Below are 135,514 nucleotides of genomic sequence, written 5' to 3' on the forward strand. Positions count from 1 at the left end.
ACAATGTGATTATTTCTTGTACCACATCCATTCTAAATATTTTTCATTTTAATGATTTGTTTTTTATTCATCTAATTAAAAAGAAAATAGGATGAAATCTCTCAAATATCTAATTTTACACTGTTGAAAGGAAGAAAAAAAATACTATTCTCAGAATAGTGTGGTATTACCTACCTAATGGGTGATAAAAAAAGAAAATGCTAAAATTAGAAACATTAAAAAACAACTGGTTTAAGACTTTCTTGAGTTCTGTTTTTGTTAGATAGAATGATCAACTAAATCAATTTCTTCTGATAAAACAATAAAGATGATGGCAGCTTTATTTGATTGACTGAAACATGTATTTCATTAGTAAGATTCATTAATGCTGTAGTTGCAGAAGGCATAGGTTGTACTGCCTCATAGGCAGAACAATACATAAGTCACATTAACAAAACTCTTCACACAGTCAGCAAAATGGAAGTGTGTGAACTAAACTGTGAATAATTTCTCATTGCCTTCACACAAAATGCATTCAACAAATACGTTCTCCCAAATCCATGAACTCTTTTCTCATTTCTACTCCACCATCTACAAAACAATATATTCACTGTACATGATTTCTCAAATACTGTTCTCAAAACTGTTAAAAACACATTCAAAACAGAATGATGGCAACTGGTGTGCATTTCTGCAGTAATCAGATTGAAATATAAAGAAAATGTTTGATATTTGTAAGAAAATGTTATTAATGTTAGAATATTTAGTCAATCCGAACACAGTTGATTGCAATTTAAACTGAAAACCAACCTAAATGTTGTTCACTGTACCTTTTGAGAAAAATGGCGAATGTGTGAAAGAACTCTGGTATCAATATATCCAGGTAAGATGTCGGTTCAGTAACCAAACAGGGTATATACATATTTACACATAATGTAAGGTACTGTAAAACTATGGATTTACAGTTTTTCTTTAGAGATTAATGGAGATGGAAGCCAGTCAAACTGCACATAAATTCATCTTTGTGGATGAAGCTGGATTCAACCTGGCAAAAACATGCCACAGGGGGAGAAATGTGATTGGATAGAGAGCCACTGTGGATGTCCCAGGCCAGAGAGGAGCTAACATCACAATGTGTGCAGGACTGTCCAATGATGGTTTGCTGTTACAAAAACCACTCATTGGCCCCTACAATACAGAGAGGCTAGTGATTATACTATACTTGTTGATGTTTGTTTGTTATTGTTGCAGCCCTGGAATTTGGGTGACTTATTATTTTTCAAAAGTATAATTAACTATATGCAAAGATATATATATATGTAAAGGATATTCCTTCAAATTGCTGCATTTCTGATTCATTCTTTTTCCGTATAAATTACAGTTTTTCCCAATTGCTTACAAGCATCGAAAAACATAGAAACAATTGTGATTCATTCTTGTTCCATATACTTTAGTACAGTCATTAAAGTGAGGTGATTTTCTTATTCTATGATCAAATACTGATTTATGTGAAAAAACCTATAAGATAAAACATTTATGTAATGATCCCTGTTCTTAGTGATTTTTAGGTCAGTGTGTTATGAGTGACAGTGTGTGTTTCTGAGTGAGAATTGTTGCCAGTGTTTTGGTGGAACAAGCTTGTTTTGAGACATGTATGAAGTGAAGGTTTGGTTAGGTTTTGTGATTGAAGTTTGCCTAGATTTTCAAATTAGCAAAATGTTGCCACAAATATGAGTATAAGCCAAACCAACAAAGACATTTGGATATAAATTCAGAGATTAAAATTAGGTTTTTCACTGGGCAGTTATTTCAATGTTGACTAGTAAAAGACGCCTTTACTATTTGGTTCATAGCAGCAGGAACAGCTGTGTAAATGTCTGTGTGTAGGTGCAGGCTTGCATTTGTAACTGTACGCTTGTGCTTGTGCGTTTGTAAGAGGGTGAGCTGTATATATCACCCAGCCCTGGGGTAAATAGATCACGTTTCTCCATTGCGAAGGGGCAGCAATAGAGATAAGATCAGATGGAGCTGACCGTTTATCAACCCCGAGGCCAGACCCGGGTCAACCTACACAGCAGCAGGGCTTGGAAATCAATGTTTACAAACACTGGGCTGCATTTGATTGGTTTGATTAGATGCCAATAGAGAGATCGCTATGGCAATGCATGGCACACTCTTATCAAGGCAGTTGGAGGGCCTGGCTTTGAGTGCCGAGGAGTGTCAGCAGGCAGCACAGGGCTTATGAGCTGAATAGCCTGAACCGTGTGTGTGTGTGTGTGTGTGTGCGCCTGTGTGTGTGTCCGTGTGTGGACCCATGCTGAGGCTAAACACTCATTCTGAGTCACTATTCCACCCCCAGATGTCCTTTGAGTTTGAGTAAATCAACTGTTCATACTCCTGAATGTGTGTGGTGTGTGTGGTGTGGGTGTATGGTGTGTGTGTGTGTGTGTGGGTATGGTGTGTGTGTGTGTGTGTGTGTGTGTGTGTGGTGTGTGTGGTGTGTGTGTGTGTGTGTGTGTGTGTGTGTGGTGTGTGTGGTGTGTGTGTGTGTGTGTGTGGTGTGTTTGTGTGGTGTGTGGGTATGGTGTGTGTGTGTGTGTGTGGTGTGTGGGTATGGTGTGTGTGTGTGTGTGTGTGGTGTGTGTGTGTGTGGTGTGGGTGTATGGTGTGTGTGTGTGTGTGTGTGGGGTGTGTGTGTGTGTGTGTGTGGGGTGTGTGTGTGTGTGTGTGGTGTGTGTGGTGTGTGAGTGTGTGTGTGTGTGGTGTGTGTGGTGTGTGTGTATGGTGTGTGTGTGTGTGTGTGTGGTGTGTGTGGTGTGTGTGTATGGTGTGTGTGTTGTAAACTGTGCAACAGTAACAAGAATATTGTGACGGTCACCTAGTGGTATGACTCTGAAGACTGGTTCAATGGCATTGTCCACGTGCGTCTATCGTCTCCATACAAAACATCTTCGCTGCTCCGACAGGCCGAGTGTCATCGGAGCTTGGGACATTAAAGGTGAGATTTTGACAGGTGTATAGGTGTCCTGAAGCCAGGTCTTCTGATCGGGTGAAATAGCGGTCTCCATGGAAACAGAGGAGGTGTCAGGTACCCTGCAATGCTCATTGGATAATGTGCCATCCAGCACTGGCATGACTCAGGAGAAAAGGTGTTTGTTTAGTTTAATAGCAATCATTATAGTTACAGTAACAATTGTTAGTACTTCCAATCCTAATGGCGACCATAAACAGGGTGCGTTGTGGGAAACCATCACTTTGAGGAGAAAGATTTGTTCACATATTTCGCCTGACGTTCACGTACATTTTCACAGTGCATCCAGAAAGCAAATAAATGATTCATTCGTTTCCTTTTGGGCGTCTCTCTCGAGCTTCACAGGGGTTTGTCAGTGTTGCAGAACAGGATGTGTGAGAGCATTATGTCTTCACACACACACACGCACACACACACACACACACACACACACACACATACGCATCCTTTCCCTCTCCAAAGATGGGAAGACGTTTTCACCCTTTTAAGTTTTTAACACCAATGTAACATTTAAACATTCATCATGGTCCATCATATCAGCATGAATGCTGTCCAATACCTTGTCCCGTTTCAGGTGCCTGGTGTGTCCAGAAACAGTACACATGGTACCACAAATGAAATTACAATGGCACTACTGGCACCAAACACTTTTCCCTGGGTCGTCACCATTCATCCACCGGTTCCACACGAATACAGAAAACAACACAGGAAGACAACTGATTCAGAGGAACAGAGAGAGAGAGAGAGAGAGAGAGGGAGAGGGAGAGGGAGAGAGAGAGGGAGAGAGAGTGATGGGAAGATAGAGGAAAAACAGATTAAGACAGAATCAAAAAAGAGCTTAATATTTCGTTGTTCAACAGAACTTGTGTTGTACTGTAAATGGGAGTTCCTGTATTAATTAACTGCAAGCCCCAGGGAGACAGTGAGGGGAAAGTCTGTAGTATTCATTAGACCCTTGCATTCACTCTACAAGCTGAACAATTGTCTATTACGATTATATTTAGGATTTCACTTTTATCTCTACGGACAATAACATGAATTGCATGGCAGAGATTACCCAATCAATTCCTATAGCCCTATTGCTACCACTGATGTAGACAGATAGGCAAAGTTATGGCACATTTTGGATCGTATAACTGCATACATTTCATTTCCATAAACTACAGAAAAACAAACGTAAAACAAGACTTATACTAGGCTTGATTCTCTAATGTACGACACTGAGTGATAGATTATTACATGGAGACTCAGATCAGGAGATCAATCCTTCCTGTCAACCTCCATTGAGTGACACCGACAGATCTGGGCACAAATTATTACTTACAGTTGCAAATTATAATGAATGAATATACTCCTAAATAGTTTACCAACAAAAACAATGAGAATGTTTTACTGAATAAAAAAACTGGTATTTTGTATTTGCTCTAATGAGCTCTACCCCTACACAAGACAACTTTTCGGTCAAAAGGTGTTTTGTAAAATGTACAATACCGCTCGCTTTTTACAAAATACTTTTTTTCTCTCCTCTAGAGCGATTACATCCTGATACAGATGATAACCAGTGATTTAATTTCCTGTTTCTCTCTCCTCTACAGCTCTGGTTGATTACATCCTGCTACAGAAGATAACCTGTGATTTAATTTCCCATTTCTCACTCCTCTACAGTTCTGGTTGATTACATCCTGCTACAGAAGATAACCCATGATTTAATTTCCTTTTTCTCTCTCCTCTACATTTCTGGGTGATTACATCCTGCTACAGATGATAACCTGTGATTTAATTTCCCATTTCTCTCTCCTCTACAGCTCTGGTTGATTACATCCTGCTACAGAAGATAACCTGTGATTTAATTTCCTGTTTCTCCCTCCTCTCCAATGATGGGTGATTACATCCTGCTAGAGATGATAACCTGTAAGCTGCAGCTGGTCAAGTTAAGGATTTAACTGATTTGTTCTCATTTTTTCCTACCTTTCAAGGTAGCATAAGCTAGTTTTTGAAGGAGCACCATTTCAAGTATTGCAGTATGAAGAGCTATATATTGTATATCATAGGCTATTGACAACAAATAAGGCAATGTGACCACATTTCTGAAGTGAAAACTGGGGTGAGGAGCGTTGTGTTAATTGCGCAGGTCACAGGTGTGAGTACACACCACACACACAAAAAACACACACAAACAGCATCTAGAGGCAAGCAACTTTCTTAACACTGAATAACCCTGTGGGCACATGTGGCCGGTACACACACACATGAAGAAACACACACACTCTTGACACTCACACAGCTTGATTTAACATCGCATTAGCCCTCCGGGAGCACAAATCGCAAATTTTTTCTGATGATCAATTATTCATTATAGAGCCTCTTAATGCAACGTATTAATATGAAATGACTGTCTGAGCATCACTTCTTTTAGAACTGCTATCACTCCTTCCCCCTTTCCCTCTCACTCCCTCATCCCTCCCTCATCCCTCTCTTTCTCCCCTTTATCTCTCAATCCCTCAGTATCTCCGTTTCTATATTTATCCCTTTTTCTTCACATGCAATACACAGTCACACGCGCACACACACACACACACACACACGTCATTCAATTTTAATTACCATTTGTACGCCAAGATTAAGAAACATAATTACAGGATACAACAGGATTGTGCATGTGAACTTGTTAACTCTGCGTGTGTGTGTATTGGGGGGGGGGGGGGTGTATGCACTTGTGTGTGCATGTGAGTGTGTCTGTGCCTGCTTTCTACTGCCTGCCGTGGAATACAGTCCCTATAAAACTTGTCACCTAGGCCTGACTAGTCCTGCCTACCACATTTAAATGGTCTAGCAGATGTTCACACCCGCAACTCCCTGTCAACACACACAGGGCAGTGAGAGGAATAGCAGGTACCACACAGCTACACACACACACACACACACACACACATTGACAGATTGTACACACTCCTACACACTAAATATCCTTTCAGCAAGTGGCTGTTCTTCCTCCTCCTCGTCATCATCATCACAGTAGCCTGAACGGAGACAGGAGTACGCTGTCTGTCTGGTATTATTAGATATCCTGCAGAATGAGTCTTCCCATGATGCATCATCAAACAAATTATAGTTCATTCTGGATTTTTGCTTCTTTATCTCTCTCTCTCGCTCTGTCACTCTCCTTCTGCCTCTCTCACCCTGTCATTTTCTTTAATTCTCCTTTTTCTTTTTGTCTCTTTATAACTCATGACTTGATTATGTGGGTGTCACCCTCTGTACAGGCACAGCTGTTACTTATGCATTATTCATCCGCAGTTTCACGGTCACCATGACACAAACACACACACACACACACAGACAGACACCACACATACCCAAACACACACACACACACACCTTAACATGCAGGAACAAACACATACAAACGGTGAATGTTCCCAGGACATAAAGATTACATCTTATCACAATATAGAGGTATTCTCGATGCTCCCATGACAACAGTTATCAGTATGTTTGGTACTATGCAGGCAAACACAGAGAAAAACAGAAAAGGTACATATGGTCATTGACTCAAAGCACACAGGTCCAGGCCTGCACGGAGTGTTGCTACACTGTCAGTTGAGCAATAACAACACTGTCCAATGAGCAAATCATTTAAATGACGTTTTCCCAACGTCCTTTGCTCAGTGGGAGATATTGGACGACTCCGCCCATTAGTAGATGAGTGATAGCGCATTCATTGTCTCCCTTTCCACTCCCTATACTCCGTGACCTGTACCAAAGACCAGGACGGTAATGTTAGCTAACATGTTGGCATTCAGGCTGTGTGCATGAGAAAAGGAAGAGGACTTGGAGTTGCAGAGACATCGGGTTTGAGGAAACGCAGGAAATAGGGAACAACGTTGCAGTGTCCTGGGCGACACACGTAGACACCAGGAAATATAGATAATAAAGGGGGAAGAGGAAGTAAATGTAAAAATAGACTTATATGGATCTCCAATCACCAGTTCAACTACAGCTTTGACACGCTGGCAGTGTGTGTGTGTGTGTGTGTGTGTGTGTGTGTGTGCTTGTGTGTGTGTGTGTGTGTGTGTGTTAAAAGACTTCATTTAAATTGGGGGAGACTCGGATATCAGAATCAGCGGTTAACCAATATCTTGCATGATCACTCAAAATGAACAGTTTTTGCTACACATTCCAGTGTAAGAGTCCAGTGGTTTGCTACATATTCCAGTGTAAGAGTCCAGTTGATTGCTACATATTCCACTGTAAGAGTCCTTTGAAGCAGTCAAGGTTTCCACTTGTTTTTCACATATGAAAAAGGTCAGCCAAATCCCACAAACTAGATTTATTTTAAATTTTTAGGTTCAATTTATTTATTTTTAGTTTTCAGCTCATAAATCACATTCATGAACAAAAATGCTATGACCATGAAAATTACAACAGAAAGCAGGGAATCAAAGCTGTAACATTGTTGTGTTTCTCCAGAGTTGATTAGCCAGTTTTCCACTTATTTAGCAAGTGAATTTGCATGTCCAGTTCCACCTACTAAACCCTGATTCCATCTGAATGCCTGGAATGCTGTGACCAGACCCTTAGGTTTCAATGCTTTAAGTGTTTCTCATTTAAAAACCTGGCCTGTTTTCCGCATTATCTAGAGTTTCAGTTAACCCACTGCCCCCGAGTCTCAGGGAGAAGGTAAGTGGGCAATGATCTGAGATTACAATTTCATGATACTCTTGTTACAAAGGGGTAGGGGACTGATTTGCAATAGAGCAGAATATTTTCAATTTGGGCGTAAACATTAAGGACCCAATGGTGAATGGAATATAATCCCCCAGTGGGGATTAGACCCCCCGATTGTCAAAAAGATAAATCTTTAATTAAACAATTCAAGATGAAAGTTTGAGTTTGAGGCAGCGATACAATGACTGGAGAATCTAGCCAACTGCTGGTCTGGCACACACTCTAGCACATACCAACAACAGTAGTCGGAGAGATACATGGTTTTGATACCAAGTCTCTTGTCCCGACATGGGAGTCCTTCTTCATGTGGTTTACTGGTGAGAAGATAAAATCAGATGACGTAGATCCAAAATGGACTAGGATTTTGACGTTCCAAATTGGTTGGTTCACAATGTACGTACTACACGACAAATCTGATGCAACAGCAGATGCACTGTAATGGTTTACGTGGCTACTGTAAGTGTGGCTCTGAAAAGAGACACTTTCCCAAAGCTGAGCCGGCAGCAAGGAGAATCTGTTTCTCAGTGTGTGTCTGCGTTATGGGAGCTTGCAGCAACAAATGCTCTCAGAGACTTTGAAGAAGACATTTCCAGAGATCAGCTTGTGGAAAAAGAAATTACTTCCAGACAGGATTGCTTGCTGTTCAAAGTACCCCCTCACATTGGATGACGCTGTTAAGATAGCCAACCTCATCTAGTTGGTTGCAAAAAAGACCAGGATTAGGGAATGGGAGTGGTGAAGGGAAAGAAAAATTCTGAAATTGTTATGTTACAATACGTGAGCACTCTCAGGTGAGCCCTGCTCGCACATAGTGTGAACATTAGAAACTGAACTAGAGCAGCCAAGTTTGCATACGCTCGAGGTAACGTTGCTTAGGGGCTCTGCTGTTTAATTTCTCCTGGAGTCACTGCAAATGGAATTCCAAAATGCCTTGCACCTCTGCAAAGTCGATGCCGGTCAGTTAGGGGGGCAATCTGACTCCCACAAGTGGACGTCTAAAAGCTACAGGTATCATTTGCTAGCCAATATGTTGCATGGGACTTGAATATTGCACAGTGTGAAACTACGATTCTGGACAGAGATTTAATACACTTGAAATGTCATTTGTGATCAGCTAGAACGTATCAAATTATAGTATAGAGTGATATCATACAGCTACTGGGTCACTAAAGAGAGCACCAAGTCCTTCCTGAAAACAACGCAAATTGAATTGTGTGCCATGTTTTGTCAGAGTTCCAGTAATAAAGGAAATGAAGTTAACTCCAACAGCAGGATGTCTTTGAGCTGGCTGAGTCCTCAGAGAGTCTCGGGCCATTGTTGTGACTGCAAAGAAAGGCGGAGACACTGAAAATGTTTTGAAATTATTAGGATCCAATAGATTTTTCTTTCGCCTGGAAATTATATTACACACAGACTTTACATGACAAAATGTGTGGCCCTCTTGTTGAATTTGAAAATTCTGAGGTTCAAGCCAATGCATGATGGACACAGCCTTAGAAGGTTTAACAGGAGTAAAAGCTGTAAAAGCTTTCCAGGCTTCAGGACCTGGAGGAAGAGCCCCAGGTGGTGGTACTCGTCTCAGGCCTATCGACTGAGTTTTAGGTTGCCTCTCAAGTGTGTTGGATTCTTAACTGTCCCCTCACATCAAAATGTGAGAGAAACTGTTTGAAGGGTTAAGGGCTGCTTCACGTGGGCACCACTGTCTTCTGGTGCCACGGTCATTCTTGCACCACCGTCTTCTGGTACCGCAGTTCGTACAGTCTCGATTGATCCATAGCAAGAAACATGTGGCTGGCCTTCACAAAGTACAACTGTCCAAACCATAGAAAGTACAAAAAACAGCGAAGATCGCTTTAGAATATGTGGTAAGTGATTTACTGTGGCTTTGAGGGAAAATAGTGGGACCCTTCACATGGATACGATAGAAGGCAGAGGATTCAAGGCTGTGTTGTCCGTTAATGACGTGAGATGACGGACTGAAAGTGAACACCAAACAGAATTTCAATGTGATTGTAAACTGTATTCAACATGTTTCATTACATTCTGTTGGCGAAGAGCGAAGGAGGAAGAGGACGGTCTTCTGCCTGGTCACAGCTTGCCTTGCTGTGCACTGTGGTGATTGTAAACTGTATTCAACCTGTTTCATTACATTCTGTTGGTGAAGAGCGATAGAGGGAGAGGATGGTCTTCTGCCTGGTCACTGTAGTGATTGGGGAAGCTATGCTGTCCCCTTATTTGGTCTTGGAGACGTATAAATCTAAACCATCAGTTTGTCATTTGCACGCCCACACCGGGAGGAAGCCTGGTGGCCAGGTAATGGAACAGCTGAGGCCATTGATCAGGTCAGTGATTGACTAAATGCAACACACCTGGTCTTTCGGGTTATTTGAAGCAAAATCCGGCTCCAGGAACAGGCTCCCCTAACCCTGATTGAGACATTTTACTCCCCCCAAGACAAATGTTGAACACTGATGTGATTCTGATATTAGGTTGGTAATTCCTGCATTGTAGGTGCTTTGCACACACTTAGGTACAGACCGATGGGGAATTCCTTATTTTGGGAATATTGGGGGAAAGACATGAGGATTTGGTCCAATAGTAGGAGTAGAATATCCTACTTTCATCATTAGATTCTAATCTGTGTCTGGATTACGGTAGCGATGGCTATGCAGCCATCCACTAAAGCCTTTTGTTTTCTGTTGCAGATACACAGAGATTACTACTCAAAGCTGTCTCTTTTTGACATTTATGACACAATGTAACTTTGCACAATGAAGCAGAGGCACAACAAAGTAAAGCGTTTTGAATACAGATGTTCAGATTTTTTAAAATCATGGTTTATAAGGCAACAGCACTACCAAATAGTGCTCAGGTATACCACCGAATAGCTAAATATTTGGGAAGCCTTCTCGATTTCAGGTTTTCCCCGGATGAAGTGCTGTAACCATACTGTAACTCTGTTATAAGCAGCTTATAGGACTCATAAAGCTTTGTGTTTAGTCTCCGCTCATGAGATTAATCTATGACCTTGTATATGTCGCTTAGTTGTATGGGATGTGAGATGGAGGGAGTAAGCAAAAATAAATACTGTTAATATCAATACCTATTATTTTTACAATTATTGATGTAACCGAAGGAAAACAATTCGATTTTGCCACACCTTTTGACCAAATATGGTAGGTCTTCAAATCCACGCGTGAATCCTTATTGGGTGATTAATAGAAAGTAGCCCCCTGAACGGGGCGTGGTTTCTAGTGGGGTGGGATTATGTAGCACGCTGGTTCGTTTTTTGAAATGGCAAAGGAATCAAAGGCTATACTTCCAACCAGGAAATGAAATGCAAGGAATATTTCTTGGGAATATAAAACAATTTATTGACCGAACACGCATTAAAAGACCCGACTCGATGCCGTTGATTGGTATGCAACGAACTGAGCCTTTTTAACTATTCATTGTAAATCAAAAACAAATCTGAAGTTTGAGGCTATCCCGTCGATTTAAATAGAACAATACGTCTGGGCCCAAACTGTGCTTTGTATAGCCTAGACGATGCACAAAAATGAACTGATCACAGGAAATTTTCATTTCTGTGAACTCAATCGATCTATTGACGCATTCATAGTGAGGTCCATCCTATGGTAATTCTCAATGTGCTCTGCCGCCCGAGCGCCCGCCCATCCGCATCGACTCGAGTGTTTTTTCTTCTTCTAAACGAGCAGGAGAGAAGATTGATTATACGGGACCAGCGGTGGAGAGAGCACGACTTGCCTGCCTTTGATAGAGCTTTTGCCGCCGGAGAAAGAGGACGCTCACTAAATTAGAAGTAGCCTATTTCATTTACTTGCTCTCCGGGATGATTTTCCATACATAATTGTGTATCCAAACTAAGTAAGATATCCACGCACGACCGTTGACTTTCCGGTGTTTTTTTGTCTTTCATTGGCGAAGCTCGTCCGCAGTCTCTGTGATATTGGAGAAAAGGCTGGGTCGCCTAGACGTCTTTTACGGGCGCATGTCGTCATTGACAATAGGACAGCAAAGCTGAAGGTGAGACCAGAGAAGCGATTCCGGAGTGTAGTCTACCGAGTCCCGCATCTCAGCAGGCTCCGTGATATCGGTGCATCCCACTGACAGCAGGCGACTTTTCTCTATAGCGAAGGGGATATTTAGCCAGCTGCTTCGTTCCCCGGGGGGCACTAGACCTGCCCTACGCCCGGAGTGGTGGCTGGCCACAGACCTCTTATTTTAGCCTAAAAATTGAGAAGCTTTGCCCCCAAACGGATTATACGGACGGCATATGTGGGGAGAGAGACGGAAAACAATGGGGATCCGCACGCTTCTTGTTGCGTGTGTGCTACTTGGTAAGTCACGCCTGTTATCGGCATCCTAGTGATTTTTCTCAGAATCTCGTTTAATTAAGAACCGAACAGAGCTCGTATTCAGACTAGCCCACCTGTCATTGCACACCTGCATGCCGACCCGCATGACATCTGACACTGAGGGTGAGGGTGAGGGTGTGGGTGTGGGTGTGAGGTGTGCGTGTCTGTGTACCAGTGGCAGCTCCATAAGAGTCATTGATTGCTTATGAGGCATTGTATTATTCACTAATAGCAGATGCCTTTGAACAGCTGTGTGTTATTTTTTTGTCGTTCACAGCCCTAAATTAGTTTCTCTCTGTCTCTGTGTGTGAGAGAGAGAGTAAACAAGGCAAGGACGGACATTAAGATGGCTGTGGCAACCACATTACATAAGGGGTTAGCAGAAAATGTATCCAACTAGCCTTTCTGACTTGTGAAATGTTTTCTTTCCAAGTACAGCATTGCACAGAATTTCATCCTAGGCTAGTAAAATGTCTGTCAGCTAGTCTGGTTGGCCAGTACACAGAGCCCTTTAATTCCATCCGGAGAACCAGAACAATGTGATATTTGGACATAAAAGTCACAGATCAACCTCCCGCAGACTCAAGATCATCTTTCCTGGTCTGAGCTGCTGCCTGTAATCAATACACGTCTGACATATTTTATATAACACCCGTCTAACCTCTCTCACTGTCATGCTCATTACATGCACTTTCACTGAAATATTGCATAGGCCACTCACACAAATTGACAGAACACCATAATACACACACATGTGCTAACACATACAAACGGGGACACACATTCACACGGTGGCCTGTCCCAAACAAACACCAGATGGCTGCTCTCTTCCTGGTTGGAAGACATGTTAGTCCTGGGGGGGGGGGGCTGAAAACTGACCTCTTGCCACTGGGTTAGAGGATTATCAGTTTTATCGTTAGTTCGCTTACCCTTCCAGCCAGTGGGAATCATTTCCTAAGGTAAAAATCAGGTGTCCGATTGAAGATGCAGAAAGTACATCACGAAGACATTGTATACCTGTGGAGACAGCAGAGGTTGCTCACTGTAATGTGTGTCTGATGTAGAGTGACAGGAAACAACTTTTCATCAGTTTTGGAAATAAAGTGCTGAAAAGAAATTCCTCATTCTGGCTCTGTAAGGCCTATTCAAAAAGAAGATGGAAAAACCTGCTTGAAAGATTTTTGGTGCAGGTTTAGCAAATGAGCTGAAAAAAAATATATATATAGTCAAAATTATGTGTTGTAAAAAGTAATAACCTTATATCTAACCATATTCAGTTTTTACCTCCGTGCCTGGACTGAGCCGAGCTGCTATACTGTATTACGTGACATGGATTTCCATCTGTAGGGAAGACAGAGGCAGTAATGAGGAGCCCTGAATCGCCGAGCCGTTCAGGCTTATATAACTTTGTGACGATGTGGTATTCATCAGGTGCTTAAACAGTAAGAGAGGCTTCGGGGGTTGGTACAGTGGTAAAGTTAGTACAGTATTTCAATACTAGCTTAAGTAATGAAGCAGTCTAGCTTGTGGGTTACTGTCTGAACCAGGAGCTGTTCGTAGGCCTGAGCTGAAGTCAAGGCAAAGCCTGGAAACAGACCCCTAGCAGAGAGTTCGTTCCAAAATAATCCCCCAGCTGGAGTTTGATTTTGCTTTTACAAAATGGTTGGCAATGTAGTTTTAAAATATATATATATTTTTACAATTATTTTGATTATTAGTTTTATTACCCCCAACACACACACACACACACACACACACACAGAATGACAGCTGTGTATCACAAACCTTTAGAGCTAGACGATTTTCACCTCTTGGTCAAGGCGGAGTTAGCAGTGTTTAACATTTCTGTGAGTTTGAGTGGATCCGTCATGTCTTTGTGAGTGTTACTGGCATGCTAAGAGTTAATAATTGGTGTTACATAGCATTGTTCTGGCCCTTAACACATTCCAGCTGTTTAAACCAACAAATGACCCGGTTCTGTTTATCTGGACAGTATACATATAGACTAATCAAGTCTAGACACTCGTTCAGTCACTTAGCCCTGTGCAGGCCCAACATCTGTGTGTATTTTACAGGCCTCGCTGGGTTGTGGGTGTGTGTGTGTTGTGTGTGTATTGTACAGTGTGTGTGCGCTTGTGTGTTGTTTCCCCTAAGTGTGTGTGTGTGTTCTGCATATTTTGGTTTGTAAAGACATTTGGGTTTGCTTTTATGTTTAGTTTAGAAAACCCGCCTGGGGGCTTTTCCTCAACGTGCGTGTGCACACTGGCAGAGTAGTGAATATATGTGTTCGTGGGTTGGCTACTGTTCTTGTGTGTGGAGTGTTCCCGGAACATGACATCACAACTCTTCATCACATTGTTTCCTCCATCTGGAGGCTGGTTTACCTGATAACCGGGGGGAAAACGAACCAAGAAGCCAGACCAGTTAGTAGCCGTACTCCACCTGTGTTGTTGCCCAGTTTCTCCTTCAGCTCGACCGTAGTGTTCACAGATACAAGCCATCGATAGGTGCCTCTGAGGCTTGGGGCTGAGGGCATGCCTTTGTAACTGGTCAAGTATCAGTAGAGCAGACAGATGAAAGGGGACCAGACACCCAGACCAGAACGTGTCCTTTGATGATTAGGTTTTTTAGAGACCCGACAGGAGTCGCTGTGTCTCATCGTCCCTGAGGGGGACCGAAGTCTCATTGTTCCTGGGGGGGGGGGGGGGGGGGGGGGATGGCGAAGGACAATGCTGAATTAACAGTAAGGTAGAAAAATTCACACCCACCACCATTTACCTCTACCCAAACACACACTTCCTCTCAGGCTGGACGTTTTAACAGGCAATTTTACAAGAGCACTGTGATCTGCTGTTGCTGTTGGTGGGGTTCAGTTCTCTCCGCGCAGCGTTCTCCGTACAGTAAAGACAAGTGGAAAAATAGCGCGCTGTGTTATTTTTATCTTGTTTCTGCTCAAGTGAATCTGGTGCGTGTCTGCAGCATCTGGTTAGTGTCTGGTCACAGTCCCTCTTCACTCAGTGTGTCGTTTCGTTCCGTAGATGTGAACTCCATAAAGCGGGGCCTTATATTAGGGGTCAGGACCTCTTTGACGGAGTTGATCAACAGAGATCCCACACGGCATTTACAAAGTAAATCTACGCATCTGAATTTGGCTTGGCCTAATCATGCAGCTGTGGGAAAGTAGGTAACCTTTCAGGAGAGAGTGAGCAACTACAAAGTGTTTCCATGCAGAGGTTCTACACAATTATATACAAATGGGGAATGTAAGATCATCTAAAATAATGAGAACTGAGTGTACGATATGGTTTGGTTTAGTTTTAGGGATCTTGATGTGGTGCGTGTAGTCTGGTTAGCCTCCCTGGGACAGATGGGAGGTTGCTAAGGGCGACAGCATGGGGAGAGAAAGCTGTTCAGGTGGCAGGAGGTTTAGGTCATGTTTGACCTGATGGCTGGGTTCATCTGCTTTTTGCAGTTGTGCTCTGGGGCTTAAATAATTTACAGTCAAAACAGACGTTTTGATGTGTGTGTGTATGTGTGTGTGTGTGCTATATATATAATATATACTTTTTTTCCAGTGGTCTGACAGGTTTGCCTGGTTCAGATGAATAACTCACTGGCCTCAATCCCCTCTTTAAAGACCACCATAAACTACTGACTACATTGAACTCCTCCTTTCACCCATCCCTTGGTTAGGTAGTGGAGGAGGATAAAGTTGTCTCCTATATACTGATCTTCAGTCTTTTCACATATCCTTTTTTTAATGGCTAATGTTAGGATTTATAGTGGGTCAGCTGAGGGGGGCACCTTCAGAGCTCCGTTAGATAACAGGGTAGCCCAGATTCCACTCCTCCAGTTCCACCCACAATGCTCTGGGTTTGCACACCCAGACTGCTCTGTTCCTCGCTGGATTCTCCGCCCAAACACAACCTCAGTGGGATGAGATGGCAGCGTAACTATGGAGACAGCTCCCCTGCTGCACATCCTCAGAATGTGACACACACACACACACACACACGTTTTCACACATAGCACAGCATCCTACACACACCTGGTTTAAGTGATACCCCCCCCCCCCTACCCCCACACCCCCTGGTAGGCATGGCTGTGTTTTTAGATTGACAACAAAAGGAGAATGGGATTTAGTCAGCACAGGATTGAGCTACGATTGCCCACAGGGAGGATCTGATCTGATTCTGCCTGGAACTCAAGAGGAAAAGACGTGTTTATGATGTGTATATGTTGTGTTTATATTGTGTGTGTGTGTGAGTGATAGAGAGAAAGTGAGAGAGAATGAATGAATGAATGTGTTTGGCTTTGCTTCACTCGGTACCCCCGAATGCTGAATTGACTGACAATGGCAGAGAAGTCTGTTTGATGAGCTTAATTAATAGTTAATGACTTTCCTTTCCAATCTGTGGCTTAATGAACAAACATAGGAAGAAGCAGAGAGCAAGCTGTCAGTCTCTCTATCGACGCACACAGGACCAGATCTATAGTCACCATGTTGTCATAGAGCTTTAAACGAGAGGGTTTAGATAATTATCAATGATTGAAGTCGGGATTTATTTCACTTGAGCAGATGTCTACGGTTCATAGGTATAATGGGTGTGGGTGGGTGTGGGTGGGTGTGTTGCTGGACTGCAAACGTTCAATGCTCTCCATTGACCTTGATTGAACAATGTGATATTTGTTTTTGTTCTAGACTAGGCTTAGGCCTAATGTATTCACGAAACTGTCCCTAACTGTTGGTGATGCTCTGTGTGTGTGTGTGTGTGTGTGTGTGTGTGTGTGTGTGTGAGGACTAGTCCTAAGACCACCATGTCTTTGTCATATGGCTGCGTGGTCGTCTGAGTGCTCCGGTTGGAGCCCTGGGGGCGGGGAGGAAGGGTTAGGGGCTGGGGAGCAGGTGGCTCTATGGAGTTAATGGACTAGGGGGAGGGGTAAAGAGTGACACATCAGATGGGAGGAGACAGGGCAGTGTGTGAAGTGTGTGCGTGAGTGTGAGAGACACTGTCCATGTGCCATAGTAAGTGTTATGGTGTGGGTGATTGAGTAGGTCACAAACACTAAATTTTTAACCAGGTGCACATGGATAGTGGGGTCTTCAGTCTCCCCACCGTCTCTATCAATTATTCAGTAATTATAGAATGGGCAGAGGCATGGACATCCAAATTATGCTTACACTTTCCAGCTCACACACACACACACTGAATTGTAGCAACTTCTTTTGCATTCTGGTCCTGGTATCAGCAGTTGTGAAGAGTGTGTAAGAAAAGGGTGTGTCCAGAGAAGTGGGAGGATCCCAAAGCAGCGGTGGGCAGTCAGTCTGTTTGTGTTGCCACTTCTGCTTTATTGTAAACATGTTAGCTAAACCGGCTAGGCAGGTTAGGACAATGGAAAGGTTAGGAAGTGGCCTGGAAACCAGGTTGTGTAATTGGTGTGGTGGTGAAGTCAGGATCGTGTACAACACTAATGACACGAAAGGGCTCCCCAAAGTGTGAAAATGACCCAACTTTTCTCACCCTCTCTCTCTCTCTCTCTCTCTCTCTCCCTCACTCAGCCAGTGTCCCACATTAACCCCCCCATTTCCATTTTTATTTTAATATGTTCTCCCTCTCTCCCCCCACTTCTCCCTGTGCTTGCATGTGAGCGATTGGGAGTAGTGCAAAACAATCTCTCGCTGCCTCCAGCTGTCAGGGAGGATGCACTACTTCCTTTTCAGAACAAAAGTAAAGCTGCTGTTGCACATTATCAACGTGAATCAATTAAAACACAGGACACTGAGTGAAAGCAAAAGCCCATAGCTTACCAGGGTCTGCATGGTCACGCGTACAAAAACCCAGACAATGGAAAACACACAGAGCGTTCTATATAAACAGTGCCTCATCGTTCCACACGTCATTACAACCCCAACTGTTAGAACAGAGACATCAAAGTACAGACCAGAACCTCTCTGATACAAGGCAGGCACCCTGTTCTTTATCTTTAGTTCTCTTTCTCCCAAACAACCAATACCTGGTGGCCAGTAGTAAGCCCATTCCACTGAAGGTCATTCGTACATACAGTGTTTCAACTATAAAAGTCAATACATACGTCTCTGATTATGCATTTGCTTTTACATTTCATGTGTATTGTGCATTCAGTCCATTCACGGGTGACGCCAGAGGAAGTTCCTGACTTGAGACGTTTAAAATGGTGTTCCTACACTGGTTGTAGGCTAATAGGCCGGCTTCCATTTCCATATTTGCCAGGAGAATGTCCTGTGTGTTTTCTGTTGCGTTAATGGAAGCTGCTGTTGCCGCCTGTTAGCTGCGTAGTCCGAGGTGTATCTGTCTCCACAGATCGTCTACCCCCAGTAGCGCCGTCACGACAGCTACATTTATGAGTACGTGTACATTTATTTGGCGATAACAGGTGATTCTGAAAGTGACTGATAACAAGACCAGTGTGCCAAATGGCTTATTTGCATACAGACGTACTTTAGCACTGATTGGATATGTTGCACCAGTCTAGACAAGGCCGACCCATTTCTCTTCCATTTTATCTACAGCCGTGTTTATTGTTTGGCCGAGCCTACGGCCGCTTTCCCACTTCGCACTGCAATAGGAATTTGACTCATGCCTTTACTCCAGTATATCCTAAACATTCCAAGAAAGTATAAAAATGCGAAAAGGTAAAAAAAAAAAAGAAAAAAGAAGAAATGCATCGTATTTATCCCGGGGGTGTATATGAATTGATTTTAATAAGATGTCATGTTGCTGAAATGCTGTCAGTTCCACTTTAACTTGAGCGGCAGTCTGGAGCCGTCTGATTGGTGCTTGATGTTCTGCGGACGCTCAGCCTGCAATCTCTGTTCTCGCTCAGAGGGTGGACATCGGCCACACCACAGCAACTTAAAAAAAAACAGCCTCCCTCCCACCCTCCCACCCTCCCCAACCCCCTCTTCCCTCTCTGTGCCCCATGTAGAGATAAGATAATCACAGACATGGTCTCTCTCCCCCTCAGCCTTGCCTTGTTTGTGGCTGTAGGGCTCGTTTTGAGCTGATACAAAGGCGGGGCGGGTGGGGTGGAGGGGGGGGGTGGCTCTGCTCAAAAGACTGAAATTACTGTGTCAATTTTCTTTAGTCTCTTTCCCTCTGTTTTCCATCTCTCTCTCTTTCTGCCTTTGAATCTGGGCTTCTCTTTCATTTTCGCCATCCATCTCTCCTCTCTCCATTAGCTCTGGAACGCGCTGTAATGGTCAGTTGTGGGGACCAGTGGTCACCCGTCACAGGCCTCTGCAGGCCTACTTTTCACTGCCCTTTGAAGGGAGGTAAATTACACCAGGCTTGTGCTGTTGGACTGCTCCGCTGTGGGGCCTTGAGTGCTTTGAGGTAGAAACCCCCCCCCCCCCCCCCCAGCCCCACATGGTCTGTCTACTGACCAGGCTGTGATGGCTGACCCGGCTGTGGGCTGAGATGGAGCCTCAGTTGAATTCTGATCCCTCGACTTCCTCATAAACCCGCAGAACGCTCATTTATAGAATTTGCCTGGTAATTCTCTTCCCGATCTCTGAAACCCAATGTCATTTAGGACAACGTTTCAAAGGGGAAGTGATACAGGATTATTTTTATTAACGGTGTTGTTTTTAATATAGGTGCAGTTATTATTTTTCTCAAAGCTGTTAGCTGTCCCTGTCAGTCAGTCTGTCTTTGACTACTTTTTAATTTTCTGAAAAGAACCTGTACAGCTACATGTAATGTAAGAGCATCCTTAATATAGAAGCAGGGCCATATTAATTTAATGTGGGGAAAAATACCAAGCCTCACTTCTGCTGTCCTCTCTGAGAAATTGACAGTTAACATGGTCCACCTCTTTCAAATGAACATTACCCTTTTCTCTCTCTTTTTCTTCTGCCCTACTTTTCTCTCACCACACTATTTCTATATTTTTAACTCATTCCCTCTGTCTTTCTCTTTTATTCTCTCTCTAGTTCTCTGTGGTAATGGGTGTTAAAGGGGCATGATGTTGAGAGGATCCACAGGGAAAGGAAGGCAGATTGATTTTGGAGAAGATTCAACCCATACATAGACAGAAACACACACACACACACAGTGAAATCTCCTCCTTGTCTTTCAGTGTGTTTCCATCTTGTAGCACCCTGGAGATGGAGTTTCTGTCTCTCTTTCCTCTCTCTCCCTGTATTCCTCTTCACCCTCTTCTTGCCCCCCCCCCCCTTCTGTCTTGAAATCTTCACAGGGTCCCAGATCTTTTAGATGAGACTGAGGCTCCCTGTGGGAGATTGGGGACAGTGACTGAGGCTTAGCCCCGCTTATTTCTTTCTATATCTATGTTCCATATTAATAATGTGTTCCCGCTGTCACTCAAGTTTCCTTTACCCCACAGTACCTCTAGTTCTCATCCCTTAAAAGCTTGGAGTTTGTTGGTGGAGTTTGTCTGTCTGGGACCGTGTCCTGCTCGGTGCTGTGTGGCTTGGCCCATATGGATGAGCCAGCCGTGTGACAGAAATAGATCCACCTGGGCCCAGGACAAGCCAGCCAGCGTTGGCATGTATAGCGCTTATGCCTTAGCATCCTGAGTATAATGATGTGGGGGGTGGGGGGGGATTGGGGGTAGAGAACGAAGGAGCGTGTGAGAGATGGAGGGAGGCAAGAAAAGGGAGGTAGCGGGGCCGTTGCATGTCTCCGCTGATGCCAGCACGATGACAAAGATGGATGGCTGTGTGTGTGTGTGTTGGGGAATGTGTCACCTTAGTAGGTGTGTGTGTGTGTGTGTTGGGGAATGTGTCACCTTAGTAGGTGTGTGTGTGTTGGGGAATGTGTCACCTTAGTAGGTGTGTGTGTGTGTGTGTTGGGGAATATGTCACCTTAGTATGTGTGTGTGTTGTTTGTGTGTGTGTGTGTGTAATTATCCTGTGAGGGTTGAAATAAGCTGGTGCTGTGTGAGTGAGTGCTAACAGTACTGAGAGATGATGCGGTTTTCACTGTGGATAAGACACCAGCCACAAATGATTGGATTAGTGTTGAACCCCCCCTCCACTTAGCATAATCCTCTTTACAGCTTCCTCTTTTGGTGTGTGTGTGTGTGTGTGTGTGTGTTTGCATGCGCGTGCGTGCTAGTTGTTGTTTTTGCCAAAGCTTCCAAGTCCACTCCTCTATGACCACCACTAAAGGTCAGAATGAAGCTTTTCACCACAGTTTTGCAGATGTTGCCTACTGGCTTGTGAGGAGCCGAGGTGCTGAGTCGGACAGGGACTGACAGACAAACGGACACACGCACAGATCGCTGTCAGGACTGCTCAGTCAGCGGGGCGTGGTGCCTGAAACCGCGGGGCGCGAGGTCGACTCCCGCCGGGGACGAGTACGGGAGAAGTATGAGCATGTATGCGCCCACTAATAAGTCACTGCGGATGAGAGCGTCTGCTAAGTGACTAAAATGTTGAGTAAATGTAGAGACAAGCGCAGTTCCAAGGCCAGCCGGTGATAAAGACAGTACAGACAGGGGCGAAGAGGCAGTGATAGTGGTTATAGAGGGATTAGAATGGATGGATGGATGGAGTGATCACTTGGAGGTCTGGAGGGTTTGGTATGTCATTGTCAAGCCTCTGAAAACAGCCTGCAGCCTGCTGCTTTGAAGTCTCGCAGAGCCGCTTAAATCCTGCCTGAAAAGACGCAGGGAACCGCGAGGCATGGAGGAGAGACAGGAGTTTACTCAGAGGGAGATGGGGAGCTGGGAGACTGGAGAGGGGGGAGTGAGAATGAAGGGTGCAAGAGGGGGAGAGTGAGGGAGAGTCTGATAAAATGAACTGGACTGAGGTGGGGCGTGTTCATAGAATAAGAGAAGTGTCAGCTAATCATGATGTGGCTAGTTGTGTATTGTTGGTACTGGGCGGTGGGGTTAGTAATGTATTGTTAGCATTAGTATTGGGCAATGTGTTTAGTAATGTACTGATAGCATTAAAACTGGACGAGGGGATGTTTAATGTACTTTTAGCATTTATACTGTGTGGGGTGAAGCATAATGTACTGTTAGCATTAATACTGGGTGAGGTGAAGGGTAATGTACTGTTAGCATTAATACTGGGTGAGGTGAAGGGTAATGTACTGTTAGCATTAATACTGGGTGAGGTGAAGGGTAATGTACTGTTAGCATTAATACTGGGTGAGGTGAAGGGTAATGTACTGTTAGCATTAATACTGGGTGAGGTGAAGGGTAATGTACTGTAAGCATTAATACTGGGTGAGGTGAAGGGTAATGTACTGTTAGCATTAATGCCAGGCCTCGGCAGCAGTACTGTGAGTGTCAACAACACCGCACTATGGCCATGATCTTCATGTGGTCGGATTAGAAGGCAATTCTGCTCACTGATGCTCTGATGTTCTGTTCTGTAACTGACACGCCCAAAACCACAGAGTTAGGGAGAGGGTTGAGGAAAGAAGAGAGAACACAGAGGACAAAAGGGGGGGGGGGGAGGACAGACAAAGAGAGAATGAGAGGACAGAAAGAGGATGAAAGGACAGAGATGATGAGAGGAAAGAAAGAGGAGAGACAGAGAGATAAAAAGAAAGGGACAAATGTTGGACAAGGACGACCAATACTTGCTGAAATGAAACCAGTGAAGTGTTCCATGATCACACTTATACTGGGAATTACAGCATCAGTATTTTGGCAAGATGGACTAGTTCCTGGAGGCGTCTTCCTCGCTCTATCTTGGCGTTCGTCGCTACTGCTCTTTTTCTCTCTTGCTCTTTTTACTTCCATCCTCTTGATGCATTTTAATGTGTCAAACTCCCCTTCCATGGCCATATCTATCTTATTGAGGTCCATTAGAGAAGTGAAGCCTTCTAGTGATTCATTGTTATTAATTTTTTACTCTGAAATGTTGCTCTTATTGAATTGAAATCCCTCTCAACTGAGGTGGCCAAAAACAAATCAGAGATTTGTAATGCTTTTACAGGCTCATGGGGCAAAATCTGCCTCAGAATGGAAACGAAAAGACAAAGGACTACAACACCAAGCACAAGAAGGATGGAAATAAAATGAAGAAAACCAGAAGCTTACTTTCTCACACACACACACAAATATATGTGGTCCATTTTCTTTCGTTTTGCCAGCTCACTGAGCACACTCTGCATGGGTTTGTTCATTTTTCAACTAGATACCCTTCTATACACAAACACATACAGCCATTGTAAATGGAAAAAGAGGAGGAATGAAAGTGTAAAAGAAAGTTACTGAGATGCAGAGAGAGAGGGTGAACGAGGGAGAGAGGATGTTGAAAGTTAAAAAAGCTGTTCTGTTAAATTATTAACGCTGCCCATTGTGCCTAAAGACACATAGTCTCCAAGAGACTGGCATCCCCTCTGCAACACACACACACATACACACACACCCACTGTGTTTCCCAGTTGCTCATCAGACAGGAAGCTGTGTCCTGTCCCTCTCTGTCTGAGATTGACGTGTGTGTGTGTGTGTGTGTATGAATGTGTGCATTTGTTTCTGTGTATTTTCCGATCTCATATCGAGAAGGGTTTGGGTTCTCTTGTCCTGAATGTGTGTACAGTAATGTCGCTCAGCTTAAGTGGACCACAGACATTTTAAATGACATCCATTTCCTCCACAAGGAACACGTTTTGTTAAACAGTATGGCCACTTCCCCTTCCCCTTACCAGGCTCGGCAGGGCGGTGTCTTCAGGACACCTGAGGGGACCTGTCATAATGTCTCTTCCTCTCGGGAGAATGCTGGAGCTAAAACTACAAGGCTGCTAAATGTTAAATGTTTTAACAACAGTTTCAGTTTCTAACTCACTTATTTCTCTCCCTCCCTCCCGTTTGTCTCTCTCCCCTCCTCCCTTGACAGGCGTGAGCGCGGCTCAGAGGGTGGTGACCGTCCAGAGTGGCCCGCTGGTTCGAACGGAGGGCAGTCACGTGACCATCTGGTGCAACGTGACTGGCTACAAGGAGGGCGTGGAGCAGGATTTCGAGTGGTCCATGTACCTGTCCTCGGCGCCGGACCGCGAGATCCGCATTGTGAGCACGGCTCAGTCCAACTATGCGTACGCTGTGTACGCCCAGAGGGTCAACAGCAAGGAGATCTGGGTGGAGAGGCTGTCCAGGGACTCAGCCATGCTCCACATTGCCAAGGTCCAGGCCAGAGACCAGGGGCTGTTTGAGTGCTACACCCCCAACACAGACGGACAGTACCTGGGCTCCTACAGTGCCCGCACCAACCTGACTGGTACGTCCATGTTTTAATATAGCAACCCCATACCAACCTGACTGGTACGTCCATGTTTTAATATAGCAACCCCATACCAACCTGACTGGTATGTCCACGTTTTAATATAGCAACCCCATACCAACCTGACTGGTACGTCCATGTTTTAATATAGCAACCCCATACCAACCTGACTGGTACGTCCATGTTTTAATATAGCAACCCCATAGCAACCTGACTGGTACGTCCATGTTTTAATATAGCAACCCCATACCAACCTGACTGGTACGTCCATGTTTTAATATAGCAACCCCATACCAACCTGACTGGTATGTCCACGTTTTAATATAGCAACCCCATACCAACCTGACTGGTATGTCCATGTTCTAATATAGCAACCCTATACCAACCTGACTGGCACATCCATGTTCTAATACAGTAACCCTATACCAACCTGACTGGCACATCCATGTTCTAATACAGTAACCCTATACCAACCTGACTGGCACATCCATGTTCTAATACAGTAACCCTATACCAACCTGACTGGTACATCCATGTTCTAATACAGTAACCATATACCAACCTGACTGGTACATCCATGTTCTAATACAGTAACCCTATACCAACCTGACTGGCACATCCATGTTCTAATATAGCAACCCCATACCAACCTGACTGGTACGTCCATGTTCTAATATAGTAACCCTATACCAACCTGACTGGCACATCCATGTTCTAATATAGCAACCCCATACCAACCTGACTGGTACGTCCATGTTCTAATATAGTAACCCTATACCAACCTGACTTGTATGTACATTTTAATGTGCTAATTGTAGTTCAGTAATATTAGAGAATTAGTCGGCAGTGTGAATAGTTTTGCAAGGCACTATATATACAGTGAATATAAAACGTCTTCACAACCCTGTTTAAATGCCAGGTTTGTGTGATGTAAAAGAATGAGACAAAGATACATCATATCAGAACTTTTTCCACTCTTAATGTGACCTATAATGTGAACGTTTCAATTGAAAAACAAGCTGAAATCTTTGAGGGGGAAAAATGAAAAATAAAAACCTTATAATAACCTGGTTGCATAAGTGTGCACACCCTCTTATAACTGGGGTTAGTGGCTGTGTTCAGAATTAACCAATCACATTAAAACTCAAATAGGTCATTACACACCTGCCATCATTAAAAGTGACTCTGATTAATCACATATAAAGTTCAGCTGTTCTTGTAGGATTTTCCTGACATTTTCTTAGTTGCATCTCAGAGCAAATGCTAGGGTCCGCAGAGAGCTTCCAAAGCATCAGAGGGATCTCATTGTTGAAAGATATCAGTCTGGAGAAGGGTACAAAAGAATTTCCAAAGCATTAGATATACCATAGAACACAGTGAAGACAGTCATCATCAAGTGGAGAAAATATGGCACAACAGAGACATTACCAAGAACTGGACGTCCCTCCAAAATTGATGAAAAGACAAGAAGAAAACTGGTCAGGGAGGCTTCCAAGAGGCCTACAGCAACATTAAAGGAACTGCAGGAATTTCTGGCAAGTACTTGCTGTGTGCTACATGTGACAGCAATATCCCGTATTCTTCATATGAATGGGGTAGGGTGGCAAGACGGAAGCCTTTTCTTACAAAGAATAACATCCAAGCCAGCTGAGGTTTGCAAAAACAAACAACAAGTCCTCCAAAAGCAGGTGGGAAAATGTGTTATGGTCTGATGAAACCAAGGTTGAACTTTTTGGCCATAATTCAAAAAGGTATGTTTGGTGCAAAAACAACACTGCACATCACCCAAAGAACACCATACCCACAGTGAAGCATGATGGTGGCAGCATCATGCTTTGGGGCTGTTTTTCTTCAGCTGGAACCAGGGCCTTAGTCAGGGTGGAGGCAATTGTGGCACAAAACCTTCAAGCGTCCGTTAGAAAGCTGAAGATGAAGAGGAAGTTCACCTTTCAGCACGACAATGACCCAAAGCACACATCCAAATCCACAAAAGCATGGCTTCATCAGAAGAAGATTAATGTTTTGGAATGGCCCAGCCAGAGACCAGACCTGAATCCAATTGAACATCTGTGGGGTGATCTGAAGAGGGCTGTGCACAGGAGATGTCCTCACAATCTGACAGATTTGGAGTGCTTTTGCAAAGAAGAGTGGGCAAATATTCCCACGTCAAGTTGCGCCATGCTAATAGACTCCTAAAGATAGACTCCCCAAAAAGACTGAGTGCTGTAATAAAATCAAATGGTGCTTCAACAAACTATTACTTTAAGGGTGTGCAGACTTACCAGGTTATTGTGAGTTAAAAAAAATTATTTTACCCCCTTAAAGATTTCAGTTTTTCAATTGAATTGTTCTGATTATAGGTCACCATTAAAGGTCCAAAAAGTTCTGACATGATTAATCTTTGTCTCATTCTTTTACATCACAAGAACCTGGCATTTTCACAGGGGTGTGTAGACTGCTAATACCCACTGTAAGTCTGCAACGTGTTGAAAAGCTACATGGGGTGGTCATTTTTGTTTTAGCCGAGAATAATCCATGACTCAACACTGTAGGGTGTGCCTAGTCACTGATAACATGGGGCAGGATCCCAGAGTCAAAAGGAAGTGCTCAGTGTCACAGAGAGCCACCTTGGTTCAAGCTGCTCTCTGACCCCGCCGCGGTACACAGGAATTCTTCCGAAAGCCCCCTCTGTATGTCACCAAGCATCTGTTGCTCTCTGCCACACACACACAATACCCCATCGAACATTCCCTGGCATTCTCTAGGCACTGCCGGTATGGTTGGGAATTCCCGTCGTGTCTTGATCCCTGGGGCTTGTGACCTTGCTCTGAGAGTTCAGAAGTCATGCCAAGCCCTCATGAGAGTAACCTCAGTTGTGTTAAGAGCGGGTTGTGTTAACAGTATGTCGGTGTGACAGTCCTGACCTCACGACGTCCATTCTCACTGTGCCAGTATTGTGGTAGTTTGGCACTTTTTGTGCTTTTCTAACAAACTTGTTCTTATTCAGTATTTGAGTATTTAATCAGTAGCCACATTTCGGTCATTTCAACAATCCTCCTCTTAGTGTGTGTTGGGTGCGGCCGGGGCTGCAGTGTTGTATATGGTGTCTTGGCCACTGTGCAGCTCTATGCATGCCATGCTTTCAATGTGAGGCTCAGACTTAAAGCCCTAAGATGGGCCTGCTGATTGTGTACCGTATTTATAGACTCGTGTGTGTGTGTGTGTGTGTGTGTGTGTGTGTGTAACCTCTTAACCCTGTGCAACATTACAGGCGAGCTCTGAATTACTGTGTGGCCAGGGGAAGCACAGCAGCCTAAAAGGAACAGAACTGTGTCTGTTTGGTGGAGGGGGTGGGTGGGATGGTTGGGTGACCATTCCTATTAGTTTAAAATGCAATGGTAAATATAAAAATAGCTTTCAAATTAAATGAGCGCCCCCACCTTTTGTCGTGGTTTAAGCCATTTATTTCCACGTAGCTGGCTGTAGTTGTCCGGTGTTTGACTGCCATGAGGCACAGCTGATAAGCCAAATATCCTTCACCAGCTGCAGCCCTGGCCCTGGCTTCGTCCCGGAACTCGACCACTTCTATCAACATTCACATACTTTTTTTGATAAGGAGAAATTCAAATTGTCTAAATGGCGAGACAAATTTACATAGCCGTAGCGTAGAACAATTCGTTATTAAGTGTTGAGCATATACTGAATGTGTATGTCTTGGCTCTACAAAGCCGTGTCTTAAAAAAAAAAAAAAAAAAGATTTGTTCAACTAGAGCGATTTGCTCACAAACCAAGTCACTGTTTTCTGGTTTGGTTTCTAGGAACAAGCATGTTGTGTTCTCCCTGCGTGAGTGAGAGCAGAGTGCAGGGTTTCTCTCTAGATACTGAAATGATTTTGGAGTAGGCATGTTCCGGTAGCCTAGTTGTAGTGATTTGATTGAAAATCTGATGGATAAGGTTATTTAATGTCTTTACTATTAGCACCATACAAAAATGGAGTGCAGAAGCACAGTATTTACCGGTGTAAATAGAACTCCTCTATCCCCCTCCCTCACTCCCCTCAACCCCCCGCCAGCAGCTGCACATGCCCGGACACACAATACCCCCCCCCCCATCACTCACACACTCATTCTCTGTCATTTTCTCTCACCCTCTCAGTCTAAGTCATTTTCTTCATGTGGAACTGTATACCTTTTGTCCTCTGGCGAAGTTGATCAGCGGCATTCCTGGAGCTGGTCCGGCTGCCCAATGCTGTACCATCATAGTCGTTGTGTGTATGTCTGTGTTGTGAACACCTGGCCCATGGCTGATTCATCAGAAAGATGATACCACTGTGTCTGCCACAGCTTTATGAAGAGACAACAGTCCAGGTGTCTGAATGGGACGGGCTAACTCAACAGAGTATCGGACAGTTTTTCTCATCAACGGCTCAAAGCACCAACATGCTATAGAAGAGGAAACTCATATTTTTATGAATGTACCCTCTTAAACAGACCTTTTAAGAATAGACTCTACAACAGAGTACTACCTTGTGATAACGTTAAGGGATTTTTAAACCACAGTTGTTGCTTTTGCTTTCTGAACCAGGGTAGAGGTTATCAGGGTTTGCTTTAGAATGCCATTTCTACTGGTAGTTCTGTAGAACTCGTTGGGTAAGAATTCTGTCCACCTGAAGATTCTAGCCGTGAATCTAAGCTTTCCAGTTATATGTGATTAAGTAGAAATGGAACTCTGAAAACTGATTGCACCCTATTAAAAACGCAAGCTTTCATGACAGAATTCAAAGGGGGATTTCGGGCTACGGTGACGGTGTGTCTTGGGTGTGTGTTTTCCATTAAATCCCTTCAAACAATTGAGTAATGAGAGTGAGATAGCTAAGTACACTTTGTTATGGGTGTTTTGAAGACGAGGACATCTCCCCTCCTGACTACAATTAATGTGGTTTTGATTGCAAGACCATTAATACAGTTCTGATAGTATTGATATTTAGATTGTGTTGGTAAAGTATTCACCCTATAATAGTTAGCGGACAGCCGCTGCTAGCAATGCCTCTTCGCAGTAGCTCCTGTTGGCTATTCTATAGAGCTAATTACTTTTCCTTAAAATTACGTTCATACCAAAGTAGCGAGCGAGAATCAGTTTCAGGAATTATGTTTGATGAGACACTTGTGAAGATAAGTTTCAAACTTTCAAAATGTGTTTCAATGATTTATGTAATGAAATGTCATTACAGTGGAAACAACACCAACTGAGAGTTGTTCCGACAGTCAAGGCGTGTCTCCATTCTGCACAGGGCTGGATTTAAAAGGCATACGTTTGTGCCCCTGGACTTGGCAGACGTTGATAATGTACCCATGACTTTAACAGTCAAATTGATTTCAAAACCCCTCTAGAGGCATACCCTTTTATAGATATAATGTATTTCTATGGTCACAATTTAACAAGCAAGCTGTTCTATATTTGGCTCACGAGTCACGTTCTGCCTAAATTACAACCTTCCTTTAGGTTATGTATAAATATCTCAAATGAAAATATAAACATTTTCTCTGTCTCTCCTGCTCCTTTCTTGCATTTCAAAATGCATGAAAAATAAAATGTGCTCATAATTCTCATGTATACTTAAATGCCTTACAAAAGGTTCCATAGCTAGAGGCAGAACATCAGAACCTGGAACTGCATAATGGGCTGGTGACGGGTTTCCATAGCTGCTGTTAGAACAGGACAAACCCGATCAGCAAGAGGGGAGGCCTGACACTGGTGGAATATCCTTAACTCTCAGGCCATAGGTTAGCCAGGATACAAATATTAAAAGAAAAAATTATGTTGTACTTGAATTACATTAAATGTGAGTTATTTTGCAGACACACTTTTCCAGACTGACTGCAAGAGCGATTGGGGTTATTTGGCTTGATCAAAGGCACACTGACAGATTTTCTAAAATTAATCAATAGCTGCACAATATATTTTAAAGTAGTGAAATGCAAATTATTATTAATGCCTTTTGCTACAGCTCCAAAAACTGGTCCACCAAAAGAAATTCTACATACAATATGCAGTGTATTTCAGTTCCCAGAGTACCTAAAAACCTCCCACTTTCATGGGCTCTGGGAGAAGGGTAGGTTTTAAAATTGATTACGGCTGTAACACATGCCCTTCAAGGTTAAAGTTGAAAGGTTTACATCGCCATGTCGAACCATTTGGACGGAAGAAGTTCCAGGTCTGGGGTCAAGCTGATCAGTTTACTCCCACGTGATGCCACACTGACCCAGGCGTATCCCTGGAGACAGGCTTGGCATCGCGTGCGTGTGTCCTGTCCGTCCGTGTAAATGTGCATGTGGGTTTGTTCCGTGCCCCAGCATGTCTCCTACGATTCAGCTCCTGAGATGTAAAGACAACAGCTTGAAACAGTGACACAGTGTGTGTTCCCGTACATGTCCCACGCACCATCCTGAGTAGAACCGGTCCCACGCACCATTCTGAGTAGAACCGGTCCCACGCACCATCCTGAGTAGAACCGGTCCAAGGCACCAGCCTGTGTAGAACCGGTCCAAGGCACCAGCCTGTGTAGAACCGGTCCAAGGCACCAGCCTGTGTAGAACCGGTCCAAAGCACCAGCCTGTGTAGAACCGGTCCAAAGCACCAGCCTGTGTAGAACCGGTCCAAGGCACCATCCTGTGTGAGAATAGCAACTAACAGCAGATTGCTCCTCTCCTACTCGGACATGTGGCTCTGAAACAATCAGTCACATTCAAGACCGCACTAGTCTGAGTCACTCTGTGGCACAAATACATACTGTACTTGTCTAGAGAGGACCATTACCTTAAGTCCCAGTCAGCTGCGCTCGCAGACACGGAACAGAGTATGCCAGAGCACACTCCATAGCAACAGTAACTTCAATCGCTGGACGCGAATGTAGCCCGTTCTCTTACTGAATAATCCATATTTTCTATGGACCCATTGGCTTACCACTAGTTCCACCGTAGGTTTGTTTTTGTTAGCGAAGTGGATTTGCCGTTATGAACGCAACGGCCTCCTCTGACTTTCCTTAATAGGTGTGTTTTACAATGCTCAGTTGACTTAGAGTAATTACCGGGTATTTTCACACCTGTTCTTAACTTCAGGAGCCAGTATAGTGTTTGACTTCTAGAATGATTGTGAGAGAGTGAGGGACAAGAGGGGGTGAAACAGAGTGTGTGACGGAGAAACAATGAACCGTTCTTTCTGACTTCAGTCTGATTGGTTACATCTCCCCGGGCACTTCCCATAATGCACCGGGTGCTATAGGGGCGCATTTTAAATAGTTTGCCTGATATGACTGTTATACTATTACTATTATTGCCAAGGCTCGCTCATATGAATTTTCCTCTATCACATAGTTAGCTTGGAAAGAGGTATGTGTCGGGTGCGTTTCAGTGTTGCTTAGCTGTGTGTTCAGCTTTCAATGAGCTGACAAGTAATGCAAAGTAGCCATTGCAATTACTTGAACATACTGCAGTGTTGTCCTGGCCAAGGAAATTAAATATTAAACACTTTTTTTCAAATTGGCAGAAATGATGCATACCCCAACACAAAAAGGATGGAAATAGAGAGGAAATTGAGTTTTGTGTCGAAAAATGCACATCCATTTAAAAAATTGAATTGCAAGTCTATTTGCATTCTGAGTTGAATTGTGTCACTGATCAACGTCCATAAGTAGATCAGCATTGACGAATGCAAATGGTTTTAAGCCTCAGTGCTTCTTCATGACCTTGGCTGCTTGCGTTTTGAAATGCCCGTGTGTGGTCTAAGTCATGCCTTGTAAAGCCTGGTGAATATGCAGTGCTGTCAACTTTTGGTCACGTGACCAACTTCATGAAATCTCCTTCCAGCTGGAAAGCTTCCTCAGCTCAACCACGGTCAGTTTACGTTTAGAGAACATTCCAGTCACTTCTGACGGCGTGATCATGTGACCAAACTGCACTTTGGTGAAGCCTAATTCACAATCACACTTTTTTTTGTTTTATTCTAATCAAAATTGTACATAAAAATATATCTTTTCCCTATTAACTGGGATATTTGACAAGCGGCTTCCCCTTTTCCACCGCTTGGCCTTGTGTGTACGCGTGGCCATGGCTGGGACCATACACGTTCTAAGACTCGATCAATCTCGCACTGCAGAAACAGGGTTGACAAGCATATGCGACAGTGTCAGAGGGAACTGTCTGACCATATCTCCCCGATCCTTCCTCGCCTCCTCCTCTGTGGCTGTTTAAGTAGCGGTTCTATGGCTTTGTCAATACAACTCTTGCCTCTCCAACCCTGCCTGGTCGAAAGAGGACTGAGAGGGGGGCAGAGGGGAGTGGTTCCAGAATGAAGGGAGAGATAGAGGAAAAGGAATTATTGAGGGCCCTACTAGGTGCAATGAATGATGAAAACGGAGGGAAAAGGCAGATTTAGGGAGGATGTCGTAATGGAAAGAGATGAAGATACAGATAACAACATGTTGGCTTGAGAGAGAAGGATTGGCTGGAGAGGGCTTGGTGGAGACGGAGATGGCAAGAGAGAGTTACTGGAGGTAGAGAATGGAAAGGGAAGGCTGTATCAGTCTCCTGTCTGGTATTGATTGGGTGCGTCGGGCTGTTTGACTGGAACACTATCTTACACACACTCCCTCTTCGACATTAGCTCTCTATCTCTCTCTCAGACCACCATCTAATTTTCTTCATTCACGTTACAGTCGTTCCTCTCTCTTTCCCGTGTGACTGGGAGTGTATGACTCCGCGCACTCTGAGCTGGCAAATGGCAGAGGTCCAAGGGGAAAAAGTGAGTGATTGGGGTTTTATCACTCCATCTACTCTGCCATTTTCTCGGCCAATCTGATCTGCTTTTAGTGGCAGGGCTTCCTGCTCAATGACATTAGCACCACTCTGACCCTCCGCACATTCTGCCCCCATGCTACCCCAGAAGTCCGGACAGATGTTCTGGCGGTAAGAGCTCCCAGTGGTGTCGGGAGCAGTGTCGCAGAACATTATGGAACGCATCCTATGGAACCCACCCCCTGGGTACACACAGACACACATCAAAACAAGACACCGTCTGGGAACTGAAAAGCAAAGAGGCGGTGAACAGGACCCAGTGTGGTTGAAGAATGGCTTAGGGGCCGGTCTCAATTCTCTGAAACGTCTGCAGGGGGAGAGCGGGGGGGGGGGGGCGTCTCAATACACTGACGGGGCTTCCCCGTCTCTGTGATATCATGTGTTTGTTGGGAGTTTTTAGCTCAAGGCCGGAACTCTTTGTCATTTAATATACACACCAATTTTGGTTATTACCCAGTGCAATAACAAAATAAATGTCAGCGCACGAGAGAGCGCTGCCGTTAGCTTGGCGCCCACACTAACGAGCTACGCTAATGAGAGATGGTTTAACGTGTTAACATTAAGGCAGTGTTAACAGGGTACGTGTGTGTGTGTGTGTGTGCGTGCGGCTGTGCGCAAGAAAATGGGAAATGGGCCAGAGAAACGCCACCCCACCTCTGTTATGATTTGATTATGGTAGATAAGCACTAACCCTCAGGTGCTCTGCCTTCCCTCTGTGGGAGATGATGCAACACCAGGGCTACATAAATATGGATATGAATAGGAGAATGTTAATGCTACGTACATGTGTTAGTAAGCTAGTTTCATTAAACAGGAAAGATACAAAGGAGAGGATGAGGCTGTGATTTAGTGAAGCCCAGTAGAAGCTAGGAGTGTGTGTGTGTGTGTGTGTGTGTGTGTGTGTGTGTGTGTGCGTGTCTAAGTGTGTACCTTTTGAATTCTTATCTCATCAGGAAAGGGACAACTCAAGGTGCTTGTAGTTCTACTTTTTGCAGGAACTGCTGATAACCCTGCTGTCTGACACACACACACACCGCTAGTCACCAACACCCACACTCACAATGAGTTATTGTATGCGTAACAGGCACTCTATGCTAATGTAAGTGGTAGACAACATCGTTAATTGAATCCTTCTCTGTCTCTCTCTCTCGGTCTCTCTCTTCTGTCTCTCTTTCTCTGACTCTCGCACTTCACTCTGTCACTTTTTTACATTATTTTTTTTTCTCTGTCTCCTTCTCTGTTTCTGTGTGTGGAGGTAATGCTGGTATCAGTTTAAACAGATTAACATTGTTCCCGCCTCGTTAGCATGCTAATCAGCCCCTTATTATTTGAAATGGGAAATAGTGATTTAGTTAAAATGTCTACTGTAATGGATTTCACTGTGGCCTCTAGAGCCCCAGGCTGTATGCCTGAGCCTCTCCATGGAAGTAGCGGAAAATAACGAAATACTGAACACAATTACACTACAGTGTTACGGAACACAATTACACTACAGTGTTACGGAACACAATTACACTACAGTGATACGGAACACAATTACACTACAGTGATACAGAACACAATTACACTACAGTGTTACGGAACACAATTACACTACAGTGTTACGGAACACAATTACACTACAGTGATGCAGAACACAATTACACTACAGTGATGCAGAACATTGGTCTCGAACACAGGTACTGTGACACACTTCCACTCTGAAGGTCCCTACCTCCTCAGTCCCCACAGTGTGAGCTGGTGTGCATTTACCCAAGCACAGACGGACGCACGCACGCACACACGCACGCACGCACACACACTCAGCAAACACGCTCTTTCAAATCTTTCTCTCACTCTTGTTGTTCGGAAGCAGCAGGTGTAGACAGCAGTTGGGCTTCACAAGAGGGGACAGCACGACCCCACCCAAACCCCCCAAGGTCCCCGGCTGCTGTCTCAGACGGACAGTTTGTCCTGTCATCTGCTGCCCTGCTGGAATGGTGCCTTGTGGTACTGCTTCGCCCACTCTCACCCTGAGCTGCATGTCTCTAACACTCTCTCTCACAAACACACACACACACACGCACGCACGCGCGCGCGCGCGCGCGCGCATACACAGAGCCATCAGCCTCCCGACCTCGTTCCCAAATTCCCCCATCACCACCCATTTACTTCCTCTCCAGACACTGGTCATCAGCCTCCACGCCTTGCCTCTATCTCTGTCTCCATCTTGGAATGCACATTGACCTCTACAATTATTGGGACAGTAGAACGTTTTTTTTCCTCTATTGGCTCTATTCTCAAAAAATGTGCGTAAGGTTCATTGATACCTTCCGACCTTTGTTTTGAGGGTATTTGTGTACATGTTGGATTCACCATTTTCAAATGGCCATGTCTCTCTCACACAGGCCTACTTCCCCTGTCTTATGGGGAACACTTTGGCCTCAAAGGTGTTTTCCTTTTATTCATGTGTGTACCTGAATGACCTTGTCCTTCTGGATGAAAGTGTCGGCTGACGCTGTGTGTCGGACTGCACCGGAACCTGGCTGCTGTGGTCCAGCCTAACTTGCCTGTGACTGGGACCTGCTAGGCGTGTCTGGATCGCGTCCCTGTAGATTATATTCCTGAAATCTTTTTTCTTTTTGCTGCTTTCCATCCCCACCTCCTTCCAGAATACCAAAATCGGACTTTGCTTGTTATCTCTTCGTCCTGCTAACTCTTCCGGCGTTACCAACTGTCTAGCTAGCTTAACTAAACAGTGAGAGGAAGTCACAGACACCAAGTCAACCCTCAACCAAACTGGCCCCGTCACGATGGAACCTCTGCCTCACCGTCCCCCCATGCGCGTCACATTGGAAAAAGTGTCCGCATTTCTGCATGGTGAAACCAATATGTACACAGTATACCTGAACCGTATGGTATATCACAGTAAAAAGTTTGATTTGAAATCCAAACTTGAAAGTAAAGGAAGCTACGACTGCCTAGTGTGCCAATACTTCCAGAAGGCACTATATATATATTTGTATGGATATAGTGTAGAGATATGTGTGGGAATGAATGGTTCTGTGTGGGTGAATTTAGATGTATGTATGTGGGGGTTCTTTGTATTAAAGGAAGCACTGGCCCTGTGGTACAGACCATACCAGAGTCAACTACTCCCCTGCTTCCTGTTCCACTCTGCTCCTGGAGATTGGCTTGTTTTCCTTCTCCCGGTTTTCCATCCACTAAAACATACACACTGGTTATTTGAACACCCTCCAAAAGCAAGCAGCAACACCACCTGGGAATGGCAATGAGACAAAGCTTCATGCAGTGATCTCTCTCCCTCTCTCTCTCTCTCTCACTCACTCACACACACACACACACACACACACACACACATACACACACCAGCACACAGTAATGGTGGTCAGATGGCTATAAGTGACTCTGTCCCTGGGGTTGTCTTTAATTGGTCACAGTACTTGACCATCTGGGGTTGGAGAAAGGGAGAGGTGAGAGAAATGGAAAAGGGGGGAGGGAGGGATGGGTGGGTGGAAAGAAGATAGAAGGAGGGGGATGGAATGAGAGGGTGGGTGCTTCTGTTGTAGGAGGCAGAGACAGCGCTAGGTAACGCCCGCCAGCCAAAACACAGTAACTAGGTTACGTAGACACTCGCTGCCTTTACTCTTGTTCCATTGTCCTTCCACTGTTCTTTGTACGTGGTTTATCTATTTCTCCTTACCCAAAGTGCCTAAAATCTTTGTTTTCAGAGCATGATGAAAGTTGTGATCGCTCCTGACCATGCATTTCTTTTGGGGGGGTTGCTATCACTCTTGGGTATGTGAGTGACTGTATATATTGAATGTATGTATTGTAAATTTGTAATGACTTGTGCGTGTTTGTGTGTGTCTGTTTGTGTATGCGGAACTTGTGTGTGAATTAGTGCTGATTTAAGCATTTCGGAGGCAGGCTGAGCAAAGCCAGCTCACTAATGAAAGCTCCAGGACAGCTGAGATGGTAGGGGAAACATGAGGAAGAGGAAAAACATTTCCTCTCTTTGTGTCTCTGTCTCTGTCTCTCTCTCTCTCTCTCAGTGTGTATGGGAGAGTCTTAGCTCTCTGGGATTTTATTCAGTGATAGCTTTGCACTATCAAATGCTCTTGTTAGGAAGATTTGTCTTTCATACACCCACTTCCCTCTTCAACTACCCCTCCTTTAACACCTCTCTCTTTTGAATCACTTGCTTTTCTCTTGTCTCCCTAATTCCCTCTGTCTCTCTCTGTTTCAGTTTGTTTCTCTCTGTGTCTCGGGCTGTCTCTGTCTTTCTCTCTTTCTCAATCTGCTTTCCTGGCCGGGTTGACGAGGAGAGGAATTGTGTCATAGAAAGACAGTGTTTGTCTGCATGTGTGTGTGTGTGTGTGTGTGTGTATGTGTGTCTGCATATTTGTAAGGGATTGTGCTTCTGTGTTGGCATGGCGTGAGAGGTGTGTGTGCGTGTGTGTGTTAAATCCGTCCTCCAGTCTTTGTGTAAACAGCGTCTCATACTAAAGCCTCTTCATGAATCCCTCTTTTATCTCCAGAGTCAGCCTAGACTACTAACGCCACGTCACCATTCAGCCGGCACAAAAACAAACCCCAATAATACATTTCCCTTCTTTCTTCCTCTCTTTCTGTCTTCCTTCCTCCCTCCCTCCTATGTGTTGGTGATCAGTTGCTTCTCTCTCTCTGCTCTGGGGGTCGGGACCCGGGAACGAGACATGCCACCCTACATTCCAGTCAGGATCTAATTCATCGTACTCCAGTCAGTCCCGCAACCCATTTCCCACTTGGGTTGTGGGTCCACTTAACAACCAAGAATTCACAAAGTAGGACAAACGCCCTACGAGTATCCTCAGAGGACGACGCAAAACTGCAAATTATGGATGCAGAGCAAAATTAGGACTAAATCCACTAATTACCAAAATCCAGAAAAGAGCTGTTCATTTCCCATTTAACTAAAGGAAAGTGATTCTCAAACCTTCCATAACAATGCCCCTCATCTTCAGAGAGATTAACCTAGAGAAGAAGCCAGCTGGTCTTGAGGCTCTGTTCCCAAACACAAACAGACCCCAAAGAGCCCCAAGAGAGCAACACAGAGCCAACAAAATCAGTGAAATGTATCAACCAAAAACATAGAGCAGACCTTGCCCTAAATTCAAAGGCAGAATAGCTGACCAATTTGACTGACTTAAAAACCCACCTATATGCAGACTGTCAGAATGGCGCTGCTATTGAGACATCGCCAAAACCACACTTGGCTCTTAACAGAGACTGATGTGTACACTGCCCTCAGATTTACTTCGAAACTGAGTTGCACTGCCTAACCTCCTGCACATTTCTGACCACGTTATTTAGAGGGGAAAAAACAAAAAAACTCACACTGATGATCTTCTTTTAGGCAAAACACTGCAATGTACAATATAATGTACAATCACAGCAGCAAAATGTGTGACCTGCCACAATTAGAAGCAGGCAATCAGTGGAGGACAAACAACATTGTAAATATAACCAACTGTATATCCCTTTAGCATTCATACTTCAACTATTCACACATTATTACAATACTGTAAAATGCTCAATATTACATTTGAAAGCCCATTGTGTTTGGCCAATGAAAGCCATTTTAAAATTAAGAGGGAGGTTTGGTAAGGAGCTGGATGATTCAGAGGCCTCATTCTACTGTAGCCTCCTCTTCATGTGGGCTGCAGTCAAAGTATCACTACTTGCTGGTGGTGGCTCCATTAGCAGGAAGTTCGCTCTCGTATCTGAGCACACTGTTTCCATTTTATTTATTTTTCTATGTGTCTTCCACTTTTAGGTGATTGGACATAATGGGGACATACTTAAGAGAACTAAAAACAGCCTGAAGGTACTGTTTCTTCATCTGGAAATCCACGTTCAAATAACTAGATCACATCAGATTACCTAACCAGGCATCAAGCTCCCAATTTTGAACACCCTACTCCTCCAAAACCGACAGCAATCCCATTCACATGTTTAAATGTAGAATTATATTTAGAAATGTTACCAGTGTTGAGAAGGTAAATGTAGACGGCTTAAAAATGACATTTAAAGCCTTTTTAGACCTCACAAGAGAGTATGTGACGAGAAATGTGACATTGTACATACGCTACATAAATTAGAAATTTACGCTGCCATGTCCCAAAAGATGAGACAGGGTTGGGGGCATGAAACGATGGATTTGCGTGCGTAGATAATTGACCTGCCCTTATCATGCCCAGACCTGTTTTCACACTGAATCTTTGTGCTATGTAGTTAGCCTGCAAGTAGGATTAGGCCCTTTTTTTCTCGGCACCAAACTGACCACAACCATACTTGGTTTGTGCCTTGACCTTGGTTGGTTAGCCAAATCGGTGGTGCTAATTGGCCAGCGTTACCAGGTGCGTAGGAACGCCTCAGAACAAAAGAATGGATTTCCTGGTCCCTTGTCGCCCTAGCTTGGGTACCTGGGCAACTAACCGCAGTGGTCAGGTGTGTGAGAATGCCCTCGCGCAAGGCTTTCTTTTTAAGAAAGACAAATTATTGTAGTTTTTCATACAACGATTAGCTATGCAAAGTCGAATAATGACAGCGTTTGTCGTGTTTATTCAAGTCACTGCGTCACTGCCAGTGCGTTCGAGTCTGGAGATTAAGCGGTTTCGGAATCTCATCTACTTTTTTAATAACCACAGGAATGATCAGTTACAGGTTGCTGCTGTAGGAGTAATGTCGTGCAGGGTTCGGTTCATGGGTATCGTTGTCAGGGGTTAGCCCAATACATCACGGATTATCATGACCATAGAACCTGGGTGGAACCAGGCGAGTTTGGTACAGGGATGGATATGAAAGCCTGTGTAAATCATTATTTAAAAAGCCACCCTTTCTCTCTCGTTTGCTCTCTGCGTCATGGTGTAAAAAGGCCAAAGGCTAATCCAGATTTTGTTCCAGGACGTAATCGCTACCACCTGGTGAGAGCAGTGTAGCCTGTACATGTTCCAGGTTATCCAGTGGAACCAGCTACGATGTGGGGTTTATTACATAAAAGAGTAAAACAGTCCATTTTGATTTGAACTATGAACTGTGGCATTAAATCCAACCCTAGTCGCCCACTTCTCTCCTCATTAACGCCTCCTGTTGTTGTATCCAGTAGCCCTCCTCTCTCCTCCTTAACTCCTAGTGTTGTATCCAGTGGCCCTCCTCTCTCCTCCTCAACTCCTTTTGTTGTATCCAGTAGCCCTCCTCTCTCCTCCATAATTCCTATTGTTGTATCCAGTAACCCTCCTGTCCCCCCCTTAACTCCTGTTGTTGTATCCAGTAGCCCTCCTCTCTCCTCCTTAACTCCTGTTGTTGTATCCAGTAGCCCTCCTCTCTCCTCCATAATTCCTATTGTTGTATCCAGTAACCCTCCTGTCCCCCCCCTTAACTCCTGTTGTTGTATCCAGTAGCCCTCCTCTCTCCTCCTTAACTCCTGTTGTTGTATCCAGTGGCCCTCCTCTGGGTGTTTAACCTTGTGTTGTTCTTCACATCTCTACTTATGGATGATTGTTCTTGCTGTTGTTCCAAGTGTTTTGTGTTACAATTGATTTGGTTTCCAGGCTCCTGTGACAAGGAAGTATTTATATTACACACTGTGTGCAAGAGAATGAGTGTGTGTCTATGTCTTCCCCCCTCTGAAGCTGTTTTAGCACCCCCAGCTGTGCGGCTCAAAATCTTCATTTCAGGGCATCCTGCTGTGCGTGCGCGCGTGTGTGTGTGTATGTCAGAGCATCGTGCCTAGCATAACACTCATCATCCTGTTTCTCAATCATCCTCTTCATCCTCTCTGATCTTCGTCATCTTCATCCTCCTCCTCCTCCTCCCTCTTACTAATCCTCAGAATGGATTCATCCTTCTAACTCTGAGTCACCACTAGCTGTTAGCCAGAGAGAGAGGAGAGGCAGAAAAGTACCCACATGGCCATTCCACTACCCATCCCTATATTTTCACATTGCTTTTGTACGTCTCTCGTGTGTGTGCGCATGCGTGCGTGAGTGTGCGTGTGTGTCTGTCTTGCACTGATTTTTACTCTTGGTTCCTCCATCTGCTTTCAGGCAAAATGAGCAGTAATATCCACAGGGGGTCAGCTTAATTACTTGCATACACACACACACACATACATACATACACACACACACACACACACACACACACACACACACATACATACATACATACATACTGTATGTATGTATGTATCTCACAAAAGTGAGTTCACCCCTCACATTTTTGCAAATATTTGATTGTATCTTTTCATGTGACAACACTGAAGTAATGGCACTTCGCTACAATGTATAGTAGTGAGTGTACAGCTTGTATTACAGTGTACATTTCCTGTCCCCTCAAAATAACTCAACGCACAGCCATTAATATCTAAACCACTGGAAACAAAAGTGAGTACACCCCTAAGTGAAAATGTCCAAATTGGTCCCAATTAGCCATTTTCCCTTCCCGGTGTCATGTGACTCATTAGTGTTAGAAGGTCTCAGGTGTGAATGGGGAGCAGGTGTGTTAAATTTGGTGTTATCGATCTCACACTCCATCATACTGGTCACTGGAAGTACTGTACATACATACAGTGGGGAGAACAAGTATTTGATACACTGCTGATTTTGAAGGTTTTCCCACTTAAGGTTTTATCATAGTTACACTTCAACTGTGAGAAACTGAATAAAAAAATTATCCAGAAAATCACATTGTATGATTTTTAAATAATTAATTAGCATTTTATTGCATGACATAAGTATTTGATCACCTACCAACCAGTAAGAATTCCAGCTCTCACAGACCTGTTAGTTTTTTTTTAAGAAGCCCTCCTGTTCTCCACTCATTACCTGTATTAACTGCACCTGTTTGAACTCCTTACCTGACTCTCCACAATGGCCAAGACCAGAGAGCTGTGTAAGGACATCAAGGATAAACCTGAAGAGAGCTGGGACCACAGTCTCAAAGAAAACCATCAGTAACACACTACGCCGTCATGGATTAAAATCCTGCAGCGCACGCTAGGTCCCCCTGCTCAAGCCAGCGCATGTCCAGGCCCATCTGAAGTTTGCCAATGATTATCTCGATGATCCAGAGGAGGAATGGGAGAAGGTCATGTGGTCCGATGAGACAAAAATAGAGCTTTTTGGTCTAAACTCCACTCGCCATGTTTGGAGGAAGAAGAAGGATGAGTACAACCCCAAGAACACCATCCCAACCGTGAAGCATGGAGGTGGAAACATAATTCTTTGGGGATGCTTTTCTGCAAAGGGGACAGGACAACTGCACCGTATTGAGGGGAGTATGGATGGGGCCATGTATCGTGAGATCTTGGCTAACAACCTCCTTCCCTCAGTAAGAGCATTGAAGATGGGTCGTTGCTGGGTCTTCCAGCATGAAAATGACCCGAAACACACAGCCAGTGCAACTAAGGAGTGGCTCCGTAAGAAGCATCTCAAGGTCTTGGAGTTGCCTGGCCAGTCTCCAGACCTGAACCTAATAGAAAATCTTTGGATCGGGCTGAAAGTCCATATTGCCCAGCGACAGCCCCAAAACCTGAAGGATCTGGAGAAGGTCTGCCAAAATCTCTGCTACAGTGTGTGCAAACTTGGTCAAGAACTACAGGAAACGTATGATCTCTGTAATTGCAAACAAAGGTTTCTGTACCAAATATTAGGTTCTGCTTTTCTGATGTATCAAATAATTATGTCATGCAATAAAATGCAAATTCATTACTTAACAATCATACAATGTGATTTTCTGGATTTTTGTCTTAGATTCCGTCACTCACAGTTGAAGAGTACCTATGATAGAAATTACAGACCTCTACATGCTTTGTAAGTGGGACAACCTGCAAAATCGGCAGTGCATCAAATACTTGTTCTTCCCACTGTACATACATTCTCAAAACACACACACTCAGTAGAGTGCCCACCTTCTTCATTTTCCTTGTAGAAGCACTCTCCATGTTTCACAACACAATTACTGCTCATTATCCTTCTGAGTTCTTGGCTGTTATCTGTTTTCTCTTTCTCATATCACCCTATTATTTTCTACCTTCCCTTTCTTTTGAGGGAAAGTCTACTTGTTTTATTGCTCGCACTCGTGCGTCTACTTCGGTGTGTGACCCAGGGCAGCCATTCTGACTTGAATTTGCAATTCCCGTGATGCGGAATCTGATAATGAGGATTGACCTTTCCCAGTTCTTAGGAAAACACACATCTGCACACGCTCAATCTGCTGCTTCTGATCTTGTACAAAAAGGGAATTTGTTCAGTGGAACGTCAGTGGTTAAATAACGCTCAGATGTTGAAATCGGGGTTTGAAGCCAACATTTCAGATCAAGCTGCTCAAGTTATCATCGTTGCACTTTACATTTAAGTCATTTAGTGGGCTATTTTACCCAGAGTTACAGTAGCGAGCCCATACATTTTCATAAGTTCACCCCAGTGTATCTGCCCCTTCATTATTCTTTTTCACCTGTTCCACTCATGTTGTGGGACTGAACATGAAAGGTTAAACAGTGAAACCGGTGTCATCACTTCAGAAGGAGGGAGAGTGGGCTGGAGAGATGGGAAGAGAGAGAGATTCTCCTTTTCACACCAACTCTAATTTCGCTCACCTTGTGACGTCTTCAGACAGGTGACTCATGGGGGTAATTATGACCAGGCTGGGTGTCATTGGGTGACTCATGGGGGTAATTACGACCAGGCTGGGTGTCATTGGGTGTCGCTGCGGCTTGGAGGCAAAACCTGCCAGGCAGCGATGTAGACGGGCATTCAGGTACTGTCATGCCAGTAATCAAGCAATCCACCGGACGTGACTATGTGTTGTCGACGGCAACCAGGACCAGGGGGGAGGGGCTTGGCCAGGTGCCAGGCTTGGAATTCTCTCCTAAATTCAGGACGAAACCACACTCCTGCTTTGTGTGTGTGTGTGTGTGTGTTATGTGCGTGTTGTGGTGTGTCTGTATGTTGTGTGTATGTATTTTTGCTCGGCCTCCTCTGTAATCCTGCTCAGATTGAGGTCGGAGGGTGATTGGGAGAATCTGTACAGGGACTCATTGGGGTTCTGACCCCACAACCCCTGTGGATCGTGTCTGATTGGTCGTCCGGTTTGTTCGGACTGTTCCACACACAATTTAAATGGCCTTGGATAGAGTAGGTGGAGGTACTGTATTTGTGTTTTTGTGTCAGCCAAGCCAACCCAGCTGTTTACGAACCAGACGCAACCGAGAAGGCTGTTTTAATTTGGCATTTATCCTGAGTCTTTGTGTGGGGATCAGGGGAACGATATGTAGGAGGTGTGGAGGGGTTGTTATGGCAACGCCAGGCTGTTTTAGGGGGGACCTCGGTAGTGTAGAGTAGGTGGGTTGTTATGGCAACAGGAGGCTGTAACGTAGGAGGGTTGTTTTGGAACGAGTGAGCGCTCTCTCTCGCTCTCCCTCACTCCCTCTCTCGTTCCTTCGCTCTCACCCTCCCCGTTGATTGGGGTGCAAGCCTCTTACACAGCCTGTGAGGCCCTTGTTATAGCTCCATCATGCCTTTGAACCTTCTCTCCCTACCTGGCACTCTGGAGTCCTCCATAAAGAACCTCCTTCAGCTGTCTCCTCTCAAGGTACCTCTCCGGTTCCGTTTGTGTTACTCTAGTGCCAACACAGGATTTTATAAAACACTAACATTCATTCTTTTACATTCGTTTTCCTTCCATATTTGTGAGGAAGACATCCAAAACATAGAAGGCAAAACACTGGCGAACGTGTAGTCTCTTTCCTTGCGTGGGACTAAAAACCCTGGTGGGTACCGAATTATCTTTGTGGGGACCCCATTACATGTATAACCAAGACCGTACGCACACTCTATCACACACACAGAGAGTTAGCCAAGAGAGATTGGGATCAAGCTGTTTCTAGTATCTGTACTTAAACCAGGATAACTTCAGGATAAATGGATACAATGCTGGGAACCAGCACATGTTTAACTCCACAATTACAATTCTTCAGTGTCTCCGTAGCCATGCATCCACAAAGCACTCCAACACCATGTGTCTGCTGCACAATGCACTCCAATATCATACATCTTGACAAAGACCTTGAATAGCCAAGCATTTTGGCCCAGGCCTGACAATACCCCACAGTCCTGCTGGAAGGCCTGCGCCCAGACCCACTATTATTCCACCCACAGTCATCTGTCCAGGCCAGCTAAAAGAATGATTGCTGCTGCCCATGGTAGCACACACTGATGTCTTTACAAACACACACACACACACACACACACACACCACAGAGAGAGAGAGGGGAAGAGAAAACCAGAGAGATATTGAGAGAAAGAGAAATAGAGATCAGAGAGAGAGACACAGAGACAGAGAGAAAGGACACTCTGGTCTCAGTCATTTAAACCTAAACCACATCACAGCCCTCACAGCCTCTGACCGGTTTGAGGAGCCATTTCCTACTGAGATAATTGGACCATAACAGGATATGAATACAACCGACTGACATACACACACACAAGCAGACAGACAGATCAAGTATTAACACTGCACAGTCATTCCCTCTCAGAAGACACACACGGTCTGACTGCTGCTGGGACATTTCACCATCTTACATCCCAGAATAATCCTGCCACCTGCCGAGCCCCGTCGCTAGAGCAACAAGGGGTTTATTTCTGGTTTAAGTCCTCTCTCCAAAACCTGACATGTCTCCTCTCTTTCCCTCTCTTTTTCCTTCTCGCTCTCCCTCGGCCTCTCTGCCAATCTGTTCTTAACCAACCAGGTTTGACTCTGTTGTCAGCTACAGCAGTTAATGCTGAATACATTCTCTAATGCCTGAATGTGTTTTCTAATGCTGAACGTGTTCGCTGAGGTTGAATGTGTTCTTTTAATGTGTGTTTTCCAAGGATGAGTGTGTCCTGTTTTCAAATAGATGGTGTGTATATTTAATGTGTGTGAGATAATGCAAAGAATAGGTCCTGACTAATCCAAATACGTTCACATGCTTATGGGTTAGGTTTAGGGTTATGTTAGGGTTAGGGTTAAGTAGTTTTGAATCAGACACTTGGTTTCTGTACAATGTGTCAACTGATGTAATAGCAAGTCATAGAAATGTGACAAGACCAACTAAAATGCCTTCATCTTTATCGTCATAAAGCTGACATGTAAGTGTTGCCTTGAATACGAGGGAAGGTAAACCCAGAACTTTGATTCACTGCTCCAACCAAACAGGCAGCTGTATCCCAGAGTCACCGGGACGCTAATGTGGCACTCATCCTTCTCCCCTCTCCTCCCACAGTCATCCCCGACTCCCTGGCCGTCACCGCGCCGGCACAGACCCTCGCCCAGGTGGAAGGCGACACGCTGCAGCTCAACTGCGAGGTTTCCCGGGAGACGGAGCAGCACACGCACTTGTCCGTCGGCTGGTACATGCGCTCCCCAGAGGACGCCGCCGCGCCGCCCCAGGAGATCCTCACCCTGTCCCGGGACTTCGTCCTGCGGGCCGGCGGGCCCTACAAGCAGAGGATGGGCGCCGGGGACCTGAGGCTGGATAAGACCAGCGCCACGTCCTACAGGCTGACCATCCACAGGCTGCAGCCCGTCGACCAGGGCCTGCTCTACTGCCAGGCGGCCGAGTGGATCCAGGACACGGACGGCAGCTGGTTCGCCATGACCCGCAAGCAGGCCAACAAGACCCAGCTACGGATACAGCCCACGGGTGAGTAGGGCGAAATGGAGGCGCGCGCGTACGTGCGTGGCCTTTGAGTGTCCATGCCCATTAAGACAGTGGTCATGTTGGAATCCTGTTTGAATACAAAATCCAATTTGGGATTGGAATACAATATTTAGTGTGTGTGTGTTTGTGACTCTGGCCCCATACACACGGCACAAATCACTATCTCACTAGAGCACCAGGAAGGAGTTCCCAAACCCATAGGAACGGGTTTTCTTCAGTACGTCCGGACACGGCAGGAAACACTTATCCCGACTGTTGTAAGGGTCAGAGGTCACAAACACACATTGACAGAGGCACACACAAAGACACGCAGGCAGTTGTTAATGCTTAGTGCTTCAGGCTTATAGCAGTGCGTCATCTCATTAGGCATTGTGACCTTAAAGTCAGAGGTCAAAGGTGATTTCTACTCATCAGTGTTGCCTTTGTGTCCTACAGTGAAACACAGGCATTATGTCTAGACTAGTCCACTGTACACAAAAGACACCGCTATGACTTGGGAACCCCCGTCCCCCAAGACAGTTGTAGGGGAGGGGGGTTGGGATAAAGGCCAGTAGGAACAGGCAACACAGAGGGAGGGAGAGGAATAAGAGTCTGCTTGTTATGGTAATGACCTGATAATAAGCTGCTGACCTCCATAACCTGCCGGACAAGGAACCAGAACAGAGACGGTGCTCATTAAATACAAGGCCTCTTTCCACACCACCAATGCTGTTACAGTACATAACTGTACATCTATTACTGTAAATCCATTGCTGTGGATCTATTACTGTACATCTGTGGGGATGGATGCCTGATTATTTGCATGACGGCGGTGGAGTCATTGATTGGTTAGCGGCAACATTTTATTTCCCTCCCGTGCAGGGATCCCTCAACATCCATTGGTTGATGACACCCATGACTGTGATCACAGGATGTTCGATATGAACACGGTCTGTTAGAAAAGCGTTAAGTCAGCTAGGAGAGGAACTAAGGGTTCTCTCTCTCTCTCTCCCACTCCCCCTCTCTCTCTCTCTCTCTCTCTCTCCCTCTCTCTCTATTTCTCTCTCTCTCTTTCTCTCACTCTCCCACTCCCTCTCTCTCTCTCTCTCTCCCTCTCTCTCTCTCTCTCTCTCTCTCTCTCTCTCCCTCTCTCTCTCTCTCCCTCTCTCTCTCTCTCCCACTCCCTCCCTCTCTCTCTCCCACTCTCGCTTTCCCTCCCTCCCTCTCCTTCTCTCTCTCTCTCTCTCCCTCTCCCTCTCTCTCTCTCTCTCTCCCTCGCCTCTAATCTATAATGGATGAGAGTGTAGCGTGTCAAAGGGAGTAGGGCAGGGTGGGGCGCGTGAATCTCCTCAGTGTGCATGTGTAGCTCCTTCATTAAGCTGTGTGTATTAAGCAGAGGAAGAGGAGATCCTGAGGCGGACCCATCACTGCCTAATCACCCACCGTCACAGAGGAGAGCATCTGAACATGGACCGAATGTTAATGGTCCTCTCTTCCTTCCCCTCCTTCATCCTCATCACATTCTCCCTCTACATATCTTCCACTCTCGCTAAACCTTTTTTATTATTTCCTCTTCCTCATTGTGCTCTACCCTCTTGCCTTTCACTGTTTTTATACCCTCTTCCTCCCTTTTAACTTTTCACTTCACATCTCTCTGCTCTCTCTCTCTCTCTTTCCCCAACTTTCGCTCTCCCTAACTCCTGTCTTTTTTCTTTTTTTGTTTTCTGCAGTTTCTTTCAGTGTCTCACTCTCACTGCATCTGATTGTCTATGTTCTCTCACTTTTCACATTTATCTTGTTACAGACGTTGACAGGTGCTGTCTCCCCATTTAGCTCCTCTCACCTCTCAGTATTGCCGTGACACAATTCCGTGCGGTAGTCATTAGGACAAATCTTAGCAAAATGTTTCAAATTTTGTGCAGACAAGTTGTGATAGTGCCTACACATTTCCAGCCATCGCAGTTTCCCATGGCCATGTTGGTTGTTGATGTCCAAGTTAAGTGACCTCGTAACGCAGCGTCTTTGTGAAGCAGGTGTATGCGTAAGACAGTGTCCTTGTAAAGCACGGTTCATTGTAAGACAGTGTCCTTGTAAAGCACGGTTCATTGTAAGACAGTGTCCTTGTAAAGCACGGTTCATTGTAAGACAGTGTCCTTGTAAAGCACGGTTCATTGTAAGACAGTGTCCTTGTAAAGCACGGTTCATTGTAAGACAGTGTCCTTGTAAAGCACAGTTCATTGTAAGAATGTGTCCTTGTAAAGAACGTTGATTTGTAAGACAGTGTCCTTGTAAAGCACAGTTCATTGTAAGACAGTGTCCTTGTAAAGCACAGTTCATTGTAAGACAGTGTCCTTGTAAAGCACAGTTCATTGTAAGACAGTGTCCTTGTAAAGCACAGTTCATTGTAAGACAGTGTCCTTGTAAAGCACGGTTCATTGTAAGAATGTGTCCTTGTAAAGCACGGTTCATTGTAAGACAGTGTCCTTGTAAAGCACGGTTCATTGTAAGACAGTGTCCTTGTAAAGCACGGTTCATTGTAAGAATGTGTCCTGGTAAAGTAGCAGCCATGGGAAGACTGTCTGCTTTAAAGCAGTGGCCATTGTAACACTGTCCATGTAAAGTAGGTTTCCTTAAAAGATAGTGTCCTTGAAAATCAGTCGTCTTTTAGAAGATGTATTTGTAAGACAGTGTCCTTGTAAAACAGAGGTCATTGTAAGACCGTGATATTTTAGAGACAAAGACAAGGGACCAGCATAAAGGAACACTATTTGTGTGTTTCTGTGTGTTAACAGCCCCCCCCCCCCCCCCCACTCCCTCTGCCCCATACTCTGACAGCATAACAAGCGTTACCAAGGCAAACTGCAGTCTTTGAACTTCTCTACATGACTGTCTTTCCTCACAAAGTCTCTTTAAAGTCTTCTAATTACAGCCAGGGGCTAGCACCTCTTACAGTGAGCCAGGCGGAGAGGAGAGCACGGCACGCTGTCGCTCGTCATGTTGGAAATTAATACTGTAAATAAAAGGGCAGCGCCGCCACATGCGTGCATCTGTAATTGGGAGCCCAGTCAAATAGGTGTGGGCAGGGAAGGCAGCGCTTCCAGTGTCTGCTCCGTCTCCTCTCTCTTTAGTCTAAAGCAGCAGAAGAGCGAGAGAGACGAGTGGAGCGGCTCTGCTTTTTTGGTCTGCTGGGGAGAATGTTAATTAGCTGTGTTTTGGTGTTGGAGGTGAAACCAAGGGGAGAAGAGGAAGAGACGGAGGAGCCGGGCTTTACTGTGGACACTGGCTGACTCCGTCCTCGATATCCGATCCTTCTCTTCCTCTCTCTGCTGTCAGTGTGACAGGGCAGTAGACATTAAGAACAGGAAGTGGTGGGGGGCAGTAGATATTAAGAACAGGAAGTGGTGGGGGGCAGTAGACATTAAGAACAGGAAGTGGTGGGGGGCAGTAGACATTAAGAACAGGAAGTGGTGGGGGGCAGTAGACATTAAGAACAGGAAGTGGTGGGGGGCAGTAGACATTAAGAACAGGAAGTGGTGGGGGGCAGTAGACATTAAGAACAGGAAGTGGTGGGGGCAGTAGACATTAAGAACAGGAAGTGGTGGGGGCAGTAGACATTAAGAACAGGAAGTGGTGGGGGGCAGTAGACATTAAGAACAGGAAGTGGTGGGGGGCAGTAGACATTAAGAACAGGAAGTGGTGGGGGGCAGTAGACATTAAGAACAGGAAGTGGTGGGGGGCAGTAGACATTAAGAACAGGAAGTGATGGTGGGCAGTAGACATTAAGAACAGGAAGTGGTAGTGTGATGCTCGTGTTTTAGAAAGAAAAGGGAACATAAGATAATGCAACTAAATCAAAGCTAAAAGTAGACCTCTCTCTGTCATCCTCTGTCTGTCCTTTGGCGATCCTTACAAAGCTTAAAACATAATTATGCTAAACATTGCAGTGAGGAATTCCCATTGTCCTGTCTCCCTCCCCCTCGCCTCTAGGTGAAAATAAAAGTACTTCTCCTTTGATTTGGGATAAGAGTGTGAATGTGTTGACCCTGAACTCTGCCTACATGTTGCCTTGTAACTGATTTTGTAACTGATTTATTTCTCTCCTTTCCAGATCGGGACTTCTCTATCCAGGTGAGCACGGAGCGGCGGTCCTTCACGGCGGGCGAGCCGCTGGAACTGCGCTGCACCATCGATGCCCAGAGCGTTCCCGAACGCTTCTTCTCGGTGTCGTGGGTGTTCAGCAGCTCGCCGGTGGCCGTGATTGGGCCCAGCGCTGTGCCCGTCCTGGGACCCGACTACGTGGCGCGCGAGGCCGCTGGTCACATGACTGTGCGCAAGGAGAGCCCCGCGGTCCACCTGCTTAAGCTACAACACCTCCGTCCCGAGGATTCTGGGAAATACATCTGTAGGGTCACAGAGAGGGAGAAGACGCCCACTGGGGACTTCATAGACCGAAGCAAGAGGTCACGCAACGTTCAAATCACAGTGCAGCCCGTCAGTGAGTATCCACACCCCGTTGGCCCCTGGGTTAGTAACGAGGTCACCCATTGGTCCTTCGGTCAGTTGGTAAACATCTCATTGGCTCGTTTAATAATAGTATTTCCTTTAAATGGTATACATTAATGCGTACACCCAGAGCCTCCACTCTGTGTCTCTGAGGTCAGGTGGTTCTCTCCCAGAGAACAACAGAGCCTCTATTGGGTTGTGACTCACACAGAGAATAAAGCCACTTTTCATTCCCCCACTATTATCTGTGTGAGTGGATTGCTAAAGATTGGTAATGCAGTATTATGGTTCTTCACATTTCCTCAGCTCAGCTTGCGGCTGTGAGTGAGTGTACGCCGCCAGCTTGGATAATGGAGAGAACTGTAGAGACCAAGAGGAGAGGAGCTAACAGCCGTGAAATGAGTGTGTGAGAGAGAACGTGAGAGAGAAGAGAGAGAGAGAGAGAGATAGAAGGGGGACAGCCTCTCGAGGGCCCACTAATGGATCCCCAAGCTAAATTACTGTATTCTGCCGGGGCTGAAGGACTCAGCTGGGCTTTCAGTGGGTTGGCCGCTAGAGGCGTGCTGGAGGTGATGTATAAGAAGTCTAATACAACACCTCAAAAACCTCCAGTGGCCGATTTTCTATTCCTCTCTGGAATTCTCATTCTGTCCTGATGTGTTCTATTCCTCTCTGGTTCTCGTTCTGTCCTGATGTGTTCTATTCCTCTCTGGTTCTCGTTCTGTCCTGATGTGTTCTATTCCTCTCTGGTTCTCATTCTGTCCTGATGTGTTCTATTCCTCTCTGGTTCTCGTTCTGTCGTGATGTGTTCTATTCCTCTCTGGTTCTCTTTCTGTCCTGATGTGTTCTATTCCTCTCTGGTTCTCTTTCTGTCCTGATGTGTTCTATTCCTCTCTGGTTATCATTCTGTCCTGATGTGTTCTATTCCTCTCTGGTTCTCGTTCTGTCCTGATGTTTTCTCTGTGCACTAGCAACTCCTCTCCTGTCTGCTCCCTCCTCACTATCTCTTTCTCTTCCTTGCTCACTCGTTTTCTTTCACTTTTTTACTCTGTCTTGGTTTCTTTCTCTTTCTTGCTCTCTCACTGTCTTTCTCTTGCTCTCTCTGTTTCTCTGAGGGCTGATCTTTGAATGCTAAAGCCCACTGCTGTCAGCATGAAAACACAATAACGACCCACCGCAACTCAGTAAATATGCCAGCATCCTCCCCCTTCATCCACCCTGACATTAGACAAGCACCCCCACCTCAACCCTCTCCTGCTCAAACTGACCCAAAAACAAAGCCCAGTAATCCCAAGGGATGCTCCCTAATGCCACCTTTTGTTTCCAGGACAAAGGAGGTTCAATTTGCATTTGGTGGAGTTTTTACAGTGTAATAACAATGGATACAGCAGGGTGTTTGGGGACTGCGGTGTTGGTGGGTGATGGAGGAGTTAGAGGATTGTGATTCCCTTAAATGGACAATGCCCCAGACCCACCCAGCCCTAAATCCCAGCCTGTATTTGGACCAATTAAAGAGCACACTCAGCATAGCCCTGATGAAGGCGATGGGTAACAGGAGAGGGGGTGAGAGGTGTGGGGCCAGCTGGGCGGGAGGAGGGGAGACAAATATGTAAACAGGGCTGACAAATCAATCCTGAAGCCTGAGTTTACCAGGGGAGTCCAAACACACACAGATAGAAAAGACAGAGAGAAAGAGAGATATGCAGTGGAAAGAAAGGCAAAGGGGAGAGAAACACACACACACACACAGGAAAAAATGGCGACATAAGAGAGAATAAAATGAACATAAAGGAGGATGAGCGGAGGAAAAGGAACACACAGAGAGACCATGGAGAGAAGAGAATGAAGAAGGAGGAGACTGAGAGGAGAAACAGCCAGGTTGGGAGAGTAAAAAGACACTCTCTGCCTGCTTAAACATGTGTGACGTTCGCAAACATCCACACTGACACTTGAGAGCTGAGAGACAGAGAATGTATAATGTATTTAACTACAGAAAACGCTGGGGTGAAATTGAAATACAGAGGGAGTGAGACAAGAGCGAGGGATGGAATCCTTCCCTTTGTTCATTTAAGTGTGAAAGCCACATGTGAAGGCTGCTTCCCTCTCTATTCTCCCAGGGCTAGGGCTTGTTAGGAGGGCTGGTTAGCTCTCAGGAGGGAGGGTGAAGGGTGGGTGGGAAGGGGAGATGAGAATCACCCCTGGGGTTAATGGGTGCCTGGGGGGGGTGGGGGGGGGGTTGCAGTGCTCCACCAGGCTCTTCGTATAAAGGCACTGATGTGATGCGAGGAGCGCGGGCTTGTTTTAAAGTGCAGGATGGACGGCTGAACACTCTTATCCTACTATCCTGCACTTTCTTCTGAGGGAGAATTCTTTAGACGCTGAGCCGAGCGATCCGCGGGCCAGCCCCTAAGCCCTGGGTGAGACCGGGGCAGCTGCTGCCTTTCGTTCAGTGGCAGCGCTGGGATTTGTTAACCCTCCGACACTCCCGCGCTGCATCCCACGGCCCGGAGCAGTGATCATCTCCGCCAAAACACAAAGGCCGCTGCCGTACACTGTAAATGCACGGACCCGTTTGGTCAGTACTGTCAGTATAACCGGGAGGCGCCGCACTGCCGGGGCTCTGTTAGTTCTCCATTCATTTCTCAACATGAATCCCTGTTGTTTCATTTCAATTTTTGAAATGAATTTTTGTCAGAATAAAATATCTGAGAGGTTTTGATCAACTCTGACAAATTTTTCTTTGTTTTGTCTTCTACCCTCTCTGCACACTTCACCCTCCCTTTCTGTCTCCCATTGAATCCCCCCCCCCCCCCCGCCTCTCCCACTCTCTCTCCCCACTCCTCCGTCCCTCCACCAGAGAGTAACATCACAGTGTCCCTGTCCAGTAACTCGTCAGAGGTCCAGGAGGGGGACATTGTCCAGTTGGCCTGCTCCGTCCGCTCCACCACCGGCCCCCTCTCTGTGGCCTGGCAGTGGAGCGAGAAGCAGGGCTCCGCCCCACCACAGGAACTCGCTTCGGTGGGCCGCGACGGCACCGTCCGCCCGGGGCCCGGCTACAGGGAGCGCTCCAGCTACGGGGAAATCCGGGTGGAGAGGGTGCGGGAGGACACCTACACCCTGTCCGTCTACAACGCCGTCCCGGGAGACGAGGGGATGTACCGCTGCACGGCAACCGAGTGGCTGGCGGTTGGGGCGGAACCAGAGCAGACCTGGGAGAAGATAGGGGAGAAGTCGGCCACTAAGGCCATCACTGTGAAGACTGTGGGTGAGTGTGCGTGGCGAAGGAGCGCACGCGGCCGCTGATGTCATCCCTGTCACAAGCCTGGGTGAACGCGCGCGCACGTACCGACGGAATCACGGCGGAGACAGCCTTTCTCGTGGAATGAGCAAACATAGCATTCAAACACACACAGACACGCACGCGTCAGAGCTATGGCCAGTTGTTAAGCGTGTGCAGGGGGATGTCAGAGACAAGGCGGTGATTTCCATCCTTGCTGGAAGACAAGTGATGCGCAGCTCAATGAGAGGCTGGTGTGGGCGGGAAAATATCTGCTAAATGACAAACATGTAGAATGTAAATAAAGAATGCTTTATTCATGTAGAGCCAAGGGGTATGTGCCACATCCACCCACCCCCCCCCCCCACACACACACACACACACACAAACAAAACCACACACACTCACATGCACACACAGCATTCTGACATCACGAGTACTGTAGATTTCAATGGACACATCACACACAGTCTTGACTTGAGACACACACTACTAGCGTAGCGGCAGATTAGCATGAATAATTAGAATGTAAATGCAGTTGGGAATGTATTTAGCGGTGGGCAGGCGTTCCTCTGTCATAGTGGAGTTAAGCTGAACATCCATGCTGCTACGGGCTCACTGAGAGAACTACTGGAGCGCAGCATTGACTGAGGTACTGGGAGCCAAGAGCAGAACACACACGCAAACACACACACACACACGTAGATTAGCCCCTAAAGCAGAACTATGTGGTGCTGAAGACTAAAGGTAGAAATGTCATATTTTTTAAGTGACTATTTGTTGTTTTAGTGACTGGCATATTATGTTGATGTTAGGGTTTGTTATTGTTCCTACATGTTTATTTTTATGTGTGGGTAACGTGTGTGAATACCTGTCAAGACGCATTGCCTCATTCTCTGATGGGGTCTCCTCTGTAGGAAAGTGACAGACGGCCAGTGTAGAAATGTGTATTAATCTGTTCCTCCTTTTCTTGATTCCTACGCACGGTGGGGAATTGTCATTGATACTGTAACTGTCTGTCCTGTGGGCAATAGTCATAGTGATTACTGTCTGTCCTGTGGACAATAGTCATAGTGATTACTGTCTGTCCTGTGGGCAATAGTCATAGTGATTACTGTCTGTCCTGTGGGCAATAGTCATAGTGATAACTGTGCTGTGGACAATAGTCATAGTGATTACTGTCTGTCCTGTGGGAAATAGTCATAGTGATAACTGTCTGTCCTGTGTGCAATAGTCATAGTGATTACTGTCTGTCCTGTGTGCAATAGTCATAGTGATTACTGTCTGTCCTGTGTGCAATAGTCATAGTGATTACTGTCTGTCCTATGTGCAATAGTCATAGTGATAACTGTCTGTCCTTTGTGCAATAGTCATAGTGATAACTGTCTGTCCTGTGTGCAATAGTCATAGTGATAACTGTCTGTCCTGTGGGCAATAGTCATAGTGATTACTGTCTGTCCTGTGGGCAATAGTCATAGTGATAACTGTCTGTCCTGTGGGCAATAGTCATAGTGATAACTGTCTGTCCTGTGGGCAATAGTCATAGTGATAACTGTCTGTCCTGTGGGCAATAGTCATAGTGATAACTGTCTGTCCTGTGGGCAATAGTCATAGTGATAACTGTCTGTCCTGTGGGCAATAGTCATAGTGATAACTGTCTGTCCTGTGGGCAAGACACACACACACACATTTCAGTAGATTAACTGTGATGTATATTCATATGAATGACAGGAAAATAATGATCAGTGTTCTCCTCTCTCTGATCAAAGAGCCAGACATTCACATAGTCAGGTAGATGGATAGAAGGGCTGAACATGGGATGGAGGGAGAGAAGATAGAGTAACCGTCTAATGTTATGGGTGGGGTTTGTTGTCCAGGCAGGATCCCGATGTCTGCACATAAAACCACTGATTACCAACCCTGAAGAACACCAGGAATGACTGTCAGAGAGGAGCAGAAAGCTAGAGAGAGAGGAAGCCGTAGAGAGATTGAAAAAGAGATGAAGGAGTAGCGTTAGGAGCAGGTGGAGGGGGAGAGTTAGGAGGAGGTGGAGGGGGAGAGTTAGGAGGAGGTGGAGGGGGAGAGTTAGGAGCAGGTGGAGGGGGAGAGTTAGGAGGAGGTGGAGGGAGAGAGTTAGAGGCAGATGGTAGAGTAAGGAGATGGAGGGTTTAGGGGAGTTACAGATGAAGTGGTAGAGGGAAAGTTAGAGGTAGAGGGAAATAGAGAGGACAGAATAAGGAAGAAATTGGCAAAGACATGAATAATACAACATGTTAAAAGCAGAGTTTATCACAAAAGAGGTATCTGTCTCTCTCACTTTCTCTTTAATACTTTCTCTATTCTCTTTCTGAAATATGTAAAGGCAGTAAAATACTGACATGACTTGATATCAGAAAGAATTGCAGGCTAAAATGGGTTAGATTTGTTAGAACGGAGGATATGACAAGGATATCTGTATCAGTGGTATGGGATGGTGGGTGTGGTTTAGGCGTGGGGTGGTGTAGGCATGGTATAGCTGTGGGGTAGTGGTGTGGGGTAGTGGTGTGGGGTAGTGTGGGGAAGTGTGGTCTAGGTGTGGGGTAGTGGTGTGGGGTAGTGTGGTCTAGGTGTGGGGTAGTGTGGTCTAGGTGTGAGGTAGTGGTGTGGGGTAGTGTGGTCTAGGTGTGGGGTAGTGGTGTGGGGTAGTGTGGTCTAGGTGTGGGGTAGTGGTGTGGGGTAGTGTGGTCTAGGTGTGGGGTAGTGTGGTCTAGGTGTGGGGTAGTGGTGTGGGGTAGTGTGGTCTAGGTGTGGGGTGGTGTGGGGTAGTGGTGTGGGGTAGTGTGGTCTAGGTGTGGGGTAGGCATGGTATAGCTGTGGGGTAGGTGTGCGGGGTAGTGTGGTCCAGGTGTGGGGTAGTGTGGTCTAGGTGTGGGGTAGTGGTGTGGGGTAGTGTGGTCTAGGTGTGGGGTAGTGGTGTGTGGTAGTGTGGTCTAGGTGTGGTGTTATCTATTTTCTGGCCCACGTTGTTAACTTGATGAGGTAGGATTGGAAGAAAAAGAAGGCTAAAGAAAGAAGCAGATCGAACATCAGCTCTTAGAGCAAATCTCTCCCTGGAGCCTTCTCTGGGGGTGGATCACCATTACACATGAGCTCTGCACACACACACACACAGACGCGCACACACTCCCAAAGTGCACTCAGTCTCAGGGACAGGCACACATTCACTCTCTTTCCCATATATACACACACTCAACCAGTGCTTTGCAGGTGGCTCTCTATGGCCATCCCAGGGAGTCAGGAGAAATCGATTTGTGCTCCATCAGCACAGCGCTTCAGAACTAAGCCCCAGTGCACCCTGGGTAAATGGTGTGGGTGCTAGTCTCCGCAGGAGAGTGCTCCCCCAGCCAACTACCTGTGAGCATTAATCCCATAAGGCATGACATAATCTACAGCATTAATCCAATTGGCCACGACACATAATCTACAGCCACACATTTATTCAACCTCCCCATGCTGTTGTGTTTCAGAGGAGAGTCAGTGGATTCTAACGGCTAACTTGTTGATCCAAGGCAAGTCATTCTGTTGTCAGTGAATGCCGTCCCTCCTTGACATCTGTGCTGTAGCACTCCCATGTGTTTGTGTCCCTCCCCACCTTGTGCCGTGTCATGCTGCCTGTCTCACAGTTTCCCTCACATTGTCTTCAAGTGCCCAAGGAATAGGATTTGGGGAATAAGAGACCGGGGATGTACTGTATGTTAGAGAACATGGGCCAGAGGTTGCTTTGGAATGTAGCCTTGCTCTCCGACGTTAACGCCCAATCTCCTCTTACTCTTCCCAGAATCCTCCTTCGTGGTGTCGGCATCGTCGCGCACGCCAAGCGTGACCTATGGCGACTCTTTCGACCTCCAGTGTCTGGTGAAGCCTCGCCACAACCCTCGCGTGCCAGCCTCTGTCACCTGGCGCTTCATGCCCACAAGCTCCGCGGGGGACAGCGGGGAGGGGGGCACACCGGCTGAGTTCCGGGACTTGGTGACGTTTACCCGCGAGGGCACCTTGCAGTGGGGTGAGCAGCTGCTGGGTCTGGGCACACGGACCACCGTCGACCGCTCCCACGCCAACACCAACTTCCGGCTCTCGGTGACGCGGGCCGGGCGCCGGGAGGCAGGGACGTATCAGTGCACCGCCCTCCTATGGAGGAGAAACTACGACAACACCTGGAGCCGGGTGGCCAATCGGACGTCCAACCTGCTGGGGATCAGTGTGCTACAGCCAGGTAAAACACACACACACACACACACTACAGCCAGATGAAACACACACTACAGCCAGATGAAACACACACACACTACAGCCAGGTGAAACACACACACTACAGCCAGGTGAAACACACACACTACAGCCAGGTGAAACACACACTACAGCCAGGTGAACCACACACACACACAAACTACAAGAGGTTGTCCTCTATCAGCAGTGTTTGTTCTGTTGGGTTCAGTCTGAAGAGGTTGTTCTCTACCAGCAGTATTCTGTTGGGTTCAGCTGAAGAGGTTGTCCTCTATCAGCAGTGTTTGTTCTGTTGGGTTCAGTCTGAAGAGGTTGTCCTCTACCAGCAGTATTCTGTTGGGTTCAGCTGAAGAGGTTGTCCTCTATCAGCAGTGTTTGTTCTGTTGGGTTCAGTCTGAAGAGGTTGTCCTCTATCAGCAGTGTTTGTTCTGTTGGGTTCAGTCTGAAGAGGTTGTCCTCTATCAGCAGTGTTCTGTTGGGTTCAGTCTGAAGAGGTTGTCCTCTATCAGCAGTGTGTGTTCTGCTCATTAGGTCTGTGGTACCATAGATCTATCAGCATTAAAGACTCTCTGTTCTGCTCTCCTCTGTCTCTCTTTCTTTCTCTGCTCTAATAGCTTTCACTCTCAGGTTTACAGACTAATTGGGTGTGTGTGTGTGTGTGTGGCACTGGACAGGGCGGAACCTACTAATGGAACAGTGTGGAGCAACATTGGATCGTTAATATCCCCCACTAGAGAGAGTGATTAGATAAAGGAAATGGGTAGAAGGGGGGGGGGGCTGAAGATTTATTGGGAATACATATAAGGGATACAACTTGAACTCATCCTCGTCAACAACTCTGGAACTGCTCCTCTAATCGTCTTGTTTACTGTTACGATAATAGGTCCATATGCCCTCTCACAATCATGCATACTCATATCACGTTTCTCTTGTACTTTCCGAGACACAAATGTAATTCACATTCAAATGTCTGCGTGCTCAAGTGTCACGTGTGAGTATTTACGTGAGTGTGTGTGCGAGCTCTGGGTTGTTTTCTGTCCTTTGTTTTCCTTTGTCATGAACTGGAATACGTACACACACAGAAAGCTCCTGCTTCATTGAAATGGCTTCAGGAAAGCGCTGGAGGTAAGCCCCTCTACAATTCAATAGTTCCTGGCCGCTTCAAAGACACACATTTTAAATTTACATTTTAGTAATTTAGCTTAAGCACATTTTTCCCCTTCATTTTTAATCATTTAAGAAATGCTGCTATCCAGAGCGACTAACCGGAGCAATTAGGGTTAACTGTCTTGCTTAAGGGCAGAACAACAGATTTTCACCTTGTCTGTTCAGGGACTTGATCTAACAATGTCTTCGTTACTGGTGATATGCTCTAACTGCTGCCCCCAGAACAATTCACACACATTAGTGATTTCATACATTCATTACCTAATGGTACCATTGTAGTTATGGGGGAGTAGAGGGGAATAGTCAGTTTATGGACTGGTGACAACAGTGCACATTTCTCCTAGACAACAGGGGTAGTGCCATTGGATCTTCAGTGACCACAGAAAGTCAGGACATTTGTTTTATGTTCCCTGTCCCCTCTGCTGCCCTAGGGCATTGACATTTGATATTTAAACCAGAGGAAAGACCCTGTTTAGCTTCAGGGGTATTTGAGGACCAACATTTAATGAAAAAACCAACCTGAAAAGATCCTTTATTGTTAGTGAAAAAACGAGCCACGTCCCCAGATCTCTGGATTGTCAATGGTTGACTCACAATCACACACACACACGGGCAGTCTGACCTTAGCCACTCAAGCTGAACACAGTCTCACAGACCCTTCAGGAGTTATTTGGCAATCGACTTATCATCCTGAGCGCTTGATTAGTTTTCCTGATGTGCACTTTACTCTGTTCACCCCTAGTAAGGGGACCAATGACATGCGCGCACACACAAAATCCATGGAATTCTATTTAACTTTTTTCTGGCTCCTCGCTGTCTCTGTGACAACCTGATCGGTTACCTTGGCGAAGCTATCAGTAACTGTGACATTTGATCAGTTACCTTGGCAATGGCATGCGTTACCATGACAAAATGATGCGTTAAGGACTGTGGTTATACCGACCGCATGACAAAGGTGCCTTGAAATGTGCCTGGGAGGCACTGTTGCTTCACAGGCTGAGGTTTAACAACTCCGCCCATTTTTCTGCATCATCAATTTAAATATCAAACGTGTAAGAACCCTAACTTTGACCCAAACCCTAACCCTAAAATAGCAGCTAATATACAGCAAGCTATGCAAGTTGGCTAATTTGCTTTAAAAGATAACATTTTACATTTAGCGGATTGTTTCATCCGTGGTGACTTTTTAGAGGGCTGCTATTTTCAAGGACTAAGTGAAAATGTTTCCCCTTGCCAGCCTGGGATTCAATATGTGTAGGCTAGGGTTCACAGGAGTGTTTGATTGGCTGTAAAGTGGCCCAATCCATTGGCTTCTTCGTCCTACATACTTTCTTTTGTTTTACTCAAATAGTCCTGACACACACAAAAACACACATACATACATACACACATGCAAATACATACGCACACATTCTCACAAACAGACTCATCACAGGGCTCCATTTAGTCATGATTCATCAGAATGTAAGACGTCCCTTTGTTTCCTAAATGTTAACCACTTCTGGCTAAATGAGAGTCTGGCATTTGCTGTTTTCACATTTCTCTCTCAAAGCAGAAGAAACTGTGGGGATGGGGGAGCGAGACTCATCCTGGGGTAATGAGGTGTGAGCGCCCAGCATCACACAGCATCTGACTAAATCCATTATTGAGAGACTTTAAATCATGCTTCCAGAGGTGCCTCTACATTGACCCACTGGCCTGCTCAATATGTATGAGCTTCCTCAACACCACCTGTGTGTGTGTGTGTGTGTGTGTGTGTGTGTTTATTTGTGCGACAGCATAAGTCTCCATGTGTATGTGTATTGCTAGTCATATACTGTAAATATTGTGCACAGTCATTGAATACGGTTGACACAGCCGTTACTCTGACTGGACTGTGTACCAGGCTTAGCGTAACCCCACCAGCCTTAGTCTAGCGTATCCCAATAACTTGTTTTTACCCTAGCATAACCCAAGTACCAGCCTTAGCCTAGTGTAACCCAAGAAGACGTTTTAGCCTAGCATATCCCAAGTACCAGCCTTAGCCTAGCGTAACCCAACAAGACGTTTTAGCCTAGCATAACCCAAGTACCAGCCTTAGCCTAGCGTAACCCCAGCCCTATCCCAGTCCCAATAGAGCACAGCCTCAGTAGCGTCTCCCTACAGATCCCCATCCCCAGCCCCTGTAGCTGGTTTGTTCTGGTGTGTTCTGATCTTCTACTCCAGGAACAAAAAGAGCCTTGCCGCTTCAGGATGAGGCAGAGAATGTTCTCTCATGTTCTTTCTCTGGGACCTCTGGCGCCCTGAGCACATTGACTCGAATTAGCCCCCAGAGGCTACATAGAGGAGACTTCCATCACAGACACAAATGCGTGTGCACACAAACACTCTCCTGGAGTCTGTCCCTGTGCAGGAGTGTAATTATCGTACATATTAGTTCTCTCTCAGACACACACAGACACACTCACGGCTCACTGTGCACAATGACGGAAGGAATATTAGATTGTCCTGATTGCGTTTTCTCTTTGTTTCACTGTAAAATGTAATAAGAGCAAACAATTGTTCAGTCCTGCACATCACCGGGGTGAGCTTCAATCTCAGCACTGCACCATCTAATATCAGCTACTCATAACACACACACACACACACACACACACACACACCATCTCATTATGCTGAATCCCTGTAACGGAGCCAGAGCTCAGATTAATGATGGTTTGGGGAATTTAATATATTTTCTCATCAATGTGTGCGTGTGGGTGCGTGTCCTTGTGGTTTGAGAAATGTGATATTAACGTTCTCCGGTTCTGGGCCGTGCTGGAATTGGAAGATGATGGAGGGAGAGGGAGGTGCCCTACTTATCGGGGGGGGGGGGGGGGGGGGGGGGATCTGGGGTGTCCACACCGACACCAGCCTGATTATTACTGGAAGCAGCCCACATGGGGCTCAGTCCAAACTGGCAACCTGTACTCTGCAGAAGTAGTGTACTATAGTCTGATTTTAGGGCGCGATATAGGGAGGGAATGTTGTTTGAGCTACTCCAGATGGGGTATTTGGTGTGTCATAGCTACTGTATGTAACAAGATTCCATGTACGTCCAGACTCTCAGTAAAGGAGGGCTCAATGCTCGCTCTTCATTCTCTCTGTCTTTTACACCTTTCTGTCGTCTTTTCTATCCTTCCGTTACACATTTCCTTTCTCTTTTTTCGGTCTCAGGCTCTCTACCTCTGCCCCTTGGTGGTGTCACAGTACAGCATCGTGCCAGTGAAGTGTCTTCAGTGTTAATGGGGCTTTGGCGGTAACAGATCTCTCTGTACCCACACTGTCTCTATGCCACACGGAACCGCCTCCCCCATGACCCTCTTATCGATAGCGCTGGGTGTCGCAACACTGACAGCTCTTGTTCATCTGTGGATAGATTGAGGCTGTCTGTCTTCATTAGGAAAGAGTGGTCCACCTAGCCGGTCAGACTTGCATAACGTACCAGGCCAGAGGGTTCATCTCAACCTGCCCACACAGCCTTCCTCCTCTTATTGGCTTATCTTTTCTCTTTCTCTCTGCTACTGCCTGCAGTGAGTCCTCTCCTCCGCCGCCCCCCCTCCTCTCCCTGTCTATGTCTTTCGTTCACTCTCTCGCTTCTCTATCACTCTTCCCGCCCTCCCTTTTGGGCCGTCTCTTTCTCTCTCTCTCTCTGTCTCTCTCCAGCGCCGACAATGTCATCCTGTTTGTCCTCCATTCATTTCCCCTGCCTGTCCTTCCTCTCTTCCGGAGGTGGCTGTGCTGTTGTCAACGTGCTGATGCTGTGACATGGCTGGCGGCCTTGGTATTGTTGCGATGTGACGCCCTGTTATGTTTGGACTGTGCTGCTGGGTTTGATCTAACCCTCAAGGTTTCCCCAGGCAGTGCATTCTACTGTCTGCAGTCCTCATTCCCTGACACAAACACACACACAAATATGCAAACCACACACACACACACACATGCATACACTTTGTCTTGCTCTTGCACACAGTCACACACACACACACACACACACATACAGTAGGTGATGGATGAGAAGCACTGAAACAGAAAATAATATCATAAAAGGCTTTTGATTAATCATGTCTGATACAGACATTCAAGGTCAGCTCATCTCCCTCAGCCTACACCACCAGCGCGCACACACATACACACACACACACACACACACACACACACACACACACACACACACACACACACACACATAGACACAAACACACACATGCTGCTACTGACACACTTTCACTTGTTCAGCTATGTAAGGACCAACATTATCTTGATTTACCATGGGTTATAGTGGCTGTCTGGTCCTCATAACTATAGACACGAACGCACATGCTCACACTGCTCCTGACACACAAACACACACACACACACACACACATACGGGCCCTCGCATACACAAGGCTCGTGACTCACACAATCCTGAAAAACACAAACCCGACCTCCCTGCGCGCACACACACACACACACACACACACACACAATGCACTCGTCTTCAGATCTGCGGACGTAATGACATTGTTTTTAGCTTCTTGTCGTTTCCTCTGCGTTCAGTCCTCACCTTTGGGCCAGGTACTCTGTCTTCCTTGCTCTCTCTCAAGCTTTGGTCCGTTTTTCCATTGTGTGTGTGTGTGTGTGTGTGTTGCGGCTGTAATTGAAGTCGTAACTCATGGGCAACGCTGTGTTCCCCATGTAAATCAGAGTCTAATATAAGGAGCAACAGTCCTGTCCCCACCAGCACCTCTTCCCCAAAGTAGTTCACCACTTCTGACAGGGCTTTTAGGCTCCGTTCACAGGTTACACTCTTTGGAGAACAGGGTGCCATTTGGGCTTCAGCCACATATGGCCTGCAGAGAGCAATGGCCTTGCCCACCATGATGGCATCATCTCTGTACAGTCCTTCACAGCACTGCCAAAACACCACAATACACTATACTATACACTGCTATACACTACTATATACTACCAAACACTGCTATACATTACTAAACACTACAAAACACTGCTATGCACTACTACATAGCTTACTACTAAGCACTGCTATACACTACTAAACGCCACAATACGCTACTATATACTACTAAACACTCCAATACACTACTATATTCCACTGAACACTAAACGATGCTACTAAACACTACAATACACTATTATACAATATAATCCAATACACCAGACTACTGACCATTACTATAATATACTGCACTACATTTCAGTCTCTTGGGAATTCTCTCTTCGCCTTCTCTCTATTTTCAATTACATAGAACAGATATGGGAATATTTCAATTTCCTTTGAGTTTGAATTCTGTCATTTGAGGGAAATATGTATCTCTTCTATGGTCATACATTTGGCAGGAGGTTAGAGATTGCTGCTTGGTTTCAACCTTATTTTGTTGGCCGTAGAAACATGCTGTCTTCTTTAGAGTGCCCGTCTGCTTAGGGCGACTTACTCAGCGGCAAGGTCATGCTCACAGTCTGTATATAGTCTTTACTATCCCTTCCTTTCATAGATTCATCTCTCTCTTTCTCACACACACATTCATCTCCCCCCTCCCCTCCCTCCATCACGTTCATCTCCAGGCCAGGCAGCAGTCAACACTAATTTCCCTCAATAATATCCATGACCACATTCCATGTTTACTGGAAGATCCACTTTCACCTCACACATGCATGGACCCACACTGGAATCGGACGCACACAAACACACAATAATGCAGGGCCGTCTGGTCGGGCTTTATTCTCTCAGAGTTCCCTGCTTGTTTCTCCGGGGGTCGTTCATCTCGATCCAGGTGTACACTCCCTCTCGCACCTCCCTCTCGCACCTCCTTCACTTCAGTCCCTCCTTCCCTTGCCTCCCTTCCCTATAGGCCTGGCGAAGTCCAGTCGCTAGTTGCTGAGACACGGAGCAAGAGAAAAATCTGGCGTGTGCGTGTGTGTTCCCATACTTGTGTGTGTGTGTGCAGATCCCCGTAATTACCCCAATCTTAATGATATTGTGGAGGGGGGCATGAGATGGGGCAAGGGAGTGAGGAGTAATCTCCCTTCAACACAATAGGATCACAGATACATCGGCATCATTACCATAGAAATTAGGCTCCCCATTACAACAGGGGAACAGCCGCTCCTCAGGAAACTCGCTTCAACCTTTCCCCCCCGAGACAGGGCTCTGAGCCAGGGGCAGCAGCAGGGGACCCAGTTGTCCTGTGAGCCGTCCTGGGGGAGGAGAGTGTGTCTGAGCCCCTGGCCCTGTACTTGCCCCCAGGGCTCAGCCTGTGGCTATAGCTGGGCTGATGCAAAAGGAGGAGCAGGCCGGGTTTAAGATGTTAAGCCTCTCTGAGTGGAGGCCCAAGAGACCACTGGCTGGGCCCAAATCCTCCTAGGAGAATACTGTCTTTCTGTTTTTCCCCCCCTTGCCTTTTCTGTGCTCTCTCTGTCTCTCTCTACCACTCCCTGTCTCTCTCTAACTCTCCCTGTCTCTCCCTGTCTCTCTGTCTCTCTGTCTCTCTGCTCTCCCTGTCTCTCTCTGCTCTCCCTGTCTCTCTCTGCTCTCCCTGTCTCTCTCTGCTCTCCCTGTCTCTCTTTACCTCTCCCTGTCTCTCTCTGCTCTCCCTGTCTCCCTGTCTCTCCGTCTCTCTGCTCTCCCACTTCATGTCTGCCTTATCGATTCATCCTCTGTCTCTTTAGATTGAGTTGGATCCAATAACCCCTCCTGGTCGTCTGTAGCTCAGTATGTACCTACACAGGTAACTAAATAATATGCAGACATGACTGTGGCTTTGGATAAAATTGTCTGCTCAATTTCATATATCATAAATTGCAGGCCTTGAAATCAGTGGGGCGTCATCATTATGTCTGGTCTAAATGACACCCTATATACTGCAGTGGGTTTGACCAGGGCCCAGAGGGTTAGGGAATAAAGTGCGGTTTGGGACATGTCTAATGTCTCCAGCTGTCAAGCCTATTCAGGTGACTGATCATACAGTAGAGAAAACTCTTTAAGACCGAGCACCGGAATATGAACCAGAAATTCACAACATCTTATCTGAGCTCTTTATCAAAGCCTCATGAATATGCATGGACCCATAGGTGAGCCTGCTGAATATGCATGTCCTGGCACGTGAGGAGACAGGCTTTGATTGGCAGGGGCAGAAGAGGTGATGGAGAGACTGTGATGGAGAGACTGTGATGGAGAGACTGTGATGGAGAGACTGTGATGGAGAGACTGTGATGGAGAGACTGTGATGGAGAGACTGTGATGGAGAGACTGTGATGGAGAGACTGTGAGAGAGAGATGATGAGAAAAGAGGGTCAGAGAGATAGGAGGGTGAGCATGACAGGAGGTTGATTGATTAGGAAAAAGTGGTAAGTGGGGGGGGGGGGGGGTGAGAGAATTATTGGAAGTGGAGAACATGAGAGAAAGGAAGTGGTTAGAGAGAGATGTAGTAAGACAGGCCGACAGAGACTGAGAGCAAAAGAGTAGGGTTGGCCTTCAAACCGCTACTGTGTCCCAGCCAAGCATGCAGAATGACCAGCTGTGTGCTCACGTTAAAATGGAACACAATGCAAGACAAATCGTAACGTTATACAGCCATCTAAAAAACGTACACCTGATCCAGGAGGGGATTCATTTTCTCTGCTGTAACCAAAAAGCTTGGCACAGGAAACTAGTCAGCAATATTTTAGTTAGCAAATCAGTAAACCAAATGCATAGCTGAAGCCATAAGGTGGAGAAAATGTATTTAGCAAAACAAAAACAAAAAATGATTGTGTCAATCATTATGTATTTGTTACTGGCGACCAGATATCCAAGTGTCTTTTAAATCTGTGCCCTGTGCAACATTGAGACTTGTATAAAAACTGTGCTTCTGTAGTGAGATGCCCCTAAACCAGTGTCTGTGACAAATACTCACTTGTATGGAAAGCCAGTTATGATTTCAATGGTCTTCTAAAACAAATGAAGTGAGAATAAGAAGAAAGTTTGAAGAACGTTCTTTGTTTTTGGCCATTTCAAGCCTGTAATCGCCTATGTAGATTTTCCATAAAAAATCTGCTGTTTCCAGCTATTTACAGAAATGACTATGCTTTTCTTTTGAAAACAAGGACATTTCTACGTGACCTCAAACTTTTGAACGGTATTGTACATTCCAGGAAGAACGGAGCATCTTGTAAAGAAACCAAGAATAAAACGAATGCAATACCCTGGCACAAATGTGTCCTTAGATGGCAGGGTGATACAATAAACACATCCATCGTCTCTAGCTGTCTTTCTATCACTTCCATCCCTTGACAGGCATATCCTCATTCTTCAAAGAGTCCATAAAAACATGGTTTTATTTCCAGTATCTCTGCCCTCCCAGGAGAAAATAACACAGCCAAATTCACAAATTCGTAAAGGCTGAACTCTAATAAATAAGAAACCAATACTGGTGAAAGTGTTTTTTTTTTTCTTTTTCTGAGAAGTGGATCTTATTTCTAAAGGAATGGGACATTTCTTTCAACTGAGACACAGCGCCATGAACGAAAACAAAATATATACAATCATGATTACAATCAGTTATCGGCTGGATTTTCACCAGAGTGGAGGAGAATGTTAGGGGTGTGTTTGCAAACCTCATAATAAATATAAGATAGAGTTTACAAGCGTAGATATCAATAGAGACATTTATTTTTTCATTTGGTGAAAAAAATTATTGGTTGCCATCGAACACACATTGACGTTCCCATGCATTGGGAGACGGGTTTTTGGTCTGATTCATAAAACAACATTAAATTGCACAGACCCAAGTGTTTCAGTTAAAGGGCCATTTGCCAGGCAGCACTTCTCATAGATGTCCTGGGCGTGTGAAAGCTCGGCCCCAGCGATAGACCTGGGGCCCCCTTAACCAGCCGCTGTAGGGCGTCAGTGGAAAACACTCCGAATTATGGATTGCGTGATCAGAACAGACACTAGTAGAAGATGTCTTTGTCACAAATAGGAGTGAGCACTACACACCCGTATGGTTGGGCTGTTCTGAACTGGTCTGGGAGATGTCGCTGGCGCCCTCTCGTTGAGTAAAAGCAGACCGGCTGACAGGCTGATTAGACTGCTGGTGAGCGATGGTGAGAGGTTGGCGAGATACTACGGAGCACAGCTTTAACAGTGTATTTCCATCCTCCCTGGACTGTAAAATACCTCCCTGAGATGTTTTCATCTGTTCCCGCACTTAGCTCTGCAAATAAAGCAGTGGTTCGGTGCTTGTGGCGTACAGTATATTGTAGCTATGAGGAGGGAAGAGGGAATGCCGGCATGTGGGCGCGAGGCTTGTTTTCGTGCCTTTCTTCTTGACGTGAATGGGGCTGTGTTTGTGGCCATTGTGTGCTTTACGCCACTGATAAATAAGGGAGAATAAAAGCAGGCTTTATCTGGGCTATGCAGCACCACGCCACAATTAACGCCTTCTGATGACAAATTGGACACACTCAGGGAGGCGGTTAGGGAGGAAGGGGGTGGGTTCAATGAGCTTCTTCGAAAGCGTCAAAGTGTGCACTCTAATGATGCCACGTGCTCGGCACACTGCTGACACACACACACACACACCACCCTATGGCTGTCTCTTAGTGCTCAGTTCACTTCCTCTCCCACCAGCCTCTCTCTATTTCTCTTTTAGCGTTTACATAATTTTTTTTGGCTCGCCCTTTAACTTTCCAACAAAGGGAAAACACTGGCTCTGCTTTTGGAGAGTGAGGGGCTAAATTATGTTTAACCGCTGTTGTTGGCAGTACTGGGCTCTGTTTGATTGGGTCTGCTCCCTGACTGGAGGACCCAGCGTGACTCCCTCAGGTATTCTGGCCACACCCTCCGTCTCTCCGGGAGACCATGTTGCCCTGGAAACTGGGAAACTTCTAACAAGGGAATGGGCTATCATTTCAAGGGACAAGTCTCGATCTCAAATTTCTGTTTAAGGTTGCAGAGATTGTTTTCCAAACTGGTTTATTTGTGAAAAGGATTCGGGGCCAGAAAAAGGGCAGCACATGCTTTTTATCTAGGTTTAGACATTCTAGAACAGTGAAGTTCTTGAATGTTATTTGCCAAAATATGTTTGCCTGTCAATATGTTTTCACCTTAAACTTATATTATGGTAATGCCTTTAATCCAGCATAGGATTGGCTCCCAGTTCCCAGAAAATGTATGGAGTATGGATGCTTTTGAGGGAAAAACGGTTTTGGTCAAACAACATTAGATTGCACAATCCCAAGTGTTTAAGTTGAACGACTATTTGCCAGGCAGCGCTTCACATAGATGTCCTGGATGGGTGACTTGACTGCCCACTGCAGGTCCTCAGGATCTCACCAGTACTCAGTATATTTTGCTACATGTGGCGTAAGTGTTGGCACCCTTGCACTTCAATGCAAGTGATGCACAATTTCCTCTAGAAAATTGTCGACATTCAAAAATCTTTTGGTATCCAAGTGTATTTCTTTGTTTTTCAGTTGGGGGATTTTTGTTTTGTTTTTGTTTACTTAGCTTATTCGTAGTTAAATAAATTGATTGTAAGCAGGTGATTCTCCTATACTTTGGAATTGAAGTTAGCTGTGGTGAGTCGCAGGTGCCTGAAGTGTGAAAGTCAATCATTCAAACAGTTTGAATTGCGAAGCATGCACAATATTATGGCGACATGTCCATCTCTATAGACCTTGATAGCTCTGTAGTTCCTGTTTCCACCACACATAATGTTGTAAAGACGTTTAAGGCCCAAGGCACTGTAGCAAGCCCTGAAATGCATTGCAGATATTTGGACCAAAGGCTAGGCGAGCCCATTTTTAGTCTAGGGTGTCGATACTTTTGTCATTGGCATTTCTGTTTTGTGATTTGTATCAAAACAAAAGTTCTGTAATATTAAGAGTGAAATATAGAATTGTCGATGACAAATACTACAATTTCAACTTATTTCAAGAAAAAACTGTGAAGTGTGCCAGTGATTCTGTCCGTGACTGTACACATACACACTCTCATCGTACACTCACATACACACTCGCACACTCTCATCGTACACTCACATACACACTCGCACACTCTCATCGTACACTCACATACACACTGGCACACTCTCATCGTACACTCACATACACACTCGCACACTCTCATCGTACACTCACATACACACTGGCACACTCTCATCTGCAAAGAGAGCATGAGTTTGAGTGACACAACAGCTAATGCAGAACAGAGATGACAAGTGTTTGCAGCTATGGATATGTCTTACTGTGGGTTGGCACCCATGAGACTCATTAACGAAACACACCTGCACAAACAACAATGCAATACGCTTAACCAAGACATTGACAGATTCACTGCAGAACAAACACACACACACACACTACGCACAGAGGTGCTGGTGTCACTGTACTTGTAGGGAACAACAATAGATTAAATTACTCCTAAATGTTGCGAGCGAATACATTTCCATACTTTCTTGTGTGTACACACACACACACACACAAAAAGTGAGAAATGTATTGATCCAGCATTAAAAACTACTGGCAAAGCCCTTGCATGATTTCTGTTGCATTTGTTTGATTGAAAAGGCCTTTACATGTATACATGTTCTATTCCCAAAGCATCAACACACACACACAGCCTGATATTCACATACAGTATGCATTGCATGCTCTTACACACAGTGCTGTACTTTGCTTCTGTTCATGTTGAAGATGATAAAAATTCCACTGGATACCTAGTGTGTGTGTGTGTGTGTGTGTGTGTGTGTGTGTGTGTGTGTGTGTGAGTGAGACAGGTCCTGTTCCTCTCTGTAGTGTGAAAAGGTTTTCAGCAGCACTGCTCTTCTAATGAGCATCGCTGTGAACTTCCTCCTGTGGACCTGAGGCCACTGGGCCTGTTTCAACACTCATAATGACTTATAATGCCTTTATAATGGGTTATAATGTGCCATAATGGGCATCAATGGCAGGTAATTGGTCAGGCTTTGAACATGCCTCTCTGTTAACTCTGGTCCAAAGCTTTCAACAGGCTTTTACCCCACCACACTCTAACTTCAAATGGGGAAAAACAGCGAGGCGCCTTGTCTTGTGCCAATCCAATCCTGCACGGTTCCACTCCAGGAGATTCTGAGTTAATTCTCTCTCGGAGAATGATTGCCAGGATTCCGGAGGGTTTGTCGGTAATTCCGGCTGAAGTGATTGTCAGGGTTCTGAGCGTCCAGAGTAAATCTCCCCAGTGTGTAGCCAGCCGATGATGACTAATTTCGGAACTCATTCGAGGGGCCATTGTAGAGACGAGAGGGCCTGGAGATGCCTTTTAGCTGTGAAAATGCTTCTCAGAGTGCGGCCAAATGCTAGCTTTCTCACACACACACACAAATACACACACTGTACTCTGACCATCCAAGCACATTCTACAATCTGTGAGTAAGGGTGAAATTCTCTAGGCAGATGGTTGTGACTTCAGGCAGTCAGTCCTATCAAGGCTTAGCACAGGCAATAGAGAGAACGTGTGTGTGTGTGTGTGTCATACTCACAAGTCTGTTTCTATGTTAAAGTAGTTCTGTGATTTGTCCTATTTCATGCCCAAGTTTGGAGGTGAGAATGGTGGAAAATATTTCTTAAAAATTCAGATAACATACCTTTTTTTTATGGGACTTACTATTTTAGTTATATTGATCGGTCAAGGGGTGTGTGTGTGTGTGTGTGTGTGTGTGTGTGTGTGTGTGTGTGTGTGTGTGTGTGTGTGTGTGCGCGCGTGCGTGCGTGCGTGCGTGCGTGCATATGCACATGCTGTGTTTCAGACGGCGGGGGTGTGAGACGCCGGTCGGTCACACCTGATGTACCTGTGACTAATCCAATGACAGACCTGACGTTCCTGTAACCAATCGTGTCACTTTGAGCCCCATCCTAACATAACCATCCCACCTCCATGACGTCTCTAACACTCCCCCACATCTTCCTCCCTCCTCTCCTCTAACAACCCACGGGCTGCTCCTACCTCTTCTACGCATCTCTATCTCCTCATCTCTTGCTCCAAACAGCTCCTTATTCCTTCATCCTCCCCTCCCGTTAAGGACGATTCCGGCTTCGTCCTCCTCCTCTCATCCGAGGCAGTGTTTTCCAAACCGCGGGTTTTAACTCCATGTTGGGTCGGCTTGTTTTGAAATTGGCTTTTGGGAGCGTTTTCTCTAGAATAAAATGTGTGCTTGGTTCACAAGAATCCGCGTGGGCGTGGAGGGGAGTCCAGTGTTTGTGCAGGAGGTAATTTCGAAGGTTAGTGGGGGGAAAGTAGTGGTTAACGGTGTGTCTAGACTGCAAGAGAGAGGTTAGAATTTCAGATGGATGTGGGCTTCACCGTGAATGCTGGATGTGGCTCACTCTACCTGTGTCTTTTCTTCTTCAAGGTCTCTGTGCTCTCCTCTCTATATATCCCTAACCAATCACATCTCTCCTTCTCCACTCCCTCTCTCCTACTCTCTCTTTTTTTCTTCCTCCCTCAAGCCCTCCCCTTCCATCTCCCCTCTTTCTCTCCCCTCCAGCCGCACCTAATATCCTCTAATATCCCCTTCAGGAAATGAAGATGGCCTCAAAGACATCCGTGGCAATCATGCCCTTGCATTGTGTACCTGACAACCGGCATATGCTCACCCTGAGGTAACTGTTTGTCCCCTCTGCCCCTCCATAGTGTCCAAGCTGAGGGTGCAGAAGACCAACCAGTCCTTGGTCCACCTGGAAGACAGCCGCGTGCGCATCAACTGCTCTGTGGCCTCCCAGACCAGCCAAGACTCCCAGCATGCTGTGCTCTGGTACGTGCGGCGCGCGGCGGGCGCAGAGGCTGATGAGCTGCTCCTGAGGATCGAGCGCTCCGGGGCGTTTGAGTATGGCGCGTACGCGGACGAGGAGAGGCTGAGGCGACGGGTGCAGGCGGAGAGGTTGTCTCCACGGCTGTACGCTCTGACCCTGAACAGGGCGGAGAGCAGCGACTCTGGGACGTACTACTGCCTGGTGGAGGAGTGGCTGACGGACCCGGACGGAGCCTGGTACAGACTGGCACGGGACTCCTCTGGATTCACGCAGGTCTTAGTCAGACAGCCAGGTGAGGAGGGAAAGCGGGAAGGAGCGAGGCTTTGTATTGACGTCACACAGATGTCCTGTCAAGGACAAATTGGCCAGTCTATCGGCTTACGTCGCTCTGAGGTGGCTCAAAGCAGCTGTTGCCCTCCATGTGGTTCAGTCAACTTCTGGCGTTGACTGTATATGCCCAGCAACTCCCTTCTCTCACTCCCTATCTCCCCTCTTGTCATCATCCGTGCCCCCCCCACCTCTGACTGTCACCTGTCCCTCGAGGCCACCTCAATCTGATGACCTCATCATAATCCACCTGTCCCCGGGCAGAGGTCAGATGGCAGAGCAGACATGCTGGGTGTGGCTCTGGTGCCAGGTGGCACAGATTGGCAGAGCTGAGGGGTATAACCCTCACCATGTAGACAGTGATCCCAGCCCTACCACTCCATGTAGACAGTAATCCCAACCCCACCACTCCATGTAGACAGTAATCCCAACCCCACCACTCCATGTAGACAGTAATCCCAACCCCACCACTCCATGTAGACACTAATCCCAACCTTACCTCACGATGTAGACAGTAATCTCAACCCTACCACACCATGTAGACACTAATACCAACCCTACCACACCATGTAGACACTAATACCAACCCTACCACACCATGTAGACACTAATACCAACCCTACCACACCATGTAGACACTAATACCAACCCTACCACACCATGTAGACACTAATACCAGCTCTACCACACCATGTAGACACTAATACCAACCCTACCACTCCATGTAGACACTAATACCAACTCTACCACACCATGTAGACACTAATACCAGCTCTACCACACCATGTAGACACTAATACCAACCCTACCACTCCATGTAGACACTAATACCAACCCTACCACTCCATGTAGACACTAATACCAACCCTACCACACCATGTAGACACTAATACCAGCTCTACCACACCATGTAGACACTAATCTCAACCCTACCACACCATGTAGACACTAATCCCAACCTCATGACATCATCTAGATACTAAACCCAACCCTACCACACCATGTAGGCACTAACCCCAAATTTACCACACCATCTAGACAATAATCCCAACCATATGACACCATCTAGATACTAATCCCATCTCTACCCTCATCTCTCACACTTTCCCCTCCACCAAGCTACACCTCCAACTCCCCACAAACCAACCACCCTCTCCATTAATCTCTTCAGCACCCCGACTCCTCCTTTCTCTAAAACAAAAAGGTGTGTTTGTGTGTGTACAACTTATATACTGTATAAGTGAATCACATTCATGTTTCTTTTCCTTGAGTGTCTCACCTCTGCACTTCGCAGAGGGAAGATGTGCCTTCAGGGTTCCAAGGCTCACCAGGGGATTGGGTTATTATCAAACACAATATCAGGAAGGAGCTCTCATTCCATGTATATTTATACATCTACTACTATATAAATATATAAAGATGGGTGGCAAACTTCCATGTCTGATTTCCCAGGGGACCATTGGGAGTGTCTCATTAAGGTGATAAAGAATGCAGTCACCCAGGAAGTCAGCCAGAAATGGTTCTGTCTGTCAGCAGGATGGAGAGATAAGATGAGACGGAGATGAGACACCAGCTTTCCACTTCTGTCTGTCTGCGTCCCCATCTCTTTCTCGGCTCTTTCCGTTCTTAACAAGAGGAAACATTACAGAGTGAACAGCCGGGTGTATCAGAGTCTTTCTAAGTTCAGTTCTGTTTCACTCAGTGTAACTGGGTCATTGTGGAGCCCTAAAGGAGCGTGGCCCATCCCACATAGACACACTTCCCCTGGGCTAGTAGCCTCTTAGAGGGACGGACGCCGGGAGCAGAACAGCGAACTGGAAAGACCATGGACAGCTGCTGGGGCTTGTTACCCCATTAGCCTAATTTTAGAGTATTTTTGTTTTGACATGTTGGAGGTAGTTATTAGTTTTACGATCGTGTTTTTCATTACGTGTATTTGGGTCCTAAAGTGCATCTTGATTTAAAGCACACTGAAGTTAATCTGAATTTATATGTTTAAGGAAACACTAAATTATCCTGCTGTTTCTCCCTCTCACTCTTTGGCTCTTTCCTGGCTTTCCCTCTATACCCCTCTCTTCCTCTCATTCCATCTCCTTTTCTCTGCAGCGGTGAGGTTGCAGGTGGAGGAGTCTGACTCAAACATCACTGTCTCCCAATCTGGTTCTATCCGTCTGGGCTGCAGCATTCCCTCCCAATCCTCCAGAGACTCACGCTTCTCCGTTTCCTGGTACGTTGAGCGTTCCTCCGCACACCCCGAAGTGGAGGAAGAGGAAGAACAGAGGGATGGCGAAGAGGGAGACCGGGAGTGTGTCTTCTCCATTGGACATGATGCCGTGTTCGGTAACGGGAACTGCAGTCCCACTGAGGAGGCCGGGCCTAATTCGCGGCTGCAGTTTGAGAGGACGACCTCTGACCTCTACAGTCTGACCATCCAGGGGGCGCGGCTCAGCGACGCCGGGAGGTACTACTGTCACGTGGAAGAGTGGCTTCTCAACCCACGCAACGCCTGGTATCGCCTGGCTACCAACAACTCTGGTGTCACCATTGTCAATGTGATCCAGCAGGGTAAATTATTCTAAAGTTTTTATTTTCTGTATTGTATTTTAATGAAAGTGGCCTGAAGCTACAGATACATCTGTGTGTACCCCAGGCCTTGTCTGGCTGGACGGAGTTTTTTCAAGACATCTATAGTGTTGCTTTTTTTCCAACGGTACACTTGTTACATAGTGTTTGACGGCAAACGTGGCCAACCAAATCCTCCATTTTGTGTCAGTGTGATGCCATAGGCTGAATATGAGATCACTGGCTTGTGCTGATCTTTCAGACGATTCTGGTCTTTTGAGTTAGTACTGACGGAGTCACAGCTCTACCGCTTTCTCTTCTCTCGCCTCATCTCCCTCCTCCCTTTCTTTTTCTCTCCCCCTCCTCCCTTCCAACAGTCTCCACCCTGCAGTCAGTGGTGTGCTCCAACGACTCCCTCTTCTACTTTGTCTTCTTCTACCCGTTCCCCGTCTTCGGCATTCTGCTCATCGCGGTGCTCCTGGTACGCTACAAGACCCGCAGCCACAGCAAATCCCAGGAGGGCAAGAACGGCGCCCCCTTGCTGTGGATCAAAGAACCGCACCTCAGCTACTCCCCCACCTGCCTGGATCCCCCAATTCTTAGCCTTCACCCTGGCTCAGTGGAGTAAGGGAGGGACGCCAAGCCCTCCAACAGACCGCCCTCACTGCGGACCCAACCAATAACATGCCGGGAGGGGCTACTCCAGATCTCCACCTGGCCAATCACTGCTGTGTCCAAGCTGTCAACAAATCCGTCCATTTATGTGTAACCCGGCCCCCTGATTGCTCTGGTTGTGCCTGCGGTCAGTCTTTTAGACGCTCAGCAGCAGCAGCTCAGTTTAGTGTGTGTGTGTGTGTGTGTCTGTGTTCCTGTCTGTCTTTGTGTCTGTGTGTGTTTGGGCCAAAAACACAGACGTGTCTAGTTTTGGAAGTGTGAATGTATGCTAGCTGTTGCTGTAATTCTTTCTTTCTCATCCTCTTCTCTCTATGTCCCATGAAAACTATGTTTCATAGGTAGTTTGTTCAGTTTTATTTCTCCAAAGCAAGTCCTCCGATTTTTCTTTTCAAATGATTGGCAGATCACTCTGCCTGAGTGGAACCATCTGGAAACAAGAACAATACAATACAAGGACCCTGAATGTCCGTTGTGTTCTGTACTGCACTGTGGTGTGGACCTGGTCAGGATGACAAGGAATATCTCTCTGTGCTTGGTGGACTTAGCACTGATCTCAGAGCGGTCACTGCCTGGTCCCTTAAATACATTGGTCAGTGAGGGGCTTCCTCCCACTGACCATAGAGCTGTATACTGGACTGCCACAGAAACACACAAAGACAATCCCTGGTGGCTTGGAGGGGGTCTGCGTGAGACCATGTGTGAGCATATGCGTGTGTTTTCCCCCACCTGTCTCTTTTGCCTTGACAGAAACAAACCTGGCAAGCCCACAGAACACTGCCAGACATCACTGCTCACTCCTCTCCTCTTCCTCTCCAGACCGAAGAAGAGGAGGCAGGGCGGAAAGGGAGAGAGAGAAGGGAGAAGATAAATGAACCTCTGGATCCGGCTGAGGGCATACTCTTAACGTGAGGGATACTTCAGTGCCAAGACTTTCTTATTCCACGCTGTCCTCTGCTACAAATGTTTGAAGTTTAAAGCAGGCAAGCAAAGCCGTTCGGCTCAGAGGCACTCTGTAAATATGGCTGCCGACCCCCAGCTAGGGGATTATGGGCCTTGTAGGAGAAAAAGAGCAATTTTTACGCTTATGTTAAACCTGTTGAGTAGTTCCTGCATAAATGTATTGACACAATGGGAATTATTGACTGAATTGAAATTCTCTGCCATTTCAAACATCTGCTGTCGTCTGCTGTTCCTCCCTTTAATAGACATTCATTCAAGCTGTGCATCTTTTTGAAACCCCTAAAGAGGGACCGTGAGCCACAGGCCAAACCACCCCCAGAGGTGTGTTTAGAGGTTACACACATGCAGCTCAACACATGAACATACACTGCCAACTCTTTGGACAATACAAAAATACCCTCCTAATAAACAGCAGATGAACAACGTCAAAAACACTGGGAACACATTTAAAGTGGCCGATTTGAAATTGAATTGGGAAAAAATTACCATCATTTATCCCTAGCTGTTTTATTCATTTTATACAGTTTTCACAGAGTTCATGTACATTCGTTTTCTTTTCAAATTCTCAGAGTACTGCTCTTCTGCTAATGTTGCCAAGCAACCGAACAATGCAGATACGGTGTCATGATAACACTGTGCTGTGTCCACAGTAACAGGCGCTGAAAAGTCGTAGATATAGAAGTGCTAGATTTTCTCTGCGCGGTCCGTGACATCTCATTCAAGATTGTCATGTTTGGACCATTGTGGAACCACTGAATTTATGTCCTGGGAACGTAGCAGCTTAACTATCGTATGTACAGTAGATTAACAGCAAGAGTCACAAAATGGATCCACTTGAAGCTTTTGCTTGTCTTGATTATTTATTGAAATGTATTGTGGCATCTAATTAGGATGTGTGAGCTCAATAGACATGCAATAGATGGCCAATAGATGACTGGACTTGACCGAAGGTACGTGGAGTGTGTTCTGTATTGCCCTGATCTACAGTACACACAGCAGAAGGACTGGGAATCTGTGTAACATTCCCAAAGTATGGAACAACAAGGAGAGAAAGACATTCCTGTTTCATAAGAACCCTCTCACTGCCAGACAGACTCAAAGCTCCCCTCATTCCCTTCTCAATTGTGTCACAATGTATATTGCATGACAATATCGCAGGAGGCATTTTGGTGTTTTGTAACCTTTGAACTCTTGAGCGTTGTGTTTGTGTGACAAGGCAATGCCAAGCCCTTCACTTCCTGTCCCAAGTGTTACCCGGAGCCATAGAACAGGAAGTTACTTTGAACAGTAATGAAAGGGCAGGAGGACCTTGTGAGTGTGAGGCCTTAACTATATGTGGTTGACAACTAAAGAACACTGCAGTCTTTCTGTGGGGGATTAGCTGTAGCAGCAGTCTGTTTGCTAACTAGGTTAGCAGCATTTTATTTTCTTATTGTTGGCTCTGGGAACTTTCCCTTAATTTAAAGGGGTCTGTTTAAGCCAATTTAAAGAACAGTTCAAGCCTTCTGTACATAACCCTAGACTGAAACCAATACCATAAGATCTGGTCAACCGTCTGACCAATCCCGCAACAGCTTTTGTTGGTTTTGCCACAATTCAGTCATAGAGGTATCAGCCAATCCCAGAATAAATGACTCAAAACCAGGAAGTGGAGGGTGTTGCATTGTTGTGTGATGTCACAGTGCCGCCGTGATTGGAGCTGTACAGTTGTACTCTGAACTCTAAATGGTGTTTTTGTAGTAACCAACATCCCTAGATGCCTCCGAAACATTCTTAAAACGTTCCGACAGTGTTGTAGCTGCGTTATGAGGGCTGCATGCAGTGGCTGTGTGCTGGCTCCAGATTTAGCTGTAAAAAACTTTGTGGTGACGTATTTAGTTCAGGCAGTGCTGCTTTTTTCCAGTGATGTATTTTTATTTTACTTTTTTATCTGAAATATTAGTGCACTGAAATGAAAAGGAAGGCCATAGCTTTTTTTTAAACGCTTATTGTGTTTTTATTTTGTACGACATGGTTTTGTTGATTTTTTTATTTTGATATATATTCTATTGAATAGTGACCATAGCTATCATTCAAAAGGCACTTTGTTATTCTGTCAGTTTAATGCAATAAAAACATGTTCAGTGCAACCTTCAGTATTGACATTCCTCCGGATCCTTCTATACATTTATATCTGTGAACCTCCAGAGAGAGATTTCTTTAGAATAAAAATGTTAACCACTTTTCAATCCAACAATTTTATGCGGTTGAAGCTTAAAAATAAATAAAGAGGGAGCTGATGGAAACTAACAATTTTATGTAGACAGACAATTTGTTCAAAATTGTCATGGTGTCTGCAAAATAAATGATGCGAGAAATGGTGGTGAAAAAGTGATGCAAAAATATTGATATAAAAAACAATATATCAAAGTAAACTTCAAATCTAAATGTGGGATGGCAGGATGGCTTAGGGGTCAGAGCATCTGACTAGTGACTGAAAAATCTGGCAAGATTAAAAAACATAAATGAGCAAGGCAGTCAAACCCAATTGTTCCCAGGTTGTGGCTGAAAAATTAGCATGTGTTGTCAGTCATACTTAAAATAAGGGTATCAGGAAAGTGACAGGCAACTCGAAAAAGCATGCAGTTTGTTAATAAGTTACTGAGAAAATAAATGTATGATAAAATTCACAGGGTGGTGAAATTGCACAGCTTTAATGCTGCTTTCCAGTAAACATTGATGGTCTGTCCTGGTGGCATGCTGATTGATTTGTGGCCACTGTGTGACAAAAAAAAGAATTGGCACTCTTATCCATAAGAGCTTTTGCCTAGAAAACAGGGGCCAGGAACAGAGCATTGATGAAGGTCTCCTAGCTTGGGGACCTTGTAGCAGTGCTGGACCAACACAGCATGTGCCACATCAATTCCGGCACAATCATAAAAGCAGCGGGTCTCCCCCTTCACCACCCGCTGTCTATGTGAGATCATAGTTAGTCTGTCGTGGTTTGATTGCTGCTACTGTTTCTTAAAAAGCATTACAGCCGTAGGGAAACCGGAACATTTTCTTAGTATTTGTACTACGCACTTCAGCTTGTGTACTCATAGGTGAGTTTCATTGGCATTTAAAGGAAATGTTACCATAAAAAGCTCCAGGCCTTTGTAGAGCAATGCAGCAATACTGCTTTTGGTTTATGGCAGGGGGCTCCAACAGGTCGATCACAGGCTGGGAGTTCATTTCCACCTGTTAAAACTATTTATCAAACTTGTGGCAGTCTAAATCTGGGGGACTATTAACAACAAGTGATTTAACTTTTAATTGGGATGAAAATACTCTAAAAATAAAACTGACAGTCTGCACCTCAACTTAAAAGTCACTACTGTATAATTTAATAACCAATGTGGTAGAATAAAAAGCACCCCAAAAAGTGTTTACTTTTACTTGTACATGTTGCAGGGAAGAGGTGGGAGAGAATGTGCCTATTGCTTGTAATAAAATAAAAAAAACATCAGACCATCTCATTCATTTAATACAATTTTGTGTATGTATATTTAAGCAAACATTTTTTGTTTATTTAATCATTTTATTTAATAGATAAAAGCTTGAAGAGGTTAACCCTATGTATTAATAGAGTATAAAACGCTATTGGGAACCAAACAAACCTTAGATTTATATTTGGTACAAGAAAAACAAGTAGGACAAGAACCTTTTATGCGTTCTACAGTCTACATCAACACACACTGCTTTTCATCAACAGAAGGTTAGTTTGGTGGAAATGTTTGCTGATTTTGGAATACATGCAAAACCTACATGGAATTACTGGCATTCCTTTGCAGCCAGGCTACTTCAGCTTTATCCAGTGAGGTTCTTCAGCACCGCAGTGATAATTCAGGGGCACTGAGTGAGTGGAAGGACTTTGCCCTTGTGGCATAATGTGAGTCTATTTCTGCCTGTTACGGCCAGGAGGGTCAGAGCGTGTGTGTCCGTGGGTTGCTCGTAGGTCTCCCCTAGCTAACTGGCCTCTTCATGACACCCTCAGCAAATCATATCACACCCTTAATAACTCATCCTCTCTTTTTCTCTTTCCCTTTACACTCACTCTCACACACAAACAGCATGTCCACTTTTCTCATATCAGACCATTAATAAACCCTGTAACGTCCCTGTGCTTTTACACATATAGTAAAGCCATACCTTCCCTTCTCCATATATTGTACTTCCGTAGACCCACAAACCAAGAGCAGTGGCGGCCAGACCAAAGCCTATCACGGTCTCCATAATTCACTGTGACAGAGAGGGGAAATAGCATTTACTGCAGCAGAAATTATATTCCTATGTGTCAGTGTGATGCATGCGGGGTTAGTGGATCATATCAAGGGCTCAGTGGTACCCATGTTTCCCTGCAGGGCTGGCTCTACGGGAAACTAGCTCCTATCTGTCACACAGAACTACACAGACATTGTGTCACTGATACCAGTGTCGCTGATGACAGTGTTGATGCTGTTGTCAATGTGTTCCGTCACAAGTCTGGAGGAGACAAAGTTCTCAGTAGGTGACATTTCTTTCTGTTTTTTATCTTGCTCACACACACTCACTCTCTCTCTCTCTCTCTCTCTCTCTCTCTCTCTCTGTCTCCCCCTGAACGTCACAGAGGCACACAGACATTACACATGGGCAGGGCTATTTTTGATAACAGTAAATAATTAGATACACAAACATTCTCACAGAGGACAAAGACACCAAAGGGCAAACATGGGCAGACAGCACTTAAAGATCCAGAGCAGGGAAGCGGCAGGCAAGCTAGTAGATTATGATTTATCACCTGGAGCAGAGGAGGAGAATACATAACGAGAGACATCTCCCTAAGTTACTCTTCAGCTAGGAGGGGAGCAGCATTCTGAACAGGGCCTGAAGCGCTCAGAAATGATAAAATATGTACAAGGACATTAACGGGAATCTACAGCGATAAATGCCCCAAAGGACACAACATCAGATATTAGCGGTGTCATCATGGCGTGACCACTGATTATGCCTGGAGCTTTTGTGTTCGACAGCCACTGTGCCTGGGGTTCTAGTTATTCCAGATGAAATGTGGCTAATCTTCTAAAGTACCGGACTGACTAATCTAATACACTGTTAAAGGTGTGTGCGTTTCTGTTTTACTATCCGAGGACTAGGAAAATCATGCAAAGTGAGTACATTTTGTCCAGTCCTCACTATGAGAAGAAGCTTTTTCTGACTTGAGGTTAAATTTAGGCTTAGAATTAGGGTTAAACTGGAGTTTAAGTTAAGGCATTAAAGGGTACTTTTCCCATACTACTTTAATAAGCTCTGTGCACAAGCGTATGGACGAACTTCCGCTTTAGCCAGATGTCGGCATATCATTTTCCGGTTTACTTAAGGCGATCACCCGCGTCGCCCAAAATTTCAGTTTTTAGTAGATGTCTCCAAGACCTGCCTAAAATAAGCATTAGTGATATCCATCGAATTGTTGATGCCTGGTCCCCTACTCCAACAAGCAAGCGGAACAAGGGATTCAAACTCTACTTATCGAGTTATCTGCACAACTACGAGGGTAAGTAGTTTACTGTGGTGTGCCTGCTGGTTATCGGCTAAGCTAGTTAGCGACGTGTTCCTTTTTAGTGTAGTATTAGGCAGGACAATAGAACACAAAAATTCACCCTAGCCTTAAAAACGGCAAAAGAACGCTGGCTGAGCTGGAACGCTAGCGCGTCCCCATAGCAAGTGAATTGAAACGAACCTTCGTTCAGGCTCTTCTAACCTGAATGAAGCTTAAAATTCCATAGCCTCAAAAAAGCACCAAAACGGGTCTCCTCGTTTATTTTACTACTGTAACCTCATTTCACAATGTAACTGAAAAATAACAACTGGCATAGGAAGTAAACATCTGGTCCTATATGGTATTAATTGCGCTTAAACCTGCGTTACGTTGAAGTATATAAGAAATCGCCTTTTCTGACTATTTCTAGTCTAGCGTTTGAAGTCATTTAATGGCGCAAGCCATATTTTATTAAAAAGAGGACATTCTCCTGATTAAAACGATGCCCCACTTGTACCTTGAAACTTAAATGAGTCACATAGATTATATTTCTTTTTTTTCCGTACAACAGCATCACTCATCTTGTTGTGAGTTTAGGTGTTTATTAATGCGGATGAGTGTTAGTAAGTAAACCGGAAACTGCAATACCGACTTCTAGACAAAAACGGAAGTTCCTCACTATTAACTATTAATATTAGCAATTAGCATTTGTGTCAAAAACTCAAGATCTCAACAGAATTTTGAGCGAGCAGATTTGTGTTGGTCTGTTCATAAAATACCACAAGTTACATAATTCATAAATAACGTAGATGTCTCGCTAACAAAATGGCTATCAAAGAATACATTCATTTTAAGTAGTTTAGAACAAGTAGTTTAAAACAAGTTATTTTTGAGACACTGATGTTAGTCCCATATGCCCACATGGTGTTCTTTGTCTGGCTGTAGTAATTACAAACTAACGGAGAAAAGATCTCTTTCACGATTCGTTTGCTTGGTGCCACTAACACTAATGCAACCAATAAGTAACTAAAATAGATCTCACTGGTAAACACCATGTTTGCATTTACCATGCCTATACTGTATAACATATCACCAAGCAATAACAAACACATTACCAGTAGAAATGACTCTTTCCATTAATATAATTACTTTTGAAAAGCTGATAACTTTACAGTTAACTGGCAAAAACACAAACATTATCATACATTTACCAGTAGAAATAAGTATTCATGCTTTCTCAACTTTCGACCACATACAGTCGTTCTACACAGGACAACACTGTTGCCAGAACCGCAGATGTTTAAAAGGAGTAGGATCTTAATGAATTACCGTAGCCACGGTTTTTGAGACTTTTTGCCATTTTAAGCTAGCAATATCTAAAAAGACTAGGCTATAACTTTGCTTTATATCCTGCTACAGTTAGCAAAAACATGAACATTAACATACACTCATCTAAAGGATTATTAGGAACACCTGTTCAATTTCTCATTAATGCAATTATCTAATCAACCAATCACATGACAGTTGCTTCAATGCATTTAGGGGTGTGTTCCTGGTCAAGACAATCTCCTGAACTCCAAACTGAATGTCAGAATGGAAAAGAAAGGTGATTTTAGCAATTTTGAGCGTGGCATGGTTGTTGGTGCCAGACGGGCCGGTCTGAGTATTTCACAATCTGCTCAGTTACTGGGATTTTCACGCACAACCATTTCTAGGGTTTACAAAGAATGGTGTGAAAAGGGAAAAACATCCAGTATGCGGCAGTCCTGTGGGCGAAAATGCCTTGTTGATGCTAGAGGTCAGAGGAGAATGGGCCGACTGATTCAAGCTGATTGAAGAGCAACTTTGACTGAAATAACCACTCGTTACAACTGAGGTATGCAGCAAAGCATTTGTGAAGCCACAACACGCACAACCTTGAGGCGGATGGGCTACAACAGCAGAAGACCCCACCGGGTACCACTCATCTCCACTACAAATAGGAAAAAGAGGCTACAATTTGCACAAGCTCACCAAAATTGGACAGTTGAAGATTGGAAGTATGTTGCCTGGTCTGATGAGTCTCGATTTCTGTTGAGACATTCAGATGGTAGAGTCAGAATTTGGCGTAAACAGAATGAGAACATGGATCCATCATGCCTTGTTACCACTGTGCAGGCTGGTGGTGGTGGTGTAATGGTGTGGGGGATGTTTTCTTGGCACACTTTAGGCCCCTTAGTGCCAATTGGGCATCGTTTAAATGCCACGGCCTACCTGAGCATTGTTTCTGACCATGTCCACCCCATTATGACCACCATGTACCCATCCTCTGATGGCTACTTCCAGCAGGATAATGCACCATGTCGCAAAGCTTGAATAATTTCAATTTGGTTTCTTTAACATGACAATGAGTTCACTGTACTGAAATGGCCCCCACAGTCACCAGATCTCAACCCAATAGAGCATCTTTGGGATGTGGTGGAACGGGAGCTTCGTGCCCTGGATGTGCATCCCACAAATCTCCATCAACTGCAAGATGCTATCCTATCAATATGGGCCGACATTTCTAAAGAATGCTTTCAGCAACTTGTTGAATCAATGCCACGTAGAATTAAGGCAGTTCTGAAGGCGAAAGGGGGTCAAACACAGTATTAGTATGGTGTTCCTAATAATCCTTTAGGTGAGTGTACTTACCAGTAGAAAGAGCTAAGAATTCATTCATCTTGCAACTTTCGACTAAATCCGTATGAAGGATGCCACTGTTTGTTGAACTAAATGCTCAGACAGTATTGAATTACAGCAAAGTCTGCATTCACATATATACATTATACAGTAGAATGCTCATAATTCCGCAGACATAGTTTTCAATAAGCAAGGCTCAAATCATTTGCCGTTATAACAACAGTAACTAGCCATGCACTATGTAAAATCTGTAGGCTATATATTTTACAGTAGATTACTAGACACAGGTCACAGAACCACTGTTTAGCAAGAAACAAGGCAAATGCATTTTTCCCGCTTTGGGCCTATTAAACGCATGTGGTCCAAATCCGGTGAATACATTCGTATTTAAACAAATTTCACCTGGCAGGAATATCCCAATAACATTTAGTTACCAATGAATGTCAGTAGCCAACTCAAGTACAAACATTTATTGTTGATGTAAGATCACTTCCAAAAAATGAGTCCTTCAAATAATGACAACAAGCCATTGAGTTGCTTGTTGTAAAGCTAGTTAGATTAGCAAAGGACTACGATCTGCTGAAAGTAACATCTCCATAAACGTCACTGAAAGGCATCCAGTGGCTCTATCAATCAAGGTGATAGATATTGGGCATGAAAAGTAGCTGAATTACACAATGTATGAGAGTATTACTGATCTCAAACTTAAGAATCTAACAAAGGACACCATATATAAAATGTACTTGTAGCATGATCGGTACAACTTAAAAATTATGTTATTGAGGAAAGAGTAAGGTTTAGGTAAAATACATTGCACAAAAACATTAAGGGAACACGTAATCATCACAATATAACACCAAGTAAATTAAACTTCAGGGATATCAGTCTGTCTAGTTGGTGGTTTTGCAGTTGGTGGCCACAGTCAGTTACTCTCTCCTTATCCTTCCTATCTGATTATTTTCTTGTTTTGCGTTTTCCTAGTGTCCTTGTCACTAGTAGTTGCATGAGGCCGTAGCTTCAGCCCATTCAGGTTGCACATGGCACATCCATACACGGCGTCACAAGAAGTTTTGCTGTGTCTCCCAGTACAGTTTTAAGAGCATGGAGGAGATACCAGGAGACGGGCCGTTACACAAAGATAGCTGGACAGGGCCGTAGATGGACAACAACCCAGCAGCAGGATTGGTATCAGCTCCTTTGTGTGAGGAGGAACAAGAGGAGCACTGTCAGAGCCTCCAGCAGGCTACTGACGTGTATGTTTCTGACCAAACTGTCAGAAACAGCCTCCACGAAGGGTGGGATGATGGCCTCACGTCCTCTAGTGGGACCTTTGCTCACATCCCAGCACTGTGCAGCTCGATTGGCATTCGCCAGAGAACACCAAAACTGGCAGGTCTGCCATTGGCGCCCCATTCTCTTCACAGATGAGAGCCGGTTCACACTGAGTAAGTGACAGACGTGAGAGTCTGGAGACATCGTGGTGAATGTTATGCTGTCGACAACGTTATCCAGCATGACTGGTTTGGTGGTGGGTCAGTGATGGTTTGGGGAGGCATATCCTTGAAGGGTCACACAGACCTCCACGTGCTAGCCAACAGTACCCAGAGTGCTGTTAGGTACTGGGATGAAATCCTCAGACCCATCATCAGATCTTAAGTTGGTGCTGTGGGCCCTGGATTCCTCCTGGTGTAGGACAATGCCCAGCCTCATGTGGCCAGAGTGTGTAAGGAGTTCCTGGATGATGAAGGTATTGATGCCCTTGACTGGCCCTCACATTCCCCAGACCTGAATCCAATTAAGAATCTCTGGGACGTTATGTATCATTGCATCCAACACCGCCATGTAGCACCACACTGTCCAGGAGCTCACTGATGCCCTGATCCAGGTCTGGGAGGAGATCCCCCAGGACACCATCCGCCGTCTCATCAGGAGCATGTCCATACGTAGTCAGGAGTGCATACAGGCACGTGGGGCCATACACACTACTGAGTCACATTATGCGTTGGTGTGATGAAATTCACGCAAGTTGGAATAGACTGTGATTTCAACTGCTTACTTTTTTATTCATTTTCAGTGAGAGTTTGAATCCAGCCCTCAATTGGTTGGTGATTTTGGTTTCCATTGACCGTTATGTCATTTTGTTCTCAACAAATTACACAATGTACAGTAAAGATTTTGATCTTTAATATTTCGTTCATCGATCTAAGTGTCTCCTTAATATTTTGAGCAGTTTTATAGTTTAATAGTTTATAATGGTACTGCATTGCTGGTCCTCACTTTGATAGTAAAACATACATGTGTGTGTCAGTCACACGTGAGACAGTTCCCACAGTAATTGGTCTGACTAATACACTGTCGATTGATTTAAGTCGATTGATTCATCTGCTGTATCAGTTGGTCTCTTGAGCGTTGCTCCCAGTGTAAACTCTGCCAAGAGGCTGGGGATCAATAGCTGTATTAAAGGGCTATTGGTTAGGACCGGCTCATTGGCGAAATGTCTCATTTTTTTCTTGCCGATGGACGAACAAAGCCCATTGAGCAAAGTCAATTGACTCTGAAGAGGAGCGGCAGACATGGTTGGCAGCACGGTGAAAGAACAAAGAACTCACCGCACTTCCTGCCGTGAGCGGAGCTCTCAGCTCTACACGACAACAACCAACTGTCATTAATTATGAAACAACATGAATATACACACCTGCCGACACAGTAGTTAAGTGTTGGTCCATCTATTATAAATATACACAAAAATTGTGTGTGTGTGTACTTTTGTTACTAAAGGGCTTGTTGACATCATGAGAGAGAGAATAAAAATGCCTAGATGAATAGTTTGGAAAATGTAGCGTGACGTAAACAACCATCAGGGCTGATTTTAATGTCACTACATTTTACGAGACATACCAAAGAAAACTCAAGGTGCTACATTATTTAGTTGTGTTAACTTGTAGATATTGATAGCTCGAGCTTCCGTCTTCCAATGTAGCATGCACCACGAATTTGATCAAGCAACCATTTTATAGCAGGGACCCACATTTTAAATGAATCACACGCGTTAAATTTCCATGGTAGACCATGCAGGGTTTCCTAGGCCCAGCAGCTATTCGTTTTGAACATCGTTATCAAAATAAACCTTAAACAGCTCAGAAATCTAGCCAAAAGGAATAAATCAAGACAATGGCAATTTTTAAGCATAAGGAGAAGACAGAAAATATAGTTTGAGATGTAGGTGAAACTCTGGCCCAAGTCAGGAATGGGATGCTGAGGTAGAGTAAAGATTTATTTGGTTGACTATAACCCTGTACATGTGTAAAAAAAAAAACTTGTTTTCAGTGGTGGTGAAAGACAGTGCAAATCACCCAGAAAAAATATTTGTACACATCAGCATGCCTTATTTATAGTCTGTAATATTCAAGTTGCAATATTCATAGGCGAGATTCTGGTGAACCTTACTGAATCATTAACACATTTTTATAATGGTGTTTTCTATTCCTTTCAGCAGAGTGCCGTGGTTAGAGGTTTTATGCTTCTGTGTTACATTTGAGTTTTATATATTATATTAATATGATAGATAATATGCTTTTGGGTATAATCTTTCATTTTGGGTAAGTACAGGTTTTTATAAATATGGTATGAGTTTTGAGAAAATATGGTACACATTCAGGAAATGTGCGTTGGCAGCTGTGAAGAACTAAGACTTTGTCTCAAATAGGTTTTGCCTTTATGTTTTTCCAGATAATTCACAACTGAAGTACACATTTCTGACTTGTCCCACAGTGTTGTGAAACCCCAAGCCTTCACTCAACACTACTATCTGGAAAAACACAGGCTCTAGTAGAACTTGCCATTTAGCGCAGGTCTAGGGTCAGCATTCCCCTTTCATCAATATTGCCCGTACGTCATGAGGAGGCATCTGAAAGTGACCTTAAATCAGTGCTAATGCAGAACTTAATCGTATTCCATATTAGTATTATTATAAGTATTTCTGATTATGTCTCAGAGTCAAGACCACTGCCAATCAGCTACCACTTTACCACCTATTCAAACAGTCTTACTACAGTGCTTGAATTGACTGCACTGACAGCCACCCTGTGGGTCTTCTCCTCTGCGAATTCCACTCCGCCCCCGGTCAAAGCAAAGACATTTTTAATGTTATTCTAAGCAATTACAGTTTTCTTTAAAATTGCTAATTAGACCAATCTCTTACACACGCACACAAACACACGCACACAGTCAGAAGAGACCGTTATGCTGTGACACCGGCAAGCTAATCAATGCTAAGCCTCTCATCTCCTGTGGGATCATGGGTAACTATGAACAAACTGGTATGTGCAATGCGACAAGTGAAGTAATATGCTATTACTGCTTTGGAAAATGGGTAGAGGTGCCGAGACATGGCTGCAAGGTGAAGAAGAGATAGATATTGGGAATGGTGGAGAAATTTGATACAGAGGTTGGAAAGGTGGAGAGAGACATGTAGAGGAGGGAAAGGTGAAGTCAAGTGGCAGAATAATGGGGGAAGATGAAAGGGATGTCAGTATGACAATGAGAGTGTCTTACAGTAACAGATTCATCAAAAGATACCGTGGCCTTTCTTTGGATGGTTGGGTTCAAATAATCCATTCACTAAGATTTACATGGTTGTAGATGTGATTTAAATCTTATTCACATTCTAACCCCCCCCCCCAGTCAAAGCCCAGTAGATGGTGTTTCTCAAAGAACTGGTTTCTAATTTGGTTTCCAGTGGTAGTTCATTCCAACAAGTGATAAAGAGCTCTGACTACTAAACCCTACTCAGCAGGGACCCTCTGCAGGGCTTTGGGTTAGTTCCCTCTTCAATGAGGTTTATTTTAACAGTATAAAAGAATAACAACAAAACAATCCAGAAAAACGCATGTGAAGATGTTTATAAATTGATTTGCATTTTAATGAGTGAAATAAGTATTCGGACCCTCTGCAAAACATGACTTCATACTTGGTGGCAAAACCCTTGTTAGCAATCACAGAGGTCAGATGTTACTTGTAGTTGGCCACCAGGTTTGCACACATCTCAGGAGGGATTTTATCCCACTCCTCTTTGTAGATCTTCTCCAAGTCATTAAGGTTTCGAGGCTGACGTTTGGCAACTCAAACCTTCAGCTCCCTCCACAGATTTTCTATGGGATTATGGTCTGGAGACTAGCTAGGCCACTCCAGGACCTTAATGTGCTTCTTCTTGAGCCACTCATTTTTTTCCTTGTCATTGTGTTTTGGGTCATTGTCGCGCTGGAATACCCATCCACAATCCATTTTCAATGCCCTGGCTGAGGGAAGGAGGTTTTAACCCAAGATTTGACGGTTTATGGCCCCGCCCATCATCCCTTTGATGCAGTGAAGTTGTCCTGTCCCCTTAGCAGAAAAACACCCCCAAAGCATAATGTTTCCACATAGGCATAGGCAGCATTTCTCCTCCTCCAAACACGTCAAGTTGAGTTGATGCCAAAGAGCTCGATTTTGGTTTCGTCTGACCACAACACTTTCACCCAGTTCTCCTCTGAATCATTCAGATGTTCATTGGCAAACTTCAGACGGGCCTGTACATGTGTTTTCTTGAGCAGGGGGACCTTGCGGGCGCTGCAGGATTTCAGTCCTTCACAGCATATAGTGTGTTACCAATTGTTTTCTTGGAGACTATGGTCCCAGCTGCCTTGAGATCATTGACAAGATCCTCCCATGTAGTTCTGGGCTGATTCCTCCCTGTTCTCATGATCATTGCAACTCCACAAGGTGAGATCTTGCATTGAGCCCCAGACCGAGGGCGATTGACAGTTCTTTTGTGTTTCTTCCATTTGCGAATAATCGCACCAACTGTTGTCACCTTCTCACCAAGCTGTTTGGCGATGGTCTTGTAGCCCATTCCAGTCTTGTGTACATCTACAATCTTGTCCCTGACATCCTTGGACAGCTCTTTGGTCTCTTTGGTCTTGGAGTTTGCTTCTGTGGACAGGATTCTTTTACACAGGTAACAAGCTGAGATTAGGAGCACTCCCTTTAAGAGTGTGCTCCTAATCTCAACTCGTTACCTGTATAAAAGACACCTGGGAGCCAGAAAACATTCTGAATTAGAGGGGATCAAATACCTATTTCACTCATTAAAATGCAAATGTATAAAAAAATTAAATAATTACATGCATTTTTCTAGATTTTTGTTGTTGTTATTCTGTCTCTCACTGTTCAAATAAACCTACCATTAAAATGATAGACTGATCATTTCTTTGTCAGTGGGCAAACGTACAAAATCAGCAGGGGATCAAATATTTGTTTCCCCTCACTGTATACATTCATCTCAGTTCCAAAACAAGAGGCAGAAACCCATGTGTAACCTTAATAGGGTTCTAATCACGTTCTAGTGTGTACCCCGCAATTCGAGTGCTGTTCTGTAAGTGAACCCAGAGACACACGTAGACACGCCGTCGCACGAGTTCAAGAGCGACGGAGAAAACACGTAGAGAAAGAGGCTCCATCCAACACTCAGAATCTCACTTTCACTCCCACTAAGTGGCAGCGATGGATACGCTTGATAGTGGTGTTGAAATGTTTCCATTCCCTCGGGTTGGATGTGAGTACGGTCTGTGGTTAGAGTGCCTATGTGAAAGCGTGTATGTCAGTATTTTTTGGTAAAAACATTTAACAGATTTAATGAGCAAGTTATGGAATGGGAAGATAAGTGCATGAATGAGAAGGAAGTGCACGTGTGATTTTCACCACAGATATTCTGTCAGGTCTTGTAATGATAGTGCAGTCTTTGAGAAATGACAGAGATCCAACTGTAGGAAAACTTTGTCATAACTAGACATAAGAGAACCTCTAATTTGTGCCTACTAGTCTCTACACCACACGCCCACACACATGTAAAATTTAAAAAAATTATGTGAGTACAGAAGCCAGGTTTAGGACAATAGCTGAATTTGTTTTTGTACGTTTCTGTAAAAATATTCTCCAATTTAGAGTCTCCATAAAACCCCTGTCTTACATATGTTACACTGAAACAGAAATACTGATTTCTGCCATCAATATTGCAGGAGAATCTGAATTGCCTCCCAGATATGTGTGCATTATTAAGAACAAGCGGCTCGCAGCTAAAAAGTATGTCGTGTGTGATTCTTAGGGGTGTAAGGATCCAAGTATTCATACCAAACCATTCAGTACAGGGACCTCACTTTGGTATGCACTTTATACCTTAATATAATTTTTAACAGAAAACACACTACACCTTATTCACTATGCCTGTGTTACACTGTGTCTTTCTTAGAAGAATCGGGTGAAAAGAACGTTGTGGACTATTCGGTTAGAGCAACAAACGCTGCAGCCTGTATGCATATTGTAATCCAAAATTCCAATCTTAATTGGCACGTTCCAAACGATCCTCATGTGAGACGCAGTTGGCGAGGACTAGCTGAGAACGATGATGAATGGGTCAGAGGATCCTCGATAATTTACATTTCCAGTTTGGGAAAATGTTGGCTCCTTGTAGCACAGTGTCATCTACGGACTAGGTTGTCACTACTCACATCAGGCTGGTCTCTGGGGAATACGCAAGTTGTTTTACGTAAATATTTCATTTGACAGTTGAATTCATAACATACGCTGCATTATGTTAGGGTACAGACTGGCCACTAGGGGGCAGTGGTGAGTGCAGTTGAGTTAAACAGCTGATTTTTTTAAAACATCCCAGCTGCATTAACATCAGGTCACAAAACAAGCAGACATCTCAGAGTAAGTTATGCGCATGGTTTAAAATGCAAAAAATATATATTTTTTGGGAATTGGATCAAAAAACCAGAGCTCCCCTGAAGAGACACTGGGCCCTATAAGCCCAAGGTGTCATGCTTAACCCTAAATCACATTTGTAACATATCACACATTATAGGTCATCCTTAACATGCTTTTGTAAATTCTTAAGATATGATTCATTTTAGTATCACATTGTAATACAATATATCGTAACGTAATATATGAAATCGTAACAAATTGAAGTGTAGCATGTCCCATATACCACTGTGACCTGGTTGCTCAGCTTTAGCCTATGCAGTTGTCCACACCTCAACCAGACAACCCAGTGTTCCAACAACGAAAGAAACAACTCTGTCTCTCCTTTCAACCAGCCCTTCTTATCTACTGCAACCAAACCAAAGACATCTGCCTATAAGAACAAGTTAGAGATATCATGAAAGTGCTGGCGCCACGTTCTGTTCTTCCCTTCTGTCCCCATTTCAGCAAACAGGTCAGCAGAAGTGGTCATTAAACTGGCCTGTGCACACTATGGCGATCACTACAGATTGCTGGATATCCCTGGAGGGCTATTCAAGAAAGATGGTTTAACAAATTCAGGATTCCCTTTTTATCTCAGTAATTAGGCTAAGATGAGCATAGATTGGTTGATCCGACTACTGTCATGTACATGCAGTGTTCCCAAAGGTCCCCGTCGATGTCAGAGAAACACAGATACAGAATCAACAGACAGAGCCCGATATTTCACACGTCTGGAACCAGAAATGCTTGTAAGAACACACAACATGTGTTTACAGATTCACCCTAAAAGTAATGCAGCTACAACAGCTAAAGCCAAAAGGAGGCTGGCAGAGAATTGCGGACAAAGTAAATGCAAGTTGCACTGTCCAAAATCTAGGCCTTGAAGCCTATTTTCAGAACATGTTTCTGCACAGTGCCACAAGGCACCTGGATGCAAGTGGCTGCTGTCGCTTTCACCAACCTTCACTTAGTTGTTTGAAATGCAGTAAGTTTTGTTTTATTCATTTGACTTAATGGCTTGAATGTCAGGCATCAATTTGGTTATGGGTAGAAGACTTTATGTGAGTGGGACCAAAGCTGTTGCCAGGAGTACAAGGTTAAACGGTTTTAAACACGTCTTCCTAAAACAATTTTATTCAACATTCGGAAGGAAAATCTTCTAAATGATCTAGAATCTGAATGGCCAAGAAGACCCATCTATATTCGATAGGATAAAGTAAATCAACTAGATAGGTTTGCTTCTGAGAATTCGTTGCTATGGTTTCTTATCAGGCTATGTCCAGAGGCTGTGTTCAGAGCTGTTCCTGGAACCGGGAATTCCAAGGTTGCTTAAATTCTGGTTTGACAAACCTCACTCGCCCAGATGTTATGTGGAAAAAAACTGGGTTATTTGCTTAATTAAAAATCAAACTGTACCTATTTAGGTTCTTTTATCAGATTTGGGGTCAGGTGTGGGAGGAAGACAATCTGACCTCCCCAAAAATGTTGTTGCTAGAACTTCTGGCAAAAGATATGGGATCTCCAGTGAACAGGTTTGAGTACCACCGGCATAGAGATGTTCCCCATCGCAGAGAACATTTATTGTAGTTGTAGTAGTGCTTTGAGACCAATTTAACTAACACAGGTTACTGGGGGAGGGAAACGCCTGGCATTCTTCTTCCTTTATTCACTAGAACTAAAGTGTTAGATAAACTGTGTATATTTATTATTAGCTACTTATCCTGTAATTCACAATTTGCCCTGTCCCAGCTTAGCACTCAGAGCCTTGCACTCTGTTCACCTATGCACGCATTCAAGTTTGCACAGACATGAACTTCAAATCCCAAATGAAAGTGACACATGAAAGTGTTGGACGAGGGGGATCATTAACGCACTCATTCATATCACCACTTAATACCAAAACGTTAAACATGAAGAAGTCTAGATAACATAAGACAACAGTGATTTAAAGGGGGGAAAAAGAACACAATCATGTATGTAGGGGACGAATCAAGAATCGTTTGAGCAAGCTTGCCATCTAGTGTCTGAGAAGATAATCTATGAAAAAAATTATACTCCATTTGTTTTGATTTTATTTTTTTCTGTCAGAAATAAATCATCATTATTCCAACATAACAGTATTCAAAAAAGGAATAATATTCTGGAATGTTTACAACTGTCTTATGAAGTCGACACAACCACTGCTCCACTCTCAACAAAGTTGGAACCGTTCACAGGCCTAAGCTGATTGGTGGGTAAAATGTTACAGTTAAGCAGTGATCCTAGCCGAGCGTGTTGCGCTTTGAGGTTGACTGGGTTCGTTTCGAGTTTCTGCGGTATTGAGGGGCAGGGCCAGAGCCTCACTGGATCAACCGGTCACGGGACCGCTGATCGGCGTGCGCCCACACCCCTCCCTGACCCCAACAGAGAAACACGGTCCCGCTACCGTGGGGCTCTCAAGCCACGAAGGCGACACATCAGCGATCCAGCGAGCGTTTCTGGATGGCCTCGGAAACGGCGGTTCTCAGCATGGCGATGACTGACCGAGGGTCGTCGCTGCTCACCACCGCGCTGCCTGACACGATCATGTTAGCACCCGCCTACCACACACACACACGCACAGAAACACACACACGCACAAAACCTCCTGATGTAAACACAGTTACAAACACAGAGCGCCCCGGGATGACATGTTAGGGGGACCCAGGCTCTCACCTCAGCACACTTATGGATAGTAGAGGGACCCACTCCTCCGTCCACTTCAATGTCCAAAGAGGGAAACTGACTCCTCAGCCAGCTGACCTAGACAAACAGATACACCTCAATGACAGCCCTTATTTGACCCACTGTCCACAACAGCAAATATGGCTGGGTTTTCCCAAGCCGGCACATCCAGGGCTTTTCACTGATTGGTCATAAAAGATCAGCCATGGAAAGGTATCTGAATTTAAAAAAAATATTTTGTTGTAGGTAGCGCCACAAACCTAAGGAAGAAAAAAAAAACTCCCCTAACACAAATCTAAACAGCATAAGAGAAGACTGTGGAACCCTAACCCAGAATTAACTGACCGGCCTTGGGCGTCAGGGTTTCAGACGAGGACAACACAGTTTACCAGACTCCCCTCCACCAAGTGAGCCAGAGGTAGACACAAAAGAACACTTACACAGCGGCAACACACAGACCCAAACACTACCTTGGGCATCATGTCCTCCATAAACTTCTGGCCTCCAAAGCCAGGCTCCACAGTCATGACCAGGGCCATGTCGATCTGCCCAGCCCACGGGGCCAGTACCTCCACTGTGGTCCCGGGCTTTATGGCCAGGCCTACCTACAACAAACACACATTAGCATCCAAAGGAAACCTACAACTGTTTGTCCTATTGGAAACCCTACTTAGTCAATGTCGACCCCACCCCCCCCCCCCCCCCCCCCTCCCCGCTCCCTGCCAATACCCTCTCGGCCTCACCTTCATGCCATTCTGTCGGATCTCTTTGATGAGGTTCCCGGCGTTGGTGGTGGCCTCCAGGTGGAACGTGTACTGACTGGCTCCTGCCGCTGCCATCGGCTGGACCCACTGCTCAGGCCTCGACACCATCATGTGCATGTCTGGGAGAAAACACAGTCCTAAGTCAGCACCCCTGGTGGCGCTTTCGTTGTGTCAACGCAAGCCAACTCACCGAAGAAAGGATCCGGTCCCACGCATTTCCTCAGGCACTCCACCATGGGATGACCAAACGTGATGTTAGGAACAAAATGGCTGCAGGGAAATGAGGCAAAATCATCAGCCGCGCGTGTGACTGATCACTCCGGTTGACCCCCTCCGTCACAGGCCCCAGTATCTATGTTGCAATAGTTTGTGTCAGGTTAGGGGTCAGTCTGTCCTGTGGTGTTATTTATCCTGCCTTATCTGGGGCCCTGTTGGATCTTATGCGGGCTATTTCTAATTTCTCTTTTGTCTTTTAGGATCTTAGGAGCATCTGAGCTCTAGGATGATGCCTCAGGACTACCTGGTCTGTTGACTCCTGGCTGTTCCTGTCCAACATCCATCTGGTGGTGTTGCTGATCTACATTCTGCCTGAAGACTCCTGCTGTTACTGCCCACAACCCCTCCTGGGTGTCCCTGTCCAAAGTCCTCGAGGTCATGTTACTGATCTACATTCTGGCTGAAGACCCCGGCTTACCCCTGTCTTTTCTGACTATGTAGATGAAGTATAGCTTTAAAGAGTCTTGTATTCATGATCTCCCAACACACACACAGAAGACTGGCACCTAACAAGGTTCCTCCCTACCTAGGTTTCTCACTAACTTGGTTCCTACCTACCTATGGAGTTTTTTCCAGGTATCATATTAACTGTTCTTTGATGTATTTGCATAAGCACTTTGTGACCACTGCCGATGTAGAAACGGCTTAATAAAATGTACTGATTGTCATTAAATAACTTGACAGTATCAATGCAGAATAAGAGAACGACCTAAATATAAGACACATGCGGATGTTGTAATCAGTCGCATAATGTAAGCAAAGCGGTGCAATGTACTGGCTTTGCAATCTAATTTAACGTTATACTACTTTAACTTGACTTCCACAATTAATTTAGCAGAAGTAAAAAAAACAAAAAAACCACAACGGCAACATCTCATTTTAAATTACATGTGCGTGTATTAACACATGTAAAACAAGCTAACCTAATTAGCAATATCTAATTGAATGATATATGATTGCTGTTGTACCAATGCTTAATAGCTAACAAGCCTTAGCAGAAATCAATGTATTGGTAGCGAGCACATGATTTGGTTTTGCTTACCCGTCCATAACGTCGAGGTGCAGGTAATCAGCACCGCACTCCATCATTCGGACACATTCACTGCCCAGGCAAGCAAGGTCACTGCTCAGAATAGACGGGCCTATTTTTGCGCTGTAAGACATGTTTGTGTTGTCTACTCTGTTCTTCTCTGGCTGTGTTCAGAACCAGAAGTACGCCAACGTGTTGGCTTGCTATTTCCGTGTAAAACGTTGCTTTCAAAATAAAAGTTTTAAAGCCTTCAACGCTACTGTTCGAACCGTTGTCACTGGAGGGCGCACAAGTCGTAGTGAAGTGACGAATATTCACACATACTGATCTCAAAAGCATTGTTTTCTTCTTTTGGCGCTATACTCAAGCAATTTGGGTTTGAAATCAAACAATTACTGTTAGGTAAAAGTATAGATTATCCACTTTTAGAATATTTCACCACTTTAATTGGCAATACTTTGTATACATAATCCCTTTATTTCATCCCTCCGAAAGTAATCCGTTGTTGTTTGTTGTTTGCAATACTTACCGATTCCATAAAATTCCTCAAACATAATTCACAGATGAGGCATTGTGCCAGTTCTTTAATTCCTGCACTGTTTTCTGCTGTCATCATTCTGTTCAATGTTAATATTCTGTAATCTGTCCACTGTTTCCAGAACTCAGGAGACCCTTAAGTATATTTTAGCAAACTGCAAACCCAAGGCTAGCTAGAGGTTTTTTTTTGCTGTGTACAGTGTCCTCTGTAGTTCTGTTGTATTAATTGATTTTCATTCATCATAGTGAGCATTCTTTGGTCACCTACGGTAGAGGTCTTCATTGGCCAACCAGGCCATTTGTGATCTCTGAGTTCTTTCCTTCTTTCAAACGGTTGTTTTTGGTCAGCCTAGCTCTGACTGTGAAATATGTTTTCAGCCGCATAATGGCTTCCTTAACACCTTTTGACAGACACAGATAGAATACTCAAAAGACAAATGCTAAGCCTAGAATAAACAGCAGACGTTGTGACAGCACTCTTATGCTTACAAGATGATTTGTAAAAACACAGCTGACTAACAAGAAACACCTGTCAAGCCAATATCCCCAAAGGTTATATTGGGGAAAATATGTAAAATAAGTGAATACCCTTAAATTAAAGCTGATAATCTCTACTTTATCCTCATTGTCATTGTTTGAGTATAGAGCCAAACACATTTTTATGGCTCCATTATGGCGAGCATATGGTTTTCTGATGGTGATAGACGACATCCCATACAGCTTATATTTCCTTATTTGGCTGTGAGAGTGATTTTGACTGAAGGTTGAAAGGCAGAGACGAGGGTTGAATGTGTGTGTGTGAAGATGTGTTACTGTATGAAACAGCCGACAGATCCCCAAAAACAGCCAGTGAACAGGAGACAGGCAGGCAAGGCCAAGGTCAGCAGTCACTGTGGGAGAGACCAAAACCACCTCTATATTCTCTCTCTCCCTGGCTCTCTCACATACACACACTCACACACAGGTCTCCCAGATATTATTTTCTTAAGCGTTTTGCCTCTTACCCCTGATGTGGTTTAAAGGCTTTGAAGAGAGTTTAATAAGCATGTGAAAAAAAAAGAATGGCTGAAACTTCCAGCATTGTTCTCTGCCTCTGGCTCACTTCAAGTCCTGTCATATTCGTGCCAGCCAAAGTAAACAACGACGGGTTTGGGCTGTGGGTCGCATTACGAGGCAGAGACGACGGTGGGCCGCGGTGGCACGGAATGCACCGGGAACAGGAAGAAGGTAATATGTTATTCTCACGTTGGCTTGAGATAGATTAAATGGTTGTCGTTGGTGAATAGGAGCCTTGAGAATCAGCTCCTGAGGGAAAGCTGTAATGCTTTAGTATCTGACAGCCTCTTCACACACTGACATAAACACACGTATACACAGAGAGGGCCCCTAAGGAAGGTTGGGACTGATACACTTAGTGTTTGTTTTGCATGTCAGCACGTCCCTTAACAGCCCTCCACATCATCACTCCTTCTACATTTAACCCTAATTCTCTCAGACGTCATCTTGGAGTTCATAAATAAGGGTCCTGCAGAGATATGTTGAAGGCCATTTGTAAAGGGTCAGGCAGAATGATCAGTAATTAAAGTATACGCTGCATGTCTGGTCTATATTACATTGTCACACAGCCAAATCTATAGTACCTGTCTGTTCTATATTAAATTGTCATACACCAAAACTATAGTACCTGTCTGTTCTATATTACATTGTCATACACCAAAACTATAGTGCCTGTCTGTTCTATATTTATTGTTATACAGCCAAATCTACACAACTTGTCTGTTCTATATTGCATTTTCATACAGCCAAATCTACAGCACATGTCTGGTCTATATTGTATTTTCATACAGCCAAATCTTACAGTACTTGTCTGGTCTATATTGTATTTTCATACAGCCAAATCCTACAGTACTTGTCTGGTCTATATTGTATTTTCATACAGCCAAATCCTACAGTATTTGTCTTTTCTATGCTAAATTATTATACAGCCAAATCTACAATGCAGTGCAAAAATGCATTGTAGGAATTCAAGATGTGCTTACTCAATTCACCACTTTTTAGATTAAATCAAAATGTTAAGTATTTAGGCAGGGACAATTTATTGTATTCCAGCTCTTTGAAGTTTAAATGACCAAGGACTATTAGTGCTGACTGTTTTGAATAGAAAAAGGAAATTATATTTAACGTGGAATATTTTGGAATATATTTATGATTCAAGAAAATCTACCGATTTCCCATAGAAGTCCGTCTCAAAATGTATGTCACCCTTGTTTTCAGTATTTTGTGCACATTCTCTTGCAATGATGACTGCAGTAAGTCTTTTCCTATATCTTTCATTTTGAGATTAGAGACGACATTTGATGAATTCTTAAATTATTTCTCCACACAGAATTTATCAAGATCCTTGAGAATCTCCCATCCATGCTTATGTTCTGAATTCAGATCCTGTGACTGAGATGGCCATTGCAACATTTGGATTTTGTGGTCAACAAATCATTTCTTTGTGGATTTTGATGTGTGCTTTCTTGATGGAGTCCATGTCTTGCTGGAATATCCACTTGCGGACAGGTTTAAGTCTCCTGGAGGAGGTTGCGTCAAATGTAAGATCTTTGGACTTTGTGACAACAAAATGTAACCAAGTCTGTTTACTCTCCAACTTCGAACCATGGATTAGTCTCCTGAAACCTCTTCCTCACTGCATGCGAGATGCACTCACATCCACAATTAACAATACACGTTTACTAGAGTTCTATTTGCATTAAAGAATTGTTTGGGCAGTGACTGTGACTTGTTTGGGCAGTGACTGTGACTTGTTTGGGCAGCTCCGGAAAAAATTAAGAGAAGGAAGGTTTTGAGTGAGGAACAGAAGGGTTAAAACAAAGAGACCACTGGAAATTGAACACTTCTGTTCCTCACTCAAAACTTTCCTTTTCAACTTTTTTGGAAAAAAAAGTTGCAGTGGTCTCTAAATTATTTCCGGAGCTGTATCCTGTACATACTGTATTGTCATTTTGCACTGCATTGCACATCCATACATTCCCCATGTAACATACACTACTTAATATTTGTATTTGCACTTCTGGTTAGATGCTTACTGCATTTTGTTGTACTGTACTCGTACTGTTCAATGACAATAACGTTGAATCTAATATACATATAGATATTAGCAATTAACCATTTTTATTCTTTGCAATGTAATCCCACAAAACACCATTGTTCCTCGAGCCACAGGGAACCAGAGGTCTAAATGCTGGGCTATGACAGACACTGAGGTGAACAGGCCACACTGGACCAGGATCCAGGCCTAGGCCTGAACTAATGCTTAGAGCATCTACTGTAAACTCCGTAGTTGTAGAAAAATCAGTTGGATAGTGTCCCTGTAATGATGAAAAAACTGTTATTGTTTCTCTCTGTAAGGAGTGTGAAACGTAATATCTGACCGGCTTAAACATCTCCTCAAACCTTTACTGTAAATATTTTCCAACTTTGTAAGCAATGCCGAAGCTTTATCTCCACCCAAAACATCAGGTCTAATCATAGAAGTCCCTGTTTCATTAGTTTGTTTGGCCCAGAGGGACAAGCTCGGGAATGTTCGTTTTAAGTCCAACCTCTGTTGTTGTGGACTCATCAGTACATAGAACCTGGTTCCAAAGTTCCAGTGACTTTAGCAAACTCCAGGTGCTTATGTTTGTGGTTTGGAAAAAGCTTTCTTCTAGTAACCCTTCCAAATAACTTGTTGGAGTGGCCATTTGAACCGTCCGACTCACTGCGTGTGGGGACAAAACACACATGCAGTTTGATCATAACTCCATCTGTTGAAAATGTCTTCATTATTGCCTTAATATTGGACCTGGGTACGTTCCGGCGTGTAGGCATGTTTCTACACTCATTGGCTGATTTGTAATATTGGTTTCATGGTTTCATTTGTTTTCTGGCCTTTCCAATGATGATGGATAAAGGAGTTAAGCCTGTGTGTCACCTCATATTCACTTAATGGGTGACCACTTTGAACGTTCAATGTGAAATTGGAATAATGGTCAAAAAGTCTGTTTGTTTGATTTTCTAGGGGTGCCACTGATTTCTGCATGCACTTGAAAAAAATTATCATTTTGTTTCTTTGAATTGTTTCTAGGTTACATTCACATAATTGAAGTGTAAGATCAAGCTGAACAAAATGTACATTTACCTTAGGTGCTGTAGTATGTACTGTATGTGCAATGTACTGTTGTAACGGGCAGAAAACAAATGGATTATACACCAATCTGCCATAACATTATGACCACTGACAGGTTAAGTGAATAACACTGATAATCTCATTATCGTGGCACTTGTCAGTGGGTGGGGTATATTAGACAGCAAGTGAACATTCTGTCCTCAAAGTTGATGTGTTAGAAGCAGGAAAAATGATCTGAGCCAATTTGTCATGGACCAAATTGTGATGGGTAGACGACTGGGTCAGAGCATCTCCAAAAAACTGCAGCTCATGTTCCCGGTCTGCAGATCACCTATCAAAAGAGGTCCAAGGAAGGAAAAGCGGTGAACAAGCGACAGGATCATGGGTGGCCAATGCTCATTGATGAATGTGGGGAGCGAAGGCTGGCCCGTGTGGTCCGATCCAACAGATGAGCTACAGTAGCTCAAATTGCTGAAAAAGTTAATGCTGATACCAACCAGTCATGGTGCCCATGCTGACCCCTGTCTACTGCCGAAAGTGCCTACAATGGACATGTGAGCATCAGAACTGGACCATAGAGCCATGGAAGAAGGTGGCCTGGTCTGATGAATCACAAATTATTTTGAACTCACATGGATGGCCGGGTGCGCGTGCGTCGCTTACCTGGAGAACACATGGCACCAGGATGCACTATGGGAAGAAGACAAGCCGACAGAGGCAGCGTGATTGTTTAGGCAATGTTCTGCTGTGAAACCTTGGGTCCTGCCATTCATGTGGATGAATGGCTTTTTCACGTACCACCTACCTGAACATAGTTACAGACCAGGTGCACCCTTTCATGACAACGATGGCTTTGGCCTCTTTCAGCAGGATAACCACAAAGTAAAAATGGTTCAGGAATGGTTTGAGGAACACAACAACGAGTTCAGGATGTTGACTTGGCTTCCAAACTCCCCAGATCTCAATCCAATCGAGCATCTGTGGGACGTGCTGGACAAACAAATCCGATCCATGGAGGCCCCACCTCGCAATTTACAGGACTTAAAGGATCTGCTGCAAACATCTTGGTGCCAGATACCACAGCACACCTTCAAAGGTCTAGTGGAGTCCATGCCTCGACGGGTCAGGGCTGTTTTAGCATCAAAAGGGGGACCTACACAATATTAGGCAGGAGGTCATTATGTTATGGCTGATCGGTGTATATAGAGCATGGTTAACATATGAGCTTGGTCATCGGCCACGGTTGAGACTGCAAGCACGGAGCGATGAAAAGTTTGCCAGGGTCGATCGCAATGGACATGTGATTAATCAATGGACATGTGATTAATCAATGGACATGTGATTAATCAATGGACGTGTGATTAATCTCATACCATGAAAATCTGGTATTTGTAAAACCCTTTACAGCTCTTCACTCAAACCCTTCGAAAGTCAACAATGTAAAGCAATATTCCTTGACGCTCATGTTCCTAATCGAACATCTGGGTGGGTGTTTTTGTTCTCCAAAGCAATTAAATGGCTTTACCTCAGTTGGTCTTCAAATGAGGTCTCAGTAATTATTTCAAACCAGCCTTGAGGCTACAGTAGTTATCTACATGTCAGCACTTTGCCTTTATCACTTAGGCTCCTAGTTTATAAGGTGCAGGTGTTATATTAAGGCACAAACCGCAACATGTGTGTCACAAGGGTTTGAACTCATTTTACACATTTCCAGAGCACACTGGTTCATTAATTCAAGTCAGCTGGCGTATCAGCGCTGAACTCTCTCCAAATGTGAAGCCTGAAACAACAGAGTGGCAGTAATACTTAAACCAGACTGATCCGACCTCCCAGGATAGAAGCCATATTTATTAAAAAAAAATTGGAGGGGAACAAGAATAAGAATTGTACTGTACTTGGGTGGTTGTGTTTTGGTTGTAAGCGTAGTTGATCAGTGCATAATGCCAGTAATAACAGTGAAGTGGAGCTGTTGTTGTAACAATATGAAATGGACCAGGCTGGGTGGGGGTTCGTTGACCTGTTACATTCCTCACACAGGCCTGGAATGGGGCAGTTATGGTTGATAATCCTCCTCCTCTGTACAATCAGCTCAGTTTGATCCTCAATGTTTCCGGCTGATTACAGGCTCCTGAGAAAACAGAGATGGCTCCGTGTCTTCGGGAGTTCTGGATGAGAGAGGAGCGTGCATCCTCCTCGCCCTTCCCTTCCTCTGCTTTGTGTTGCTCCAGTTGGGGGGCCAGAGGGGGATTGGGGGCTGATTGGGGGCTGATTGTCTTGTGTTTGTCTTCCTGCACACATGTTCTGATGATGCCGCTGTTCCAGTTAATGAGACGCTTACAAGGCCATGGGCGTATTGTCCTTGAGTTGAGGTTAGCTCTTCATTAACACACGTGTTTGTTTTGAGATGGATTTTCTATTAGGTTGCATTTTGATGTGGAGTTGTTGGACCTATGCAGCTTTTATCACAGTCATAGGTAGGCAGGACACAAGGCTCAGAGCGAGTAAAGGGAAACATCCTTTTATTATAACGATAGGAGGGTCAACCCGCAAACTGTGCGTGCGTGCGTGCGTGCGTGCGTGCGTGCGTGCGTGCGTGCGTGCGTGCGTGCGTGCGTGCGTGCGTGCGTGCGTGCGTGCGCACAGCACAAACAATGATCCACACTGGTTGTGGCAACTGCTGAACTTAAATATAGTCCCCAATTAGAGGCAACGAGAGACATCTGCCTCTAATTGGGGACAATCAAAAACAGTAGCACAGAGATGGCTAGAGGCTCCTGTGTGTGCAGGACCTGGCTGTGACCCCATAGAGATGCCTAGAGCCCCCCAGCCAGGACCTGACAGCTTTCCTTTACAAAGGAATTGTATCAGATTATAACTCAAGTGCCTTTATTGTTATACTGCATATAATGTGACTTTCCCAGACAGATTCAACAAAATTTACCAAAATATCTGGAAAAAATATATTTTTTAAAGTATGTTGGGCATAGCTTAGTTTGTATCCAAAATCCGCAAAAGAAAAGGTGTATATTATGATTTTTATTTCTTTTACGGGTCACTCACGGGTGATATCCATAACGTAAAAGGAAGTAAATTGCAATTTGAACGTCTTAATACGTTTTTATTAGGTGCAGTCACGCAAATACTAAATACTTAATATAAATTAAATAAATAAAATTGGAAGATACGCCCTGCCCCAGCACGCTAGGGAAAGCTCGGCAGAGATTGAGAGGTTTGCCAGACAGTGTGCACGTAGCATAAGTCTTCAGTCTACATGCATCTTTCTATTAAGATTTGGTGTGCGTTCTACTGGTTGCTGGGAGGATCATTTAGTTAGAGCTCTTCCGGTCAGAGGTCATCTTGGCTAGTGTAACTGTGTTCCTGTTTCAGCTGCCCAGATGTAATTCATCACTTCAGTGAGTCACTTTGGGACAGAGTGCGTAAACTCACTGAACGGGTGAAATGGATCATTCCATAACTCTAGTGCACATGTTATTCAAACATGTAATAAGTTAGGGTATTTCATACTGAATATTCAAGGTTTAGATCTCACCCTAAATGATACACTGATTAATAATTGCGGAAACAAAATTTTCAGCCTGTTTCCGTATTTTCAGAACATCTGTTCAGAGCATTTGAAGTGGAAGAGTTAGTTGATCCAAGCTAAGCTTTATCCCATCATGCCTTTGTGAAAGCAATAGTTAAATTATTGGTGAAAAAAAGTATCAATTTCAAGCCCAAATGGATTATCATAAATATTCCATGACCCATTTTTTTTTTAAACATACTGTATTAATCCAACTAAATTACCCTGTGAGATTTTCCCACTAATTATAGTAATCCGCTGAGTAGCACAGCGGGGCCTTTAATTTACCCTCCCGGCAGGGGCTCTGAACACTGAGGGGGTAGTTATGGAAACCAATTTTAAAGGGTCAGACAACTAAAGACCCACTCACAGTCTTTAATCAATACAACTCCGTTCCTTGTCCAATCTTCTTCAATCTTCCATCACAGTAGTTCTCTGATTTCTCTCTCCCTTGCGTGTGTGCCTACACACACACACAGACATGCACACACACACACATGCACACGCACACGCACACACACAGTAGCTTGATCCACTGTCTGAAGGAGGTCTACCTGCCAGTTCAACTTAAAATGACAGGTTTGATCTTCTGTCAGGCCTCCAGGGTCACTTGTGCTGAGGAAATCAACCGAAAATTAATAAGGAAATCAACCAAAATACCACAGCTGTGTTGGGGAACAAAAAACGACACCTGTAAGCCCTTGCAGAGAAAAATAACTCTCTTGTTATCTTGAAAAACAGTGCCAAAATAATATTGGTATCACAGTGATCGAGTGGAGCGAGGATGGATTCTGAAGCCCCCCCCCCGCATGAGTCCCAGCCAAATGACGCGGCCCAAGACCCACTGTGGTGAGCTGCGGAGGCTTGGACAACATCAGCACATCACTCAGTCAGGCGACAATTCATAGCCCCCGCCCTGGCAGGACACCGCCTGGATCCTGATGGTGCTGTCAGGTGGGCTGCTGCATCAAACCACCGAGGCAGAGCCGCAGCGGACCGGAGAAGGTGACTGATGTCCGGGGCTAACTGTCCAGAGGTTGCTGCATCACTTGTTATAAATCTCTCTTTGTGTCACTTGGGAGTTTAACAATACACACACACACACACACCTCTCTCTCTCTCACTCTCTCTCTCTCCGTTAACTTCCCATGACAGTTTTTCTTCCTGTCACTGAGGTAAACTGTAGTACTTGTCTCCAGGGTGTTTCTGATCGGTGTGACTATAGAGGTGTAGAGAGCAAGCTGAGGGTAACACCCTCCGATAGCCATCTCAGGACACACACACACACACACACACACACACACACACACACAAACACACTACCACTAACAACACCCCTTAATCACTCAAGCACACAAGTCTATCTCAAACATATTCACGGAAGGCCACCCTCCCAGGTTTGGGACAGGCTTCGTTTTAGGAAAAGCATGCATGAGCGGTTTATTCCTTACTGTCTGGTGGAATGTGTTTAACTCCTGTTAGCATGGACCTCCACATCTGTGACCCTCTGTCCCAAGGTGCAACAGCAGCTGTCTGTTGTCTGGGCAGCTGAGTGTCCAGAGACTGTTAGACATGCCCAGAGACCTCCCAGGGCTGATGATATAGTACACCCACAATACATCAGCTGTGCTGAGGTGGGGGTGGGGGGCGGGGGGTGAGCTCTGTGGCACCGCTGTGGACACACAAACACACATGTACGTGCCAGGCACAAGCACATCTACTACCCTAAGACACACCAGATATGTGTGGGTGTGTGTTGTGATGCGATAACACTTATCTCTGCCCCGCGCTCAGTAGAGGTTATTCACCACCCAGCCCTACTGAAAACATCGACCCAGCAGGACCTCTGTTATTAGAGATGCTGCCTGTTAAAGTAGAGGTCCTGCACAAGATTTTCCAACCCCATAAACACACACACACACATGCGCACGCGTACACACGCATACATGTGTCCTGAAAACGGCCCCATCTTCCCAACTAGCCTGAGAACAGAAGGAAGTATGAGCACTGATGTGATGGCCTGTGGCCCTCGCCAGAAAATATCTCCTGTTATCGTGATTAGACCCTGCTGGGGGTCTGTTGTACTGATCCCAGCCTTTTAACACCCTGTCAGGTATTTTTTCTCCATTTATAGGGACTTTTCCCGCTGCTGGTTGGCAATATAAAGGTAATATTGACTTGGCTGAAGTGTCTTTTCTTGGCATGGGAAGGATAAAGGCTTTGACCACAGTGAGCTGGCTGTTAAACGGCGCTGGCCGCCATTCAACGGGCGTAACTGGCTAATAATCTTCTGGTCGTGTCTCAGAGTGCTCCGCAACGTGCGTGGATAGCTGTAGCAGCCAGGGTGTCATCACAGTACACGGCTGTCCTCTCATCTGACGGATCTGTTCTGTGTCCTGGTGGGCCAGGCAGCGCTGCACACAGCATGTAAAGAAAACAAGAGGTCAATGGGCTGATTGACTGTTTGCACAGCAATCGGCGAGGGCGAACTGAAACGCACAACAGACCAACACATGACAACATAATCTCGACCAGGCTACTCGCAACAGGATCTGAGATACGACAAAACAACACCATCAGGAAGACCTGTTTGTCTACATTGGGCTGGTTCTCAGTAGCATTTGTATGAGGGCTCGGATCCAGAGTTGTCTTGTGGGTTTCGGTCCTGTTTTCCTTCAGTGTGTTGGGTTTCCACCCGGTGAGCTTGGCTTACGTAATGCAGAGGTTTGGAAAGATTTATCCGCCCATTAGGATGGTATTTCCCTGTAGGAAAATGATACCCCCTGCTATAACAGTATTAATTGTCCATACACCTTATGAACTTTACACGTAATGGAAGCTTGTGTTCTGGAGAGGAAATTACTCATTTCCACGCTGCTCATGGTTAGGCACTACAGGAGTGCAGAGGACTACAAATCATTAAACATGGTAAGGTAGCTAAAGAGGAAACAAATCAGTTAATTTTCAGTTTGAAAAGTGAAAGTCCATCAGCTATTGTTCTCAGGGTTGAATGTCAGTTAACTGATATAGCCTGCGGTGTACTGAGATGGAGGTTGTTTGAATCCTGACTCCTGTTTAGACCTGTCGTTTGTATGTGAATAGGAGCGAGAACACTTTGAGATTACATGCTAGTACTGAATGTCCCTTTCTCAAACAGATATCGTCTCTGCTTTGTTGGCCACTTTCCATAAGCCTGCATTTAAACTAACAACACAGACATTCACTGCAGATGTTCACGCAAAAATATTTTACAGCTTGAAATTAGATATCTCCATCCCCAGCATATGTTTTGCTTCATGTATGTGTGAAATGCAGGTTTAGAGTTAGATAAATGTCATTACATTTGACTCTAAACAGAATATCCCGATGGTGGTTTGAATATAAACAACAACTGAGCTGAAGTGTGCGTGATACAGTTGCCTTGACACCATGACAGTCCATTTGGGCTATGCATTCCTGCTGAATTGAGACACACTCGTGGATCCCAGGCAAGACTTTCCCTTTGGCCCTATCCCGGTTGTCCTTGTTATTTTCCTGGAGTTGAAGGAAGGTTCACCCGTATCAAATCTGGAATCTGAAAGGGATCCATAATGGGCGTGTTCTTTCTTTAACTTCTGTAGGTGCCCTGCGCTCCGATTCTGGACAAGGTGTTGGGGATGTTTACGTGAGTGTTTGCATATGAGTGAGTGGATTTGTATATTTTGTGTCCATGCATGCCTTCTCTCTCTCTCTCTCTCTCTCTCTCTCTCTCTCTCTCTCTCTGTAGCATGCTTTGTAGTTATGAACCTGGTTGCCTCTACATATAATAATAGGCCAACTACGAGTTCAAAGTATGGGTCCTTGGTGGTATGCGATGATTAAACATGTTTAACATTAGGATATGATTATGGTTATGATCACAATTACAGGTCAGAGTCAGCGATTAGGGAGAATCAGTTCAAACCCCGGCTTATGATAAAATAAACAATTGGATTTCCTTGCCCAAACTATGCTGGGGAAACCTACAGACATAGATCATCAGTATGGCAGAAACACCAAGTCCCACTGAGGAGTTTCAGGGTAACTCAACACTTGATCCCACGTTGATACACAGTTATGTTCAGGGCAGGGGAAAGCTCACTTCCAAGGTGTGTTCCCAGAGTGTTTATCTAGGATGTTCAGGCTGTAGTCATCCTGACTAACACCCCAAAAGGTTGCGACCTGAGGAAGTAGTGTCTACAGCGATAGACAAGGTCACCTAGGGTCAGAGGGCAAAGGTGTTGGGAGAGGGAGGGCCTCATGTGGGCTTGTCCTATTGGTTCCACAAAGGCATGGACGTGAGACATCTCTGAACATCAAGGACTCTGCATATTTTTGGTGTTTCATACATTAGTCACAGCCTTGCTCTCCAGTGAAAACTCTGTGACAAACTCAAAAACTAAAGAATCAGTTTGATGTTTAGCTATGGGAGAGTGAATCCTGCAGAATGAGACTAGTACTCTCCCTATCTGATGACCTTACTTTCCAGGCCTTAATAAACCTATTACATTAGGCAACTATTATTACTGTTACAAATTATCATAATTGTAATGATCATTATTAGTACTGTAATGTTGATATAAGGATGACAGTTTGGCTCTTTCAGTGTAGCTGTGGTTTGTGCTAATAATAAACACAGGCTACGCTGGATGTATGGGCTGTTTAGTGATGAGGTCACTGGCCGACACCCCAGTGTGCCGACACACCCGGAGAGGGAGATTTCCAGGGGTTTATGGCACCTCTTCATCACCCCAACTCTCTAATAAAGCCCTTTATAGCTGGGATGTCTGACTCAGGCCAAAGAGAGGTGGTTTGTTTTATTAGTATTTCCAGCATAAATTGACCACAGAACAAAACTTTATGCAATACCAGGACAACATTCCCAAAACAAACTCAGTTACAAAAGCACCATATTAATTAAAGGTGAAAAGGTACTAATTGGGTTCTTGTTTGGCTTTGGAACCATCACACCCCAGTAAGCTAAAGGCAGCTCCCTCAGGACCTTGCTAGCTACATGATCTCTCAATGAGTCGAAGGTCAGTGACCCCTCCCTGACCCCCTCATCACCTGTCACCATGGCTCCCTGACACACTGCGTTGAGGAGAAAGACAGACTCTTGTATGATCACACACGTGTGCCTGCGTGTATGTAAATACACAACACACAATAGGCACAATGGACAAGGCCAACTGTTCTGGGGGACTGTTGGTTCTGCTCTGAAGGTCCCAGAGTGCAGGGCCACTTTCAGTCAGCCTGAGATCTCACCCAAGCAGAACACCAGATGATTGACAGTTAAACAGCACCCTGGCTGTGGCCTAAGAAGACTCCAGGGGCATCTAAAACCATCTCTGCGTATTGTACATTAACTGGACATGAGAAATGCGGAGGTAGTTTCTTTTTTGTTTCTATGTTTGTTATGCTGCTTTTTTGGCCAGGGCTAACTTGGTAACAGATAAGCAAATATATTTCTGTGACGTGCCTGGTTAAATGAGGGATCACACAATGTAAAAATAATAATACAGTCAATGTTTCATTACTATTGCTAATGGCACCAAATAGCTTATTGTGTTTGCACGGAATGGTATTTTTAGACTACTGTGGTTCCTGCTAACTTCTGAGTGTTGTCCTGACGTCAGTCCTAAGCTGGAGGCCCTCAGGCACTGTGAGTGGTTGACTAAAACATGTCACAGCTTTGGGCCTACCTGAAGCTTTTAGCTAATCATCCCGCGAGAGAATGTGCAAACAATACGGCCAAGTGCTCTCACCCTCTTGCATGACATGTAAACACACACACACGCGCACGTGCTTATGAAACACGTGCGCACACACAAACCCCACTGATTTATGGGTTCAGAATGTAAGAAGGAGGGGAAGCCAATGATATCAGTGTATCTGTGTTTCCATTATGAAACCACATACTCAGCGTTATTTAAATGCCAGTCCCAAGATATTATCCGCATAAGCAGGGGTCCTGGGTATGGGTTTGTTCAATTCAGTCAAAACCGCATGAAGGTTTTAAACCAGTGGTCTCCAACAGGTGCATCGTAGTGGCTGACCAGTAGTTTTTAATCGACATGCAATTCCCACACAGTCAACATAATCGACATAACCCCCCCCCCCCCCCCGCTGTTCAGACATTAATGACCCGGAACGAGGATATGGAACAATACAAAACCATTCATTTACAGAAATGTTGATGTGAAAGAATTCCTTTAACGTTTTATTTTTTTCTCTGAACAATTACATATCCTAAACCAAGAAAACCCTAACATCATAGATAGTAGTAAAACATTTAAACAAGAGGTGTGTATTCATACTTATTTTATCACGTACGGTGAGAGATAACATAGTGTAGTAATTTATTTTACACTAAGACACGACCTAGGTTGCAGTAAAAGATTTAGATAAAGATTAAAAAATATTTAACTGTGTAGGTAGCAAAGTTTCATTTAGTAAAGTAAAAGTATTTTTCCCATGGTCAAATTAACTCAGACTGGACCAACTTCTAGTACATTTTCTTTCATGATTTGGGACCACCCTATAGAACAAGTATTTCCTATAAAAATCCTGTAAGGTCATAACAGTAATTCCCAAAATGAACCTATGAGATTGGTTGCACCACAAAAACCTCCAGTAGCAGTCCTTTAGGATGGCTCAGAATCATGATACATAGGATGGATACTGTTCAAAATCCTGTTTCTGCTACCAGACAACCACCTCACAGGTTTGCTTTCACTTATCGTAAAGAGAGTTCTAAACAATTAGAGCGCAAACATTGTTCTGGCAGTTTCGTGTGTGTTTTTATAACACCATAAGCCAGAATAGTTCCAATCAGTGGTCGTGTGCGTGAATAAGCTTCCTCTGATATGTCCCCCTCCCCGGACCCCTGACCTGGAACTTGGAACTCCCAGCCAGAAACCCCAGCACAGAACCCCGATCCAGATCCCCAATGGCTGGGAGAAGTGATGGATGACACCCCAGGGCTCTGGAGCTGCTGTGTGTTTCTAGGTTTTCTCCCAGCAGACAGTTATGGATTACTGGGTTCAGGAGTGTGAGTGTTGTTTGTATGTGTGTGTTTGTGTGTATTGTTTGTGTTTGTGTGTGTATTGTTTGTGTGTGTGTATTGTTTGTGTGTGTGCATCTGTGTGTATTGCGTGTGTGTTGAATTGGTGTTGTGTGTATGTATACTGTATGTGTGCATGTATCCCTGCGTGTGTATATATATATCAGTAGTAGACTTTGTCATTGTCAGATCCTGCCATGTCTGCTGTCAGTGTGTGTGTGTGTGTGTGTGTGTGTGTTTGTGTGTGTGTGTGGCTGGTTATTGATGACAGCTATACTGGGGACATTGTTATTCCAGCTATATGGATTACAAGGTGACAGACATGTGAAAGAAGTTCATTAACTAGCGTGACACGTGGAGCTAGAACAGGCTCCTTCTGTCCTACACTGGGGTTTGTCCGAGCCATGCAAGCACAGATCGGGTTACTGCTACAAGGCCTGATCATGTACAAAGGACAAGGCCAGGAAGGGGAGAACCGGTAATGTTTCATCCTCTGCTTGGTACGTTCAGGCCCAATGAAGGTGTTCATTCATCAGGGCTGGGACTCAGTGAGACGGGGGCAGGTAAGACCAAACTGTTTCTAGTTGTTCCTGTTAGCCCCGTTGGGTGGCTTCGTGATGAGTCTGTTGCTGTGCAAATAAACATGGTCAGGAAACAATTGATTTCAGAGAATATGTGTCATTGCGACTGACAATGGAAATAGCATTTTCTAAAGAACAGTCGCAATAAGGAAGTGGTTTGAAGTACATCATATTCAGGTTCAGATTACCCAGAATGTCTACAGGTTCCCACTGAGAGTTCAACCGTGCATGTGTGACACGACGACTCAAAGCGAGTTCACCGAGGTACCTAAAAAAGAACGGGAGTGGGTTAATGTACAGCCTCGGCCAAAGCAAACACCTCTGTCTTTTTAGTTTTATAACTCCATCAAACATTAATCAACTTTTTTCATGAAGCTTTCAGGGCCGTTCATTATAATGCTGTGTTTTGTTAAAACAGATTCTCAGTAGCTGACTCCTCCAGGGTATTATGGGAAGATAAGAACCAACATACTTTCACTCCGTCTCTCATCTCCTGTCTTCGACACTTTCTTGGCTGTGGTTGCCGGGAGGGCCTTTGATGTGCTGGATAGCCCTGGTAACTGTTGGCAGGGCAACGCAAAGCTGTGTCCTAATCTCACATCTGCTGTTGATGCCCGCGTCCAGCGGTGATTTAAGATAGCTCACCTCTGCGGCACAACAACACATGAGCATTTCGGAAGGCGTGTTTCTGTGAGCGCGTGCTCTACACTGTGAGCGTGTGTTTTACACTGTGAGCGCGTGCTCTACACTGTGAGCGTGTGTTTTACACTGTGAGCTTGTGCTCTACACTGTGAGCATGTGTTTTACACTGTGAGCGTGTGTTTTACACTGTGAGCGCGTGCTCTACACTGTGAGCGTGTGTTTTACACTGTGAGCTTGTGCTCTACACTGTGAGCATGTGTTTTACACTGTGAGCGTGTGTTTTACACTGTGAGCTTGTGCTCTACACTGTGAGCGTGTGTTTTACACTGTGAGCGTGTGTTTTACACTGTGAGCTTGTGCTCTGCACTGTGAGTGTGTGTTTTACACTGTGAGCTTGTGCTCTGCACTGTGAGCGTGTGTTTTACACTGTGAGCTTGTGCTCTACACTGTGGAAATGTGGATTCGCATTTCGTCTATTCATGCCATTCCTACACTGAAACGGCGTTTTCTTCAGTGAACAAACTACTTGGACAAATAATAAGACTGGCAGAGAATTGTTTTCCACGACAACAGAGGCAGTCCACACGGATGGTAACGGACACGCGTGACCGGTTCACAGCTGGCAGAGGATGGGAGAACAGCAAGAGGAATGACTGGACCCAGGAAGACCACCAGTCTGAGTTCCTCCCTGACTAGACTGGCCATTCAAACCCTGCAGGGGGAATCGGATCCCCGCGTATTTAGAGACAGTCAATTGGAGCAGACGGGTGCTGAGAATTGGTGTCGGATGTGTTAGGCGTGTCATACCTGACATTTTTTCCCTAACTTTTATTTCCTCAGACGTTGCGCCCAGAGCAAGTTCTGAGGAAATACTCCCTTTCACTTTATGTTTTTGTGGATGGGTGTGTGTGTGTGTATGGGTCTGTGTGTGTGTGTGTGTGTATGTGTGTGTGGGTCTGTGTGTGTTTGTGTGTGTGTGTTTGCATGCACTTTCCTCACAGTCGGGTGCACACAGCGTAACGCGGAGTGCCTCTGCAGGTGAGGGCGTGCAGCAACACCATCAGTGTGGAGGGACGTGGGGGAGAGCCAGAACAGCAGGAGGACGGGATCTGGAGGAACCGTCAGAAACGGGGTGAGGTGCTCTGTGTCTCTGTGGATGCCAGAACATGAGCAGAGATCCATGGATAATCTTTCTAGATGTTATGGCTATTCTCGACTCCGTCGGGTGATCACTGGGTGGTGTCCAGACTCCAGGGTGAGAAGCGTGTGTGAGGGAGAGTGGAATTCCCTGTAAACTGATACTCCCAGGGATACCAGGGCCTGTCTCTATCCTGCTGTCCAGGGAGATGGACTGAGACACAGAGAGAGACAAAGAGAAAAAGAGAGAGCGAGAGAGAGAGAGAGGGGAGAGGGGATAAGGCACATATAGGGAGAGGATGTGTGTGTGGTGTGTTTCCACCATCCAACAGCTTATATGACCTTTGACCTTTCTCTGGGTCAGAACATGAGGAGCAGTTGCCCACACACTCCGGATAAGAGGAGACACCCCGGGGTCTCACTGTTCCTATATCAAAGGACCAGAAACACTTGTTATCAGACTGTGTGTGTGTGTGTGTGTGAGACACTATGTGACAATGTTCTATGTAACTTAGGTGTATTTGCCTGAAGCTACAGTATATGAGCCATGGTTGAACCTCGAAGGCCTGGCCGTCTCTTCTGCACAATACCCTCTATGCCTTGAGTTATAGCCCTGGTTTTACTGCTTGGTCCATAACATTGACTTTACCCTCTGACCCTCTTGAGAGTTTTGCATTGTTTCCAGTGTAGCAACAATATCTAATCAGTTCCAGACAAAGTCAATACTGTGAATGAGGTTGTTGGCAACGGATGTACATTTCTTTATTCCAATGTCGGTGCTTTAAACCTACCTCAGGTCTCTCAGCCCCAGTACGAACGTTGGAATGTGCCTCAAACCATCCTCAGGAGAACATGTAGTCACCAGTGGTAAACAGAATATAATCAGAGTATCTCTGGAAGATTCAGACTGTAACTCTTGGTTTTGTTCATAATGAAACTGCATAAACAGATAACAGAGCGATCAGGACAGACCCTTCTCTTCCATGGCTTGGGGTGTTTTTTACTGAAACTAGGTCTGTGTCCCTTTACATGGTGAGAGACAGAGAGTTTTATAAAGTTGTTAAACGTTGTTAGTAAGGATTCTGGTACGAGTTACAGTGTTGCTCTTGTCTGCACGGTCGGGCCTGCCTGCCTGCCTGTCTGTCTGCCTGTCTGCCTGTCTGTGTTTCAGCAAACAGGCGTGTTTTTACAGGGGAAAACCAAACCCTGCTCCAGACTGGAACACAGCAACAGATGAGGACATTTGTCTGCTTAGGTTTTCTCAAGGACCTGACCACTGGTGACGTCTGAACGAAAGCTAGACGTCTTTAAAGCTAAAAGTGTTTGTGTTTCTCTTAAGACTCCAGAGGAGCTCGTAAAATATATTGTTTTCACCTCAGATGTCAATCAAACGTCTGTTTCCACAGACCCAGGAGTCATGAGTCTGAACTCATAAACAACACTGTTCTTTTCAAGCAGAGTTGTCGTTATTACAATGGGCCATCCAGCTCAACAGACAAGCCATTCATTATACTACAGAAGCCTCAGTAAGTAGCAGTCTTGCTCCATGAAGATGTTTGAAGAACATTTTCTAAAAGAAATATTTTTTAAATTCCAAACTGTTGTCATGTGCATCCCATCAGCATCTGTGTGTGGGGGCAATGTGTTGTAGACCATGGGGAAGGCTGACTCCACTGTGGTCTCTATATCCATTTCACATTTTAGTAATTTAGCAGACGCCAGTGCAACTGACTGAAGAAATTAGGGATAAGTGCCTTGCTCAAGGGCATGGCTAAGGTTTAAAACTTGCAACCTTTTGGTTACTGGATGAAGCCTGTTGACCACTAGATCTGCTGACAAATCGTCATTTTTTGTTGTTGTTGTTTTTACCATTATCTCTTTATAACCCAAATAAGACAAAAGGAAAGATAAGGAGATCTGATTTAGAGGTCTGAGCAAAATACTAAACTAACTAAATGTCATCGTAAGCCACCATACGGTACTTCTTTGGCGGTTCATTTCATCCTTTTATCTCGTCACACTTTCAAAAGTGCCTAAAAGAACACGTTGAGATTAAAATACCACAGAGGAAATGATTTTTCTCACGTTTGGTAAAGGTCTTAACATCTGCCACCTCTTCGCAGGCTCTTCTCCGCCGTTCCATCATTAAGACTTACACAGGCATGCCTCTCTGACAGTGTGGGTTAGGGTGAATAGTAGGGAGAGCGTGCACGGGTGTCGGCAGAACCTTCTAGTGGACAGGGTGTCAGGTGAATTAAGCAATGTCTAAATACCGCATCCATAACCTCGGCACGTAGGAGCAATATAAATCCACATTAACCCTGACTTTAAAGACCATGTGTCCAGTCTAAACCATTGCCTTTTGATGTGGTTGAGCTCATGTTTTCCATGTGAGCCATTTCAGTGAAAGGACTGAGCAGAGCATTAGGATGTAGAGGTGGCGGGCTACAGCAGAGGACAAAAGGAAACAAGGCACTATTGGTTGTTTGCAGGGATATGGTTACTGTGGGAATTGTGAGACCTGAGGATCGCTCTACAGTTATTTAGCAGATTCTTGAAATCCTGTGAATTTTCTCAGTGTTTTCCAAAAAACGCTTTCCCTCATGATGTTATCAGACAAAACTAGCTGTCTAATAACATTAGCTGAAGAGCTACTGAGCAGGGTCTGATAGTCATGTTCAGTGTGACGGCTTGCCTGTTTTGTGTTCCTGTTGGCACGTCGTAGTGTCTAAAGCCTGTTTTGTTGATTTTGATCTGCCAAAAGTCTGTTGTTCTTTCAGTCTTTTTTAAAACAAACACCTGAAGCAAAAGGATTCTTCTTGCTTTAGGATTTTCTTCGTCCTTGAAATTACAATTATTAATGGAGGAGAAAAAAGGAATAGGATTTTACAAATTCTGGTCACTGATTAAAAAATGTTATTTTGAGATGGTTTTGGGGAGTATTCCTGCCAACCCCCAAAATTGGTATAGCATTTTTAGTGACATGCATGGAGCCCAGAGACATGGGCAACATGCTGGATGTGAATTTGCAGACAGTTGTGGGCTAATTTCTGTGTTGAATTGATTATATAGGTGAGATTTGTTTATGACAGATTTCTGTGGAATAAATACGTATTTGTGCCTTTATAATTGTGTTGTAAGCTACTTCTGACAAGGCTGTTGGAGATTGGCAATTTTGAGAACATGAAGTTGTTTACATACAGAGTCCGCAAACAGCAAAATTTTTTAAAAAAATTCCTACTTTTCCATACTTTGATCAAAGGAAAAATAAATGACAGCACTGATATTTGCCAACCTCCAGTAATATTATTTTTACCTATTCAAGTTGTTTTAGAGTAACCAGTTAAAAACAGCAATAAGGCCTCTCTGGAACAGATCTTGAACTGTGGTATATTGGCCATACAACACACCATGCCGTGTTGCTTAATGTAAATAAACAAAAGTTTAATGTTTTTTAAGATGCTTCTTAAAAAAGTTGGTTACAGGGAAGAACATTATACTAAGTCTACTCACCAACAGATGTTTCACGTAGGTAAGAATCATTATCGTGCAATAAACATGATTTGATCATCCATTTTGAAATGTCCTTGAGTGCATAAATATGTGAGCGCATGTGAGTGTATGAGTATATGACTATGTGAGTGCATGAGTGTATAAGTATGTGAGTGTATGAGTGTATAAGTATGTGAGTGTATGAGTGTATAAGTATGTGAGTGTATGAGTGTATAAGTATGTGAGTGTATGAGTGTATAAGTATGTGAGTGTATGAGTGTATAAGTATGTGAGTGTATGAGTGTATGAGTATGTGAGTGTATGAGTGTATGAGTATGTGAGTGTATGAGTGTATAAGTATGTGAGTGTATGAGTGTGTAAGTATGTGAGTGTATGAGTGTATAAGTATGTGAGTGTATGAGTGTATAAGTATGTGAGTGTATGAGTGTATGAATATGTGAGTGCATGTGAGTGTATAAGTATGTGTATATAGTACATATACAGTACATACTATATTATCATGAAGAAGAGGTTCACATAAAAACACCCTCTTGATTAGTCTTTACATTTGCTTCCAGGTGTCTTCTCATAACTGAAGTTCAGTTTTTGAACAACATGGGTCCTGATATGTCTAGCAAAAGCCAAACACAAGATTCTAAAGAATTGACCCCCTCCATTTAAAAGGTCAAGCACAGTGGTGGTGGTGGTGGTGGTGTGATGTTTTGGGCATGCTTCGCCGCATAAAGTCAAGGAGACTTGTCGCCATTGAAGGAATCGTGCTCTGCATCACAGAATTTTGGTATTCTGCCAGTAAACTAAATTTGAAACGCACCTGGGTCATGCAGGAAAACAATACCCCAGTGTTTACTATGGAATGGCTGAAACCTGACCAGACTAAACTTAAACTGAATTGAGATGGTGTGACAGGACCTGAAACAAAGCAGTTCACACTCGAAAACCTACCCAAAGTATCGGAGCAATTCTAAACGGAAGACTGAGACAAAGTTTAATGGCAGAGACTGATAGAAAACTACAGAAAGCGTTTTGGTCAGTTACTGCGCAAAAACAGTGACTGAGTGATATTTGATAGACATTTAGGGTATACGTTTAGGGTATACGTTTAGGGTATACGTTAGGGTATTTATTCACTTGGAATTCTTCATTTAATAAAGTAAAGAATATCAGAAAAAGGAAAGCCCTGTAAATATCTTCAAATGCTTTCCCCTGACTCAGCAATGAGTAAAAGCAGGCTCCAGGAAACATGTAATTAAAACAAAATATGAACTGTAAATGTATAATCATGATTGCTGATGTTTGCTCTACCTCACAAGAGATGGTCTTTGAACTCTGTCTCTCTGCAGAACATCTGTCCAACATCTGCGTCATCAACTCCCCTACAGGCGTCCTGGGGTGCTAAACTATCTCTGTCCTTAAGCCAAATATTCTCTTTGTTCTGACCTCTCAAATTCACACAACAATCCCCTAACAGCATGCACAGCTGCTCTCTTCAAAAGCTTTCAGAATATCTGGATCTTTTTTAGATTCAGAGATTTTCACCTTCATGCACTCTCCTGTGACCTACAGAGTGCGTGTAAGCATGTGTGTACTATGACCACATAATGTGTACCTCTCTAAATTCCAGCTAATTTCCCTCAACCTCTCCTCTTTCGACACCTCTCATGTCCAGTGATCAATCACACACTTTCTCTAGTGTGCAGAGTATGTCCAGAGCATTCACCATGAAACCTACAGCTCCACAGCAACATAAAGCACCCCCTTATCTGGCCCATTATCTGTCCATATTAACCACCCCCCACCCCAAGACCTTCTGTAATACATACTCACTGACTCACAAGTCAAACAGCAGATGATTTCAACATACACAAACCACACGCTGTGCTTCTGCTGGACTTGGCCTCTATGCTGTGCTTAATGTACATTGACTACGATGAGTATCCTTCCTTTCTGTGGTTCAGCCATTCCCACAGAGGGTTAATGCATGTGCTCGTAATGGCGAGAACACTGAGCTACTGATAAGAGAGGGTGCTGTCTCTAAAGTCAACAGCTCAGATGGAACATTTGACAGTTTGCCCATTGAGACATCATGTGTGTGGTTATGCATTGGCTGGACGACTGGGTCTGGAATATTACTCGGTTTTGCTCATCCTATGCAAGCACTAAGCCCTGAGCATATCAAACTGTTCACAAACTGTCTGATAAATCATAAAAAGGAAGTCATAACTGGCAAATCATAAAAAGGAAGCAAAAACACTTCACGCCATAGTGCTAGCCAAGGAAAACATGATCTTCACTCACAGTCGAGAAGCAGCAGGAGAATACGTGTTTCTGTGTGTTACTGAACTTCAACCCAATCAGCGTGTTTCCGGACCTGCCTGAAGATTCAGAACCCCTGAGAAGTGTATTTTTTGTCAGAACACTTGTAGTGGAGCCTCTTGTGTCCTGTACTAATATTGATGTACTTTTTAAAACCAGATGTAAGATTTTAGAATGCATAGATATATGAATATGAATAGAACAGGTTTACCAATTGCGAGGGTTAGAGGTTCCAAGTCAGTTCTATGCATTCTTAATTCTATGATCTAGACTCCAGAGGGACAGTGAATGTGTTGACTGTCATCATAATTTCTCAGCCTGATAAGAATGTCATGACATTTTATATGGTGCAGAGAACTGTGTCCATGTTATACAGAATTAAGTATGTGTGGCCTGGGTAAATAAATCCATATGTGAGCACACATCTGGATAAATTATCCTGTCAATTAACAGGAGGAATTACTCGTAGTTTCCTCCTGAATAAAAAATTGGTCTGCATTGTTGCTACGTGCCCTACATTTCATGCTGTATTATGCAGCTGTGCTTTACAACTGAACTGTGACTGCTCGGATACTGTTTATAATTCACAAAAAGCTGACTTGGCCAATAAAGTTAGTTAAATATGTGTCTGGTTGAATATGGCTGTTAATGTTCGCCAATCACAGCTGCTGCACTATGCGGCGATCAGTGACACAGAAGACACTACAGCAGTGAAAATAAATTACACAACTACAGCGGTAACTTTTAACAACAAGCCGGCATTAAAGTCAGAATACAAAGAAAAATTACTTCACACAGGACTTATTTTTGGTATTTAATGAAGCAACAAAATCCCAATAACACAGCAGAACATACTGTATCAACAGAATCATAGATGAAGAAATGTTTTTTCTTTCTTTGATTGGATTCCTTATAAAGCAACAAGATATATATGTGTATCAACAGGATATATACGTGTATCAACAAGATATATACATGAATCAACAGGATATATACGTGTATCAACAAGATATATACATGAATCAACAGGATATATACGTGTATCAACAAGATATATACATGAATCAACAGGATATATACGTGTATCAACAAGATATATACATGAATCAACAGGATATATACGTGTATCAACAGGATATATACATGAATCAACAGGATATATACATGAATCAACAGGATATATACGTGTATCAACAGGATATATACGTGTATCAACAGGATATATACCTGTATCAACAGGATATATACGTGTATCAACAGGATATATACGTGTATCAACAGGATATATACATGTATCAACAGGATATATACATGTATCAACAGGATATATACATGAATCAACAGGATATATACGTGTATCAACAGGATATATACATGTATCAACAGGATATATACATGAATCAACAGGATATATACGTGTATCAACAGGATATATACATGAATCAACAGGATATATACGTGTATCAACAGGATATATACATGAATCAACAGGATATATACGTGTATCAACAGGATATATACGTGTATCAACAGGATATATACATGAATCAACAGGATATATACATGTATCAACAGGATATATACGTGTATCAACAGGATATATACGTGTATCAACAAGATATATACATGAATCAACAGGATATATACATGAATCAACAGGATATATACATGAATCAACAGGATATATATGTGTATCAACAGGATATATATGTGTATCAACAGGATATATACGTGAATCAACAGGATATATACGTGTATCAACAGGATATATACGTGTATCAACAGGATATATATGTGTATCAACAGGATATATACATGAATCAACAGGATATATACATGAATCAACAGGATATATACATGAATCAACAGGATATATACGTGTATCAACAGGATATATACATGAATCCACAGGATATATACATGAATCAACAGGATATATACGTGTATCAACAGGATATATACGTGTATCAAATCCAATGACATGATGCATCCGCAGCAACAAATCAAACAAAATGTCCAGACAGACAGAAATATAATTTTACACAGTAACATATTTATGCTGTATCCAACATCTTTTGACCTGGAACTCTGTGAGTCACCCTGGTCAAACTGTGACCCACAACACGTAGGCAGACGCAGACACACACACACACACACACACCCACCCACACACTGGATCTACTATAAGACATTCCAAATACAGAACAGTTCCTCTTCTTCACACTGGATCTATAATAAGACATTCCAAATACAGAACAGTTCCTCTTCTTCACATTGACGGTGGTCCGTATTTCCACCACTGAGGCTGTCTGTACACTGACGTAATAAAGCTCTGGTTCCTGGTCGTAAAGCTCTCACTTTCTGTGATGTTTTCTGTTATCTCAGGCACTGGCCCTGACGCCGATAGCTCTAATGCTAATAGCGGCCGAAATAACGGAAGGATGAGGAGGATACAACTGTTCACACTGGAACATTCCGATCTTATTCACACCATTTGGTCTTCTGCCCTGCATAGGACGTGATGTAAAAAAGACCAATGAGTAGAGGGGGGAGATCAGAACTGGGCAGCGTGTGTAAAGAAAGGAAAACGTGGAATGGAACGTGGTTCAGTTGGACTGAAATGGAGATGAAACTGACCCCAACCGTGTTAAGCGTCAATACTCACAGTTGGCTGCCGAATGATCCTTGCTGACCATTTCTGGACCTCGGAGATGGAGGACAAGGAGGAATGTGAGCTAGATAAAGCTAAGTAAAATGACACTGAACTAGACAGCACATTTGGAATAACAGAGTCAGTGATCACTATATGAACACATTACTGACACAGACTCCTGAATTCAAAACATAAAAGCTTGGATTAACTAATCAGCACAGACTTCATTTGGTAAGTTGAAGCATACTATAAATATTGTATACTATGTACAAAAATACAATGTTTAATAATAAAAAAAACATCTAACAATAAAATATCTATTACAATGCCCTTCTAATTATTTACAAAGTGGAATTTGAGGTCCACATACCATGCTCAAACATACACACAAACACGCATGCACAAACACATGCACAAACACACACACACAAACGCAAAAACACACATGCACAAACACACAAACACAAACGCAAAAGCACACATGCACAAACACACACACCTCTAGCAGTTTTTTAAACAATATACCATAGGTCATGTCTACAGTACAATCACAGCCAATGGCCTCCCCAGAAACAGGGAGACTGGGATTAGTTAGGCTTGGGAATCTAAGGGCCAGTCTCCATGACTACAATGCAGTGTTCTAAACTACTTCAGAATCAATTTTAAACAGTCAGCCACTCCTCCACTACATCTCTCCGTTTAAGTGCTTTCCAGACAGTTGGTAGGAGTTAATGAGTCCCTCACACCATCCTTGCGAGGGATTCAATGCAGCAGAAGAAGGACCAAGGTAACTTGTATTAGGGGAATTTTGCAGTGTGCATTTCCATTTTAGTCATACAGCAGAGTTTGCTACCAACAGGGCAGACAGACCTGTGGCAGAGGACAATAATTCAAACAGCCTTGGGCCAGGTAAATGTTATGTTGTGAGTATTAAGACACATCATCTAGCCCAGGAGTTATTTGGGTCAGGTGGATGGACTCCCTATGTTCTAGAGTTCAATGGTGTGTTCCGAAGTCCTGTGGTGTGCTCTAGAGGTCTGTCTCAGATCTTTGGGGGGTTGTCCACAGCAACGGCAGAGTACTCTGTCTCGGAGTGATGGGTCTGCTCTATGAGCCGGGCCAGGCCTGTGCGTGTGGAGTACTTAAAGATGAAGGCCTTCATCAGGTCGTAGCGGTAGTTCCTGTTGATGAAGTTGTAGAGGATGGGGTTGAAACAGCAGTGAAGGAGCGACAGGCACTGTGTCAGGTGCAGGGCCACATAGACGGCATTCTCCAGCCCACAGCTCAGAGGCACCAGGCCAAGCAGGGACAGGGCGTCGGCCAGGAGCACACCGTGGTAGGGCACCCAGCAGCCCAGGAACACCACGATGTAAGCCAGGATCACCCTGCGGCTTACGCGACGCTCCTGCTCCACAGCCAAGGTGGCAGGCGAGGAGGAGGAGGAGAGGGCTCTGGCCAGAAGGGCGTAGGCCAGAGCGATGACGGGGAAGGGGAGGGCGAAGCCGAGCAGGATGAAGCTCAGCTGGATGCCCACCATCCACTCCCGGGCCTGCTCCTCCGGGTACACCGGCCGGCACAGGACCACGTCGCCGTGGGATGACTTCACCGCCCTCAGGAAGTACGTGTCCGGCAGGGAAGCCACGAGGGCCAGAAGCCACACCCCCGCGCACACAGCGCGGCGAGTCCGCCTCCGGCGTCGGCCCCCCTCCTCGCCGTCCGAGGGCCACGTCACGCTCAAGTACCGGTCGACGCTCATGCACGCCAGGAAGAAGATGGAGCCGAACAGATTGACGGAGAAGAGCAGGTGGGTGACCTTGCACGCCGTCTCGCCGAAGGGCCAGTGGCCTTGCTGCGCCAGGGAGCTGACCCACACGGGCAGCGTGGCACACACACACAGGTCCGCCGCAGCCAGTTGGGCGATGTAGAGGTGGGTCTCTGGGTGGGCGGCCGAGCCGGCCGAGGTTCCCTGGGCGCGGATGTTGACCCAGAGGACCAGGCCATTGGCGGCCAAACCGACCACGAAGATGAAGACGTAGAGGACGCACGTGGTGTAGAGCAGGGCGCTGCGGTCGAACGTCGCGGAGCAGCCGCCCATCGCCACGCGGGTGCCGTTTTCCAGGAGGCCTGTGAAGTTCAGGTCATCCCACACGTCGAACAGCTCATCCACATCGAAGCTGCTCATACTTCTGCCGTCACAGACACCTCAGTCACCTAGAATCTGTGGAGACAAGAAACATCAGGCCCGATCTTACTCTCCCTGACACCAAACATAGACACTCATGTGTATCAATCCTTCTGTTCACCAGACAAGTACTTGTGTGACATTTCGAAGTGCATTTTTGGAATAGAGTATGTACAGTACTGAGTCTTGCCCGGGGTTTTCTGGTATTTTCATTAAGAAAACCTCAACGCATCAGTCCAGAATTCATTCGGTTTCTGGGGCAGAGTGAGATCATTAAAGCAATCAGCTTCTGCATACAGTCCGGCATTATGTTATAACCTCCAAATGAAAATGAACCCAAAGAAATGTACGTAGCTTGTTGTCATACCCCACCACATCCAAAATAATCTAAATGTAGTAACTTTTAAAAGGCTTTTTTATTGTGTACAGAAACGCACTGTTGTTTTGGGATGATTGAGGAATTCCTGGAAACTCTGTATCTTTTGATGTCCAGTCTGATGTCAGCACTAGTTAGGTTTACATAGGTACATCCCAATTAACTTTGAGGAAATGGGATCCAGAACCCAAACATTGTGTATTTCCGGAAAGTTCCAACCTTCAGCATTAGTCAAAATAGGAAACGTGATACCAATTTTAAGGAATGTTTTACAAAATTACAATACATAAGCAATCAGACAGGAGTGGGAGTGGTATATGGCCAATATACCACAAATGTCCCAGTGTTCTCAGGCCCAACACAAAGCAGATCGCCTTGATGCACCCCTTATCGGTGGAATATCAGCCATACAACACAAGACCCAGAGGTACTTTACTGCTAAAGCATTATGCACTGCTTACTGACGTAATTAAAACAGTATTACTAAGTAACAGTTCACTTCAGTTTATTACATTTTACTACCAAATACTATTGGGTTTAACTGCAAGGGCTATATTACCTTTGAGAGAACAGTGGTCACATCCAGAGGATCGAAGGGACGATTTTTCACAACCACACCTACCTCATCTAAAACAATCTGGATAGTTCAAAGTGAACACACACGCAATGGGACTACATATAATGCTTTATGTACACACGTGTACACACACGCAAAACACACAATTGTCACTGTTTTATGGTTGCCAGGGTCACACACCACAGCCTCTGACCTCCTAGTATATCTGATTGTGATTGTTCCCTTGTGTTCTGACACCATGGCTCTCTTTCTCATCGCTGGTGGGAGGCCAGGGGTAGAAGGTGAAAGGTCAGGTCCTAATCATGGAGGAACCATGGGTAATTTAACCCTCCCGCTCCTCCCGTCTAACACTGTCCGTGATGTGGGAAGACATCAGAGCAGCGTTTTTGCGTGGGATTTCGACCACTTTAGGCATGGCCCAGTTACGGTCAAAGACAGGTCGCGACCGCCTGGGCGACACGGCAGGTTCCAAGGCCCTGAAACGTGACCGCTAAGAGCAGCTGTGCAAGCGAGCTGTGTGACCGCGGAATACCACGTCGCCCACGTCCAACTGTCTGCCATTCCGTGTTGGCTATTGTGAAGGGACATCTTATCTAACAGTAAGGCAGGAATGCATTCAAACCACTGAATCAATGTTGACGACAGCAGTGTCAAATTTACAAAATACCTCCAGAGCCCAGACACTTCTTACTCCGAAAAGTGGAAGAATGCCTGGCAGAGGGCCCAGCCCTGAGAGCAGATTTTAAATCACTTGATTGACCACTGGAAACAGAACTAGACCAGGGGTATTCAACTCTGGACCTCAAAGCCAGTTCCACTCCATTTCTTTCCCTGCAACCACCTAATCTGTGACTTATTTAGATCTGGGACACCCAGTGGGTGGCATTAATAATGAGGTAGCACAGAAGACCAGCAGGCTCCGGCCTTCGTAGGTTAAGAGTTTAATACCCCTGATCTAGGCCTAAAGCATTAATACAGTGATGCAGGTTTAATTAAATTGACTGATTAAGACTGATTTAGTGGGCGTGTCTGGGTATCTGGCCAATTGGTAAACAACTTGTGTTGTGGCTGTCTCTGACAACAGCCGATTCTATCAGCAAGTATGTCCCAAATTAATGGATCACCCTTTTCATAGCTGTTTGGTGGTCTTGACATCCGGCGCACAACATCTGGCCCTCTACTACCGTAATTCTCTCTCACACATGGATTTTGTATTCTAATGCAGACTTGAGAGTGTCCCTGTAATTCTCCATTATATGCTAAACAGAAACACCAGAGGTGCCAACTCTCCTCGTCTCTCTGATCCTTTATCCCCTTTACACTCAGCCCATCTGATAACACACACACACACACACAGAGACATAAACAGAACACAGCACTGATAAGCGCACCCTCCCTCTCTCATCTGCACATACAAACTATATTTGAAAGAAACTAGGGATTACTCAGATCACAAACCAGTAGTTTCAATACACACTAAATACACAGTAAGGTCGAACTGGTTACAAAATAGACCGACTAACATTAAATATGAGCATTTGATCACATCTGGCTACACTGTGAGTCCGACTGCATGTTATGTTTGAACCCTGTTATTTCTGTTATTATCTGGTCGCATAATTAGCCATGCAGCATGCAATTACAATACACTTCAAATAAGGGCAAGTGAAATATGTTTTCATACTTTAATCTACGAACAAAAAAACTTTTACTAAAATATATACTTACGGGTGGTTTAAGATTTTGTGATGCAACAGAAAACATTCAAAGCACAGGGTTCAGGGGAGTCCAGAAACACCCAATAAGCTGATAACCCCAGCGATATTATTGGGTCAAGAGAAGACTTATATTAGGTGTAAAAATGCTTTCGTTTTTGTCAAGAATTCACTCTATGGGGAACCTCTTCAACGCGTTGCACTAGGTTACGCCTTAAACATTAAATAAGCAATGTATACTTCCCAAAAAAATTCTGTTGTAAAACTTCATTTGTCACGTTATAAAACCGATTTAGTTTTCATTTGTATCTTGCACTACGGAGCAAGAGCATGAAATAATGAAGCCCGAAGGTAGCCTAAGAGTCAATTATATGGGTTTATAAGCGTCATGAACCTCAGTACACATTCAATTCAGTCCCTTTGTTAGTCAGGTTTAAATCCACCATGAAAGCAAACCATATACGTCTACCTTATCAGATTCCAGGGGACTCTGTGTAGTAACCTAGCGGCGCTTATTGAAAGGGCACTGCTAATCCACGCTCCCCGCTGTGATAGACGATGGCCCTTTCTATGGATGGAAAGACTCGAAGACTTCCGAAGCCAGTGGTCAGACTGGAATATTGTATTAAGCCTGAGCCAAAACTCCGATGCAACAGGGCACCGTTTCCTTTACAAACGTACTTTTTGGACGTTTGGTTTGACAAATAAAATAAAATGTTGTGTGTCGTTTGTTTACGAAACATAACTCTTAACCGGCCGTCAGTCATCTGTTCTGAGGAGAGATAATATCAATCGTTAAAGCCAAAGCAACCTTTAAGAATATAAAATGCCTTACTTGTTGTTTAGAAAAATGCCCTTCACGAGAGGCGAATTAATGTCCTGTTTAGTTTTTTCTTCTGGAATGGATAGTTGGTGCCTGTACGCTCTTCGCTATCTGGCTTGGACTGAGTGTGCGAGTGTCCCGTCTCTATCCTCCCATCGATAGTTATCCCGGCGTCGTACCTCCCACTACACATGTTAAATACTACGTATGGTGATACGCCTCTCCAGGCAGGTCCCTAACACAATCATTGAAGTTTCTGCCAAGAGGAAAGGCAGCGGATTTCCTCTTCATCCCAAAAACAATTGCCCAAAAAAGAAACACGTTTGGACATCGCACACAGTTTGAGGTTGTGTGCAGAGACCAAAGCGAGATTTAGGCTATATACGATATGTCTGTCATAACAATCAATACATATTCTGCGCCTTTTCTTCATTTTATTAGTAGCAACCTGGCTAGTTGAGTTTCAATTTGTCTTGTGGGTTTGGGCAAAAGACTCAATTAAAGCGTGTGGTTGTTCTAGATCGTGCATTTTGTATTACAGTGTGCTATTAAGACTTTAGCTTATGCAAATATGATTCATTCCCTTCCTCACCATAATGTTCTTCTCTCAGCTCCTTTCAACTGTTTGTGACATATTCTGAAACTGAAGTCAACAGCCTAACTGGTCCATGCTGTGTCACACCCACAACCCTCTACTCACTGAGAACCACAGAATGGGCTCAACCCAGCCTCTCTCCAGCTGAATGACACCAAAACACCCAACAACAGACCATTTCAAAGATGGATGGCAGTTGTCTCATATTCACTTAATAACTGTCTTCTACTCTGAGGTCTAACTGTCTGTATGCCCCGTGTCTGTCTGACATCCGGAGCACATTGCCTGTCAGTGTACGTGCTGCAGTCCCAAAACACTGGCAAAAAAACATGTGGCAAGATATAAAAAAAAAACATTGTGCTTACTTGAAGAAAAAAAAGGACTCTATGGATATTGTTTAATAAATAACGAAGTCAGGTGCAGTCCTGTTGCTGTGCCCCAGCATTCAGAACACCATCACATCCTTTTGGAACCGGCACAAAGCATTGTGGAAGCCTAATGTGTGTTGACTGAGTGCTCACCTGCTCGGCCCTTCAGTACAGCTGCTCACTGTGTCTAAACCTCCCGCGTGAGACCACTTAGGCCATGGTCCACTGAAAAAGCCCGGTTTGAGGCAATGTGTGAAGGGAATTGTGTTGGAAATGATTCCATTAGGTAGTGGACACATTACACTGACGGGTCCAAAATGAAAACGGGACACTGCAATGAAATAAGAAACAGAAAAAATATATTTATTTACCTAGAATTTGAATTGGCCACATCCACACAGGAATCTATATAAAAACAAGTCTAATTATATCAAAGTCAAAACAATTCAATTCAAATGAAGCAATTCAATTCCAGACTGACACGACTGCTGTCTGTATAGGAAAAGAATATGAATAAACCAGCATGTTGCAACAATAACTTTTATAATGATAATACGCCCCTCTATTCAATGATCTCAACTCTGACTTATTCATATTACTTTCCATAGCCACTGATCTCTAATCAGTGAAAACTCTGACCTCATAAGGGACCAATGAAGTCAATGCACTAGCATTGTTTCTGTGAGGGTTGAAAGGTAGTCTCCAGTATGCACGCATACCCATTGTCCTTGACAACAGAAACATAAGGGGCGATATTCAGATGTGTTACAGATAAGCATCCATGGTCTTTAAAACCGCTGCCAACCTCTGTTCTGGTCTGTTTTGGTGTACTCTGTTCTGTCCTGCTTTGCTCTGTTCTTTTTTTCCTGGTCGGTTCTGATCTGTTATGTTTTGCTTTGCTTTATTCTGTTCTTTTATGTTCTGTTCTGTACTTTTCTAAACGGTTCTGTTCTATTCTTCAGTAACTCTCAAAAAAGGGAAAATGAGAGACCAGACAGAGTGGTTCCTCTGAGATTCTTTATGGGTGTGTGTGTGTGTGTGTGTGAGAGAAAGAGAATGAGAGTAGGTGTGTGTGCCTGTTTGTGCAGATTGTGTGTGCAGCTGCAGAGCTGAAAGAACAATCCCACAGCACTGTTTATTCAAAACTTTGCCAGTGGCAGGTGTATTGATACCTAGTAAACCTAATGGACTAACCCTTGCTCTGATTTTATACCCACATACAAACAGCAATCACGGAGCAGAGCGGGGTTTCTTTTAGAAGACAAAGCCCATTCTTTTTAGTTGTTAAGTAGTGTTTGAAGATTAAACACAATAGTAACTTAAAGTTTTAAAAAAATTCCTTTAAGGATCATTTATACACTCTTTAATCTGGTACAGAATAGTATGTTCTGAGTTCTGTGGAGGTTTAGGTTACCTTTCTCTAATAAGTATTTCATTTGGATTCCTGGAATCCTAAAGCAGTCCTTTCTGCAATGATAATCTAAAAAGTGCTGGCTTAGTTTGTATGTGTATGTGTGTGAGTTTGTGTGTTTGTTTGCATGCGTAAGAGAGTGAGAGAGTGCTGTCTTAGCCTACACCAAGGTAACTGTTACTGTTGGCCTGCGGGCTGCAAATCTCTATTTATTTTTCAACTGGTGTTAAACATTCTCAGTTTAGGTTGAATTACACCCAGTTTAAACAGGATACATGTTTCATGTTTTGAATTCATGTTGTTACGTTCAGCCGTGAACTGGGTGGTCACTGTAAACATTTCTCTGATTGCACTGTTCAAGGTCATCATGGACTTGAGAGACTTGGTGAGAGACGAAGGATAGGCAGCCAGCGAGAATCCGGAGAGAGGCAGGATGAGAAAGGCAAAGAGCCCTTTCAGTTAAGCCCTCTCCACCCTGGAATTGTTGAGGTCTGAGGGGGATGGATACTCACATTTCCATTAAGAGGCCCCCCCTCCAACCACCCCAGAAGCCGTCTTTCCCCATCCTCTTCAGCCTGTCTGCCTCCCCCAAAACAACGAATGCCCACACCATCTCTATCTTTCCCATCGCCACAAGCACACCCTTACATCTTCTCTGCATCTTAAGCTCAACTCCCTTCGCTTCTTGAAAAGAGCGGAAGATACATGACCTGTTTTTGTTGTGGTGAGGACGGAGGGTGTTCTCATAGCTACAGATATATTTATCTGGGTGTTGTCTTGTTGTTTTTCATAATATTTAAAAGTGGCCCACTCTGTCCTTGCTGTCATTGCTATGTCCTTGCTGCCATCTGGAGGTGTCACATGATCTAATGTTGTGTCTTTTGGTCAGGATCATGCCGGTCTGTGTTTGGCAAAAAGAGTCGGTGACTGTCACGTAGCATGGTCATAAAGACATTCCTGAGTGTTTTCCATGGCAACTACTGTATGAATGAGCTGCAGCTCAGACCTGATAGCTGACTAAATGTCAAAACATGCAGGAAAAGCCAGAGATTACTAAGACGTTTTCTAAAGAAATTATGCAGGTGTGAAATACTTCTTAATATCTTGGCGGTTGACCTTAATTGCCTAAAACACCTTAGTTGTTGGTAAAACGATAGGAAGCAGTTTCTGCCTGACTCACCTGAGTATGACTCCCACAGATCATGGTTCATTTGGCAATCCCTTGCTTCATTCCTCCGCATGCACAAACCCACGCACGCACGCACACACACACACGTACACAAATACAAAACGTAACGCCATGTAATGCCATGTAATATCCTAGCCATTAGGTCCATGTAGATGACAGGCCGAATCGCTTGCCAGGTGTTCTGTGATGGGTGAGGGAATCTATTGATGGAGCGGTGTCCGGCAATACTCTCCACAGGGGACAGGACAGTGTACATGGTCCAACAGTGCTCTTCATAAGCTCATGATACCAATCCTGTAATCATATCCCAACGCCCCTGAGATTGGCCCCGGAGAATAGCAGTTTTCCATTCAGCACACAGCGAGAGTTCACAGATAAGGTGGCTGACTTTGGGCTTTTGTGTGCTGTCAGACAGTGAATGAAAAATGAACCACCTCAGGACTGTGCTGGAATGTGCTGCCTTTTTAAAAACCCTCCTTGACCAGAATGTAGGAAACACGATGATTCCTGCTTACAGGCACAGCTGCCTTGTCATTACAACTTTAGAGGGCTGAAGGTTAGCCTGGGTAACTGACCATTCACAGGTGGGTTATGCATTCTTAAAAAGCGTCTAAACAGACCAACTACCATCAATAAAAACACTACTCCATCTTTGACATCTAAATCAGTTACATTCCTTAAAACATCAAAAATAGCCACCTCATACAGCTGACAAACTAACACCGGCAGCTTATAATATAGGATCTAAGTAATAAACGTTTAATGGCATAGACCACTAGATAGAACAAATATTTTAAAGAAACATATACACGTAGCGGGAACAAAGGATTTCAGTTGCCTGTGTAACATCT

The 135,514-nt window shown here is 44.5% G+C and overlaps 3 protein-coding genes across 5 annotated transcripts; 1 reads left to right on the forward strand and 2 right to left on the reverse strand.

The window, feature by feature from the left end:
- The first annotated feature begins 11,058 nt into the window (after positions 1-11,058).
- Positions 11,059-99,219, forward strand: igsf3 (immunoglobulin superfamily, member 3). 3 transcript variants are annotated; one of them, XM_010904558.3, is made up of 9 exons: positions 11,059-12,099; positions 23,978-24,355; positions 46,520-46,939; positions 51,045-51,431; positions 54,297-54,704; positions 58,534-58,968; positions 73,819-74,229; positions 76,371-76,829; positions 98,387-99,219. In XM_010904558.3, exons 1-9 carry the CDS (start codon positions 12,036-12,038, stop codon positions 98,392-98,394), a joined length of 2,970 nt encoding a protein of 989 aa, XP_010902860.1. In that variant the 5' UTR covers positions 11,059-12,035; the 3' UTR covers positions 98,395-99,219. The 3 variants fall into 3 exon arrangements, with proteins under 3 accessions (XP_010902860.1, XP_010902857.1, XP_010902859.1); XM_010904555.4 differs by lacking the exon at positions 98,387-99,219 and adding an exon at positions 77,204-81,945; XM_010904557.3 differs by lacking the exon at positions 98,387-99,219 and adding an exon at positions 78,318-81,945.
- rpe (ribulose-5-phosphate-3-epimerase) lies at positions 96,493-99,642 on the reverse strand. Its single transcript, XM_010904559.5, has 6 exons — positions 99,229-99,642; positions 98,101-98,180; positions 97,890-98,029; positions 97,617-97,751; positions 97,138-97,224; positions 96,493-97,022 (listed from the first exon to the last, which is right to left on the reverse strand). The coding sequence occupies exons 1-6, from the start codon at positions 99,348-99,350 to the stop codon at positions 96,900-96,902; spliced, it is 687 nt and encodes a 228-aa protein (XP_010902861.2). The 5' UTR covers positions 99,351-99,642; the 3' UTR covers positions 96,493-96,899.
- A 26,231-nt stretch (positions 99,643-125,873) lies between these two features.
- LOC105030598 (atypical chemokine receptor 3) lies at positions 125,874-131,279 on the reverse strand. The gene is made up of 2 exons (XM_010904554.5): positions 131,113-131,279; positions 125,874-127,645 (listed from the first exon to the last, which is right to left on the reverse strand). The coding sequence occupies exon 2, from the start codon at positions 127,607-127,609 to the stop codon at positions 126,470-126,472; it is 1,140 nt and encodes a 379-aa protein (XP_010902856.2). The 5' UTR covers positions 127,610-127,645; positions 131,113-131,279; the 3' UTR covers positions 125,874-126,469.
- Between the last annotated feature and the right edge of the window lie 4,235 nt (positions 131,280-135,514).

This window comes from Esox lucius, chromosome 16 (genome assembly GCF_011004845.1).
Source record: "Esox lucius isolate fEsoLuc1 chromosome 16, fEsoLuc1.pri, whole genome shotgun sequence".
Classification (NCBI taxonomy): domain Eukaryota; kingdom Metazoa; phylum Chordata; class Actinopteri; order Esociformes; family Esocidae; genus Esox; species Esox lucius.

Coding starts and splice junctions, on each gene's coding strand:
- igsf3 (XM_010904555.4), top strand. CDS start 12,036: ATGTGGGGAGAGAGACGGAAAACAATGGGGATCCGCACGCTTCTTGTT. Junction 51,432..54,296: donor AATCACAGTGCAGCCCGTCA/GTGAGTATCCAC, acceptor TCCCTCCACCAG/AGAGTAACATCACAGTGTCC. Junction 74,230..76,370: donor GGTCTTAGTCAGACAGCCAG/GTGAGGAGGGAA, acceptor TTTTCTCTGCAG/CGGTGAGGTTGCAGGTGGAG.
- rpe (XM_010904559.5), bottom strand. CDS start 99,350: ATGTCTTACAGCGCAAAAATAGGCCCGTCTATTCTGAGCAGTGACCTT. Junction 97,752..97,889: donor TCCGACAGAATGGCATGAAG/GTGAGGCCGAGA, acceptor TGTTTGTTGTAG/GTAGGCCTGGCCATAAAGCC. Junction 97,225..97,616: donor TGGAGGACATGATGCCCAAG/GTAGTGTTTGGG, acceptor CTGTTTGTCTAG/GTCAGCTGGCTGAGGAGTCA.
- LOC105030598 (XM_010904554.5), bottom strand. CDS start 127,609: ATGAGCAGCTTCGATGTGGATGAGCTGTTCGACGTGTGGGATGACCTG.